This window comes from Symphodus melops (assembly GCF_947650265.1).
Source record: "Symphodus melops genome assembly, chromosome: 1".
NCBI classification, from domain to species: Eukaryota; Metazoa; Chordata; class Actinopteri; order Labriformes; family Labridae; genus Symphodus; species Symphodus melops.
This window is the reverse complement of record NC_136691.1, coordinates 29778045-29922223: the sequence shown is the minus strand read 5'-3', so window position 1 is coordinate 29922223 and position 144179 is coordinate 29778045. Positions and strand designations below refer to the sequence as shown.

The 144179-nt window shown below is 41.8% G+C and overlaps 2 protein-coding genes and 4 long non-coding RNA genes across 8 annotated transcripts; 3 read left to right on the top strand and 3 right to left on the bottom strand.

Moving 5' to 3' along the window:
* The first annotated feature begins 9503 nt into the window (after positions 1 to 9503).
* LOC306836962 lies at positions 9504 to 11554 on the top strand. The gene is made up of 3 exons (XR_013780835.1): positions 9504 to 10317; positions 10697 to 10733; positions 11100 to 11554. It is a non-coding gene; the product is annotated as an uncharacterized lncRNA (long non-coding RNA).
* Positions 11555 to 13094: 1540 nt separating this feature from the next.
* Positions 13095 to 14324, top strand: LOC306824040. The gene is made up of 3 exons (XR_013779085.1): positions 13095 to 13186; positions 13330 to 13478; positions 13571 to 14324. It is a non-coding gene; the product is annotated as an uncharacterized lncRNA (long non-coding RNA).
* A 1302-nt stretch (positions 14325 to 15626) lies between these two features.
* Positions 15627 to 16762, bottom strand: LOC306839037. Its single transcript, XR_013781147.1, has 2 exons — positions 16210 to 16762; positions 15627 to 16140 (listed from the first exon to the last, which is right to left on the bottom strand). It is a non-coding gene; the product is annotated as an uncharacterized lncRNA (long non-coding RNA).
* A 34299-nt stretch (positions 16763 to 51061) lies between these two features.
* npffr1l2 (neuropeptide FF receptor 1 like 2) lies at positions 51062 to 134113 on the top strand. Of its 3 annotated transcripts, XM_079364075.1 has the most exons (5): positions 68699 to 68780; positions 89203 to 89275; positions 121915 to 122273; positions 130822 to 130921; positions 132847 to 134113. In XM_079364075.1, exons 3-5 carry the CDS (start codon positions 121931 to 121933, stop codon positions 133847 to 133849), a joined length of 1446 nt encoding a protein of 481 aa, XP_079220201.1. In that variant the 5' UTR covers positions 68699 to 68780; positions 89203 to 89275; positions 121915 to 121930; the 3' UTR covers positions 133850 to 134113. The 3 variants fall into 3 exon arrangements, with proteins under 3 accessions (XP_079220202.1, XP_079220201.1, XP_079220200.1); XM_079364076.1 differs by lacking the exons at positions 68699 to 68780; positions 89203 to 89275 and adding an exon at positions 51062 to 51306; XM_079364074.1 differs by lacking the exons at positions 68699 to 68780; positions 89203 to 89275 and adding an exon at positions 121643 to 121797.
* On the bottom strand, positions 79774 to 80673 carry LOC306836969. Its single transcript, XR_013780836.1, has 3 exons — positions 80223 to 80673; positions 80016 to 80079; positions 79774 to 79821 (listed from the first exon to the last, which is right to left on the bottom strand). It is a non-coding gene; the product is annotated as an uncharacterized lncRNA (long non-coding RNA).
* Positions 111669 to 115619, bottom strand: LOC306833547 (piggyBac transposable element-derived protein 4-like; the record flags this gene model as incomplete). Its single annotated transcript, XM_079358864.1, has 8 exons — positions 115605 to 115619; positions 115123 to 115150; positions 115043 to 115092; positions 114771 to 114848; positions 114528 to 114590; positions 114281 to 114343; positions 112577 to 114183; positions 111669 to 111683 (listed from the first exon to the last, which is right to left on the bottom strand). Exons 7-8 carry the CDS (start codon positions 114056 to 114058, stop codon positions 111669 to 111671), a joined length of 1497 nt encoding a protein of 498 aa, XP_079214990.1. The 5' UTR covers positions 114059 to 114183; positions 114281 to 114343; positions 114528 to 114590; positions 114771 to 114848; positions 115043 to 115092; positions 115123 to 115150; positions 115605 to 115619.
* Positions 134114 to 144179: the final 10066 nt, after the last annotated feature.

Sequence of the window (144179 nt, the reverse complement as noted above, 5' to 3'; positions counted from 1 at the left end):
CTTTGGCTTGTGAAGAACTGTCAGCAATGTGCTGTCTTTTTGGGGACATCAAAGCATCACTGTCTAATGAGCGTGAGTGCATGAGGACAGGACAGAAGTATCTGAAAAGAGGAAACAATTTTCAAAAAAACTTTTTTACTTGCATTTTCATTCAACATTGTGACAATAAAAAATGAAGCGCAAACTATGCTTATAGAAAAAACTCCAACTGGACACTGGTGAAAACCTAATATTTTTTTGACAGAAAACTGTAACTATGTAATATACAAAGTAATCGTACAGCCATTTACCCGCCACAGAATGAACATCAAAAATAGTCCACAGGATGTCTGATTTTTCCTCCAAGATATCGCTGAAGACCTCTTCATCAACTTCTGTTCCAGTGTTGATGAAGTGTCCACCAAATATATGTCTGTCTCAGGGGGTATGCTGAACTTCTCTTTAGCTTTGAAAACAAAATAAATAAATAAATGAAACCTGGAATATGCTATAATTTTAATCTAGCTGTCACAGATACAGAGGTGCTTAAACAGCCACAAAGTGGGAAAAAAATAAGCTTATAGTACAATTTCAATCTTAATGGACAAAGCTACTGTATAATAGTACAGTGCCACAAAGAGAACCTAAACTGCAAGAGGGACAGCCATTTCCATTGTAAGAGCTACTGACTATAAAGATGGGAGACAGCAACTGAGACTGCCAACATTGCAACTTCATGAATGGATTAATTTAATATGAAAAATAATGACAAAGGATTTTCCTCACTGTTGGTTAGTGTTATCCAGCAGCAGTGTACATCTATCTTTCAGTTACATGTGGCTGTCCCTGAAAGTGGTGAATGAGACTACCCCCACTAACACCTAAAAGCAGATATCAGGCAACTTTAATATTAATATTTTCTTACTGACAAAATCTACCTTAGGTCAGGGGTTCCCAATCCTGTTCCTCGAGGGCCACTTTCCTGCATGTTTTAGATGTTTCACTCTTTCAACACACCTGATTCAAATGATCAGGATCGTTATCAAGCTTCTGCGGAGCTTGAAGATGAGATAATCATGAGGGAGACATCTAAAACATGCAGGATAGTGGCCCTTGAGGACCAGGATTGGGCACCCCTGACCTAAGGTATAGGCTACTAGTAATTTTTGGCTCTTAATGACAGTTTGTGTTTTCAGCATACTGTACCAACCTGAGAAGATAATAGCCTGTCTGAAAGTAGTCTACCTCCATAAGGCTTAATGCTCTCTAGTGTTGAGGTAAGGAATATTATAATGCAGTTTTCACATTCTTGATAATTAATTACTGTCAAACAACTACAGTATCTGTAGATTACATGACTATAAAATCAATGGCAAGTGTCATTCAGAAAGATACACATCTATTTAAGGCCCTTTCATTTGCTAGCCAGCTGTCACTTAGCAGTAACTGTTCAGAGAAGTTAATTTGGATTTCAGTAAACATGTTTGGGATAATTTCATATCATAGATTTATAATTCACTGCTGCTACATATTAATTTGATGTCAGCGCTCAACAAAAAACTCTTGACAAAGAAAAGTAATGTTGCTGACACTACTTTTTCTTTACTTATTATAATACAGATTACTATTTGGAAACATAGACTTGAATTTGTCCGTCGGAAAAACCTCACCTGCACATTTCCCCAAATTTTGTACCAACATGAATAATAATATCAAGAGAGCACATGTAAGATTTATTTTAAGAGCAACACATTTCATGTGACAAGTTTTGTGGTGCATGTGGTTACATGAAGCACAACATTAACATTACCTTCCTGAAGAAATGCTGGATGTGAGGCCCCATTTAGCTTGATATATTTCTTCTTTCCTTGGTACTGCACTTTGAAAAGCATCGCTGTTGTTATCCTCCAACGTTACTACAACACAAACGTGCAGTTGGTTCAGTGCACACGCAGTACCAAATGCAGTGCAAAGCCGTTCAACCAACTGACCCGCTAATATCGTAATGTCAGGCGGGAGTCGGGAGTTACAGGCGTAACGTAAATTGTTGGTAGCATTAAGCTAACGTTTCCCTCAAACTAGAATAGTCCAGAGAGCGACAGCTAACGGTGGCTAGTTAAGACACAAATGCTATATTTTTTAGCGTAAAAATATCTGACCTGGCTAATGTTACCAATACATTTAGCAGAGCAAGTTAGCTAATCTAAATTGAAGCCTGACACACCGCCTTGACTACCTGTTACATTAGCTTTAATTGTTTCAGACAAAGTTCTATATTCTGCATTGAAAAAAACAGCTTCAATTCTTAGTTTATTTAATATGAACTCTAAAACCTTTTTTTTTTTTTTTTTTTTTTTTTTTAAAAGATTTATTTTTGGCCTTTTTTGCCTTTATTGTAGAGGGAGGACAGTGGATAGAGTCGGAAAGGGGGAGAGAGAGTGGGGAGAGACATGCGGGAAATGGCCACAGGCCGGACGCGAACCCGGGCCGCCCGCGCGCGAGGACTAAGCCTCAATACATGGGGTCGCGCGCACTGCAGCTGCGCCACCGGCGACCCCTCTAAAACCTTTTTAACAGCGTTTACCAAAAATGTAAACCATCTAAACAAATTTGTAAATCTGACCAGGTTCAGCGTTTGAACTTGTAAAGTCAACATTAGATACTGTATACCCTAACAGTTATTGTGTTTAAAACAGAACATCTAGAAATATTGCTTCTTTCAAGGGAACTATTTTTTTCAAAGCTGTGAACAAAATGATCTGTCCATATTCACAAGACATTCAAGAACCTTTCAAATATTAAGATGGAGAACGTGACAGATTTAGAGTCATGCTAGTGGAACTGAAATATAGAGAATGTACGTTGTGTGTAGAAATTCATCTTCATCAGACGTTTGACTTCTTCTGTATTTGCATCAGTTTGCTGAGACATCCTCTTCAATTTCTCTTTCTTCTCCCGCTGAGTCTCTCGGGTCTCTCCAAGGGGCAAGAATTTCATATCCCATTTAATACACCCATACGTATCCCGGATTGCTGCTCTCTGCTCTGGAGCGACTTCTGTGTCTGAATCTTCAGTGTGATGCTTTCGTTTTCTTATTCTCTGAGTCGTCTTTGCTTGGCTAGAGAATGATACCCTGGCCCAATCACGTCACCTTCTATGACATCTTGAAGAGATTTCGGATATTTTGCCACCATCTTTTGAGCAACTGCAGTGGAGTGCTTATTACTTATGCAAGACTTTTTTGCATCATCTCACGGACCACAATTCGGACAATCTCCCTCCCTAGTCGTGGACTTGGTGGTTTTCCTCTTTCTAGTGACTGCATCAGTTCCTCTGAGAACTTGTCCCATGGTATGATGAAGTTATTTACCCAGTCTATGTCGGACAGCTGTTTGAGGTTGAACTTAGAGGTGAACCTGAAGGCAAAGATGTGGGAGGTCCCGGAGAGGCACGAACCAATGAGCTGCTTGTTTCAGGAGTCTGGCCTGTAAAAACACAAACACAGTGTTATTTGTTACACAATGCAAATGTTTATGTTTCAAGCGGGCTACTTTAGAAAGGGCTTGCTTCCTGTACTGCAAGCTGCAAGGACTTTTCTGGCTTGTATTGGCCTCAATGCTGACAGTAAATCTGCTTCCTCGAAGAACTGAGAATCATCATCTGTCTCCACACCAAGGGATTGTACGGTCTCCTCTGGAATGTCTTTTGTTATCTCTGGAAGGTCATGTAAGACCTCAGTGATAGCGCTGCGTATAAATGTTTGATCTAAGTCCATAATTTCTGCAGGCAAGAAAGAATTATTTAATATTGCAAGATAGCAAGTAAAAGAAGACACAAATAATTAATCATTGAGTCAAGTAACACATTCTGTATATAAAAAAGAAACCTCTAAGAAGGAGCAAACTGATGGAAGTTTATTTTTACTCCTAATGTTATTTTGTCTCAACATACATTTGCATTTTAATTGTGCACCAAACAAGTCAAGACAACACTTATTTTGACAACACACTATGTTTTAGTGGTATGACTAATACAGCCCGTTAATAATGTATGATGGTAACGGGTAAAAATCTGCTAAGTTATCTACGTTAACACAACCTTGTACTGTGTTTTGTCATCGAGTACAGATGATATTAAGAATAATATTCAGCTTTAAGAGAATCCACCACAAAATACACAGCTGCATCATTTTGAATCAAAACGATCAGAAGTTCTCCAAACTCCATGGACTCATCGTTTTTTTAAACAAGGAAATTTCCTTTTCTATGTGCTGTACCTTTGTACTGTATTTCTGTGGAAACACTAGTATTGTGTTCTGAAAAGCCATTTTCTCTCACCACATGTTTGATCGCATCACTGGGATAAAAAGTACAACTGTCTTTGACTTGCAAAAGTTGACTGAGTCCAGCATCAGTTCTCAGGAAAACCTCCGTCGGGTGTCAGACCTCAGACTAAACGGCCTCAGACGGTACGGCCTCACACATATTTATTTTTAAATTCGAGGGGGGGTGACTTAACGGCCTCAGACATAATTATTTTATTCATTTATATATTTTAAAATGGGGGGGGAGAGCGGAGCGTTGCCGGGGAACATGAGTTCTGGATGGCCTGACCTGAAAGCTTTGGGTGCATCAGAGTTGACAGCACACGGTTTTTTTTAAGAGCATCATTTCTTTTGTACTTGAACTGCCTAATCTGTCAGTCCAAAAATTGAATAAGTAAACCATTTCCTTTCCTTAATAAAATACTTTAAGTACAGGGCCACATGATAGGATAAGATGCCCTCAAATATATCATGGCCTAAACAAGGTGGAAGACATGAAAAGATTTAAGAGCATTGAAAACAGCGTTTACCTTGATGCCTCTGACAGCTTGGCTGTCTTCTCCTCGGGTCAGCAACAGACACCACAGAAATTGGGGTCATTACTCTCAAACTCTTGTCTTGTGATTTCACAATATCTACAACAGTACAGTGAACGACTTAAGTTTTCAGTGAACCCCCCAATGGCATGTGAACCCAAATTATCACAAGCAACACAGTATAGAGCCCCTTTGACAGTTCCACCCCCAACAGGTATTCTGTTTTCCTCCAAGTCTTTTAAATCCACCAAAAACTCTGAAAAAACCTTTAAACATCCAACACGTTTTAGGTCACTCTCTACACACAACAAAACCAGGGACATGTGCTCAGTGCTGGAACGCACATGGACGTAAGTCTGCAGCAGAGAGATAGACAGCAAGAACTTTGTGTTTTTTCTCAGAGGAGCCAAGGGGGTTGACCACCTCAAAAGCATCCTGCTAAAGGATTAGCTTAAGGGATCCAGGATTTTCACTGAAAAAAGGGTTGGACTTAACCCTTAGATGCATAAGTGGGTCAAAAATGACCCAGCGACGTTGTTTTCTTGCAATATCTTTGTAATCAAAATTTGTTATTTCATATTCCAGGTGTTCCTCAAAAAATATGTTTTTGATGTCATTGAAAATTTTAATTTTCCCTTTAAAAAAAAACAACAACACTGCATGCATTTCTTATAGAATTTTACGAGAACCTTTGATTCTTACCAACTGTGGCTGTGAGACCATTTATTTTTGACCACACTCTTTACATGTAAGTAGTATCTTCATCTTTCAACAATAATTCAATTTTAACAACATACTTGCAAAATCACGTATTTGTTTGTCTGTTTGTGTGGAAGAGTATTTGTTAATATCATTATCACTATGTATCAGCCTAATTTATAGTTAGCTAACATTAGCTAGCAAACTATGCTAGCTAACATTACTGTATATACTGCTCTACAAAGGCAAAGAGCAGAAACTACGCCAACACTGAAACTGAGAAAAATGGCCTCAAAGTTTTCATGCTGGCCAATCAAACACGTAGCACGTAGACAGTGGTGATTGAATTCATGTTATAGCTTAATAGCACAGAATATTTTACAGAAAAATATTAAGACCATTAATTTGACCCTTGACCTCTTAAATGCAGATACTGCTCTCTGCCTTTGCACAGCCGAAAGAAATGGAACACTGTTACAAAGGCAATGTGCAGTATCTACAATTTAAATGTGTCCGTTGCTACTTCCCTGTTGAATTCATTGTATGTTTTTTTATTTTCAGAGTTATTTTAGTAGTTAATGAATATCTATAGGTTGATGATATTGACACTGCTTAGTAAAGTACATTTTGAGAATCATTGCAGTCTGTTGGCTGTCGTTCCCAGTTCAAAATTTCAATCATTTTGCACAAGGTAAAACATTTTTTAAACAATTCTTTTAATAAACAAATAATTATTTTAACAACAGAACTTTCAATTAATACAGTACAATCAAAATCTATTCAAAAAGGCAAAATCAGCATGTACTATGCTGAGGATTACATGGGTTATTGTGTGTGTGTGTGTCTGATAGATAGTAAACAAACCTCTGCATGAAATAAAGGCCAAAACATGACACCTGCAGGACAAAGTGTGTGTGTGTGTGTGTGTGTGTGTGTGTGTCAAGACAGTGAGAAAAAGTAGTCTGTGACAGATCATATTGTTGGGGCGTGGCAAACTTGTGGGAGAGTGACTGATGGACAGTCTGCATCCACACACATGCACAAAAACCTGTGCAGATGCACACACTCACGCACACACAGACATTTGCACATACGGCACTCTTTTCAATTTTGCCACTGAATGGCCCGCTCTCCATGCAAGGATTTGATGGGATTCAAGTTTCATCACATTCACTTTCCCTGAGTTTGATGAGGCAACGACATCTTCAAAGTCCTTGAAATCAAGGACGTTTCCTCCAGGTCGCTTCTTCATTGCGTGGTGATATCCTCAATGTTGTTCAGAGAGTTGTTCACCACCTTGACCAGAGCAGTTAGGAGCGCCCAGTTTTTGTTTTGGCCAATGCAATTGTCCATCCAGTATGTCACGTGGTGGACATCCCGCTCCTGTTGGAGGGAAGTGACAAAGGCCGACGTCACCTCAACAGCAGATCTCCCTGCAATGCCCTCATGCCATAGGATGGAGATGGTGTTCCTCTTCAGCTTTCTGGTCTTTCCAACACTTGCAAGTATCTCGTTATATGCTGAAATTCTGCGAGTGAAGACAGCTGATTTTACACCCGGCATACGGGGAAGCATGATCACCTTTTGCAGGTCGACACTGCGGGTGATACTGTCCGCCTCCTCTTCTCTCTCAGCATCCAGCCTATAATGCCACCTTGCCGTATCTGCTCTGGTTTTGTGCTCACCCCTCTTCACTCAGCATTTAACCCCGGGCACATGCTCCTCCTTCAGATGTATATCTTGGCGCAAACACACTTCTCATTCCTCCTCGCCTAGTTTTGTGAAGCTGATGTTAAGCTTTTTCACAGCCTTCCTATACGTCTCGTATGAGCAATTTGGCACTTGCTGTTTATAGTCTGCATACATGGACTTGATTGTAACATCGCTTGGCAAATAGCGCCTGTTGGGTGCATGCTCACGGCGATATTGGCTGGCGCACGGATGAAAGGATTCAATATGTCTGCAAATTGGAGACATATTTACCTTATTTGGAGGAGGATGCTTTCCCCTGCGGTCTTGTGGTGGGGCCAACGAGGAAGAGGTGGCACTTGCAAAAATGGTAGACAGTATCCTGTCATTCTTGGGTTGGTAACCAAAGGTGCTCAAAAACATCACCTTGCACACATTCTGTTCCTGCCCCTGGTCATCCTTAAGGTGGTATTTGAATGACCATTTCCGCTTTGATGGGATGGAGTTTGTTGTTCGTTTGGGCTGCTGCCGGGATACAGTGTGAAACAAAAAACTCTTTCTCTCTGGGTAGGTCAGTTTCCAATACTCATTGAAGATTTGCATCCTCCTGCCTATCTGGGCATTTTTTTCTACATGTGGGACCACATTGCTTTCCTAATTTGGGTCGTTTTGTTGGCTCCTGAATGTCATCATCCTCACCTTCCTCTCCATCACCACCATCACCTTCACTTAGTTTTTTTTGCCGACGTAACACGGGAAGTGACAATTCTTTCAACCAATCAACAGACTGCAGTGTTTAGCTCCACCTTTTCGGATCGGCTCCACATTCTTGGCACCCCAACGGAAGGGTCCCAAAAAGTGGGACGGTACAGATCGGTTATTTGGGAATCTTTCCCGGGATTAGTTGATGGAAACGCTGTGCTGAGAAGAACCCCGTTTCCACTTAAGGGTTAAAAACGTGTCCATCAGTCTTCAAGAACATCTGAATCATTTTCACAAGACTGTTGTGACAGAATTCTTCCACAGTTCTGATTCCAGTAGGTTTTTTAGTGTATCTTTAACTGGCACATAGTAGGCAAACCGTGGTGTCATATTTTCATCAGTTCCCAACAGTATTTTTTGAGGCTCTACGTATTTCAACATATTTTTGAATGTTTGGGCTCTTGAATAGGTAGTTCTCATTGGTCCTTGATGACTAACAGAGAAAAGATCTGAATCCTTCACATAAACTCAGATTTTAGCAATAGCATCATCAGCTAGGCACATGTCATTTTTTTAGAAGTGAATGTAGTGTTTTTAGTGTGTAATTCTGTCCCATTTCATGGACGTTTTGTCCATCTCTTCGACAATTGTCTGTACTGTTGAAGCTGGAAGAAGGAGCTGCCCTTGCAGTTTTTAGTCAAATAAACACATTCCTAAGAAAGGTCTCACTGAAGTCAGTGTTTTCATTCATTGGTGTTTCGTTTGGACTCTGGGGAGCATCTTCGCATGCACCGATAACAGAAGACTGAGAAATGTTTTTTCTGAATATGCCACTTATGCTTTCAATGGAGCATGCTCTATGTTTCCTGGACATAAGAGCAGTGAATGATGATTTCACAGTAAATGTATTTTTGTTACTGGACATGTCACAGGTCGCCCCTCCACTATATGCTCCTATAAGTGGGTGACAAGTTCATTCACTGTGTGAAAGCTACAGTCACACATATAAATGGTGCATTTGAGACCTGTAGCAACTGTTCTATTGTGGCACATTGTGAGCCTGATAAAAATGAGCTTTAAAAGCTGTATAGGTACAAAATGTCTGCTTGCAGTCACTCCCAACACATTTGAAAAAATAATGGGATTTATTTCTATGAACTCTACAATGCAGCACGTAGCCCCGTGTTGTCTCGAGTGTTTTGCTGCAAAACCCGCAAGTAATCATTTTTAGCAAACTAAGCTGACAGATCACATGGAATAATGTTGGACAAAAAGACCACTTTTCCCCTCCCTTATTAATTTGAAATGGAGAAAAAAAATGAACAGTCCAATGTTTTACTGTGAAAACGAAAGTTAATCCTTCCGAGGCACAAAACCAGATATTTTTGAATTATTTCCTCTAATAACCACTACCCCGACAAAGCACTAGAAAAAAGTTGACAAAATGTCTGCTTGCTGTAAACTCGAAATACACTTGGGGAAAAAAAACGTCAACGTCTCTGGCTAGCTTGGCTGTGCAGACACAAGAAAGCCTATTGCCTCTACTTTTTTGTCACGTTTTGACCACTGCGGCTTTTACAAGGATGCGGCTTATTTATGGATTTTTGTTGGGGGACAATGAGATTCTGCCGCAAAAACATTTGACCTCGTCACTTCGGATCTTAAAGAGCATATTGCAGGTTAAAAACATTTGTAAATTAATATTTTATATAGTCTGTTAATGGCTGTAAAATAAGTAGGTTATTTTTTTTTTTTATATGTTCTACAACACAAAAGGGCTCTAATTTAGAGGAGAAAGTGGCTGTTTTAGCAGAGCCGTTTAGAACGCACTTTTTTTTCAACAATGCGTCATATTACGTAACGTAAGGGAGTCCCGTTCTCTGACTCGGCTTTGATCCACTTTAATCCTATGTGGTAGTGATCGAGAGAGCAGACTTCGGATCGTGTTTCTTGAGTTTCTTCCGTATTTAATTCATTTGGCCAGTCATTAAGATGGTTAATTATTGCGTTTGTGCTGGATGCTCCAATACAATGTTAACGGGAAATCGAGTCCACTGTTTTCCCAATAGAAAGAGAAATGGCGTTAGCTTTCGTGCCTGGGTTCGTTTCGTACAGGTTAAGAGACGGGATTTTATTTCTTCGTTGGTCACAAGAAACACCGTCGTCTGTGATGCTCATTTTCGCCAGGAGGATTATGTGCCTGGCGATATGATGGAGTTCAGGATGGGTTACCGGAGCCTGAACCGGGTGAGACTGATGGCGGGTGCGGTCCCGTCAATACAGGCAACGACAGGTTCACCAGCAGCAGCAGCTAGCCCGGCTCCCGGAGGCAGAGGTCAACAAGGATCTGTCAGAGAAGCTGCCCGACGGAAACGCGAACTGAGCACCGTAAGTCTCAATTTTTTTTCAAGTGGATATACGAATGTTAACTAGTAGAAGAACGTTTGTTTAATAACTAATAATATCGAAGCCTTCAAGCTAACTTTACATAGCATCAGGTGCCATGTAAGCGAGCACCTCTCGGCTAGCATCCCCTGAAATCAGGGACAATTAAAACCATCACATGTAACTACAGTTACCCGTTACATGACTTTGAGAGAGCAATACAGCAAGTCTGGGAACGTATCGTTGCTCATTGCGCAATGACAATCTAAAAGTTAAATTGATAATCTGCTCTACGGTTTTACCAGCAAATTATGTGCTGTTAGTAACTGGTGAATCTCTATTTGCCATGTTTTCATACGGTGTGATGTTTGTGTCTGTCCAGGTTCTTGGAGATAACGAAGCGGCGCTGGCTGAAGCCAGTGCCTCAGGACTTGTATTTCCAGAACAGGAGTGCCTTTCTCCAGCGGATCCTAAACCATCAGTGTTACACCGTGGCTCTCAGTGTAACATCAAACCCCTCTATCGTTAAATAGGTAGTACAACTTTACTTTCTCAAAATGTAATATTGATAAACATTACTATCGCTAACACATCTGTGTATACTAAAAGCTTTAACACACTATAATTTGTATTGTATTTATACACACACAACTCAAAACCTTATTGAAGTGAGCCCTGTAAAGGTAAACTGTTTTTTTTTTTTGCAAAGCTGTTACATTGGGTTTTATAGCTGTCTCTTATATATATATATGACTCCAAATATGCCTACTCTCTTTTTACCCCAGCTGTCCATGTGAGCCCCAGGATGGTCAGTGTGGGAACTCAGACAGAAATGTCTGAGATACATACATCAACTCCGCGGCCCAGTCCTGCACACAGAGATGAAGATTCCTCCTCTGTTGACATGGATGAACCTGGGGATCAGTCATGGAGCCCAGAGGAGGAAAACATGAGCGAGATATCTGATGGTGGGGAAGCCATCAAAGAGCTGCTACAGGAATCTCGTGGAGATCTCAAGTAAGAATTCTTGATTTCATTTTAGATTTGGAATATCAATGAAAAGGTAAAAGTTCATTTCCATTACTATAAACATTTTGTCTGAACAAAAGGCAAGCAGGTTTGAAGTGTTTTACATTTCGTGTTGCATGAGAAAGTTTATGGACATAGCCCACAGATGGACTTTAATTCTGAATCTTAATTATCCTTCATGATAATGTTATTCAACAAATTGTGTTATCAATGTGTGTTTTTTTCTTTTCTTTCAGCCCTGCTGATAAGTTTGTTGTATGCAAAACCCAGCTGATGTCCTTGTTCACTGTTTGCCCTTCGTGTTGTGGGCAGACACAGGGTCACATAGAACATACATAAAAATACAGCAAGTAAGAGGATCACTGCCATCAAAAGTTACATCATAAACTTTCATGTACATGTCAATTTTTATGTTTTTGATAGAATTAGGATAATTTCATTTCTTTTATCATTTTTAATTGTTAACTCACTGTGTAAAGTTTTGTAACTTTTCTGCTTTTAATGTATATCTCCTAGGTGTGTGCAGCCTGTGGGTATACGCAGTTATGGCAGAACCAGCCAATGCTGCACCGAAACATGCCTGCATGTAACCTTCTACTGAGTGGGGCCATCCACTTTTCAGGTTGCATGGAAACCCAGACAATAAGGATGTTAAAACTGTTTGGGCTTCAGTGCATCGGTACAAGCACCTTCTTCCGCCATCAGCGCCTGTACACCATCCCCACCATCGTAAAGGCCTGGAAGACTGAGCAGGCAGAGCTCATCACTCAACTGAACGAGATGGGGGGTGGGCTAATCCTCTCTGGTGACTGCAGGTACTACACATTAAACTGTATATAGAAAATGGGTCAAAACAGTATTTGAAGATACAATATATTGCATTGTGCTTGTTGTTCGATGTATAAATGACACTTTTGACATTTATAGGTCAGACTCTCCGGGACATTGTGCCAAGTATGGCACATACTCTTTGATTGAGAACAGAGTTAACAAGGTGTTCGATCTTTAACTTGTCCAGGTAAGGATATGCTATCAAAAAAATGTTTTGCTACCTTCTAATTCAACTGTTAGTAACGTGTCCTTGTTTTCAAAGAGCTCAGAGGTCCCTAACAGCAACTGGTGTGAGTTGGAGGGTCTGAAGCGCAGCATGGAGTTTCTGAAGGAGAAGCACATGGAAGTGGCAACTCTCATCACTGACAGAAATCGTCAGGTACATAAACCAAGGATAAAACAATCTGCATAATAATTAGACAGGATTTATATTTTCTTATGATCAATATGTTGTGTCCTGCTGTTTAGGTTTCCAAGTGGGTGCAGGAGGAGATGTGTCCAGACATCTGGCACATTGGGAAAAGTATGCATCTCAATGTTTTCTTATTTTTTTCCTGAGCAATTGTTATGTCAGTAATGGTAATAAGATAAAAAATATTTTCCAACTTGTGTTTCTGTACTAAAAACAGGCCTACAAAAAGCTTTGGATGCTGCTGCGAAGGAGCGGGAGTGTGAAGACCTGAAGCTGTGGAGGCCAGCTATAGTGAACCATCTATACTGGACTGGACAGCTTCCACTCCAGATGGGGATCCAGATGTGATGGCAGCTAAGTGGGAAAGCCTGGTAAACCATGTTCAGGACATTCATGACCATGGTAATCCTGCATTCCCGCATTGGTGATAGATAGATAGAGGGCATCCAGTAGCAGTATACAGACAGGCAGTATACTGCTACTGGATGTTCGGCAGCTGTCCCCACAACACCAGACTTTCTCCCTGGAGGCGTTTCATTCCCTCATCCTCCACTTTGCACCCAAGCACACTGGATTCTCTTTCCTTGGGATGTACAACAGGTATGTGATACTTAAATTAATGCAGTCTAACACAGCAGCATGAACAGTACAAAAAAATTATTTAAAAAATGTGAAACGTCTGTACAATTTGTTTCAGTTACAACTTTCAAACTGCATTATCTATTCTTCTATTTTATCAACAGGCTTCTGTTAGCTGCTCTCCATTTCAACCACAATGGCAGTCGAGAAGTTGCTCAAACCAGTGATGGAAAGAGCTGTTATGCGGTTCGCTACCCAAGGTTTCGCAAAGGTGGATGGGTAGTCCGCCCTGTCAAGGAAAAGCCATCATATGGTAGGCTGTCTGCTTATCATATAATACATTTATTTGAGCCAGTGAAAGTATAGTCACAGTGAAATGGATGAAAACATGTTTTTCTTTCTCAGAATATGCATTTTCCCTGATGAAGTCACTGAGCGAGAGCTACAGCGGATCCCCGCAAGCACTACGGGAGGCCAGTGCTAGCTTGACCTCCACTGCACCTTCCCCTCTTTCCTCATCGTGCCAAAGGGTCACCAAGGATGAGGCTGTTGGACTGTATCTTGAACGGCATTCAATATTTAAAAAATGACTTTAGAACAGTTTCTTAGCATTCAAAATGGGTATTGCAGTCCACCATTAGAGAGCTGTTTTATTAAAAAAATCTTTTCCTTCTTTGTCAGTCAAATCCCTTATGGATATCTGCTTTGTTTACAAAATGTAAAAATACTGCTATTTTGTGATCCCTCAATTTTGCATTGAATGCAATTATGCATTCATGTGTTGTTGTTTTACTGAACTGTAAATGTTTAACATAAGAGCATGTTAATAGTTTTTATTCTCTGATCTTCTTCACAGGTATAGTCCATTTTGTTTGAGAAGGTTAGACTAAGTTACATTTTGCTATGTTTGCATTTCACAACATCTACACGCACCACTCATGCACATCACACACTACTGACTTTACTTGGTGTTGTCTCCCAATTTTTTTTTGAGTCGGGTCATGAGGTCAGCTTTTTTTAAAAAAAAAGAATCACCGGTTATTCCAGTTAGTGATTGTGTTCATTTATTTTTCTAATTTTCCTCCAAAATCGGCCATTGAAAGCCTTTATAAATCCCTCCCTCTTCTGGAAATTGTCTCCTAATGGCAGATACAACACAGGAAGGTAAGGGCCTCCTAATGTGTCTCCCCAGAATGCCATAGACCCAGCGGATCACCTGCCTGTAAGCCGTGTAACGATACTGCCTGGGGATAGGGACACAATACTTACAATTAAACTTGATCCTATTATTTACACAAAAGCACAATTATAGATTCTGCCCTACACTTACTCGTGTCTACTGGCCTCAAGGGGACCATGCTCCTGCCTGAAGGTCATGTATTCAATTTGCATTACAAAGGGGTTTAGGCAGCAAGCCTCAAAACCTGGGTGCTGTGTCAGGCATGTTATGTCGGGCTCTGGCCTGGGGGTTAGATTTTCCACTAACGCCCAGAAGGCACTCTCCTCCCTGCAGCACAGACTCTCCACTGCTGAAGCCGTGGGCTGACATTTCCCGCACAAGCACCTATCAAACAAAAGTTCCAACTGTTATCCCTCTCTGTCTCTATGTTCACTATAGACTGGTGTAGTTTTGAGTCATAAAACCAGGAAGTGAGTTAGCATTTTAGCTCCATGGGTTCCTAACTCTAAAAGTCAGTGTGGATTTTGAATGTGTTTGTGGTTAGACGCCTGAAATAAGGTCTGTGGTTAACACAAGCTGAAGAGATGTTGGTGTTTTGTTAGACGAGAAAAACTACGTTACCTAAGACCCCACTTGTGACTTTTAAAGTTTTTACGCGAACTTTAAATGGCGGCTGCTAACGAGTAGCTAACTGAAACTACAGTGGTTGTCACAGACATTACACGTCATCACACCGGGAACTCTCTCCCTAATCCTCCTTACAGCCTCTAGTCATGTTTTTCAGTGTTCTTGTAAATATTAGGTTAATAAACAACTTATTAAGCTAACGTTTAGCTATCTTGTCAAATCCGCTGATTAGCTCGATGAAGCATAACGGTCGTGACGTCATTACAAACGGACGGCGGTGTCGTTCGCTAGAGCATAACGTTAGCTTTTTACTTCTCTGGGCTGCATTAACTCTTCAAACTTCATATAAATGATGTTCATCTGTAAAGATTATCCCGCTAAACAAAACAGCGACGCGTCAGAAACGTGTGTTTGACACAGTTTATTTTCTGCAATGATCCAAAATCCAATTAAAAATCCCATAGGCGAATTTTCGTAGGAACCACCGGCGCCATTTTTTCAGTAACACGTGTTCTGGATGTTTAACATAAAATACGCCACATGCAGGCAGTAAGCATTTAATGATTTGATCTGCTAGAATTTATATTATCTAGTGTGCGCGTAATAGACACCGGACAGTCTGTATTAATATATGTAGTCATACGATTTATTATAAATCCAACTCTGTTGCAAGAGAGCGTTTGGGTGTGTGCGCTGTGGAGAAAGACAGAACACGCAGTTTGGAGCATTTGGAAACAAACAGAAACACAAGCTTTACGTCTGTCAGTCCTCTCTCCCATTAAAACTTCATTTAATTGTAGTAATATATGTGCAAAACCTGTGGAGTGTGTGCGCTGTTTTGATGTGCGTTTGGCTTACGCGCTGTGACGCGCAGGAGCATTATACAGCACCATACTTTATTTACTATTTAAACAACGTGAGCACTGCATCAGGAATAACAAATACATAAAGACATTTGTGCTGCATTTGCACAAGCTGTAGATCTCTCTGTCTCTCTCTCTCTCACACAGCGCTGTGGCACCATAAAACGTTCTGCCATTTTTACAGGGCAATCCCATACAATGTAAAGGGAAATGATTAGCACTTTACACTTAACCTACCAAGACTTGTTGGTTAAGTTACTGTATATGATTACACACTTTACAAAAGCTTGTGTGTGAAAACAGCACTACCCATATCGCTAGCTAACACCGCTCAGCAGGACACCTGCTTTATTCTCCACTGGTTCTCCTCACACCACAGCTTCTCTCCTGAGGCCGTTATTCCTCCTAATCCTGCCCAGTTCCTGCTCTCTATCACGTCTAGCAGGCTGATAATTATAAGCCAGAGGACCATCATATGTATAGGAATACAGATTTTGTTCCTCTTCATTGACGGGTCACTCGGATCCATGCTTTTCAATGTTAAACAGATGTGAATTCAGCGAGACTCTCTTATGTTACGTCACAGCTGAATGTGGAAGTAAAGAGCGAAAACACGCAAAAACGTATTAAAACGTCTCTAAGAGACATTGTGGTTTATTAATTTCTGAATTTCTTTAAAAATAGCATTGTTAACATATTTTCCTATGATTAGTTAACTTTTGTCTTTAACCTGCAATATGCTCTTTAATATCAGTCATTTTGCGCTTCATGCACACACCCATATCATGGAAAACACACGGATAAATGCATGATGCAGCTTTCAAGCTAACGGCGATCGACCCGGCTGTCAAAGAAGCTAACAGAGCTGCTGCACGTAAAGTTGACACTGACAGCGACAACGAAAAAGACACTGAGGAAGTGAGTAATGAAGTCATTCTGAGGCAGTGAATGGATAGACTTTTTCTTGTGAAATGTTTTACTGTATTACGGTAACCTTTTTCATCAGCCGTGTTACAGACACTGTTCGATCAAGGATTTCCAGTTAGTAGGCTTCGTATTTGCGGATGTTACCGATAGCCTACGTATTTAATTAAAAGTTAAAACAATGTTTTTGTGTCACGTCTTTCTGTGTAAATAGCAAGTGCGGCTTATATATGTACAAATACATTTATTTACTTATTTTTAGCCGGTGCGGCTTATATATCCAGGTGCGCTCAATAGTCTGGAATTTACAGTATAAGTTCTTTTGTCACTAAGGGATGAAGTTGTTAAATTGTTTAAAAATACTACAAGCCTCTCAATATATTTTATGAAATGTAGAGTGATGAATCACACATGGTCAAAGCTGGTCTGCCATAAAGTTCTGTTTTTCAAATAAATAAATCACAATGAAAATAAGAAATGTTAATATGTATGCTGTTTGTTGTTGTTGCATAAGGAAAAGTGAAGGGGAACTTGGTAGCTATCATTTTGCATCTAAACAATGCAACACTGGCCCATGGCCCCCATTTACTTTTTAAGTTTTGGCCTGGTGAAAAGTTTGGACAATCTCCATTTGTAATCCTTCCACTTTACAGCTGTAACCTATTTATTTTCTCTTTAAAGTAGTTTGCAATGTGCATTATACAAATGATAACGCTATATGATTTACATCTGTAAAAATGAACTTGACAAAAAATAACCATCATTTTAACACTGTCATGTCGTAGTATTAACTGGACTGTATTTTTTTTTGTATTACAGGTTTTCTTAGTTAACGTTACAACAGTATGTAGAATCTACAAATAAATGTGATTATGTTCACATATTTTTACATGAAGATTAACAGTTGATGTTGTATTTCACTAAATATTTCAGTCAATTGAACATTGTTTCATTGTTTTCCTGTTTATGTTTTTGCTGTCATGATTTTACAGCACTTTACTGTCAATTTTACAATCTTTTTTTACAGTGTAAGGTGAGATTTATAATCAATGAATTTGTATTGAATTTGAATTGAAATTGGATTTAAATACTTTTTTTTTTTTTTTAACAAAAAGTAATGTGATTGCTTTGCTCTTTGCTCATTCCTCTCAGGGTGCCCTTGCTGCTTTCAGTGACTGAAGTTCATATCATCATCATCCAATTTCATTTCCTTGCTTTGTATTTGTTCTTGATTATCGGCGATCCATTCAACATTTTCTCAAACAGTATGTGTATCAGACTTGTCTAGCTCTATTTCTTTCATCAGTCATTAGTTCTGTTATACTCTCTTTTACAGGCTGCCCTGTCCCGCAGGGATGTGCCTTTCATTTGTGTGGACTTCACAGGCATTCTTCACATTTGTAAGTTTACTATACTGTATGCTGTTATGTGTTCTTGCTGATATCCACCATAAAGCCTAATGCTTTTAAAGAGTGACTGTATAAATTGATCTATAATTGCATTATTTTAAAGACACCAATACTGTTAAATTTATCACTGTTGTCTTGACCCACCTGGCCTCTCTTTCTCTCCCCTTAGGGCATATTTAGAGTGAAGGTTTGCCTTTGATGTGGAGTTCACGTGTGTATGAGAGGTATTAAGGTGAGACACTACAGGTGAATAGGGAAAAAAAATTACTCACAGATATCAACATGAAACTTCTACAGTTGATTACTTATATCAAGATAAATATTTTTAATATTACAAGTTTTCTATTATGTTTAAATATGCAAATAAGGAATTATATAATGAAATATGCGCTAATTGACATACATTGGGGGGATATAAATCTGAACATTGGAAATGGCCAGGTTCAAAATAATTTTTTTATTTAGTTAACATATCAATTACCCAGGGATTTACAGAGGGGATTTTGTATATCTCTTTTTATCATAAATCTTCATATTATCTTCATAAATCAGAAAATACTATCAACAGATCGAAAAAAAATCAATTTTCGCCCTGTTTTTAGGAATAAACTTACATAAATCAGGCTATGAATGATCTATCAACAAACCCCTCTGTAAATCCCTGCAGAATATACCTAGGAATAAAACTGGTAAGTTTGGTGTATGCAAGTGGTACTGAAGTGGAGATTTATGTGACGAAATATGAGGAAAAAACTCATTTTCAGAAAACGGACATTAAAGATTTATATTGTAAAATTCCATAAATTCTTACTGGAAATGACTATTTACAGACATAATATCTAATCAATTACACAGCAACAACAATATAGAACATATTAAATGCATATAAATTGAATAAAGTATGAACAGAACCACAGTAACACAACACACAAACCGTAATACACACATTGCCCCCAGTAGAACTCCCACCAAATCCGATGAAACTCGCTAAACAAGGTAACTAAAGTCTACTATTACTATTTGTACTATTACTAAAGTCTGGAACTCTGTGCATCATCATAGCATTTGGACACTAACACAGTAGGATTTACAATTTAGTTGTCCATGCCAGCTCCATATGTCGGCCCTTCCCCCATTTCCTGCTGATGTCTTATCAGTTTTTTAGCTGTACTCAGAGTCTTGTGCTTACGTTTCACACTGGCAGAGGTGAAGGCCTTAGCTTTTGCAATTCTCAGTGTATCAGTTTCCCTCATTGCATCAACTGTAACAACTGTACTCTGAAGCCACAGCCTCTCCATTACAGCTAGCATGGCAGAGGCCTCTTCATTAAACATGGAGATGGCCATACTGGCTGCTGCCTCAACCCTGCTTTTCCCCACAAAAAACGTTTTTGGACATCGCGCCCATATAACGGAGTTGAGGCACTTGTTCGCATTTTGCGTGCCACCATGCTGCATTCGCAGTAGTAGGCTGTCACTTGACATGCAGCGGTACACTGGGATGCACTTCCTCCCCACCTCTTGTGTTAGAAAGTTCCCAGCATGGTGTTGATGACTGTCAGGAATTTCCCATTCTCCTCAGCTCTTCTATACCAACACCAAGAGGTACTGCACCTAGTGTGCATGGGGTTGTCATCAGTGGACATACAATGAAGGAGACCTGCCCAAATTGCTGTCTTCATTTTGTCCAGTGAACCTTGGTTATTGAGGATTGCCCCCCTGTAATAATTTTGTAAAGTTTTGCACTTACTGGCAGTCAGCTTTCCTACACCCCTCCCTCCCAACTTCCCCTGTGCACTCAGCTTTCTGAGTGCTGTACCCATCCGCTTGTGGAAGTTTTGTTATTTCATGCCCAGGGTATGGGTTCATTGCAACCACCTCTCTAAATGCTGCACTATCTCCATCTGATAATAACTCAGTATATCGCAACTGGTGGCGATTTACAGACCTAGCCCAGATCCGCTTTGCTGACTCCTGCTCCATTGCCTTACTGGACCCTGAAAAGTTTTTTGCACAGTCCTTGTGCGTCTCTTTCCAGCTGTCATACTCCTGCTCTGTTATTTTCCCCTCTCTCTTTGCATTTTGCTTCAGGGCACAAGCATGACAGTATGAGGATAGGACCTCAAAGTCAATCACCAGTCCTGTTGGGAGGTCAATACAAACACCAACTCCAAAATGAGAACTGAAGCCTCTTTTATGCCAGGTGCCATCAAAAGAAACGCCAATGTTTATGACTGCATCTGTGTCCTCTCTCAGCAACTCAGCCACATCTGGGTCTACCTGCTCCCTGGTTCTGTGCAGTGACTCCAAGCCTCTCTCAATCTCTGCCACTAAAATGAAATGTATAATATATCAATTACTGTCCATCTGGTCAACAAACTGCTAAAGATTTATTGCTTTAGTACAAATCAGTCATTTTTCATCCCTTTTATACTATGCAGATAGATAGAGGCTACAGTGGAGCCAGCAGTAATATAGCCTAACAGTGTGAACACACTATAACACAATGACAACGCCACCCTTCATTAGTTTGCTGATGTTATCCAAAATGCCAAAAATGTTACAGCCAGAGAGAAAGTCAAATCAAGTCAACTTTATTTATAGAGCACATTCATAACAGCCACAGGGACCAAAGTGTTGGTGTACAGTAAGTTTAGCAAAATACATTACATCCAAACATCATAAAGAAACAAAACTAATTTAAAAATAAGTTACAATGCTAAACAATAGTAAAAGATAGAGAGAGAGAGAGGGATAATGATTGTTTAAACATCTTACCGTTCAAAAGTGCATCACACATGCGTCTCCTCTGCTCTCGCTCTATTGCTCTCCAACGTAAATTGGGGGGGGGCATTATTTCATGAGACACAAGGACGCACGTGTGAATAAGCTGCGCGTTCCCAGTATAAGAGCGATGGCTTTTGTATCTATAAAACAAGTTGTGACGCTCTCTCCCATTGTTCAAGCTCGCGAGTATAAAGTTGTTTATTCTGTTTTAAACTGTACAAAAATGTAGCGTGAACTTTTTGTAAGTCTTTATATGACTTTTGCAGTCAGTTTTGTCCGATGGAAGTGACGCTAAACTATGATAAAAACGTTGGACATTTTTGCCTTATTTGCGTATTGTTTCACTCGCTGCAGGGGAGAGAGCGTGCTGCTGCCCGTGTCTGTGTCACGTGTGCTCTCTTGATACGTTGCAGAAAAAATAAACGTGTTGATCCTGATGCCTGCCTGAGTGTTTGCCAGCATCCATCTTAAATCTGCTCCACTCAGAAATGAGAGATACTGAACTAAATTCTAACTGGGACTGGACGTTTTTACAAAGTGTTCATTTTCTTTCATCGTGAGTTTACGATGTAGCTCTTATCTTAATTCTTGAAGAGACAGAATCAGATTAATCGAGCGTATTTTTCCTCACCTCTGATTTCTGTCTCCCTCAGAGCACCAAGGTCCATGCAGCCTTTTTTTCCTTGGCATTTGTAAGTACCAAATAAGCTCTTATCTCTCTGCTTACCTAAAGATTAGTGAAACTATACCTAAACTGAGCCCTGCTCTCTTTATTTTTCTTTCCTTCTCTGCTTGTCTCTCTCTGTTTTTCATAAGGTGCCACTTTGAGGAGCTATTTCTAAATAAGACAAACAGGCCCACAGTAAGACACGGGATCCATGGTAAATTTAAAAAAGAAAACTGCATGTTTTATTAAATACATCTCTGGTTGTGTTTCTTTGACAACCACTTTTAATTCAAGAAGGAAGTGATGTCACTGTAGCCATTTCTCCCAAAATGTGAGTAATGAAAAAGCGTATCAGTTTTTTGACGTGGTTACTCTGTTCCATGTAGGCTACTGCACTTTATTTTTTAAACAACACAATGTTCACATATATCCTCTGGTATCCTATGCTGTGTGCCTCCGCAGACCATATAAATAATCATGGTGGGCCATTTCAAGGTCCCAGTCCAGCCCTGCCTCCTGTACTGTGAACTGGGTGGTGATGGTTTGTCATTTTCAAAAACCGGGTCCCCAGAAAAGTTTGGGAAACACTGTACTATAGGACTGTTGTGATATTCTGTTTGTCATCGTGTTGTTTTCTTTTGTATGACTTCCTGTTTTATTTTGCTGAATGCTGTTTTTGTATGAATTCTAGTCTGGCTTCCTGCCTTTGTTCTGTTTCCCGCCTTTTGTCCCAACACACCTGTATCTCTTTTCCCATTAGTCAGACCGGTATATATGCCCTGTGTTTTCACCAGCCCTCTGCTAGATTGTCATTGTATTCCTAGTGTTTCATGCTCTCCAGCCTTTTTGTCCTAGTGTTTGCTTGCCTGTTTTTTTTTCTGACTTTGGATTTTGGATTTTGGATTGTCTGATTTTTGACCTACTGCTTTCTAGTAAAGAACTTTCAAAGTGCTTTTTGTCTCCTGGTTTTCTCCGCAACTGAGTCTGGTTTAGAAGCGTGATAACTGTTCAAAGTTTGTGTTAACAAGCACGGATGAATACACTTTCCCAACTGGGTGTAATATCTAACCTTATAAAGAAACTGCACTGTTAAAACAAGTAAAACGTTCTTTAAATCTTTATATTTCTCCAACTGTTTTAAAAGCAACTGGGGGGTTTGTTGACAGACAAGGGACACATAGTAAAGTAAGAACATTATGGTAGTGTGTATTTTACATTATATGTGACCTTTAAGTTATAGACACCTGTATATCATGTTCTGTGTTTTCTAAATGCAAAAGCATTGATCAATTGTTTTTGTTCGATTGAATACTATTTAAAACAGTGTTTTATTAGTGTACAATAAGGCTGAGATAGAAAGGCGGACAGTCATCCAGACACTTAACTCTAACTCAAGCTTAAATGAAATGGCAAGACTTTTCAGCCTCTTGTAATGTTTGCAAAGAAAGTTGTTACTGTTTGTGATGAATTCTGATTATTAAGATGTCCGTTGCAAATCATTTTATTGGAATAACGATGAAACTGCAGTTACTTTGGCCTTCTATTAACTACCCTGACTTAAGTTTTCATTTTCTCCTTTTTGATTGAGTTTTTAAAGAGCATATTGCAGGTTAAAGACAAAACTTAACTAATCATAGGAAAATACGTTAACAATACTGTTTTTAAAGAAATTCTGAAATTAATAACCCACAGGGTCTCCTGGAGACGTTTTAGTACGTGTTCGCACGTCTTTGCTTTTTACTTCCGCATTCGGCTGTGACGTAACATGAGGGAGTCCCGCTGAATCCCCGTCTGTTTAACATAGAAAATCATGGATCCGAGTGTCACTCCCGTCAATAAATAGGAAGAAAATATGTATTCCTTTACATATAATGGTGTGCTGGCTTATTATTCTGAACCTGTTAGATGTGATAGAGAGCAGAAACAGGCAGGATTAAAGGAATAACGGCCTCAGGAGAGAAGCTGTGGTGTGAGGAGAGACCCGGAGCAGGCGTCCTGCTGAGTGACAGGTGTCAGCTCGCCATATATGGGCTCGTGCTGTGTTCACATCAGCATATGTAAAGTTTATAATCACATTCAATCCATTAAAAAACAATTTGTAGAAGGTGCAAGTGACGATCATTCACCTTTACATTGTATGGGAGCTGCTCGTAAAAACGGCAAATCTGTACAACGTATTACGGTGCCGCGCTGTGGGCGCGCGCGAGAGAGAGAGAGAGAGAGACAGACAGACAGACAGACAGACAGACATAGAACCCGATTACACGGCCTGTGCAAATGCAGCACCATGTTTTTATTGTTTATTCCTCATGCAGCCCAGTGCTCACGTTGTTATAGAAAATACAGTGTATGGTGCAGGATCACGGCGCACGTAATCCACACAAACATGCACAACAGCGCACACACACTCCACAGTTTAATGCGTGCACATATATTAGGCTACTACAAAAAGTTTAAAGTTTTAATTGGATAGAGGACCGACGTAAAGCTTGTGTTTCTGTTTGTTTCCAAACCGCGCGTTCCGTCTTTTCCCACTGCGCACACACACACACACACACACACACGCGCGCTCTCTTGTAACAGAGTTGGATTTATAATAAATCGTATGACTACATATATTAAAACAGACTGTCCGGTGTCTATTACGCTCACACTAGAGAATATACAGAGGATTCCAGCAGATCAAATCATTAAACGCTGCGTATATAATATTTTATGTTAAACAGCCATAGATTTAAATTAATAAGGAAACGCTTTTGTGTCTGATGCCGAAATATTAAACGTGTCTGTTCGATCGTTTTCTGAGGTTGTGGGAATAATTCACCAAAACACACTATGAATAATCAAGCCACTTACACTATGCACCCGAATGTGCGCCGCGCAAATTACAAACTATAGCAGGGAGGCATCCTGTCTGTTCTCACTCACTACCACGTATCATTACACCTCTTTAATCCTGTTTTAGCCTGTTTTTTGTGCTTTAATTCTTTTGTGCTGCCTTCTAAATGTTTGTTTGTAAAGTGTTTTATGCTCTCGGTGCAAGACAAGTTCCCCCAGGGGCAAAAAAGGCTTCATTCATTCATTCATACACAGACGCATGAAGCCGATCAAAGCAGAGTCAGAGAACGGGACTCCCTCATGTTACGTCATATGACGCGTTGTTGAAAAAAAAGCACGTTCTAAACAGCTACGCTAAAAACAGCCACTTTCTCCTCTAAATTAGATTAGAGCACTTATGTGTTGTAGAACATATTAAAAAAATAACCTACTTATTTTACAGCCATTAACAGACTATATAAAATATTAATTAAAAAATTTTTTTAACCTGCAATATGCTCTTTAACTTGAACAGTACAAATCACTGCACAGTATACAAAATATAAATTCACCCTCTAGTCTCCCTCATTTACCACCCAAAACCACCCTCAGTCCCACCCCATCCCAAATAACAGCAATGATAACATAAAATACTTTATCCACATTGTCATTGAACACAAATAGTCAAGGTCATGCAACTGCTCCTAATAAACACCATATTCATGAGTGCTTAGTGAGACACTATTATTCCTCTGAGGTCTTGAATTTCCCTCGGGATCAATAAAGTATCTATCTATCTGATGGCTCCTCTGTTACACATGTTCGACTCAGACCAGGCTGCTGCTCTGGAGGAGGACATTTCTTTTCTTTTTTTAAGATTTATTTTTGGCGTTTTATGCCTTTATTATAGAGGGAGGAAAGTGGATAGAGTCGGAAAGGGGGAGAGAGTGGGGAGAGACATGCGGGAAATGGGCCACAGGCCGTTGTATTTAAATCCACTAATTTAACACAATTTCATTGATTATAAATCTCACCTTACACTGTAAAAAATAGATTATAAAATTGACAGTAAAGTGCTGTAAAATCATGACAGCAAAAACATAAACAGGAAAACAATGAAACAATGTTCAATTGACTGAAATATTTAGTGAAATACAACATCAACTGTTAATCTTCATGTAAAAATATGTGAACATAATCACATTTATTTGTAGATTCTACATACTGTTGTAACGTTAACTAAGAAAACCTGTAATACAAAAAAAAATACAGTCCAGTTAATACTACGACATGACAGTGTTAAAATGATGGTTATTTTTTGTCAAGTTCATTTTTACTGAAGGAACTCCTCTTCTCAGCCTCCATCCTCTTCACCACCACCAGGGTCTAGACTCCACAGGGGGGCATCCTATCCTGAGTCGGCCTCACTACCCCTCAGAGCTCATGAAGTCGTCATGATGGAGTCTAGCCCCCAAAAGACTTTGCACATTTCATTCTACAATTGTTGCACATTTCATTGTTAATAAATAATTGTTCATTCTTAATTAAGTCTCTCCTGATTGAATTGTCGTTATTTATCACCTGATTACGATAAAATGTACACACCTGTAAAGTAAAGCGTTACCTGAAATAGATACAAAGGCAGAAACTAATAAGTCAAATTAATACACCTTCCAAACTAAATGCAGATTATCTCCACATTTCTCCTCCAACGCATCGTTAGATTTTGTAAACGGTCGGAAGCGCAAGTAACGTTGCAGCCGCAAGGATTTGTGCAGCGGCACTTTCTCATCTCCTTCGGTAAAGGATGGTCCAGTGTTTCCGATGCTAAAGCATTGACCCACATGTCCTTAGCTAAACAAAACAGACATCAAACGCACCCTTGACACAGGGTGCCTGACCTGATTGAACCCACTGTGCAGAGAAGCAGGAGAAGAAAGTGAGACAAGACTTCTCAGACCACATGGCGTGTCACAGCACTGCAAATTAAACAAGCATGCTGCAAAAGCCAGGACAACTACATTAATATAAAACGAAACAAGTTTAAAACATCGGCTACATATTCAAAAATATGACTGTCATGGCTGGCTCAAAAGCCGTAACAAATGAATGGAGGGGACAAGGAGTTGGACAATGTGCAGAAGTTTATTATCCAGACAACGATTACAACCACAAAATGATACAGAGCATCGAGGAATCCTCTCTCTTCAATCTCTCCCTCAAAGTCTCGCACATCGAGGAAGTGGGGCCAGCGTTTAAGGAGGAGAACCACGGGCCCATGTGCTCTTAACAGTGGCAGTTCTAGACACATTTTAATAGCGGGGCCGAAGAGGGGCCAGTGTTTAATGAGCATATTGCAGGTTAAAAAAAAGTTTAAATTAACACGTCATGTTGTCTGATAAGGGCTGTAGAATAAGGACATCAATTTTCTGTATATTCTTCAACACATAAGTGCTCTAATCTAATTTAGAGGAGAAAGTGGCTGTTTTTAGCGTAGCTGTTTAGAACTCGCTTTTTTTTCAACAACGCGTCATATGACGTAACATGAGGGAGTCGTGTTCTGTCACTCTGCTTTGATGGGCTTTATGCGTACGTGTATGAATGAATGAATGAAGCCTTTATTGCCCCTGGGGGAACTTGTCTTATACTGAGAGCATCAAACACTTTACAAACAAACATTTAGAAGGCAGCACAAAAGAATTAAAGCACAACAAACAGGCTAAAACATGATTAAAGAGGTGTAATGATACGTGGTAGTGAGTGAGAATAGACAGGATGCCTCCCTGCAGCAAACTCTCTTCACTGCAATAGTTTGTAATTTGCGCGGCGCACATTCGGGTGCATAGTGTAAGTGGCTTGATTATTCAAAGTGTGTTTTGGTGAATTATTCCCACAACCTCAGAAACGATCGAACAGACACGTTAAATATTTCGGCATCAGACACAAAAACGTTTCCTTACTAATGATTTAAATCTCTGGCTGTTTAACATAAAATATTATATATGCAGCGTTTAATGATTTGATCTGCTGGAATCCTGTGCGCGTAATAGACACCGGACAGTCTGTATTAATATATGTAGTCATACGATTTATTATAAATCCAACTCTGTTGTAAGAGAGCGTGTCCGTGTGTGCGTGTGTGTGTGTGTGTGTGTGTGTATGCCGTGGGGAAAGACGGAACGCGCGGTTTGGAAACAAACCGAAACACAAGCTTTACGTCTGTCCTTTATCCCATTAAAACTTTAAACTTTTTGTAGTAGCCTAATATATGTGCACGCATTAAACTGTGGAGTGTGTGCGCTGTTGTGCATGTTTGTGTGGATTACGTTCAGTGGACGTGCGCTGTGAACTCACGTCAGGAGAATCCTGCACCATACACTGTATTTTCTATAACAACGTGAGCACTGGGCTGCATGAGGAATAAACAATAAAGACATAGAGCTGCATTAGCACAGGCCGTGTAATCGGGTTCTCTCTCTCTCTCTCTCTCTCTCTCTCTCTCAGCGCGGCACCGTAATACGTTTTCTCCCAAAATGTTTTTACGAGCAACTCCCATACAATGTAAAGGGGAATGATCGGCACTTGCACCTTCTACAAATAGTTTTTGTCTTTAACCTGCAATATGCTCTTTAATGAGAGGGGCACATAATTTTTTTAAATATTTTTAAATTATATTTAAATATTATAAACTTAATTTTACTTTAAAATCATATAAATATTTTGTAAAACGTTTTTAATATGTTTCAGTCTCATGCCCTAAAAAAAAATCAAAATCTTATAAACATTTGTGGTGTTGAAGAGAGGTGGCCATTACAAGAGAGTTAAAAGATAAAGACTACACTGCCTTACAAAGCAAAAAGGCAGAACTGAGAAAAACGACTCTAAAGTTATCACCTCGTCCAGCCTAAGTAGTTGTAGGTATATTATTGGACATGTGGCAGTTTTGTTACTTTATATGAGTTTATTCTTTGTACATATCAATCCCCATATTTGATTTTATATTTTACACCTGTTTTACAGTTACTGTGTTCTTGCTTTGTATTACTTACCAAAAATATGCAACAATACCAAGGGAAAGGCCGTACAGCTTAGGCTTAGACTGTGTTAGATATGCTGTATTTAGACTAATTGGAACCACTTGTTCTCTTCAGTATTTTGACCAGAATCTGTTTTGGTGCTGACATGGCTGCTTAAAGTGTTACGGTTCAGAATAAGACCCAAGTGCACAACCAGGGAACAGAGCCAAATAAACAATAACAATAATTTATTATAACCAGGGGTAGTGACACTAGTGAGAACAATGAGCGAGAGTCCAAGCTCCGTGGTGAACAGTGCAGACAACAATCCAGGTGACGATCCAAAAACCCAAATCCAGCACGCATGAGGTGAATCCAAAGTGACAACGAGGAGACGACAGGACACGAGAGGGCAGGTAAGTCTGGACAGGGAGCTGACGAGGAGAAAACACGGAGAGGGTAAATACGAGGAGATCACAGAGAACATCAAAATACTAGAGAGCCTGATTTAGAGGTACGATACCACGGTGAGTTGACAATAATCTGGCGTCGGCTGCATGTAGAGAGCCGGCTTAAGAGCAGGAGTTGATGAGCAGTTGAGATGAGCCACACCTGGGTGCGCAGCTGAAACCAATTCAATCAAGGGGAAACGAGAGCACAGGAGGATCTGACAGACAGGGAAAAAACTAACAACAAACACACATGGACAACACCAAAACCCCAAATCATAACATAAAGTGTGTTAAAGTATTTCACATTTCAAGGCCCAAGGGGACAGTTCATTTGGAATTACCACATCATTGTGTGACTCAATTAAAGTTGTGTGACATTAAAGAACTGTTAAACAATTTCCCTGTGAAGCTTAAAAGTTAGGCTAACTCCAATTCAACAGAGCAATACAAAATAGCCGTGCCAACGTTTTTTTAAGGCTTTTCAAACCCCTGTGATGGCTATAAGGTGATGCTTTATATTTGTTTCAGTGGGCTAATACACAAAGTGCTGGATGAAATGACTAAATGGGACACGTATCTCTATTGTAAACTCATTTAGTAATAATTCATATAGATCATAGATTATGAAGACAATCAGGAATAATAATAATTTCAATAATATATACAGTACATACAGTAAATAGAACAACACATAGTTATTACTCCTCATCCTCTAGAGCACAGGTGTCAAACTCCAGTCCTCGAGGGCCGGCTTCCTCAGACTTTTAGATGTCTCCCTGCTCTAACACACCTGCTTTAAAACAATGTGTTGTCATCAAGCTCTGCAGAAGCCTGATAACGAGTCACTCATTGGATTCAGCTGCGTCAGTTGGTAGAGTTGTCGTCCCTCAATCGGAAGGTCGAGGGTTCGATCCCCAGCTCCTGCAAGCAACGTGTCCGATGTGTCCTTGGGCAAGACACTTAACCCCTGCTGCGTCTGGGGCCTATGAATGTGCGTGAATGGAATTAATTACTGGATGGTCCACATAACCAGCCATCAGTGGGAATGGGTGTGAATGGGTAGGTGTAATCTGCGGTGTAAAAAGTGCTCTGAGTAGTCGGAAGACTAGAAAAGCGCTATACAAGCTCAAGTCCATTTACCATTTTTCTTGGCCTCCTCAACTCCTTTATCCTGCGGTTGCAAAGGTGTTGGTACCTTTAGCTGGAATTTTTTCATTAGGAAGTCCATTTCCTCAAATTCGGCCTCCATGTGGGAGCGCTTAAAAAACTAACTCTTAGAGCCACGCCGCACCTGGATCTCTGCAATCTCCTTCAGCTTTGGTGCTTTTTTTGATTTGGCAAGAGAATGGCCATCAGTCCAATTAAGGACATTGCCATTTTCCAGCAGGACAATATCCACTCTCTTGGAGTTGGAGCTTGCCACAACAATGACAAAGTCCTCAAAGTCATAGACCACACCTCCTGGACGGTTCCGCATTTGCTGCTCGACACCATGGTGAAAACTGTCAGCAGTATTTCAGGGTGATGTCCTCCTGAGATGTATTATCACTGTTCACGAGCGTGACGAGAGAGGAGAGCAGGCACCAGTTCTTGTTTTGTTTTGTCCATTATGGTGTGGCGTACATCCCTCTCCTTCTCCAATGCAGCCATGTACGCTGATGTTATCTCTGCTGCACTTCGCCCTGCCGTTCCCTCATGCCACAGAACAGAGATGGTGCTGCTCTTCTTTTTCTTTCCCACTGAGGCAAAGGTTTCATGGTATGCCATGATGCGGTGAGTAAACACAGCCGACATAACACCTGGCATGCGTGGCAGCATTATTACTTTCTGGAGGTCCACACTCTTTACTGAGGTGGTGTTTGGCCAATCCCTCTCTGCATCTGCCTGGTAGCTGAGACGGCTCTCCAGGGCAGACTGTGTTTTTGCCACTGTTGGCACTCCAGGCAATCTGTTGTTGGGATCCCTTCTGTGTTGTAAACACTCCTCACACTCCTCCTCCCCAAGCTTCGCAAAGCTGATCTTCTTTTCTTTGACCACCTTCCTATACGCTTCGTATGTGCAGGAGTTTCCCTTCTCGATGAAGTCTGAATGCATCATCTTTACAGTGATGTCGCTTGGGAGGTACCGCCGATGTGGGGCATGTTCCCGTCTATAGTGGCTCACATTAGGGTTAAAGAACTCAATGTGTTCATCGATGGTCTTCACATCCAGCTTGTTGACCGCAGGCTGCTTTCCTCTCTGGTCCGTGGGTGGAGCCATTTGCTTGGAATTTGATTTCCCCATCATGGACATCACTAGACTGTCATTTTTGGGATGGTATCCCAATGTAGAAATCAAAAACACCTTGCAGACCTGTCTTGCCTCTCCTTTCTGGTCTTGTAGCCGGTAGATGAAGGTGCGGCCACGGCGACTCTCTGGGATGGTTGCTCTTTTGGTCAACAGTGGGGTTACTGAGTGAAACATCCAGGTTCTTCTTTCAGTGTAGGCCATCTCCCAGTATTGTTCCCATATCTCCATCTGTCTTTCCTCTGAAATATGGTCTGTACACCTTTTTCGACACTTCGCACCACATGGCTCCCTCATTGGTGGATGTGATTCTCCTTTCCTTCCTTCCACCTCAGGCTGTGGCACTGGCTTTCCTATTTCTTCCACTGGGTATTCAAGTTCCAGTTCAGTCTGTGTCAAAGTCACCGCTCAGTTAGGGTTGGTGGGACATAGTCTGGGTCTGTAAAGTCATCATCAAACAAGCTTGGGCTGTTCAAGCTGGTATCCAGTAAAGTGTCCATGATGGTCCAGTCCATTTCCTAGGCAGGGGAAGGGGGCAGGTCTGGCTTCCTCTTTGATGGAACATCTTCACATACAGCTAAAATGAAAAATATAGAAAATCAGTGGCATGAATGTGGCTCAGAAAACAATTTGACACTGCTTTTGACCAAAATTGTAGTTACTGCCTTTTTTCTTTGTAGGCCAGTACAGTACAGGGTACAAATACAGTCTGCCAACAATGTGAACAAAACTCCAGTACAACAATGTACCTTTTACGTTTTATTTTATTAGTTTCAGTGTGGAGGAAGAGGCTGACTTTACAGGAAGCGTTACAACAATCTTGCACAGTCCAAAGAGCTCAAATTTTCCGGTTTGGCTCAATGAAAGAAAAGAACTGGGCTTTTCAACTTCACCACTCTGTAGTTTTCTGTTGTGGATTGATGTTGTCTTGTTACATCATTCTTGGACTTGCTGATATCTGTAGAAAGATGTATAGTAAACATAGGGCACAGCATTTATTCACTGATGTATACATACATGGAGTGCAACATGTTGGCCAAGTATGTGCTGAAAAAAGGACGTTAGAGCCGTATTTGCACAAGAATTGAATTTACAGTAGAAAGTACTACTTAAAGGATGTACTGAAAGAACCCTCTTCATCACAAACTTGATGCTGCAGTATCAACATGGATCTGCTTGCTGTCCTTCTGCTTGTTTTCTTCCTCCTCACCCTCTTCTTCATCCTCAGTCTCTGAAATTTCCTTCTGTGTGTCAGAGCCTTCACTTCCATCACATGGCCTCTCTCTCTAATCCCCTCCGGCTCTCCCTCGACCTGCTCCTCTGCTCTTCAGTACATTGACTTTCTCTCACTTTTTTTTTTTTTTTTTACCTCGCAGGAAAACGGATGCTATTTTCCCTCCTCGTTTCATGATGGCTGCTACTAAAAGAAAAGAACAGCAAGGGCATCCCTCCCTCCTTAACATGGGCATGTAGCCTGCTGTCGGTAACTTTAATGTATTTGCACAAAATACAACACAGCAGTGTTTCCCAAACCTTTTTTCTGGTGAACTGGTTTTTGAAAATGACAAACCATCACGACCCAGTTCACAGTGGGTCTCCTGTGTAAATTAAGAGAGAAGTGAATTTGTGCATAAATTAACATTCCCGACCTTTTTCATTTCTGCATCACCTACATGTTATCGTTGATCTTGAATAGACAAACCAGCCAACTTGTTTCATGGATGTGTTATTGAAAACGTGCACATATTAAATACGTTATAAATCACTCTAAATAAAAGCTTATATTCAGAGTTAACAGGCTATATCATTATTTTTATTTTCTCTCATCAGTAAAACATTTTTACATTTTAATTACTTTTAAATCAGGCAAAAATAAAGGTTCTCTTTTCCTTATCAGCAAAACCATCCCAGGCTACACACACATTTAAAGAGCACTGGTCAATATTTAGCATGATGTCACCATGAACCCGATCAAGTGATAATGTTTTACATAGTGAGAAACAGTTCTGAATAGCTGCAGCTTTATCAACCTCGATACCTTTAATGCTCTGTCGGCTCGGTCGAGAGAATCCATCTCTTTGAGAATGTGTTCATGTTGGGCTGTCATTGTTCCTTCTTAGCCACTCTTTATAGTTTAATCCCAAAGTACCTTCTGATCGGGGGTACTGCTTACATTCCTCCGCAAGTGTTCGTTGCCCTATTAGTTAACCAAGCATCTTCGAGTCTACTCTTAATAGATTTTCGTACAAATTCTCTTTCAATTACAGAGGATTTATTACGTTCTTGTTCTCTGATTTCACAGTGCATCTCAACTAAGGATGGCATGGACGCTGTGAAATCGAGTAGCAACAAGTCTTCAATTAATCAAAAATAAATAAATCTATACATCAACGCTGACAACGAGGGAAGTAGTGATTCACCCTACTCAAGATACAATCAGGATACTGGGTGCACAGTATGATTCTCTCAAGACTTATTTGAGAGTATTGGAAGGTGATTGGTGCTTCTTATATGACGCATCGATCAAACGCTGCATCATGTTGGTCGTGCTATTTGTGTAGTTCCCCGTCTTGTTGCAATATTCCCACAAAGATTTCATCTTGTCGGTTATAATGATATTGCCTGATGATTACAACCAACCACCTCTGCTCTATAGCTGCTGACTCAGTATTCATTCGATTCATCCTTCAGAGTACCAATACAAACCTGGACACCTTTGAATCGGTTTTTATCGGCCTCACAATTACATCTCTACACCCTCGGGCAACAAACCACCGTTTTGGCCCTCACACTGCCCCTTAACATGAAAAAATAAATGAGAATAAATGTTTGATAAATGAGAATCTACACTGCAACAACCTATCACGACGTTACTAAAAAGAATGCTAGGCTACATACTGTACGTACGTAACGTAACCTACGTGTGTGAGCGCTTCTTGGTAATGGCCACGTCGGAGAGAAGTGATGCAGAGGCTCCGACAGGTGTCATCATTGATGAGCTCACCAGCACCGGACTCAGCACGGCCAAAATCCTGAGTCAGGTTTATGATGGCGCATCGCTCATGTCTGGCCGGCATGGTGGTGTGCTCCAAAACCAGTTGGATCGCAACACAAGATATATTCACTGCTTTAATCACCAGCTTCATCTTGTTGTGATTCATGCCATGTCCCGTGAAGCAGCCGTCAAAGATTTTTTTGGAGTATGCGATGTGCTGTACAATTTCATCACGAAGCCAACTGTCACTATTCTGAACAAAGGCGATACCCTGAAACGTCTCTTGGACCAAAGATGGACTGACCACTTGGCAACGGTTAAAGTTGTGGTGAAGAGTTTTCACGACATAGCCACATTACTGACCGAGGTGGGAAACACATGAGGCCTCGGAGCGGCGGTGCACGTCGAGACTACGGGGCTGCTTCGTGCCATTACGCAGCGCTTTTTTCTTTTCATTGCGCGCCGTGTTTTGAAGCTGTTGTCACTTTTTGAGCCGCCTAACTGACTACTACAGGCCGAAGAGATGAACTTGTTCACTGCGGTGACGCTTGTGAAAAGCGCTTCTGACTGTGCGAAGTTAGTGCGCACAGAAAACGAGTTTTCTGCCCTGTGGGATTTGTGCGCTCCTCCAGCATCGGCCACCGAGGCTGTGCCAGTGACCGACGCTGCTCCAAACTAGAGAAGACGCACAATTAACAAGAACCTCCGGATTTGCAGTTGAAGAAATACTTGGTCATCCACAAAGTGACATAGACGAAAAGACTGAGTTCATGAGATTGTGTTACAGTGTTATCGATGCTGTGCAGGGAGAGATGGATGCACGTTTTGGAGAGAAAGAAATGAAAGGGAGCAGAAAGAAGATAAACTCATAATGTCTGCCCCTTATCAGCATTACATAAATAATAACAATTCCAATGAGGCGCGCTGAAAGACACATTAACTTTGCAGTACAAGTACTTAAATATAGTAAAGCACCAAATCAAGTACAAAAACAAAATTCACTTTTTCTGCTAAATAGCAGCATCATATTTTTCTATTAATAGCGCTTTTACACATTTCGTAAAAATAAAAAGTGATTGAGAAGTGTTACGGCCCTGGGGCCTGTGGTCTTCTGGGTACTGGTTGTTGCTTTTGTTGCAGGACTGATTGGTGCTTGATCACTAATAACATCAACCTGGTGTGCATCCAGCGGATAAATAGGCCCGCCTACATGAGCTCCAGTCTCTCTTCTCTTCTGCCCTGCCACCTCAGCGGACCTGTGGCTCCTCGTTTGCAGCCTGATGCAGATTACAGCCTGATTAACTCTTTGTCGCACCTACAACACCCACCATACATTGATCACAGCACCCACACACTTGCAGACACTACTGATACTGATATTCACACTTCATATGTTTACTTTAAAAATAAATCACTTTTGTTAAAATATCGGATCAGTGCGTGCGCATCTCCCTCTTTTTGTTGCGGCTTGAGAGCCGGTCGTAACAGAAGTTTTAATTTCACTATTTAGATTGTTCCACAGACTGACACCTTGAATTAAGATGCATCTTTCCTTTGGTTTTGTTTTATACTGGTTTCAGAAAGACTTGAGTTCCTATAAATTTGTAGCTACTTTCTCTCTTAACGAATCTGCTTTGCAAATTTTCAGGTAACGTATTCTGGAGAGCTTTGTACGTTATTTTGAGAAGGCTATATTCTACTAATTCATTGAATTTTAGAATTTTTAATTGTGCAAATATTGGATTTGTGTGGTCCCAGTATCCACTTCCATTTACGGCGCGAATGGTGCATTTTTGTAGTTTGAAAACCAGATTGATATAAGTCTTAAACACACTCCCCCGTGCTTCGATGCAATAGGTTAGATGTGCAACAATCAGAGAATTATATAACAAAAGCAAGGCACGCTTGTTAATCGATTCTTTAACCTTGTGCAGCACAGCTATGCTTTGTGTCATGGTTTGGTTTTGTTCTGTATTTAATCTTGTTTTAGTTCATTATTTCCCTCGTGTTCTGTGTATGTATGATTCCTAGTGTGGTTTACTTTAGTCTTCAGTGTGTTTCCTTGTGTCCTCCTATGTTGCCTGTTAGTTTATTTCCGGTCTTGTGTTTTAAGTCTAGTCTTTAGTGTTTTCCTGTTTTATTTTGTAGATCTGGTTTTGGTGGTGTCAGTGTTAGGTTTTACTTTGTACGTGTCCTCAGTGTTCTGGTCTTGTGTTCTTTGTTCCTTGTGTTTCCCGCCTTTGTGATTACCCTGATGTTCCTCACCTGTCTCGTTAGTCTCCTGTGTCTGATTACCCCTGTCTATTTAGTCTCTGTGTTTGCCTCAGTTTCTTGTCGGTTCATTGTCTTTGTCTTTTGTATGTCGTTGTGTCTTTGGTTGCTGCTTCTCCCTGCTCCCTGTGTTTTCGCCTCCTGGTTTTTGGATTTTGGTTTTTCTAAGTAAGTTTTTGTTTTGCCTTTTTGTTAAAATAAATTATTGGTTATTCTGCACTTGGGTCCTCCTCCCTGTTTCCTGCCTGCTACATCGTGACAGAATGAACCGACCAGTAATGGACCCAGCAGAAGATTTTGATTCTATGGACGGTGTTTCTAAAATACTTTACTTTCAAAATATTTTTCGTTTGGCCCGGAGCACTGCTTCTTTTGAGCAGTCTCCATGGACTGGCTCCCGCCTGGCCATTTTTACTGGGAACCGCGGAGGCCCAAGGAAGAGAGGCCGCCATGGCTCCCGGTTGCCTAGCCCAGCAGTGACTCTACCTTTGTGCTCCACAAGGCCTCAATCCGAGCCTCGGCCCAAAGTAGAACTCAGGCCTCAGTCCAGGCTTCAGCCTCATGGTGCCTCAGAGCCTCTGCTTCCTGTTCCTGTTCTGGCAGAGCGCCGTCTGCTTCCTGTTCCTGTTCTGGCAGAGCGCTGTCTGCTTCCTGTTCCTGCAGAACGCCGTCTGCCACCAGTCCCGGCAGAGCGTTGTCTGCTTCCTGTCCCTGTTCCAGCAGAGCGCTGTCCGTTTCCTGTCCCCGTGTCTGCGGAGCGCTGTCTGCTACCTGTCCCCGTTCCAGCAGAACGCCGTCTGCTTCCTGTCCCCGTTCCGGCAGAGCGCCGTCTGCTTCCTGTCCCCGTTCCGGCAGAGCGCCGTCTGCTTCCTGTCCCCGTTCCGGCAGAGCGCCGTCTCCCACCAGCTTTGGCAGAGCGTTGTCAGCTTCCTGTTCCCGTGCCTGCTGAACGCCGTCGTCATCAAGTTGAGGTTCCCTCGGCATACGGGCCGTCACCCAATGATGTCTCCTCTGCGGTCCGGCTGACGCCTGAGCTTCCCTCAGCAGTCCGACTGACGCAAAACAACATTCCCTCTGTGATCCGGCCGACGCCTGAGCTTCCCTCGGCAGTCCGGCCGACGTCCAACGACATTTCCTCGGCGGCCCAGTCGATGCCTGACGTCCTCCCGACGCCTGACGTCTCCTCCTCTGTGGTCCGGCCAACACCTGAGCTTCCCTCTGTGTTCCAGCCGACTCCTGACGTCTCCTCCTCGGCAGTCCAGCCGACGCCAGACGTTCCTTCGTCTGTGATCGGGCTGGCTCCTGGGCCCTTGGAGGAAGTCCTGCCCTTCACTGGCCGGTCACCCGGCTGCTCGCCTGAACTGTCTGCCATGTCTGATCGGCCACCTGGCCGCCCACCTGAACTCTCTCCCGTGCCTGCTCGGCCTCCCGGCCGTCCCCCAGAGCTCTCTCCCGTGTCTGCTAGGCCTCCCGGCCGTCCCCCAGAGCTCTCTCCCGTGTCTGCTCGGCCTCCGGGCCGTCCACCACAACTGACTAAGGCCTGTATGCCTGAAGATCCGGAGACCTTATTCACAATTAACAAGATTTCACTCACTTGGACACTCTCAAGGGAAATGCTGTTCACACTACCAGGAATAGTTGCAATGATTTCATCAGGGATGTGTTGTAATAAATTGGAGCCAATATTTGCAAAATAATTATTGAATTCATTTGCTATTTCCTCTGTTGCATATATATCCAAATTGTTCTTGGTGATGTAATAAGGAATAATTGGTTTGGCCTTTATTCAACACTGTATTTATTACACCCCATGTGTTTTTGGTATTGCCTTTTACTTGTGTCTATTAAATTGGTGTAGTAATCCTTTTTTTGTTGTCACGGTTGGTGAAACCACCTTGCATGCTGTAAAGTGGCGTGATAACCACTCAGTCTTCTCAGCAACTACATTGGAGCACACCCAGTCACCGAGGTTGACAGGTGGGATTACAAGCGAAAGGAAATCATCAAAGTCCCCTGCCCTGCTGTGGTGAGAGAGTACAATAACAATATGGGTGGGGTGGATCTACTGGACTCTCTCATTGCACTGTACCGCAACAAAATCCAGTCGAAGAAGTGGTACCACCGGCTGATGTTCCACTTTATCCACATGAGCATTGTGACTGCCTGGCTGCTCTACAGGAGAGATTGTAAAAGCACTGGCATGAGAAAAGAGGCATGGCGTGCCATAGGCTGGATGTAGCCTCTTTGTAGGACCGGTAGACCACAGCAAGGACCTAAAGACCCAGGTATCCCTGTAGACCACATGTGTCAAAGTCAAGGCCAGATCCGGCCCGCGAAGGAATTATCTATGGCCCCCGGGATGATATTTGATTAGTATTAAAAAACTCGGAAATCGCGAATTCCGAGGACCACTCGAACGCACCATTTGAACCGGCCGCCTACTGGTGTTTTGTACGCAATACTACATTCCCCACAATGCAACGGTAGCCCGCGAACTTGAAGCGCCGCAAGCAGGTCTCGGCTTCATTCATTCATCAATGGGTGTATCCCAATTCATCTTTTCAGAGCAGACCCCCCTCCCCATTAATGGCTAAACGGAAGGTGGACAGTGAGAACAGGGGGTTTCAAGCCAGGTGGGAGGCAGTGTACATGTTCACGAAGGTAAAAGGGAAACCTGTGTGTCTTCTGTGTGGAGAAAGTGTGTCTGTAATGAAAGAATATAATCTGAGAAGGCACTATGAAACGTCTAAGAAACACAAAGACAAGAATATGGACACGGAACAAAAGAAGCTACAGAAGGTGGAAGAATTAAAACGAGGTCTTAAGTCCCGGCAGGCCCTGTTCACAAATGCCAAATCACAAAGCGAGGCTGCTGTCAAGGCCTGACGTAGTGTGCCCAGATAAAAGGCAGCGATTTTCAAACGTTAGCCTGAGCAGAAACACCGTCGCTGAACGTATAAACCAGCTTTCCACCAATCTAAAAGAACAGCTTGGAGAAAAGGGAAAATAATTCATTGCATATTCCCTCGCTGTGGATGAGAGCACCGACACAACTGACATTGCCCAGCTGTCAATTTGTATTCGTGGAGTGGACACCAGCCTGAGCATAACAGAAGAGTTTTTGGCATTACGTCCTATGCATGGCACAACTACAGGACAAGATTTGTATGAAGAGGTATCCACATGTGTAAATGAGACGAGGCTGCCTTGGAAAAAACTCGTGGGATTGACCACAGACGGAGCGCCTGCGATGTGTGGACACAGGAGTGGATTGGTGGCAAGGATACGTGAGAGGATGGGGGACGAAAACGTCACAGATGAGCTGACAGCTTTTCACTGCATAATACACCAGGAATCGAGTTTGGAAATGGAACATGTGATGAGCATCATAACGCGTGCAGTTAACTTCATTAGAGCCAAAGGTTTAAATCACCGCCAGTTCAAGGCCTTTCTAGGCGGATACTGAGCATGGTGACTTGCCCTATCATACTGATGTGCGAAAGATGCAAAGATGCTGCAAAGATGTGTCGAGCTGCGCGAGATCTGTCTGTTCATGGAAAGCAAAGGAAAAGACACAACAGAGCTCCGTGATGAAACATTTTTGTGTGAAATGGCGTTTCTTTGCGACATCACAAGCCATCTGAATGCGATGAACCTACAGCTGCAGGGACGGGGGCGTGTCATCTCTGATACGTACCGCACAGTGAAGGCGTTTAAAACCAAGCTGAGTCTGTGGGAGACGCAGATGCGGAAAGAAAACTTGAGCCACTTTCCCAGCTGCCAGACCATGAAAGAGAAGCTCTCTACCGCTGTGTTCCCGAGTGCACAGTTTGCAGATAAAATAAACCTTCTTGCAGCCGACCTCCGACGCCGATTCGTTGACTTAGAAGCCCAAAAAAACAGATTTGAACTGCTCGCCAATCCTTTTGGAGTTGACGTGGAAAGCGCACCACCAAACCTCCAAATGGAGTTGATTGAGCTCCAGTGCAACGACGCACTGAGGGAAAAATATGACAGAGTGGGTACTGCTGAGTTTGCACATCCAAGCTGCTCAGACGCTCTCGATGTTTGGCAGCACATATCTGTGTGAACAACTGTTCTCCTTGATGAAGCTGAACAAAACATCACACAGGAGCCGTCTTACTGACAAACACCTTGACTCAATCCTGAAGATTTCCTCAGCCCAGAGCCTGACCCCGAACACTGAACTTGTACAAAAGATGAGACCCCACCAAGTATCAGGCTCAGTCTCAGACAAGTGAGCATCACAGAGCATTCACGTATTTTTAGTTCTTAACTCAGTTAAAGTTTTCCATTTGTTTCTACAAGACGTGATTTTTCTTTGAAGGAAGTATTGTTTTGTCTGTGAGTCATATATTTTCGTATTTCATCATGTTGTATTTTATTTATTTATATGTATTTTTCAGTTATAATGGACTTGGGGAAAATTGCAGATAAGAGCCATGAGAAAGAAGAATACAACTATTTTTTTATTTATTTTTAAGAACATTTACTTTTTTGCTGTTTGCCTGTTGAAAATGTTTTCATTTGAGCCATGAGAAAACATTACGTTATTTATTTAATATATGTGATTTTTGTTTTGAAAAATGTTTTCAGTTGAAATGACTCACAGAGCCATAAAAAATATTGGATTATTCATTTTAATCATTAAATAATATATGTTATACTGTGTTAGGTCTGTGTTCAATAAGTTATGTGCAATCATTTTAATATGTTTTAATAAACATTGAACCAGTCCGGCCCTTGGCTTGGAGCAAATTAGTTTTTTTGGCCCTCTGATGTATTTGACTTTGACATCCCTGCTGTAGACCTTCTTTGTCTATCTTTTTTCAACTTTCCCCAAACAAACGATGCCCCTCCTTGTTGGCATAAACAATTCAATCTTTTTGCTATCAACACAAGCAACACAAGCATACCTTGTTGGCCCTCTGGGGCTCCTCTCCGTCTCTGCTCCCAACATACGCCGTCGGTCACGGTCAGGAAGGGAGGACCACGGAACATGATCAGCGATTTCAGCAGGCTCCTCTTCATTCCTTGAATCATTACTATGCCGTTGTATATTGCTATGCCTTCATCCTCCTGAAAAGAGAAATTCCCCGAGGATCTGCAGCATAAAGGCAGATATGTTGCACAATAGGAGAGCTTGTGGAGTGAGAGAACTGTAATGTAAAAATGTTTACATGTATAAAAAATTGAACGGGGGAAAAATGTGAACATGTGGAGTCAAAATGTAAACCCAAGGAAAATATTCACACGTGCATGATCTGAATGTGAAGTCACAGAAAAACTATTATTGACTGATATCTACACGAATAAAATGACAGCTGCAAACTTGTAATCCAACATGAACTCACTGTCATGGTTTGGTCTAGTTTGTTTTATTTCAGAGTTTTGATTTTAGTTGCTTGTGTCTTATTGTTTCCTAGATTATCCTTCATTGTTTCCTTACTTTGTGTCCTTGTATATTTTATGTATTCTTGTTTTCCTTGTTGCTCTGTGCTCGTGTGTTTTGTTACATTCTTGTATTCTGTGTGTCTTCAGTGTTGCATCTTTCTGTTTCCCTCCCGTCTTTTTTTTTTTTTTTTAGAATTATTTTTATTAATTTCATGCTTTCCTTCACATGGTCTCACAAGTGTTGATCAAACAAATTAACAATATAACTTTTAACTTGGTTTACACTTTTCAAGTGTGAAACCAGGATCACATATCTTTTCATATCAACAAAAAAATACAGAAAATGACACAAAAAACCCTGAAAAAAACAACAAAATTAAAGTAAATATGGAGTCATGTTTTTGTCCCCTTCATTCATCGTACATAAATCTCATCCCTCCCACCCCACCCTCCCCCCAACACATGTAGGTGTACCTCCATACCTGCCCAACACACACACACACACACACACACACACACACATGTCCTTGTCCTGTGTTCTCCCCTGATTTCTCCCCCTTCTTCTACCAGCCATGTCACAGGTTGTTCAATAATTCGTTGTTAATACCTTTCCATATTATTACTGAATTGTTTAGCCTTGTTAAAATCTTCAGATAATGTCTTTTCTATATTCAAATAATATCTCACCAATTTTTTCCAAGTATAAAGAAATGGCTCCTTTTTGTGTTTCCAGTTTTTTAAAATGAGATTTTTATAGATGAGGGCAGAGAATACAAAATGCCATCCCAAAGGATATTTTTTTCAGCGTTCTGAAAAAACTTCAGTTGAAAATTGTATTTTTGTCTAACATCGTACAGACGTGCATTCTTGAATCTCATTCCACACTGTTCACTTTGGTACACGACCAAAATGAGTGCATAAGGGAGTCAGGAGATCCACCCTGATCAGACGAGTTCAGGTTACATTTTATCTCTTATGTAACAAATTCTTGTCATCAATTTATACTGTATCAATCGCAGATTTTCATTTGTCGTAACGCTGTTGGTGATGTATACACATTTTTTCCACTTTGTGTCAGCATCTTTAAAGTTGAGGTCTTTGTTCTATTTGTCGTGCAGCATTTGAATTGAATAAAGTTCAGATTGTTCTTTAAGCAGCATGTTGTATACTGTGCCAGTTAAATTCTTCTTTTTTCCTTCTTTACCCAGAAACTCTACAAAGGGTTACGGCACCAAATCATGTTGTAAATCTACATTTCTGGAATCCAGTTTTTAAGCTGTAAATACCTCAAACTTTCTTTATCTTGTCTGAACAGAATTACTCCTACTTATGTCCTCGAGGTTCTTTATTCCATTTTTACTCCAACTGTCCCAGTTAAGTTGATGGATTGTCTGTTGTGAGGTATCCTACATTGTACATTTTAATTTTATTCCATGATGTTAATATACTATTTATGACAAAGTTGGACGTTTTTATTTTTAGTAAACAGAGAAGTAAAAAGTTTGTGGGGAGTCAGTTGGTTGCTTTCAGTATTTATCCAAGAGTCTTCATTTGTGTTATTTATTATGCGATCAATGTAAAAGATCTGTGAGGCGTAAAAATCCAATTCTAAATGTGGTAACTTGAGCTCTTTCTCTGTTCTGTCCTTATAAAGGAGAGTTTTACTCAGCCGAGCACTTTATTTGACCAGAGGAAGGAAGACATTAAAGCTTTGATTCATGTAAAAAAAATTTTTGGAGGATTTATAATTTGGTCCCGATTTATTGTGTCTTTTAATCCCGAAAGTGAGACGATGATAAAAACTTGTTCATTCAGTCATACTTCCAATTAAATTAATTGGCAGGTCTATCCACTGATCAATGCTACATCCACTGATCAATGCTACATCCACTGATCAATGCTACATCCACTGATAAATGCAACATCCACTAATCAATGCAACATCCACTGATCAATGTTCTTTTCTGAATGGATCTTCTCACTCTTTATTTTCACTCTTTGGTCATGGGAAAAATTCCAAACAATTATAATGCAGCATAAATATTTTATCCACTGACAGTTGTTGAATTCTTTTGATATACTGCAGAGATTCTGCATCATTTCAGTTTATTCCATGTTCATCTTATAACCTGATACTTTAGAAAACTTATCAACGATTTTATATTTGTCTTTGTCTGCCTTCACACCACTTATTTCTTTAGTCTGTCTTATCTTCTGAGCTGAAGGTTCAAAAGCCAAAGCACATATCAGCGGTGATAGCGGGCAGCCTAGTGCCTCGTCCTAAACCACATACCTCAGGGGTGTCATTGACACTGAGCAGTTGATTTATAAATTGTTTTTATTATTGAGATAAATTCTTCTGGATATTCATACATTTCTAATACTTTAAAAAAGTAAGCCACACGATCAGAGGCTTCAGTGCGTCAACCGCCATCAGTGTTCAATCTTTTTTTTTTCTTTTTAGCTTTTTGGATCTACAAGTTCTGATATTGGTTTTAAGACTTCTATTCAGTATGAACTAGTGATGGGAATTTCGGCTCTTTTTAGAGAACCAACTCTTTTGGCTCGGCTCACCAAAAAGGCTCTTCAGATTTTTTGTAAAAATATGTATTATATCAAATGTTTATGATATAAACACACTTTTATTTATACACTCTGCAGAGTTGCAGCTTGAAGAGTGAGGGAGAGAGAGAGAGAGAGAGAGAGAGAGAGAGAGAAAGAGGGAGAGAGAGAGGGAGGAAAAAACCCACATTTGTATGAGTCTTTGTATGAGTGTGTTGCTGCTAAAATATATAAAACTATAACTGAAGTATTTGTGTGTGTGGTGTTGCTGCCTCACAATAAATAACTGAGGTGATCTCAAACTGTATATTAAGTGTTTGGTATAGGATATGGTGATTGGCTGAGTGATATAGAGAGACTCTGGTCTTTGTATGTAACTGGGTCCTGGTCTTTATATGAAGCTGGGTCCTGGTCTTTGTATGTAACTGGGTCCTGGTCTTTGTATGAAGCTGGGTCCTGGTCTTTGTATGTAACTGGGTCCTGGTCTTTGTATGTAACTGGGTCCTGGTCTTTATATGAAGCTGGGTCCTGGTCTTTGTATGTAACTGGGTCCTGGTCTTTGTATGTAACTGGGTCCTGGTCTTTGTATGTAACTGGGTCCTGGGCTGATAATGGGCTTCCTGGACCTGACTCCACATTCATCTCACTGGTTCCTTCTCCTGCTCTTTCTCTCTCCTCTCCTCCTGTCTCATCCTCTGTTAAATGTTTAAAATGAAAGCCTCAGTATACTGAGTCATGATTATTACAATTGTAATATCATGTTTAGTCACAGTATTACTTATCCATCCAAACATCCAAATAATATTATAAAATGTTGTTCAGCCTTGAACATGAACTTCAAATATTCTGATTCATGTCCTTTCATTTTTCAGCCTCGGCTACATTTACATCTTTATTGTCTATCTGTTGCATCTATAGGCTCATTCACTGTTTCTCATTCTCTTGGCTCTTTCTAAAACATCAAGTTCAAAATAAAGTTCTCCTCTCCTCTTTGCCTGATCATCCTCTGCCTTTATTGCTGCAACAAATGATAACTTGATTGATGCTGCCTCTTAAAACTACGTTACATCGTTGCTCCGATTCATTTAAATGGCGTTCTAAAAAAACAGACCTGCAGTCACGTCGCGACCGTGTTTACTTTTGGTTTTAATGAAACGAAACTTAAAGAAAAATACGAGGAGGACATAACAGAGGTGTCGATCTCTGTCTCTGTCTCCTGTCCGTCTGCTGTGTGTACAACCCCCCCCCCCCCCCCCCCCCCGCTCAGTGAGGACACAGACACAACCGCACATCTTCACCAATGATATCCGGCTTTAACAGAAAAAAACTAATCGGCTCCCATCTGGCTCCCAATGACGAGCCGGCTCCTGTCGTTCACTTCAAAGAGCCGAGTCTTAGAGCCGTTACGTTCGCGACCGACACATCACTAGTATGAACCCAGTTTGGTTGGCGTGAATTATGTGTGGGAGTATCTGAGCTATTCGATTATTGAGAACTTTGGATTTTATTGTCACAATTTATTACTCTAATTGGTCGATAATCAGAAGGGGTATTACCCTCCCGTCCTGGTTTAGTATCAGGTTAATTATAGCTTGATACATGGTGCCTCCATGCGTTGTTTATCACATCCAAGATTAATGATCTATTCTGAAATATACTATACTCCAAAAAACAGAGTAAAAAGGCCATCCATGCCCGGCACCTTCTTTAGAGGAGAACTATCGAATGCCATTTTAACTTCTAATCGTGTCATTTCTTTTCTTCGCTCCTTATTTTGTTTATCAGAGATACCCTGATTGAGTTCACCTGTGTCATTAGTGTCACCTGTGTCTGATTACCCCGTGTTTATGTAGTCTCAGTGTTTCTTCCTCTCTGTGTCCGTTCAATGTAACCTGTTGGATGTTTCATGTTTCCTGTTCCTCGTGGCTTCCTGTGTTTCTTGACGTTTTGGATTTAGTTTTTATTTTGCCTTTTGAGTTTCAATGAATCCTTTTTTCATTCAGCCAGGAGCACGTGTTGTGATAGAGCAGTCTCAGTGAACTGATACTCGCCTGGCTATTTTTTCTGGTAGCCGTGGAGGCCAAGGAAGGAGAAGTGGCAGCCATGGCTCTCGTTTGCTCAGAACCCCACTGACTCTGCCCTCAGAGCCTCAGCGTCCTGTCCCTGTTTCTGCAGAACCCTCGACGCTCCGGCTGACTTCTGGCGCTGCCCCCTCAATGGTCCGCCTTCAGGCCGTCCACCTGAACTGTGCTCCGTGTTTAGTCGGCCTCCTGGCCGCCCTCTCGAACTGATCTGGCCTCGTGGCCTTCCATCAGGCCGTCCGCCTGAGAGGCCAGAGGTTGTTTGTTTTTTTTTTAAAGTTTTTTTGGGGACGTTACTTTTTTGTTTTCAACCTGCACATAAGAAAGACTTCCTCTATACGCTGCTGTGGTGATGCCCCACCATGTAAGTTCATGTGGTGAAAGGTCACCATGTCACATGAATATGTCAACAATAACTGACACTTAAAACAGCAGACGTCCCTGAAAATTAAAACTCAGTTTTTTGTTGCTTCAACACATAAGAAGATGTTGAAATGAAATGTATGTCATCAAGGAATGATTTAAACCACTTTCTTTACTTTTCTACCTTTTTCTGTGTAATTCAATAATTAGGGATACGACTGGACAAAACACTGTCCTGTTTGTTTCCTGGTTTGGTGATGAATGTGGCTTTGTATTTTTGTCATTTCTGATCATGGGTCAGAGAACGGACAGATTTTAGAATGATTTTATTTCAGTTTTTAACTGTTTTAATTATTATTGCCAGACGCTGCTCTGATCCCGATAATTCAATGAGACTTCTGTGTATTCATTCATTTCATAACTCTAGTTTTATTCATGATTCACCTCTGTTACTGTACCTTACAATAAAGCGGCTGTAACAAAAGTGCTACAGAGAAAATAAAGAATTGAGCCGTCCTCGGTCCTTACACGATGTTCTGAACACCTGCACCCAGTTCTGAGAAGTCAGCGGGTGTCATGTGAGGTTTATTTGCTGAGCACACAAAGGAAGAGAAAAAGCGGCTGCCTCTGGGTTGTTGAGGTGACTCAGCCTTTTCATTGTCAATCATATAAAATGCATGCATCCCTATTTTGGACCTTTTACTGAATCGTGTGAGAATCTTTGTAGTCGGAGCAAATTTCATAGTCGTGTAATGTACAGAGGACATAATACCCCACCTAACCAGAAATCGGCTGGTCACCTGAAAATCCCTGGAGGTTTGGACTTGGAAAGGTATTTGAGCACTGTCGGCCTCACAGCTCTGTTAATGATCCGACCTCGGCCTTCGGAGGACACAGACTCTACAGGTTCTCGTGAATCTCATTTCTCAACAAGACTCATCCTCAACAGTGGAAATAATCAATCTTGTGTTTCTTTAAAAATGCTCTCATGATTCATGCCCAGACTTTTTCCATGTGTGATTCCTGGTGCTTCCATATATGAAGCCATTTTCACACATGCACTCCTGAAAATAACTAGTTAATGTCAGTAGGACTTTCTCCTGTCCTGGCTGAGTTGTGTGACACTTGTTTCTGACCGGCAGCTCCTTACATTTGTTAAAGGCAATAACGTCTCTGGTGTCCCTACTTAAACACAGCACTGAGGCAGCATCACTAACGATCAACAATGATATTCTCATGCAGGCAGACATGCTGAACAGGTCCTTTCTTATTGTTATAGATTTAGCTCTATCCTTTGACACCATCGATCATGCCATTTTACTTCACAGAATGTGTAATTGGTTGGCATATCGAACACACCCGTAAACTGATTTCAGTCTGATGTGAGTAACAGGTCTTTCAATAATCATTTGGGCTTGTCTGCTTTGGAGTTCCCCAGGGTTCGTTCCTTGGACCACTTCCTTCATTCATTGATCAACACCTGACCTTTGACACTAGCATCACTAAGCTTGTACAGTCCTGTTTCCTGCAATCACTCAGAAATCAGAACAATCCCATTCATCTTCTCCTGTTTAGATTATTGTAACTCCCTCTGCACATGTCTCGGCCAATCATCACTAACCCGTTGACAGTAGAAAATGCAGCCGCCACATTATTACACGTGATTATTAGAACACGAAGCATCTCCCCTGTTCTTGTATCCAATTCACTGGCTTCCAGTCATAATCAGAATCCACTACAACAGGGGTGCTCACACTTTTTCGGCATGGGAGCTACTTATAAAATGACCAAGTCAAAATGATCTACCTAATATAAACGTGCAAAACATATATTTATTTAGAATTTAGCTCTATACCTGTATATTAAGTGTTTGGTAAAGGTTGTGTGGGGGGAGAGAGAGAGAGAGAGAGAGAGAGAGAGAGAGAGAGAATGACTCTGGCCTTATATGTAACTGGGTCCTGGTCTTCATGTCTCTCTCCTGTCTCGTCCTCTGTTGAATTTTTTAAAATCAAAAGTCCAAGTATACTACTGAGTCATGATTAATGATTACTTTAACTGTAATGCCATGTTTAGTGACATTATTACTTAATCCACCCAAATAATATTATTGATGGATAATTCATATTGTGACTGAACATGGCCTTGAAATATTCTGATTCATTGCATATCCTTTAGTTTTCCAGCCTCGGCTACATTTATATCTCTATTTTATCTGTTTCATTTCACTGTTTCTCATTCTCTTAGCTTATTACAGTTCTCACCTTTCCTCCTCTTTGCCTGATCATCCTCTGCCTTTCTTGATTGATGCAGCCCTTTAACACTACGTTACATATTTTAATATTCATTCAGCAAATACAGTCACATCGCGACCGTCTTTACTTTCGGTTTTAATGAAACGAAACTTAAGAGAAAAATACGGAGGCGAGGAGCGCTGAGCCGGTTTTTTTTTTCATAGTGAGGACGGACGGATAGGCTGACGTCTACTTTATAATGCTTTGCGATCTACCCACAATGCCTTCGCGATCGACTGGTAGATCGCGATCGACGTATTGAGCACCCCTGCACTACAAGATCCTGGTTCTCACATTCGACCGCCTTGTTTCCATATTCCACCTATCCTCCACTCAGGTCATTAATTAGACGATGATTAGACAAACTTAATTTCATTGTAAGCAGGTTCAAACCTGATCGATGCATCGCTGAAGGTTCAAGCACCGTGACGCAGGCTGGAGCAGAGCAGGGCCAAGTGTGGAGAAAGTACAAAAACTAAAGTGTGAAAATGTCACAGTGTACAGTAATGTGTGAGAGCAGCACCTGAGAGCCGGAGGTGAGGCGACCTGCGAATTATTGATCGGAGCGTGTTTGACCCAAAAACAACCCGCTGCCTCGTCTCAGTGAGCTCATTAAGAGGAACTCTGTCATTGTTATTATAACAACAGATTTGAACAATGACACGAACGCTATGCTCACTGAAATAAAGAAGAACATGTGTCTCAGGGTTTGAAAATTAAAAATCAAGTTGTTGAAGAGTGAATAAATAATAAATACTTTTATTCCATGAAGAAGATCATAGAATATGTTCAGCAGCTGATGTGATTAATAAACGTGTGAGTTAGAATGACAGCGTTTAGTTTTAGAGGAGTTCCAGTCTTGATCTTTTTTTTTTGTTAATCATATGAAGCTGCTCTCAATAATTTATTACAAAAAGCTGTAATAATTATTGCTTAGAATTAAATTTGGGCATTATTTCAAATAAGTTTTGCACTCATTTTCACCCAATCGCATTCAATTTGTGGGGAATTTTAGTAAAAATAAAATACAAGTTTGTCTAATTATTGTCTAATTATCACCTAATTATGACAAAATCCAGCTGCGACTTATCAGGTGCAATCAGCACCCTGCATCCTGAAAGTGCCTGCAACTTTATCTTGTCTCCAAATGCATGCAAGAAGCTTTCGTTTTCTCAGAGTTCTGCCAGTAATCTCATTCTGTTTTTCCCACTTTGTTTTTTCCAGTTGTACTGTTTAGCAAGCCTTAGTGCCTCCACAACTGCCAACTATGCAACGGCATTGCATCTTCATAGAGTGTCTCTGAGCATGCTCCATTCCCGGGGGATCCCAACGAGTTCCCAGGCGAGGAGGGATATATAATCCCCTCCATGCTTTGACAAACAATGAAGTATATTGCAGGAATGTACTCAGTAATGTATAACTGACTCTTCCAAGAGCATCTCTGTGTTTTATTGTTCACTATGAATCGTCCTGGGAAATAAGACAAGATTCACTGCAAGAGAAGTGAGATATGGAGGTTTTTCGTCATGGTCTCCTGGTGCAATCACAGAGGTCGGAATTCCAACTCGGAAAATCGGAGCAGTGACAGTCGCCTGAGTTAAAATCCAACATGGCTGCTACGTCCATCAACGGATCATTTAAGATGAAATATTTAATCAGCTCATTCATCTTTTGGAGAAATCAATCACACCAATAGTGTTGTGCAAGTAAAATCTGTTGACATGTTAACTTACGCCTGATTTTAGCTAACGAAACAAATGCACTCCTGGAGGCCTCCATGTTGTCCGACATGCAACTGGAACGGCATTATATCTCAAGTGTGGTAAATGGGAAGCGCCATTATTATCTGTCTTTGCAGTGGAAGCTCTACATGTATTTATCTGTACAAACCAGTGGGTGTGGACTGTAGCTGTTTCCGTTCAACGTTCGTGAAGCTTTTTTACGGCCCTCATGGGCGCTGTCATCTTGGAATTTTGACGTCATTTGCAACCAGAGTCTGCGCAGTAGGGTCCGGCGGGAGGAGCCCTGGCAACACGCCCCGCCCACTTTGCGTACCGCTCTGATAGCTTACGCAGCCCAGCTACGCCAAGAACTTAAGAATCTTTACGGAGAGAAATTCATCTACCGACCATAGAGGTGAGTACAAAACCACCATATATTTCAAGTCAAATAACCAAACGTAGTTCATTCAGAAATTAAGAAAATCACACTTTTTATATTAATTATTGAATTTAAACGTTTTTTCGTGTCCTGCATGTCTTGTTTATTGCTACTGGATGCCTTGAATTTCCCTCAGGATCGATCTATCTATCTATCTATCTATCTATCTATCTATCTATCTATCTATCTATCTATCTATCTATCTTCTTTAACTGTGTGGGTTATTAAACCTTTTATTTTTGGCAAAAAACGAACTAAAACTATTTTTAGCTAAGTTAGCAACATAAGCTGTGTACAGATCGAACATATGCTGGTGAAAATATGTTATATGATAGAAAGTAGTGGTGCACATAGTACTTAAGTCATATCTGCTGTCAGTAGTTACCGTAAATTCCGGACTATAAGCCGCTACTTTTTTCTCACACTTCGAGCACTGCGGCTTCTACTCCGGTGCGGCTAATGCATGGATTTTTTATGGGGGACAATGAGCTTCTGCCGCAAAAACATTTGACTTCGTCACGTCGGATCTTAATATCAGTCATTTTGCGCTTCATGCACGCACCCTCATCATGGAAAACACACGGAGAAATACATATGATGCAGCTTTCAAGTTAAAGGCGATCGAACTGGCTGTCAAAGAAGCTAACAGAGCTGCTGCACGTTAAGATGACACTGACAGCGACAACAGAGACTGAGGAAGTGAGTAATGAAGTCATTCTGAGGCAGTGAATGGATGGACTTTTTCTTGTGAAATATATTACGGTCATCTTTTTCATCAGCCGTGTTACAGACACCGTCGGCTAGGCTTCGTATTGTAACGGTTCATGTTGTAAAGTCAGTAGTTGATAATGTGTTCATAATTCCGATTATGTGGAGAGTCAGTGAATGCACCAGCGAGAACGTGTTGAGTAGCTGTATGAGAGAACGCTGGGGGAGAGAGTTGGATTGTTACGGCAAGTTATGGTTTTGCTCTCTGCTGTAAACGGCGTGGTCACGGCCGACAGTGATCGGGTTATTAAAAGTTATTATTTGAACGCTCTCGTCGTCCTTTAACGTCCGTACGGACGCTACAGTATTTGCGGATGTTACCGGTAGCCTACGTCTGTGTAAATGGCTCTTGTTATAGCGTGGACACCTGCGGCTTATAATCAAGTGCGGCTTATATATGTACAAATACATTTATTTACTTATTTTTAGCCGGTGCGGCTTATATCCAGGTGCGCTCAATAGTACGGAATTTACGGTACTTCAGTTCTATGTACATTTACAGAGTCTATGTGTTTCTGTGCATAACTGTGGAGTTGGTAAATGAATCTGTTTCATTAAGGTTTCTGTTTGTATGGACATTTTCTCTGGTTCTTTTCCTTGTCTAAGATGTTTATCTCATTGTTTTTTTATTATCCTCATTTTAAACACAAGGAAGAAGAAAGATGGCTGATAGATACCCCTGCCAGCTCACCTGATGGTCTCCCTTACTTTGTTCTCCTCTTGGTGAACACCTTTGGACTGTGGAGGGAAGAGAGCATGCAAACTCCTCACAGAGAGACTCCTGTCAGACAGGGATTCAAACCAGTAACCTCCTCACTTTTATAACTGAACCATCATTCACATTATGTGTTATAAATCAAATAAAGTATTCATTGATTTAAACCTTTTCTCTCCTGTTTTAAGCTGTAGAAACATAGAATGTCTCATGTTCTTGTAGGGCAATGACAGAAGTCACAGCTGGGAAACAATCAGCTTTAAAAGTACATCAACACTCGAGTGCTTAACATTTAATGCAGGTTAGTGTTAAAGACAGCATGCACATAAAGACAGTAGAGTGGTATGATACAGACACGACTGAGAAGGCAATTACATTATTATATTTTATTCAATCACATGACATGTAACACTAGTCTTGTAACTTTAACAAATACAGATTGTACTTAAAAACATAGTGTGGTATTTTAAGCTACTTTCTTTCACTTGATTGTTCAGTTAGATGGAGGTAGTATTTAAGGTTTTTGTGGGTTATACAGGTTTGAAAGAGGCAAATGAATGCACAGTATTTTAAAGTTAAAGCAGATTAATCTAAATATAACAAAAAGAAAATGTGGCTTATAAGAAAAACCTTGGTATTAAACAGCCTCTCTTTTCTTCCATTCAGGGGCGGATCTAGAAAAATATTTATGGGGTGGCAAGAGGGGGCAAGAAATTTTTAGGGGTGGCAACATATGGCAGATAGTATAGTTTGATGAGAAATAGTATGTACACTATAAAAGGACAGGGGCTTCCATTTACATATGTACACAGACCAATTTAATCTTAAACAATTAATGTCTTGCATTTGAGGTTTCATGAGAAACAGTTACATTTTGATCTCACTAAATAGAAGATAAAAGTATGAGAACATTTGGTCGGGTATTATCACAGGAAAGGCAGTAAGGTGAGACACAGGTGATGAGTGGCAGATGTGTTCGAGGGCAAGCAAACCGTTTTTGACTGTGTCAGAGAAACTTACCCATGAAGATCTATGGACTGAGCTGTACGAAGGTGAGCATAAATATACTGTGGAAATAAATGGGTCATAGCACTCAAAGTACTGGACATCGCTTTTATTGTTTAAATTCTCCCAATGTGTCCCTCACTAGATTCAACTATTTTTTTTACAGAAGAGGTAACTGATGAAAAATATTGAATGGTACAGTATATACAATATTCACAGCAGTTGTTGTGGCATAAAAGGACATTTTCACATTTCATGCATGTAAATCTAAGCTGCTCTATCAACAAATTACAAAAAAGGCTCACAGAGTTACAAACCTTAAAAGAAGTCACATAAAAATACATTTTGTTCCCAGTCCGAAAAAGTACAAAAACATTTTGAAAGTTCACACAGGCTGTTAGACAGTTTAATACTGTATATTAACAAAAACAACAATAACAACACTGCTTCATGTTCAGCAGGATTCACACCAGTGTAACATTTGAAACGTCATCATTTTAACAGCTTTTTAAAGGCACACCAGTGAGCAGAACCTGAAGTTGTCATGCCCATAACAGCTGAATTTACAAATCTATCTAGATCTAATGCTTTGGTGCGTTTTGATTCAATGCTGAGTACAGACAAACTTGATAGTCTCTTTTCTGTCATAGTAGACGGCAAATAAGTCTTAATGAGCCTGAGAGATGAAAAACTTTGTTCACAGGATGCACTGCTCACAGGTAAAACAACCGCTATTTTTGTATTCCAGCCCATGCTTCTCAAAGAAGCCTTTTCAGTTAAGGCAGCAGCATCCATGTGTTCAGCAACCGCGAACTCCAGAGAGTAAAATTTCTGCTAAAGTTTTGATGTAGTAATGATTTTCAGCCACCTGCTTAATTTTTTGCTCATTCATTAGTCCAATCATTGAGATATTTTTATCCACACTTTTCTTGTTCTCTGTCCATGCAAACATTGAATTTACATGGCCTTCAGACCTGGCATGAGAACAGAAACCACTGTCTTTCATTGTAGCATTTTTCCAATTACGATATCCCTCAGATGAGGTGAAAACAGTTCTTGGGGCATCGGGGAGGGAAAAATGCCTACAAGCAAAGCAGTAAGCTGCATCTTTGGAGTGTGAGTATTCTAACCAGGGATGAGATTTGTACCAGTTACTGTGGAAACTTCTCCTTGCTCCTCCCTGGAGGGTCTGAGGGAAACTCTCGGATTGGCTGCACTGGCACCTCACACCTGGACTTGGATATGTCTAGAAGATGGAGAGGAGGAAAGATTTAAATTGCATTACATCTAAACTAATTACACAATGTAGCAGATAGTAAAAAGATAATCAATTTGGAACTGTCATTAGTTATAACCATCCAGATGTGTTAAGACTAACATTTTTGCCAGGGAGAGTGCTATTAGGTTCATTTCATTAATTTGGAATTTAATCTGAGCAATAAATCAAAAATACATTGTACAAAATATTCAGACTCTGTCCCCATCTCATCACACTTTCACACTTACAAGTTTTCCCAATTATTTATATTCAAGCAAACAAGTATTTATATTTATTTGAAAAACTTTAAGAAAAAATTCAAAGCAACTTAACTATGTTTTCCTTGACAGATGTTGAATCAATATTAGCTTGAGTAGCCTACTTTACACAAAACTAACGTCAAAGCTAGCTAACATTACAGGTATAGTTAGCCAAATAACTTTCTTCAACATTTTTATCATCTTAAAATCAGCATTGCAACTATACTTGCCCTTTTTTTTCATTGTAATTTCATTTCTTGATAGATTGTTAATCCATTTTTACCTCTTTCCTCCGTGTCTTCTTTCCTCAGGACTCCTTGCTCAGTTGATCCCTCGCTTTATCAAAAAACAAATCAGTCTCTGTGATTGGCTGCTGCTGCTCTGACGTTAACTTGTGCTGCATTCGCGGCAGTCAGACATTGGAGATTCATGCTCGTAAATCGGGAAATTGGCCGTAACTTTTTTTTTTTCTTCGTTGCTGCCTACTGGGGTGGCAGCTGGGGTGGCAAGCCTCTCTTTTAGGGTGGCAGCTGCCACCCCAGTAGATCCGCCCCTGCTTCTGTTCATCTTTTGAATGAATAGTCAAACATTGCTCAGGAGATGCAAGCTGCGTCCTCTGTGGCTCAGGCGCGACACTCGGCCCACTGTTTCGCATCAGACCGCCGTCCAGGTAAGATCAGACCAAACGTCCTGGTAAGAGAAGCAGTGGTCAGGTCCTGCAATCCTCTGAGGACGAGCTGGAAGAGGAAGAGAGAGAGAGAGAGAGAGAGAGAACATGAGAAAAAGGAAATCCTCAGTTTAATGTATAAATTGTCCCGAATAACAAGCCCTGGATCACCAGCGATGTCAAGGAGATCCTTAACAGGAAGAAAAGGGCATTCAAGGAGGGAGATCAGGCAGAGCTGAAGCGGGTGCAGGGGGAACTCAAGGTCAGACTCCGAGAGGCAAAGGAGGAGTACAGAAGGAAGGTAGAACAGAAGCTGCAGCAGAACAGCATGAGAGAGGTCTGGGAGGGCATGAAGACCATCACAGGCTGCAAAAAGAAAAACAACAACGCAGAAGACGGGGACCCTGAGAGAGCAAACCAGCTCAACTTGTTTTTTAACAGGTTCGACAGCCCCGTCGCTGCAGCCAGTGCCTGTCCCCCCAGCACCCCTCTACACACCCCCTCCCCCCCTCTCACTCCTCCCCCCCCCAGCACCCCTCTACACACCCCCTCCCCCCCCTCTCACTCCCCCCCAACACCTCCACCAGAACAGATACAACCTCCAGTGACAATCCATCCCCCCTCCCCCCCACCATCACCAGAGACCAGGTGAGCAAGGAGCTGAAGAGACTCCGCCCCAGGAAGGCAGCAGGCCCAGACAAGGTGTGTCCCAGGATGCTAAAGGCCTGCTCTGCTGAGCTGGGGGAGCCACTTCAGCACATCTTCAACATGAGCCTGCGGCTCGGGAAGGTTCCTGTGCTCTGGAAGACCTTGTGCCTCACCCCTGTCCCCAAGAAGAAGAACCCCAGTGAGCCAGGCGACTTCAGACCAATCGCTCTGACATCCCATGTTATGAAGACCTTCGAACGGCTGCTGCTCCAACACCTCAGACCCCAGGTACAACACGCACAGGATCCCCTGCAGTTTGCATACCAGGCAAAGGTGGGCGTGGACGATGCCATCCTCTATCTTCTACACAGGGCTTACTCTCATCTGGACAAAGGGAGCAGCGTGATGAGAATCATGTTCTTTGATTTCTCAAGCGCCTTCGACACCATCCATCCCCTCCTACTGAGAGACAAGCTGACCGAGATGAGGGTGGACTCGCACCTGGTGAGGTGGATCGCGGACTACCTCACAGAGAGACCACAGTACGTCAGACTGAAGGACTGCACATCTGACACTGTGGTCAGCAGCACCGGAGCACCACAGGGGACCGTGCTCTCCCCTGTCCTGTTCACCCTGTACACCTCTGACTTCCAGTATAACTCTGAGCTCTGCCACATGCAGAAATACTCGGACGACACTGCGATAGTTGCTTGTGTCAGGGATGGACAGGAGGAGGAGTACAGGAGCCTGATCGAGGACTTTGTGACGTGGTGCAGTGCCAACCATCTGCAGCTAAACACCTCCAAGACCAAGGAGATGGTGGTGGACTTCCGAAGGAACAAACCACATCTAGAACCTGTTTCCATCGGGGGGGTCGACGTGGAGGTGGTCAGGACCTACGGGTACCTGGGGCTGCAGCTGGATGACAAGCTGGACTGGTCGCCTAACATGGACACTACCTGCAGGAAGGGACAGAGCCGTCTGTACTTCCTGAGAAGGCTGGGGTCCTTCAACATCTGCAAAAAGCTGCTGCAGATGTTCTACCAGTCTGTGGTGTCCAGCGTCCTCTTCTACGCCGTGGTGTGCTGGGGAGGAAGCTGCAAGAAGAGGGACGCAGCACGCCTGGACAGACTGGTGAGGAGGGCCGGCTCTGTGGTGGGTACAGAGCTGGACTCACTGGTGACAGTGGTAGAGAGGAGGTCTCTGGACAAAATGCTCTCCATCATGGACAATACACACCACCCTCTGCACAGCACCTTCACCGGGCAGAGGAGCATGTTCAGCGAAAGACTGCTGTCACAGTCGTGCTCCACGGACAGACTCAAGAACTCTTTCGTCCCCCTGGCAATAAGACTGTATAACACTTCACTGTCACGGCAGGGAAGAAGCACACGGTGATCCCTGGACTCTTTTTTCACTTTTTTCTCACTCCTCATCTGCACTGCTGACCTCAGAGTCAGCCCCCAGTTGGACACTGTAATGCATATTGATATTATGCCTATATGCCTATATATTGTCACTTTACTGAGCACTGGTCACTTTAAAGATAATCACCCTAATCATGTCTGGTTTCATCCTACTGTTGTGTTATGCTACATTTGTAATGGCTGACATGATCACCTTAACTAGGTAAAGTTTCACTCTATTGTCTTCAACACTTAATGCTAATCTGCTCCTCAATAGTTGGGTACTTAATGATAATCACCCAAATCACTCCTGGTTTCACCTTATTGTCTAGGACACTTAATGCAAATCACTGCTCCTTTAAGTTGGTGAGCCAATTTACATTCCTGCATTGACTGTTTAATGACTGTACTCACACCTCTGGCATAAGCTCAAACACCTCTGTACATGCACATGTAACTAGTTTCTAAAGGTCAGCAAACTTTGTTTCTAAGGCTCTTTAACTGTTTACAGGTCTCTTTTAACCAACACATGTTTTTCTCTCCTCACAGGTTATGTACATTATGCTATATAAGTTTTAAGTCTAACTGCTAATGCTAACTGCACAGGTTTAACATATAATTATGTTTATTCTTAGTCACATAGAGGCTGCTAAATCTTGTTTTGGGGATTATTGTAAACAGAGGGGGGGGGGACAGCGGGTGTGTATTGTAACTAATGTCTTGTGTCCTGCCTGTCTGTATACTGCTACTGGATGCCTTGAATTTCCCTCGGGATCAATAAAGTATCTATCTATCTATCTATCTATCTATCTATCTATCTATCTATCTATCTATCTATCTAATATGTTGGTGAAAACAGGGAAATATCTATTAAAAGACATAAAATCTTCATTAATGATTATAGGTGCAAAATAAAAAACATTGATATATAATTTTGTGAGAAACGTGATCTCTATGCCTTCTTTTATTGAGCCTGTCTGTCTCCTCCTAACCACCATAACACGAGGCCTGTTTTGTGGTATATGTCAGGTTTTGTCAAGTTGTAACACAATTTATTAATAAGCGTTATTAAATGTACAACATGATCAACTTGTGATTATTGGATTGGTAGTGTGTGTGTAAGCTCATGCTGAATATTTGGCAGGTTTAAGCAGCATGATGCTCGGTTAATATTATATTACCGCTGACGTTTGTGTTCACGTTTCTGTCAGTCTCTTAAATCAGACAGAAGTTATATCAGAGCTTACTTTAGTTTTATCCTGATATCTACAGAAATATTCTCCCTGATTATACAGTATTATAAATATCAGGCTGCATGGTGACATGTTAATGTCTGTATAACACACTCTTTACACAGACTATAAACATGTACACATCAGTAATTATACAGGACAGATTTATAGTATTTAGCTTTGTTTTTGTCCAAGACACTTTTTTAATAACCTTACCAGACCTATTTATTATTTACTGAAACATAACTGTACAGTCAATGAACGCCATCTATGAGCTGATTTTAATTAAGATGTTTTGGTTTTAAATACAATCTCACTCACAAAAACGATATAACAATATCAAGAAACATATCATGTCAGTTATTAGGTTTGCTCATGTTAATAAGTAAAATAAAAAGATAAATCATGCCTGACAAGTAACCTAGCTTAGACTGCTAATATGTTCGCTCGCTCATAGCACTTTAAGCACTTTATGACAGATAAATCACACTTTATTACTTACCGTAAAAACTGCAAAGCTCCCTTAGAGTCCACAGGTCTGTGACATTAGTTTACTGCAGAAAAAACAGCTTTCACCAGCTCAAAACAGACGAAATAACTGAACAGAAAAGCTCCGTGGAGTCTCGGCTTCACTTCACGACGTAACTGCTTATTTACAAAGAGCTCTACGCAAGATCCGCGGCTGTCAATCATCGCCATGTATGACGTAAAATCCCGTTTTTTAACCTCAAATAACTTATTTAAAACAAACTTCACAGAAAAATGAGCACTTGAACACCATGTAGGGTGATAATATCTAATGATCACAGCAGAGTTTAGGTCTGGAAAAAAATTATGTGACGAGTATTTTAACTTAACAGTTTGACCCAAGTCCCGTCTGTTATCATTGAGGAGGCGGGGTTTATGACCTATACTGCAGCCAGTCAGTAGGGGGAGCTCTAAAAATAAAAGCTTCACTCCACAGGGGACCTTGTCCCGTCCATTATTTTTACAGTCTATGGTACAAACCACTGTGTGCAACTTACTACTGTATATAATCCTGTGATTTCTTACATTCCTCGTCTACTCTCTGGTTTTGGTAGCTGACGTGCGAGTCAGTGAGGTCGACCCTCAGCTGAGACAACGCCCTTGGTATCTGCATTGTATCTCCTTGCTTTATTAAACATGCTGGTTTGTTCAATTTGAACCTGAGTCTCTTCTCTCCCTTCTCTAAGAAAACCAACACGCACAAGGTGCAAAAAAAACCCTGAACACCTTGAATCCTGGAAAATTTGAAACTGTGAGCGACGTCAGTCTGAGCATGTTTTTATAAAACACAATTAACTTTCACAGCTCTTGTAAACGTATTTCACTGCATGTGTCTGTTTTATATGAACAGATTCAACTTTAATACAATTTTCCATCCCTCTGTCAGATGCAGTAAATCTCCTCGAACAAATAAAGAAAAGACATGATGAAGATGAGTCTGTGTTAAGTGGCTCTTGCTGCACTGTTAATCTTCTCATATCTGGGCTTCAAATGTGATATTGCTACTCATAGCTCTTGCTCAATGTTGAGCTGCGATCTCTGCTTTGCTTTGTAAATGTGAATTTGCTAAGGCTACCATTACTTACCTTGGCAAAGAAGTAGGTCAGGGACAGGTTCGCCCTACTGCAGCCAAGATCAGTGCTGTCACTCAGTACCCAGTACCCACTACAAAGAGACAGTTGCAGCGTTTCCTGGGATTAGCGGGTTATTATAGAGCTTTTTGTCGTAACCTTTCTACCATTGTTGCTCCACTGACTGACCTTGTCAGTCCAACCAGAGAGTTAGTGTGGGATTCCAGATGTGAGCAGGCTTTTAAAGCTGTTAAAGCTGTCCTGTGCAACTCACCAGTCCTTGCGGCCCCAATTTTTGCTGTTCCGTTCAAGCTTGAGGTGGATGCTAGTGGTACAGGTGCGGGTGGTGTTCTAATTCAGGGAGGAGCCGACAGGCATAGACCACCCTGTGTGTTACTTTTCAAAGAAGTTCTCCCCGGCTCAGCAGAACTACAGCACTATCGAGAAGGAGACCCTAGCTTTGCTATGGGCTCTACAGCATTTTGAGGTGTATGTTGGTTCCTCCTTGCAGCCTGTTGTTGTCTACACCGACCACAACCCTTTGGTGTTTTTGAGTCGTATGTATAACAGCAACCAGAGGCTAATGCGTTGGGCCAACATAGCTCAGAGTTATAATTTAGAGATTTGCCATAAGAAAGGCAAGGAAAATGTTGTTGCTGACGCTCTGTCCCGTGTTTTTGAATGATGTCACATTATAATTATGAGTTGGTATTATACTGTGATTATGTGCCATCTTTATGGAGGGGAGTGTTACATCACTGTTTCCTGTTTATGTTGGTGCTCCCTCAGATGACTGGTGGTGATTTCACCTGACTGCTAGCACCTGCTATATAGTGTATATAGGCAAGCCTCCTGAACTAACGACTCTCTCTCCCAGCTTCACAGCAGCAGCACCTCCGTAGTTGTTTCCTGGTTCTTCCAGGTACTTTTTGTTCAATTGTCAAATAAACTAAAACTTAAGAACTTAAACCCTTTGTATTGTGTCCCTTATTATGCTCGACATTCGAGCTAGCCGTAACAATATTTTTTTTTTTAACATATATTTGGTAAAGTTTAGTTTTTTCTTTAATGGAGTTTGAGATTATCGTTAACCAGGGTTTGTGTTTGACAGTTTTAATGTTAATGCTAAATGTTTGTTCACACTTAGCACACGAGACACACGTTGCCTTCCTGCTTAGTCCCGGTGCGGACCAACGGAAGTTGTTCTGGTAGCTGGAGAGGTGCCAGGGCACTTCTCAAGCACTGCCGACTGCCTTCGAGCAAGGCACTGAACCCCAAAAACTGTTCTGGTGCCATAGCAAAGCAGCCGCACTTTCACACCTCTCCATGAATGCACGTCCACAGGTCCTGCTTGTGTGTGTGAGAAGCATGTCTCTACAATATCAGAGTGTAAACATGAATTTCCGTCAGGGATTAATAACGCATTTCAAAATTAAAAAAAAAAAATCTAAATGTCTTTTCCTGTGTGAGAGCTTATTTCCACAGCCTGATGCTGCGTCGACAGCGTGCCAACGCCGTCGCTGAGCATTCGTACTTCTGGGTCGAGGGAACTCGTTGCTCTGCAATTCAGCGCCCAGCCGCGAGGGGGGTGTGGCTGTGTCATTGTGTTCTTCTTCCACCTCTTCATGCGTTCGGTGACGTCCAGCCCTGTTTTTTCATATTTCCCTCCAGGATTATAATTCGCCATTTGGCAGTTTTTATAGTGTTTTGATGATGAGTTGGAGAGATGGTCGTATTTTCTGATTCTTCGATTATTCGTGTTGTCCTGTTGTGGCCGGAAAGCAACTGCCGGAAATCACATTCTGAACGGACCAATCACAGGACTTGCGGTTTGCTTCGACGCAACACGTAGCTAAGAGGCGTTGGGTCTGCGTAGGAGGTCTTTGTTTGACCAGCATTAGTGCTGGGATCAGTTAAAGCCTCATGGACGGTCTCGTGATGCAGAACAAACACAGATGCTCCCTTGACCTCTTCACTTGGAGTGTTGCTGGGAGGCACGAGAGGAGCACAGATACACTATTCAGTACGTGTGTGTGTGTGTGGTGGGGGGGGGGGGGGGGGGCATTTAAAGTAATGTAAGCACTGAACAAAACAACACACATCATTTTAGCCCATTTTGAATTAAAGTAGAAATTTTTGTGCCAAAACTACGGACATGTGGAACGATATAAATGTGTTTTTGAATAAGGTGTTTGATCAAACCCCCTCATTATGTCTCCAGATACTATTCAAATGTCTAAACGCAGGAAATCATGGTGTCGTTTAGCTATGATAACAGGGTGCAGGATAACGTTACACCACTGGAAATCTCCCACCTTCTCTACTTTTAAGGGATGGATAGAACTGCTAAGCTCAATGGCGATTACGAGCGGGTCACCTATAGAGTAACTGGGAGGGAAGATTTATTTAATGAAGTTTGGGGTCCATTCCTCGCTCAATTACTGGATATGAAGGGATGATGCCACCTCCCTCTGAATAATCTGTTATTATTGTTCAGGTACAGGATGTGTTTATGATGTAGACTTCCCAGGGTGTTGTGTGTTTGTTTTGTCTTTAGTGTTGTGGATCTATGTTTCGTATTTGAGGTCTGGCTTGAGTTATACGTTGTTGCTGGACTAAACTTTTTATATCTTTTTTATTTTATTTTATCTGCTTAGTCATCTTTTGTTTTGTGAAGAAAAAGTAAATGTCAGACAAGGCAGTTGCTGAAACATGTGAAATTTGTACAATGTAACCCTTGTTCATGTAACTGTGATAATTTACTAATTTCTGTTATGTTTTTGTCTGACTAAAACATCAATAAAAAAATTAATTAAAAAAAGAATTTTTTGTGCCAAATTCGTATTAAAATCTACATGTTTAAGTCAGTCGTAACCTAAATTTACTTTTAAATGCACCGGAGCGATCTGTTCTGTCCACACACACACACACACACACACACACACACACACACACACACACACACACACACACACACACACGTAATACTGATTTTTATTTATACACAGCGTAGACATTTGCATGAAAACACCCCGTGTAGTCCAAGAGGCTTGAGATTTTCTTTCTCACCTTCAAACTGCCAATCATTGACAATCCTCAGTGTTCTGTAGAAAAGTGCTAAACAGCCCGTCGAGACGTCGTGCTCCTGCATGTGCTGTCATGTGACTCTGACGGGGCTCACGGGGCTTTTCGACTATCGAGAAATGCTTCCTCTAACATCGTAAACAAAGGATTTCTTAGTATGAAAACGTGCTTCCTGTGTCCTGAAAGAGTGAAATGGAGTGAGCTGTGGTTTTGTACTTGGATCATTATTCAGCCTTTTTCCCTTCTAAAATACAGCACTCAGGAAGTTGAGTGCACAGGGGAAGTTGGGAGGGAGGGCCGAGGGCAAGCTGACTGCCAGGTGATTACAGGGGGGCAATCCTTAATACCCAGGGTTTACTAAAAACAAAATGAAGGGGCAGTACCTTTCTGTGTTGGTATGTCTGAAAATAGTTATTTCCATTTTACAATACAAATCTTTAATTTGTTTTCTCAAAATGAGTTTTTTCCCCCTCCCTCAGAAATCTTCACTTCAGTAGCGCATATACCTATTTATATACCGATTTATATTCTGAAGATATATAAAGAGGGGTTGGTTCATATATCATTCATAGTCTGATTTATACTACAGTTTATCCCTAAAAACATATTTTTTTATTTTTTAAGTTGGTTGATAGTCATTTCTCATTCATGTTGTTGTGATAAAAAGAGATATCCAAAATCTCCTCTGTAAATACTTGTGTCTTTAATATGTCAACAAAATATAGACTTTAGACTTTGCTTTATTGTTTTTCACTACACAATACCAGACATTTAAGGGCTGCACGCCAACAATATACATATATTGTGAGCCTCTCTTTATCCAATGTTCAGATTTCTAAGCTGTAAATGTATGTATATTAGTGAATATATACATATATATATATATATATGGAATCGCAATGTGCAGAACAACATACTGGAGAATAGGAAACATAATGCAGACATTTAATTAGCTGCACAGAGATCTTAGAGGTTGCATGAATACCCTCTATGCACCAGTTCAGTAGTCACGGTCACCATCGTCTGTGAATTCTCTGGATAATATGCTGCTGCATTCTCACATCAAAACAGGATAACTGTTTACTTAGCAGGTACAATCTGTCCCCACATGAGAAACAAGAAAAAACATCCTTATCAGGAGTACTGTGCATGCAGAGCTCGAAGACCTTTTTCACACATTTATATGACACATTATAAGAGAGTACACGTAGTGTAACATTTTCCCATATAGCAACGTGACACCACAGTGATGCAATGCAAATGTTATGCAAAAAGCATCATCCACAAAAGGAACTGCAGCAGATAATAAGGCTGACAGCCCACTGACAGCAGTCCTTCTTTCTTGACTTCCAAAGTGCCATCAAGTCCTCAAAATCTGGCTCAAACTCGACGGCTGTCAAACACAGTGCTGAAAGTCTTTTCTGACCCATGGTTGATCTGAGTTCATTTTCTATTCCATTCAGTTGTGAAAATGTCCCCTCTTCCTCACAGTTGGATACAGGCAGTGTAAGAAAACCAAGATGGTGAGGAAGGTTGTCTGGAGTCCAACCCTCAGCAGAACTTGGAATAGGTTTGCCAGAGTCTTATCTTGCTCGACTGGAGATCATCAGCGGTGTCCAGTGTCCTCACAGCCACCAAAGAGACCATTTCTGTCTCTGTGTGCGTCAAGCCGTTCACACAATCAACGAATGTCTCGACTCTGAGCTTTTTAAACCCAGTGAGAAGGACTTCAATGTCTCATCATCAAAGGCTCTCCTGTCACTCGTGTGCGAGAGTCTCATTAAGACCGTATCGTCTGCGTACGTTATGGTTTCAACTCAGAACAAAGAGATGGAAGGAGTGTCCTTGGGCAAGACACTTAACCCCGACTTGCCCCCCCGTCCTCCCCGCTCCGTCTGGGTGTATGCGCGTTGCTGCTCCTGTGGTCGACCGTTTGGTGCGTGACTCGCCCCACGGGGATGAAAAAAAACTGGAAACTGACTGACATGATTCCACCCATAACATAAAGCCTATTGATAATATTTTCCGAATTATGAAAACATTAATGTGTAAGCTTTTGAAACTCCAGACACATATATAAACCAAAACAATATTTTCAGTTTGAAAACGTTCACTTTCATCCTGTATTTAAGATGAGTGTGATCTTCTTTGAGCCCTGAAATCCATGAACCAACACTAAACACATCTATGAGCGCTGACGGCCGGTTTGTGGGTGCTGCGATCATGATGTGGCGGCCAACACTGCGGCGGCATCTCTGCATCTGCAGCTCTGTGTTTATTGTGACAACAGATTAAAAACGTCAGGCAGCTGCTGATGAAGGATCTTTAATGAGATCTGTTTTAGATTTTACAAAAATGAACTGATAACAAATTTGATTAAATTTGCATTTAATCATATCGTATAAGTTGCATTGTGAAATACATTTCCTGCATGATAATCATTGAGCACTATACAGCAGCTGCTCTGAATAATTACATTATGCTCTCTATACGTTAATGAGATCATGTCTATTCTTACATCTATACCCATATACATCTGAAGAGCACCCCAGTGCTCTGCGTTCTGTAATTGCTTCATTAAATGTGTCACGTTAATTCACTGCTGATGTCAGTCAGATCTGATCCAGCAACATGATCCTGATAATGATCACATCTTCTTGAATATATGCAGATTCTTTGGAAGAGTCTGGCAGTTCTGTTTGAGCATTACAGTAAACCACAGGTGTGATGCTGGTCTCCTGCAGTGTTCATCTGATAGACTTTCATCAACGTCAGCCATCTGAGTCTAATATAATATTGTATTATAAGGAGTCTTATTGTGTGGAGTCGAGTCTTGATCATTTCCTTGACAATCTGCACGGACAGAGTTATGAGTAAATTGTCCGCACAGGTTGGTAATTATTTTGAAAACTTGCATGATTTTGAAAGTAGCATCCTCTGCATTCTCTGTCTGCACCCCCTCCCCTCTGTGCTCCCTCTAAAGCCACGCCCCTCACTTACATGCACTAACGTCATTGGTCCAGAAGTGGATTTCAGCTCATGGATGCATGGGATAGATTGGTTTATAGAATGCGTACCCAGTGCCAACATTGGTCTAAGTTTTTGTGTTTACAGCCGCTGCAGATGACGGATTTGTTTAGTTTCTTTTTCAGAGAACATGAGTTAATAATTACTGTCAGGACCTAAAGACAATTTCAACCAAAATCTCAAAAATGCCTGGACTCCTGCTTAGCGAGCAGGAGTCCAGGCAGGTCATCATGGACTTTGTCGACTGGAGTGAGCTCAACCACTCAAGACTAACGCCAGCAAGACTAAGGAGATGATGATAGACTTCAGCAGGAAGTCATACATGTACCTGGGTGTTCACCTCAACAATAAACTGGACTGGTCACACAACACCAACGGCCTCTACAAGAGGGGCCAAAGTCGACGTCACCAGCTGAGATGAATGAGGTCCTTTGGAGTGTGCAAGACTCTGTTACGGACGTTTTATGACTCTGTGGTGGCGTCTGCACTTTTCTATGCAGTGGTCTGCTGAGGAGGGAGCACAGAGAGAGACAGGAAGAGACTGACAGTCCAGGGCCGGTTCGGTCCTGGACTGGACTCTGTAGAGGAGGGGGCTGATAGGAGGATGTTAGTGAAGCTGACTTCCATCATGGACAATCCCTCTCCCCCCCTGCATCACACTGTGGGGTCTCTGAGCAGCTCCTTCAGCAGCAGACTGAGACACCCACCCTGCAAGACTGAGCGCTACCGCAGGTCATTCATCCCATCTGCAGTCAGACTGTTTAAATGCATCACTGCCACATGACATGACTATGTACTGTAATCACCTTATCATTAATGTTACACACTGTGTGTTTTAATTCCTGTCTTTCCACGAGCGAAAGTGTACATAGTGTTTATGCCTTGTATTATTTAAGTCTTTGTACATTTTATCCCCCTTATTTAATTCATGTAAACTGGCTCATAGCTGTTCTTGATGCCGTTTATATTCCCTGTTTTACTGGGTTTTTTGGAGCTGTTGTAACACCCAAATTTCCCCCATTGGGGATCAGTAAAGATGATCCTTATCCTTAAAAAGTGAATCTGGAGAAAATGACCAACCCTGTTATGGTATACTCCCCGTTTTGTTTTGTCCCACAAAGTTTACATTTCATCAACTGTTAATAAGCTGTAAAACTAGAACTCGACAGGTTCTTCCTGAAGCCTTGTGCATTTTTGTAACAATTAAAGTTATGAAAAAAGTATTTTACTGTCGAGTAACTTTTTAGGACAGCTCGCATTTCAACCTAATATTTACACTCTATGATTTCAACCTGCAGCAGCTGTTGGTGGAAGATGTCACTGCAGTCATAGCAGTTTGTTATCTTCGAGTTACGTTCGAAGTCACGTAGCTTAATGCGCGTTTTGGTGTCCGGACAAAGGGTTCGTGTCTCTGCTTAGTGAGGTTGAGGATGGCACAAATCACCCCAGATGTCAGATACGCTCTCGGTCAATGAAGCTGCTGTAACATGTTACATGTGCGCCCTGTCGCCCCCCCCCTCCCCCCCCACCCTCCGCGCGCAGCCAGTGGGATTGACGTCTCTGCAGCAGCAGATCACGTCTGTGTGTCTGCAGATTCTGGACGAACTATGACTACAAACAGGGACTTTAAACAGTAATGTTTCTGATCAGATTGAAACTCTTTGCACGGGTCAGATAATATTGTGACATCCTCTGAGGTAGCGGACCACCTGTCGCTTTCTTTCCCCCAATCTTTTCCACCGTCGATGTTTGACACCTGAGAGAGCATCTGAAACCCCGGAGGTAGGTTTGAAATCACATTTAACATTTAACGTCTGTCTTTCTTCTCTACTTAAAAAAATCCCGTTGCAGGAGGAACGAAAAGTTCACTGATAAAGTAAAACAGCCAGCCGTGAACATTTCCCACACCTGCTGACTTCTCTGTTTTTCAACTTTTCAACACCGTTTTCTGACGTGACTGCAGCTCGTTTCAGCACTTTAATCAAATGTGACTTCTGCCCTGTGTTTGAACTGTTATTAGTCATTTGTGTCACCTGTGAGGACTAATCCAAACACCTGTAATACAGGCTGCAGGGGCGAAGAGTTTGTCGCGCGCCGCGATGCGCTCATTTCACTGTTTACTGAATGTTAGTTTGTTGGTGTATTTTAACCACACAATACACCACTGCTGCCTCAGAAACATTGACTAGCTGTTCGTTATTTACTGATATATTATTTTTACATGTTTATTTGTTTAATGTATTTGGGGATGAACCCATTTAACTAACAATACCGGGTTCACGATGCGATTCTCTCACGATTTATTTAACAAAGTGAGACTGAAGACAGAGGATGAGTGAAACAGATTCCTTTAGGAGCTGAGGTTTGGTCTTTTAATGTTTATTTCTCTCAATGAGAGGAGGTGATTGGAGCTTCTCATTGTGCTGTCGTTTAAGTGCTGCATCATGTTGGTTGTGCTGTTTGTGGAGTTCTTCATATTTACACACTTCTCTGTTTTCTTCTCACCTCTTTCATTTTCAGTCTAATAGTCAAAATGCCTCCACACCTCTGATTTCAAAGACGCTGGATCTTCTAAATTTGTCTCTGCAGCTGCTCACATGTTACTAAGATTGATTTTTTAGAAAAGAGAATCTTGACACCTTTGATATATCTAAATGAATCTTTGACCATCCCTGGTATTTTTTATTTGTTTCACTCGTTTATTTTTGTGAACTGCCTGTTTTTCAAGATTGTCAAAATGCTAAAGTGTTTTAAAACAATGATTTTTGCCATAATCGAGCAGCCCTACAGAAGCGTCATGCAAGACACAGTTCTTGGGGGCAGTGGGGATTCAAGAGTCTGTTGGGGTCATAGGCACAAAAAAATGGGCGGCCCCACAATCGGCGTTCATCTCCATGATGTCTGCCATTGTCGCAAACGCTTACTCTTCTTGCTGTTTTTTGTTTTCCCTCCTTCCTCTGTCATTGACAGACAGCAGTGTAATGGGGCCCCCTTAGGGAGGTTATAATGTCTTTACAAAAATGTGCACATTCAGGGCCTCTGTTGTGATTTAAAGTTTGTCAGGCCCAAGAGGCCCCTTACTTACTAAGTTAGAGTGGAGATAGAGATTAAGACATGAACAATCAACGGCATGAGGGAACTCATTTCTGGATCAGTCTGAAAGTCTGAGTTCAATTATGCAAAATTCCTCACAATCTGACCGGTCATTTGTTCATAGCTTTGATTGGATCACTTCCATTTAACCTGACTGAACACATCCTGACAAATTTATTATTAAAACTTCTGTTATCCACATTAATCTTCATCGTCTTGCTGGTTGGCTCAGTTGTAGAGTCGGTTGACTCTCCACCAGGGATTTGATCCCCAACTTCTGCAGACATACTGTATGTCCGATGTGTCCTTAGGCAAGGCACTTATCCCCTAGTTCCTCCCCCTGCTTCATATGCAGTGTATGAATGGATGAGTTAATACTGATGGACTCTGCAGCAGCCTCTACCATCAGTGTGTGAATGTGTATGAATGGATGAGTTAATACTGATGGACTCTTTACTCTGCAGCAGCCTCTACCATCAGTGTGTGAATGTGTATGAATGGATGAGTTAATACTGATGGACTCTTTACTCTGCAGCAGCCTCTACCATCAGTGTGTGAATGTGCATGAATGGATGAGTTCATACTGATGGACTTACAAGCTGAAGTTCATTTGTGCGCATAGATGATCTTTGACTCTTTTAGCACCATTTAAATTCATAAGAGGAGAATGAGCTCCCACTGATTTTTGGAAATTTGACCCAAAAATAATTGCAAATATCTTATTTATTAAACATTTTAGCAAGTAAAATACTTTTAAATTGTAACTCATTGTCTGTCATGCAAAAGGAAATCTTTCCTGTCACCACCTAAAGGCATTTCAGTCAGGACCACTATGTCCAGAAAAATGACTTTATTGATAAATATATATCAGACGGTTTGGTTGTGTTCTGGGATCTGAGCCCAAAGCATGGACATTCCTCCCCCTACCGTGCATACAAGGAAAGCCTGAGGCAGGGAGAGAAGCAGCAAACACAAACAGTGCAGGCAACAATGACAACAGCATGACATTGATTAGGTCCGAACAGGATGAAAGGAGGAGCTGGGTGGAGGATGATTGCAGATGCAGCAGCAAAGAGAAAGCAGGCTGCAGCATTTAAAATAAGGCTGTGCTACATTTTACATCTGACAAACAACGTTCTCATCGTCTTTCCTCTCCATAAAACTAAAGCAATGGGAATATTTCCAGCTGCTGAATCTAAACGTGTACACCTTCATCTTCCAAGTTAGGCAGTGTTGTCAGGTATGAGCGAGAACAACTGACAAAACAAGCCTAATGACCAAAAAAAAACTATCCGCAGCAGCACCTAAAAAGAAGCCCAATTCTGCTGGAAAACCATGTACCATCCACAACAGACTCAATAAGGGTCACAGCTGTTTAAAATATCTGATAGATGTTTCATCTCAACGAAAGGATTTCTGAAAGTCTCAAGGAGGGAAACTTCAGATCTGTTTAGGCGAATAGACCTCCTGCCTCTACAGCTCTGTCAACACCTCTTCAGACCCTGAGACAGGTGAGGCAGTCTGTCACAGCTGTACATACATCAGGCCTCATTCACTAATGAATGGGTAGAAATGCTGAGCACAATATTCTAGAGCTGAAACGATTCCTCGAATAACTCGAATAATTCGATTACAAAAATTCATCAAGGAATTTTCGCTGCCTCGAGGCTTCGTTATGTTTTTTTTTTTTGCGTCATCAAAACTTTGGTATGAGTATAAAACACGTTTAATGTAGCTGCAGCTACCTGCTCCTCTCTCTTACACACAGACACTTCAGCGCTAACACGCACACGCGCGCACACGCGAGCGCGGCGTGCCCCTTTTAACTTTTAGTCAGCACACAGTTGATCCGTGATCCATATGACCCAGTCGGGAACACGTGATCCGGTCAAACGGTCAGCTTTTCTCCGTTCACTCTCTCCGTGTTTGCAGCTAACATAACGATAGCAACGTCCTCTCACAGTCTCTGTCATAGACACGTCTATGGTCTCTGTAGTCTCAGCTAACGTAACGATAGCAACGTCCTCTCACAGTCTCTGTTATAGACGCGTCTCTGGTCTCTATAGTCTGTGAGCGCGCTGAATGCACGCGCTGCAGGAGCAGACAGAGATACACTTTTAACAATATACAGGCTGATTATATGAAATGTCTAATGTCTTCAAAGCTAAATCAACACAGAATTTGTTTGTGGAATAATAATTTAGCAAATATATATTTAAAGTTTCTCAATTTCCTTATCTGACATAATGATTGATTCTGTGATTGATTCAACAGAACATAATGCTTTCTCAATTAAATGTACTGTAACAGATGTGTAGGCTACACAAAACACTATTTGCTATTTCAGCCATTAAAACATGTTTGGCCTGTATTTTTCATCTACCTGCCGCCTTGACCAGTGAATCAGAAAGTGAATTTGGGACCCTGTCAGTAATATGGTGAGCATCATCAGCAGCTGTAGAGCAGAGGTGGTTGGCTGTAACAAGCAGGCGTTTCCATGGTAACTGCAAAGAAGCAGGTTTGTAGGGACGACCCAAGACGAGTTAAACCTTAATTAAGCAAAAGTATGATTTATTCGATTACTCGATTAATCGACGGGATATTCGATAGAATACTCGATTACTAAAATATTCGATAGCTGCAGCTCTACAATATACGTGCATACGCAAAATCACCGTTGGATTCATGGCACGTGCACACCAGCCAGTTTTGTTCTCACCATTTTGAAATGACTACACAACCACACACCCATCTCTGTTGTTGTTGCATCAAGGCAAGAATGGTGAGGTGAAGACAAGTAGAAGTTGAAATCATGAGTCCCAGACACATTCCTAGACTCCTAATAAAATCCCATGATCACGATCATGTGGCGTAAGGAGATCTGTAAACTAGATTTGAACTGTCTTCTTCTCGTCTCGGCGTCATGATAAAAATCAAACATGCTTGATATTATCTCAGGAACATTTAGGTGAATCCCAGATCCGATTGTGAATAAGACCCATTGTGTCTCTATCGGCTTTCGTGACTCTGTCAGAATCCCTCGAAACATCTCCATCTGTACCTGCAGCCATCTTTGTTTTCCCCACTCATGACGGAGGCGCCATCATACTGTATGTTTCTTTTGTCTTTCAAGGCTGTAGCTCTGTGAGATCTGTACAGTCTTCTGTGAAAGTGCTGCAGGCTTTCACAAAAGATCCCGTGACAAAAGGTTAACAAGCATTTGTTCCTTCTTACTTTGTCTCATAATATTGAGAAAGCTTCACTTTGTTCAACTTCACTGATCATTTCCTAGCATGACAATCCCACACGTCCTTGGTAAGTTTCAGCTTTTTGACTTATGATTTTTCTTTGGCACTGTGGAGTCATGCTCGCCTCACAGGTCCACAATGGAGAGGACATTTCTTTTATTCCTTGTTTTTTTTAAATTTATTTTATTGCAAGACAAGGGACAATACACAATACACAAGTCAGAGTGGGAAGAGAGAAGAACAAATACAGAGTCATGACAAACAAATGAAAAAAATAAAGAAAATGATTAAATAAGTCATTTAATGTTATAGCAATAATAACATTTATCCATTATCATCCTGGTTTTTTTCAAGCCACCCAAGGTCACTTGGCGCTTGCTCTGCTGCACCAATACCTGTGCTCGGCTGCGCGTCACACCTGTCCACGTCTTGTTGGGCCATCACACGCATCGCACACACAACAGCACTGGACATCACCCACCCTCTCAACTGCCACCTCACCATCATGCCCTCTGGTCGCAGGTACAGGTCCCTGTTGTGCAGGAGGGCGCGATACGGCCATAAATCCACACCAAACAGGCCGTACCATGTTCTCAGTGGAGACAGTGGATGTGTCAGTCCTGTGTACTCCTTTAGCTGGTCGCCATGTTGAAATTACCTCCTCGCTCATGTGTGATTATTCTTAATTTGTATTTATATTTAACCCTTTGTCTCTATATCTAATCCATCTGCTCATTAAATCAAAACCATATACAATTATGAGTAAAAAACCCATTTTATTCAGTCACAGGAATTTTTAATGAGAAGGCCATGAATCTATTTGCGAACCTGCAGTAAAAACAAACATTGAGGTTTACTGCTGGTGTTCGTGTTCTCTTTACTCCTTTTTTTTCACCCCGTGCCCACATCTGGGGCAATGGTAGCGGAACTACAGATGTGTGATGCTCTTTTCAGTCTTTGCATATGATGTGCATCGTAGTGTTACTGTTAATGTTAATCGCGACTGCGCAAATAGATTTATGGCCTTTAAATGCATAATAAACCCATTTAAAATGTTTTTTTTTTTTTGTGGAGACAATACCCTTAAGTACCCCTCGTGGTCCACGTACCCCTGGCGTAAGGGACCCCACAGATAAGTTGCCACAGGGGCCAGGGACCGAGTCCTGCTAGCGCTAGCTGCTAGCGCTAGTAGCTCCAGTGGTTTGTGTGCTCGCTCCGACATGCTTTACATTGAGATGGTACCGGAGGGTTGAGGATGCTAACTTTTTTTTTTGCACAGTTTGCACAGAATCACACTTTTATCAAGGCTACCGACAGGTCGTTTCTTGAAATAAACATTTCCTTGCATTGGGTGTTTTTTAATTGCTGAGAAAATCTGGATTATGCCAAATGTCTGTCAGATCGGAGGGTGCCCTGGGGGATGAGTGATTTTGTGAAATTTGTGAACCAGGCTGTCAGAATTCTTGAAACTATCATAACAGGAATGGCGTCAGCCGAGAAATGGTCATTATGAAATATGAATGTCTTTACTAACTGCTTGTTTGTAATCCATGTGCTATCTGATTGATTGCGGTGGGTTCATTTATAAATGTATTGAAGCTGGTTTGCAAGTGAGTAGTGATAAAAATGTGGTGCTTCGAGACCGCCTATTGATTTAGCTTTTTGTAATGCAGCCAGTTTAGTTTAGTGAGAGTTGAATGAAGAGACTTAAACCAGGGGACTGATGTGTTGGAATCATTGTGAATAGGTAGTTCTTTTATGGAGGAATTGTCATTTTGACGGTTGCTGTTCTGCTTCAGTTGGATAATGGGAGGTTCATCCAGTGGTGGAGTTGTGGTGGTTTTCAGAACTGGAGTGAGGTTAAGATTGATCAACTCAGAGAAGGAATAATGCATTAAATTGAGCAGTCTGCGGGTGTTGCTGGATGACCTCCTGCCTTCGATAAGTCCGGTTTGGTCTGGGTGAATTATGGATTTTCTGTGGTAGAGAGCCTCGGTAATGATTTTCATGTCAACATTCAGACGTGATATTGATCATTAGCTTGATATTGGTCCTTTTTTGGTTGAAAAGGACTGTGACAGATGCAGTGTTCATGCTGGGTGTGAATCTGCAATTCTGCTTCTTGTCTCTTATCATGTTGTAAAATAATGGGTTTCTAATTGACCAGAAGTGTTTGTTGAAGGTCCGGCTTTGAGACTTCTGTGAAGAGCAGTATTGAGTTCTTCCTGAGTTAAAGGAGATTTGATCTACTAAGTGTTTTTGTTCCGTTGAAAGTTGGAGTTAATAAGAGAAATGATGTGATACTGTCGTCCCTTGGGTTATTTTCTGAGAAGTATATATTGTCACAGTCCTTAAACACTATTGATTTCTTCAGGTGACTTTGTTGACTTCTCTGCTGATTACTTAATGATAGAGATGGTGAATTTTCCTTGTTTCTTTTTTTTTGATTTGCTAGTTATTTACCAGATTTATTCTTGTGGTGGAGATTTTATAGAATTTTTTAAAGAATATCACAATTAGAAGACATGTACAAGGACACAAACTAAAGGACTAAAATCCACCACTACAAAAAAGACAAACCAAAACGGACAATAAGACTACAACCTGAAAATACAAATAAAGTAGAACACAAAACACTGAATGTCCAGTCCAATACAAGAGAGTCCTTTTGGCTATAGATCTAGGCTGTTTCTCAATATGCCTTCTTCTCTGTTCTGGCGTTCTGGCGTACCCGTGAAACGTCTTTAGTGGTCGAGTCCCAATACACAAGTTCGCATTTCGCCAAGAATGGTTAAAATTTCTGGAAGTGATCTCGGCACGCCCCTTTTTCCAAGGATGCACCGGTTGGTGACTCGCGTGAAATTCTGAGTGGTGATATCCCAGCATGCAGTTTGGTATCCATGATTTACTACTTCTGATTTACTGCTCTTGCTATCTTAACTCTCACCAACCGTTAAACCCCACAAATTAAAAATCTAATAATAATAATAATATTATTATTATTATAAATATTTTTAAACAGTAATATCATTGTCGATGTACATCAGCGATCGGATGTGTTTATTTTTGTGTGGTTTACATCCAACAGGCAAGGCTTTGGTACACCCCAGAATGCTTTGCTCTGCTGAGGCGGGTTACGCAATACCCGGAAGAAGGCATCGTCTGTCTGAAACAGTCATCTCTGTTTTTGTGAAGTCGTGAGCTTATAAGAAAGCTCTTCCAAGAACAACTCCACAAGTCTGTCAAGCGCTCAAGAATAACTGTCCATTTCCCTTCAGCACTGCACTAATCCTCTCGTGTGGAAGAACAGAAAAAATTCTTTGTACCGCATAGTAACAGTGGGAGATTCGTCTTTGAACCACCTCAACAGTACACATGTTTTTGCCAAAAGTAACACTTTATCCAGCCATTTAGATTTAAGAGAGGGGAGTGACACAAACTTAGAGGGCAGTCCAAGTAGGAAGAGGCCAGGATCCTTGGTTACTTTAGTTTTGAAAAGGCCGAAAAGCTCTTTTGCTGTACAGGATGTATAAATGTATTTACACTGTCAAAAACGATGAATATAGTCCCCCCTGGGTCCATCTTATTCTGGATGAAAGATGTTATCTGTAATATATGAAGAATTTAACATTGAGTTTCCCTCAGTCTGTTGCAAGAAAACAGTTGTGATACAATTCAAAGCTTCTTGCCAGTCAGCTTCTATGTTCTCATTATCTAGGTCCCTTTCCCATTTACGCCGAACATTAAGCAAGCTTACTAGACAAGTGTCATGTCCCAGATAGCAAAGGGAGAAAATAAAATAGGAGTTGCAGAGAGAATAGATTATTAATTTCGGAGTATTGAGGGAAGGGAGACTAAGCCCCTTGATAAAGTGACAAATCTGCAAGTACCCAAAAAATGCTCCATGGGAAGGCCATACTGAAGTTAAAGTTGTCGAAAAGACATACCATCTTTAAATAAATCTCCAATGAACTAAATGCCTCTGGACTTCCACAACTCAAAAATTGAGCAGGTCATAGTTGGAGTAAAGTCAACATTCCCACTAGTAAGAGTCAGAAAACAGACCGAATCCTTCCTCCCAGAGACTACATCCTTCCAGACCCTCACACAATCCGAAACTATCAAGCTTGGACTTCTTTGGTGACATTTTGTCTTTTGCAGTTAATCAGGCCCCACATAGATAGAGGCGAGCAGGCCCAGGAATCGATGCAGAAGATGTTAGTACAAAGTTAAAATACAAAAATTACAAAGTTTGATACAAGGACAGCGATCGGACTAAGATGTAAGCAGACTTATATGCATGTAAACAAACTTATATGCATGTAAACAGATGTAAACAGACTTGCAGGAAAATTATATGCATAATTTTATGTTAAGTTTAATAAATGATAATGAAATAAAACAAATATAAAACAAAATAAAATATTGTTATGGCAGGGAAATGCAATACTGATGTATTGTGAGCATGAAATGTTATACCTTGAACACTATATATATAACTTGACTCGTATGGGGAAATTATATGTTTAGTAAGGAGATACAACGCAATATTGTTTGAAGTATTTTAGACGGCAAACAAAGAATAAACTGGATTAAAGAATCTGGTATTTAATTTGGACTCGGATTACTTAAGAAGATGCGACCAATATTTCTCTCAACACCAGCTCAGAGCAAATCTTACTTTTTGAAGACTTTCCCAACCTCCTTCAGAGATCTTGCACAGGTACTCTTGTTCTCTTTGCTGGATCAATAAACCGTTTTCAGCAAGTCCATCAGCTACCGTAGTAATCCAGATAGGAGGTCGAGTCTGGAGCTTGAGGTGAGAATTCTGGATGGTGATTTGGCTCGCGTCGTCTCAGCGTCCCGAGTGAATATAAACAAAAATAAATTCTTTTGAAAGTCTTTGAAAGTCCAATTTCTTTTTAATCTCATCTCTTTTTAGGCCATCTCGATTTTAATCCAGATCTGGAAAATGTCCAAAGATGCAGCGAGCCGAAGAAAAGTTTAAAAAGGCCTTGCTTGTGCAAGAAAAGAATAAAATCCAAAGATTTACGTGTAAAAAGTTGCAATTAAAATTAATTCAGTAGGAATCATTCCTACGGTGAAAATCTTATGGTGAAAATCTTTGCCTTGCAGGAAAAGTTCAAAATTAGATGAAGACAAGACGACTTCGTCTTCCAGAAAAATTGCAGAAGGGGATCTAACTACTGGGACTGGCTAGACTCGCTGGAACAGAGTCAGCCCCTTTAAGAGCTTAACAGCTCACAAGCCAGCACAAAAGACCAGCAAAAGCAGAAGCACAAACCACGAAAACCAACGTATCACACTTCTGTTAAGGGGTTTTATCAGGTCAGAAAAGGGGGAGCTTCAGGCCCTCCTACTGAATGTATAGGCGTTGTCTTAACTTAAAGAGTTTTAGATTCCTCACTAAGTTTAAGAATAAGACACAACGTGTGTAAATCACCATACATTCAATTTGATATCAGTTGTTTTCAGATTCATATCAATGTAGGTTGCATTATATATTTTAGGTTAATATATCAGGTTTAAAGGAGTGGTTGCCATTGGTCGATACATTTCATCCTGAAGTTTGGAAAAATAATATTTATATAAGAAAACCTTTAACGCAGATTAATCACATGTGAAGAATTAGTGTCTTTAAATAACATCTTCTGTAACACAATCTATAATTATGAGAGTACAACTACATCATTACACAGCTTACACATCCCACAATCCCACTTACACAATAATAAAACATTAGTTGAACAAAAACCTGATCAAGAATTGAGACAACTGTGTCTCCCACAGAAGTGCCTGCTCCGCAATAGGGTTTCATGTTGTAACAGTACCCTGTGTCAGAATCGCAAAAGATGTAGGATTTGATCCCATATTTGACAGGTTTTTGGGGATTGTACACCCTGAACGCTAGCCGTCCACGCCACAGAAGCATACCCTCATCAATGCAAATGTTGGTGTTAGGTTGATACATTTCACTGAATTTAGATATAAGGTAACATAAGACAGGGCGGACTTTGTACAACCTGTCAGTGCTATTTGCTGGCCTTGATTCATAATCATTGGAGTGTAGAAATCTCCATATGATTTCAAACCGGTTGCGGGACATGACCTTGTTGAAGTAGGGGGTCACCAAAATGTCATCTGTAGACCAGTACATTTCAAGGTCAGGCTTACGAATGATATGATGAAGAGCAGCAGCATCATTTAGAGGTCCAGGATTCTCAGTGAAAGGAAAATCTTTTGGCTGCCAGTTCATTTCTTTCCACATCAGATTACCTGGACCAGGACCTGCACCTGGCTGGTTTACAGGGCCTCTTGCTTGGTCACCAGGTACTTGACCACCACGCCCATAAGATCCACAGGTCCGACCTCTGCCTCTTTGCTGTGTTCGACCTGTAAATAATTAGAATGACCTTGGGTAGTTCTGTATAAAGGACACCTGGGCCTTGAATCCCTGGACTCTGTGTGTAAAATGACAGTAAAATGTCATCAAAGATTCATTTGGTAAATAGTTTGTGTACAAAATGAAAGCTAAATTATTTCTTTTTTATCTTCTCTCACAAGTTAGCAGATGCTCTTGTCTTGTAGTATCTAATAATCATACAATCCAAGTGACATACTATCAAACAAAATAAAATATGTTATCATGACTCACCTCTTGCACCTACGTGTATGTCTTGACCTCGGAGACCTGGATCTTGGAGACCTGGACTCTGTGTCTGGAAATTACAATAAAATGTCCGTCAAAAATTCGTTTGGTACATAGTTTATGTACAAAACTGAGGGATATGTTATTTCGACGTCACGTTATCAGATGCATATGCTATCACGGTGAATCAAAAATAACGTGATCATATCTTACCTCTTACACGTCCTGAAGGTCTGAATGTAGGTCCTGAATCCCTCCATTCACTGTCGCCGCTGCTGCCTTCATCCAGATCAGTTTCACGGAGGTCAAAAATGAATTATCAGAGTCTGTATCAATAATTAACTCTGTAGCTTCTCCAGCCGAATATCTCCTTGCTGGCGCCGGCATGTTTGTACTGTTCAGCTTTTATCTCATATCTCTACGGCTAATGTTGACTTTTTGACGCTCGTCAAACTCACATATAGACTGATCGAACTCCACCTGCTGGAAAATAAGGACGAAGAAGATGTTTTTTTTTTGTCTCTACTTTCCCGCGGGTGGTCTTGTTTGTTGGTTTTTGACCCCACAGTCCTGTAACTTTTTCACAACATCCGTCAGAGCGCCCCCTATCGTATTACACTGAAAACACCAATTGACGGAAAATTCCGTCAATGGCGGGGAATGAGTTAATCACTCCCAGATGGTCATCTTGACCTGATGAGAGGTCAGTGTCACGTTGCGGGTAGGAAACAGGGAGGGAGGACCCAAGTGCAGGAAAAAAGGCTTATTAAACAAAAACCATAACTTACTTACATAACAGAAATCCAAAAAATCATGAGGCGAAACACAGGGAGCAGGGAGAACGAGCAACAGGTCACGACGACATACAAAAGACAACGAAACGACAGGGGACTGAGGAAAACACAGACTAAATAGACAAGGGGTAATCAGACACAGGTGAGACTAAAGAGACAGGTGAGGAACATCAGGGGGCCTTTCTCAGTTCCCTTATTTGCACCGAGTGTCCTCCGAGTTGTCTCCTCCACTTGCGTCTTAGTCCCGCCCACCAGAGATGCACGGAGGAAACAAAGCCGAGGAGAGAGGACCGAGGAAATCAGCTTTAAGACACATGAGACGTCGTTTCCTCGACAGCGTCACATGACGCGACATCAGCTGATCACGTTCAGCTGTCAATCAGCCGAACAGCTGTTTATGTCCACACACACACACACACAAACACGTACTGTATTATTTCTAATCAAACACACACAGTTACAGTGTTTAGTGTCTTTACCTGATAAAAAAAACACCTGAAGAACAACCTGCAGTCTACTCATAACCAAAAGGACAGTTTCTACTGACTCAAAGATTTCATTTTGAATTGTCTATAATTATTTATTATTATTAAACAGTTTGGACTGAACCTCGCCTGTATTTAGACAACGAACTCTGTATTTTATAAACACAGATATTTATGTGTCAGGATACTGAAAATGATTGATTAGAATCTAAATGATGAAACGTTCAGAAGATAAATAAGTGAGAATATAAAACGGACTCCTCTTCATCAGACTCTTTTTAATCCCAGCTCATCACAGAGCGACTCTTTACAAACTCACTGATGTTCATCATCTGTTTAAATGTCCCACGCTCCGTTTAGCCTCTTTTTAATGTCCGTCTTTTCTCCCCTATTAAACTCTGTTTCACTGAAGTCTGATCCTGTGCAGCGTCCAATCAGTGAGTGATATACGAGAAGGGGGCGTGTCTGTCAGTGAAAAGACTTCCGTGAAGTCAGCTCTCGTGTCTCCTCGGTCATCGCTCCTCGGATCAGCCTCCTCTCTCCTCGATCCTCTCTCCTCTGTTCGCTATTAGAGCTTTGGGACGATCCTCAACATGGCGGCTTTGGAACTACTTCCGGTTCGGCCGAGGACCGAGGACCGAGGACCGAGGAGACTGCAAATAAGGAAAGTGAGACGTACCCAGGGTCATCACAAAGGCGGGAAACACAAGAAACAAAGAACACAAGACCAGAACACTGAGGACAAGTACAAAGTAAAACCTGACAATGAAAAGACATGAACTAAAACAAGATATTACAAAATAAAACAGGAAACACTTAAAACAAGACTAGGAAACATTAAACACCAAACTAAGAACCTGAAAGCACAAGTAACAGGAAAACAAGCCTACAGACAACATATAAGAACCCAAGGATACAGAGAAACACACTAAGGACTAAAGTAAACCACACTAGGAATCATACATACACAGAACACGAGGGAAATAATGAAAACTAAAACAAGATTAAATACAGAAACAAAACCAAACCATGACAGTCAGTCTAGTTTTATGGCTTTACGACAGACCATAAAATCAGTTGGAGGGGAAAAGTTTAGTTTAATTTTCTTTTAAACAGTTAGACAAACAACAGGCATGGTTTTAAATCTTAGACATGTACTCTTACTCGAACATACACATTTATCATATAGACCGATAATGGTTTAACTATTCTGTTTTCCGGGAAGTCCTGAAGACATCAACAGGTTTAAGTGAAACTCTCAAACTCCTAACTGTCATAAAGAAAGACAGAGACAGTCTGCTGGACCAAAGAGCGAAGGTAACATAATTATATAGGCTGCTTCCGGAAGGCTTAAAGAAAGTATAATGGCTTAATGTTCATTAATCATGTGGTTCATTCATGACCATGGTTACTCATTCTCAGTGGGAGCAGAGCTGCTGACTGACGTCGCTTTAAGCTGTACACATGTAAGTATTTATACTGATAAAAATATTTTTTTTTCTAACAACCGAGTTCCAGAGTCATCGCTTCCCTCGTTTCATTCTCCGATCAGAACAGCCGAGCTGAACGAGAGCTGAACGAGAGCTTTGTCAATAAGTTCAAATCCTTCACCATCTGAGATCGATATATCACACACCACGAGTTCAGGGTCAGCTGAGTGTTGTTCTTTTTAGCGTGTGGTTACAGCATAAAAAGTGTCACTTCGCTGGAGAGAGTTAATGTGAAGCGCCACAAGACTTTAGACTTTAGACTTTTAGACTTTTAGACTTTTTATTTTATTGTCCCCGAGGGGAAATTCTTTTCCACAGTGTACAGTTTTAAGGGCAGCACGCCCACAGAGGGTGAACACAGGCACAGGGAGATACATGTGAGACAACAGGACATACATGTGGGGCAACAGGACAGACAGTGATAGGGCATACAGTGACAGGACATACATGTGGGGCAACAGGACAGACAGTGATAGGGCATACAGTGACAGGACATACATGTGGGGCAACAGGACAGACAGTGATAGGGCATACAGTGACAGGACATACAGTGACAGGACATACAGTGGCAGGACATACAGTGACAGGACAGACAGTGACAGGACATACAGTGCATATGGTTATGGGGGGACCGGGGGTTGGGACTGAGGTGGATTTTTATTGAGGGCTGAGATGACTGCAGGCACCAGGCTTCTGCTGTATCGCGCCCTCCTGCACAACAGGGACCTGTACCTGCGTCCGGAGGGCATGATGGTGAGGTGGCAGTTGAGAGGGTGGGTGATGTCCATTGCTATTGTGTGTGCGATGCGTGTGATGGCCTTTGAATTGAGTTCTGACAGGGTGGGAGTGGGGAGACCGATTAATTTGGCTGCAATGTTTGTGACACGGATGAGTTTGGTTCGGTTTTTGACAGTGAGTAGGTTAAAGAAGCAGGAGGATCAGTAGAGCAGGATGGGCTGGACGATGCTTTGATACAACAGGAGGAGGAGATGGGGGGCAACATATAGTCCTTTGAGTTTCCGGATGGCGTGCAGTCTTTGGTGGCTTGTTTAATTCTAATGCAGGCTATTCCATAGTAGTCCCCTAACATTCAGGCCAATTCAGCGATACAAAATCCTCCATAAGTAGCGCCTGATTTTTTTAAATCAAAATCCTGATTTTTTAAATCAAAATCCAGATTTTTTAATAGGTGAAAAAAATTACCATCTCCCAGTAATTTTTTCACAACTCGACTACTGAATATACTGTATGTAATGTCGACATGACATTTGTGAAATGGAAGCTCATGGACTCACATGTCACTAAAGCTTGAGCACACTGTAGGTGAAGCAGGTAAACACCTCTTGGCACATCTGCCTAATAGCTTGCATATGAAGCCTCAGTTTAACAAGCATCGCATGGACAGGCCACTACAGGAACCACTCTCTGAACAGCTGCCTCATGTATTGTGCCTGCCTCGAGCTGCCCTCTGACATTATCTGTGACAGTAACAGCATAATGTGTTTGTTTACATTTCCCAGTTATGTGACAGCGTGCAGCTGCAGCAGATTCAGCTCAAAGTGTTGCCTCACCATCACACAGCTCTGGATGTAACGACTGCAGACGAGAACAATGCAGCACTGAAACCTGCTACAATTCAACCCTCTGGATCAGACTGTTCTATTCTGATCACAAACTAGTAGGAGCAAAATATCTATAATGAATTTGCCTCTTTGCCCAAAGGACAGTGAGTCAACCAATTGTACATACAGTATGTAAATGTCACTTCTCTAAGCATACAGCCTAACCGTGCACATGTGGGATCTAACAGGGATTTCTTGGTTTTTGCAACCAGCCTTAAGTGGGCATTCAAGAAACTGCAGTTTTATTCTTACAGTTTTGCTGTCTTATATACTGCTACTGGATGCCTTGCATTTTAATCTATCAATCTACAGTGGGTACAGAAAGTATTCAGACCCCTTTACATTTTATTTGTTTCATTGCATCCATTTGATAATCAAAAAAGTTCATTTTATTTCTCATTAAAGTACACCCAGCACCCCATATCGACAGCAAAAAAACAGAAATGTAGAAATTTTTGCAAATTTATTAAAAAAGAAAAACTGAAATATAGTCATAAGTATTCAGAACTTTTGCTCAGTATTGAGTAGAAGCACCTTCTGAGCTTGTACAGCCATGAGTCTTCTTGGGAAAGATGCAACACGTTTTTCACACCTGGATTTGGGGATCCTCGGCCATTCTTCCTTTCAGATCCTCTCCAGACAGAACGTCAGGTTGGATGGTGAATGTTGTTGGACAGAGATGCTCAGCTGGGTTTGGGTCAGGGCTCTGGCTGGGCCAATCAAGAATGGTCACAAAGTTGTTCCGAAGCCTTTGTTATTTTAACCGCGTGCTTCGGGTCATTGTCTTGTTGGAAGGTGAACCTTTGGCCCAGTCTGAGGTCCTGAGCACTCTGGAAGAGGTTTTCTTCCAGGATATCTCTGTGCATTCATCTTTCCTTCAATTGCAACCAGTCGTCCTGTCCCTGCAGCTGAAAAACACCCCCACAGCATGATGCTGCCACCACCATGTTTCACTGTTAGGATTGTATTGGGCACGTGATGAGCAGTGCCTGGTTTTCTCCTCACATACAGCTTAGACTTAACACCAAAAAGTTCCATCTTGGTCTCATCAGATCAGAGAATCTTCTTTGTCATAGTCTGGGAGTCCTTCAGTTGTTTTTTTTGGCAAACTCTATGCAGGCTTTCATGTCTTGCACTCTCACCAAGGCTCTTCTCCCATGATTGCTCAGTTTGGCTGGACAGCCAGGTCTAGGAAGGTTCTGGTCGTCCCAAACTTCTTCCATTGAAGGATTATGGAGGCCACTGTACTCTTAAGAACCTTGAGTGCTGCAGAAATTGGTAACCTTGGTCAGATCTGTGCCTCGCCACAGTTCTGTCTCTGAGCTCCTTGGGCAGTTCCTTCGACCTCATGATTCACACATGCACTGTGAGCTGTAAGGTCTACAGGTGTCTGTCTGTCTGTCTGTCTTCTGTCTGTCTGTCTGTCTGTCTGTCTGTCTGTCTGTCTGTCTGTCTGTCTGTCTGTCTGTCTGTCTGTCTGTCTGTCTGTCTGTCTGTCTGTCTGTCTGTCTGTCTGTCTGTCTGTCTTGGTTTTATGTATAGAGATACAAATAATTTCATCAGGAGAAACAATCCACTCTGATCCTGTATTTGATCATGTCTATAAACCCCTCTATTTCAGCCCTGCTCAGAACAGGCTGTTTCTGTGTCTGTAGCTTTAAATATGTAAATGAGCTGTGTCTGACCACGCCCCTTCTCTGGAAGGGCTCGGGTGGACTCGGTGCTTTCTCGCTCCATCAGTTGTGGGAGTGTCACCCACCTGGGGAAGGGGCTACTGCCCTTTGTGATGTCATGAAGGGAAAATCTCCCAACGGCCTGTTCGAGCACTCGCTTTCTAAAAAGTAAAGCATCTATACCCCTTATTCTGTTCTGGGGAATGGAGGACTTAAACCAATCCCAGCCTTCGTTCGGGGGCGAGAGGCGAGGTTACACCGCAGACTGTAAACCAGTCAATCACAGGACTCACATTTACAGACAACCAGCTACAGCCACATTCACACCTACCATCAGCCGGTAACCTAACAAGCATGTGTTTGGACTATGGGAGGAAATCAGAGTACCAACACATGCACGGGGAGAACATGCAAACTGCACACAGAGAGGAATATCCTGCAGTAAGAACTACAAACTAATTGCTCTTCAAAGTGTTAGAACTAATTCTCTTGGATTGACTCCAGGAATACATTACAACAACTGACCACCAATTAGGTTCGTAAACACAGTACAGATATGTTTTTATATGCTCGGAAGGAAGTTGTTAACATGCACAGCCATGTTGTCTGGATTTGTCCAAATCCTTTGAATAGATCGACACAAAACAAAGGGCTCCCCCCTTATTTGTTAAGAATATGGTGTTTCTGCTATCTGCATTAATCCATGTGCAGATTGGAGCAGGAGTACATCGACTCCCTTTTCAGTGTTCAAGGGGATCCAACAAGGTGGAATTCTGTCCCCACTTTTTAATTTGTACATGGACGATCTGTGTGAACATTTGAAAGCGTTAAAGACTTATCAACCATGTGATTTATGCTGATAATTTAATAATCCTGTCACCTTAAAGTGCTGGCCCACAGCAACTTTTAAAGCCGAAATTCCGTGTTCAGTCCGTCCTCCATTACGGCATCAGACCTCTCTTTATCCAATGTATGTGCTTCCTGGCTCCGCTTTGCTGCACTTCAGCTCCAGCTGGTTCGCTTCAAACTGAGCAAAATATGAAAACCTGGACATGAAGTTAGACAAGGAAAGTCACAGATCGTCTGCTCAATTTCAAAATAAAACACAATATAAAGAATTCTGATCATATGTTTCATCATTTTATTGACATAACGTCAAAACAAGAACGAAAAAAACAACTAATTATCCTCAGACAAAGTAACATGTTTTTTCCCTGCTTGTCCTGTGATGTGTGTACAGCTGATGGTTCCATTGGGACAGGGCGTGCACTATCTGGTGGAGCAACAAAGTATGTGGGTATAAGGAGTGGCTCAGCCCACACTAAGTGACACAAACTATTCCTCGTGTTTCTGGAAACACCAATTACCATTACGCCTGCCAGTGTTATAACTTATTTATTATTTTTTTTATTCCCAGACAGATAATTCCTCTCCATTTTTTTTAAGTGGTTTAATTGAAACGTGAGGGCTGTAAGATTGTGTCGCTCGCCCCGTGAGCAGAGATTGTGGTCCTCGTCACCACGGCCATGGGTGCAGGACCCTTTGCTGCGTGTCCTCCCCTTACTCTCTGCTTCTTGTCTCTCTTCAACTTTCCTCTCCCACAAACAGACAAAAAAACGCCCCAAAAATACATGTCTGCAATGGAACATTTGGTGTGTTGTGATTTAATGAAGTACATGTGTGTAATGGCTTGAAGTGGATCTCTTTGTAAATATCTCTTAGATAACGCTGTGTCTGTATTCTCTCTCATCAGGTCTGGAGACATGTTGTACCTTTCCTTCAACAAACAAACAGATTTGTCATGACTCTGTGTGCACTCTTCTGATCAGTTCAATGCTTGTACCCCTTTGTCCTCCACTAATCCTTAAACAAACTCAAACTCAAGGTTTTAATGTATTTCTTTCTCTCATTGTTCACCCAGAGACAGGCCTGAAATGTTTTTGTTCATTTCCTTTTCTCGAGACAGAACTGGAAATTCATGAGTCCTTTTATCAAAAGAAACACGTCACTAATGGAAACATGATTAAATATCTTGATGTGCTTCCATAATTACTTGAGTACTTGATGATGAGCCGTTCTATGGACCTCTTACATTTGTAATACAACAGAAAGAAATCACGAGTTGGGGGGGGGGGGGGGGGTCTCATTGCATTTAAAGAGACACACACACCAAACGGAGCGTTCTGAGAGAGCTGGTTTCTGCAGGGTCACAAACCTCCTCTGCTGCTTCATTCATGTTATATTTGGACCAAAGCTCAGAAACACAGATGTTTCATTCAGACCACAGGGGGCACTGTTTGAATCACGGCTGTAAGAAATGTTGATGTAAATGTGAATGTGTGAATGTTCATGAGTTTTAACTCTAAAGTCAAACTGGCTGGACTGCAGATGTTAAATCATCATCGATTGGCTATTTTTCCACATCTGTGATTACAAGGAAAACGCCTCTTTCTAAAAAAGATTCTTTTATAATTTCTTGTCCCGGTCTCGGAGCACTCTGGGCTCGGGTGTGTGTGGGCTTAACTACAACACGACTGGGAAGTGTTCTGTAAGCTGGAGAGATGCCAGGTAAATTGAGCAAGCCACCAGTGTGCACTCTTTAATGAGCAGCCGCCTCACTCTGACATTTCTCTATACGTGCGTGTCCACAGGATCCTGTTTGTGCATGTGTGAGTGTTGAAGTGAATTTCTCTTAGAGGGATTAATAAAAGGTCTCTTTAATGATTGCTCACACTCATTTCTGCTACTGTGAAATCACTGCAGGCGATGTCACTAAAGGGCTACATGTAACTTTGTCGAGAACACTTGAACATTACTTCCCGTGACTTTCTCTTACTAATGGGCGAAAAACACGATATAATTATGTGACAAAGTGACATATAGCCCCTTTAATTGGGCGAGCAGGTACACAGCAGTACAGTGTGTTAGACATCCAGAATCGCTGGTGGCTTATAGAAAAATACAAGACAATCACTAAGCTCTGTTATAGTGAGAGGGGTTAGCATGCACCACATGCTGCGCACTGCTGCACGCAGTGGTGGGTAATAACACGTTGCCACGTTTGTATTATTTGTAATAAATTTAAAGTGATTTTTTTTTTTTTTTAAATGTCGTATTCTCTCTGCTTAGGGGAGGTCCTCTCACAGCCAAACCTGCAGAATCTACCTGGACCCCTCTTTGGAAAGCACTGACCTTCACCAAGGTAAGCTGATTTAACCAAACTTAACTTGTGTAGTTAGCTTGTATGAAACAACACTTCCTCTCTGACAGGAACAGCTCAGATAGGGAGGCTGATTATGACTGAGGACCCGGAGACACGGCTGAGCAGATCAACACCTCCAGTGTTGAAATAAATAAATAAATAAATAAGCAGATGCAGAGGTGTGAAATCCTGCAGTTCCTGGAGTGTCCACTAGAGGGTGGCTGCAGAAGCACAGGAAGTCACATACACACCCATCACAGCCCGGTTAAAAAAACCAAACGGGTCTGATTTGCTCATGATCGACACACACTGTTCAGGGTGTGAATTTTTAAAAAGTCATCAGTTTTGATTGAATGAAGAAAAAGAGTTTGTCCAATAATAATAATAACAGTCTATGAGCAGGCGGCTGTGGAGAAAGAGAGACAGGGGCTCACTGGCCGAGCAGAGCGAGGAAGGAAACACAGACATGAGATTTAGTGATCCTGGGTAACGCTGAGAGGAGGGCTTCTTCGCTCTCTTGCCTTGTGAGTAAATGAAAAGTGTTGGCTGTGGTCAGTCAGTTAGCAACTCTTGTGCTGCGTGCACATTTGTGTGTGGGGTGTGTTGGTATGTACACGTATAATATTGTCTCAGATTATTTTGAAAATCTGTTTTTTAATTTATTAAATATGAATGATAAACTTTGAGAATCCCACAAATAGTCCACAATCTTCTTGTAAATGAGGTCTTGTTTCCCTCTAACCAGCTTGTTGTAATAACCTTTCCTTTGGCCCTCTAACTCTGCAGTCAGCGCTTCAATAATGTCATGCTTGACTTTGTCCTGCGGAGTTTGGCATTTCAAACATCCCAAGAGAGAGCTGTCTGTCAGCTTTACGCCTTCAGGTAGACCACTGTGTGAGCTTCCATTTTGAATACCAACAATAGGCAGAGAACGTAAACATATGGCATCATGACCAAGCCTGTTGAGTTGAAATAGAGCAGAGGCTTCAAGCTAACATAGTGAGTGGAATATTAAAACAACAACACAACAACTCATTCAGATTCAGATACTGTTCTCGACCTGTCCGCCACATGACTTCAGACTCTCCCTTGTTCAACACATCTGGTCCCCTTTCTGTTCACCAATCACGTGTTAGCCTCATTTAATAGCCACCATAACATTTCTGTCATTCAGTCTCCTTCATGCCATTTCCACATTTGCACTCCTAAAGATTTCTAGAGAACTTCAGATGGGCTGCTCTCGAAAATCCTCCTGATCTGATTGTTCACACACGAACCTCACAGCGGGAGTGTTCCTGTCGGACAGGACGAGTGACAGGAGTGCTCCTGATCGAACGCGTGACACAAAAAGAACGACATGGGAGTGACAGACGAAGCATACGACGCCATAATGATAATATTTGTCTTTCTATATCAACGCTACGTGGAGTTCAACAGAATCCCAATCTGAACTAAAAAGAGGAGAAGAACATCCTGGAGAACAGGAAACAGAACGCAGCAGGTTCACGACATGCACAGAGATCGTCACGGTGGCGTGCAGACAGTCTGTGGTCACACACCCAGGTGAATTCAATTCAAGAAACTTTATTTATCCCCGAGGGAAAAATGTGCCTCCTGGATACTTCAGGACTTTTTATGAGTTTTGTGCAGGTGTGTAAGCTGAGACTTTTGACGTGACATGCTAACGATGTGGTCAGTGTAGCAAGAAGCTTTCAGACACTCTTCTTTCGTTATTTGCAATAAATGAGAAACGATCATTTACCACGAGTTCAACAGAGTAACGACTTGTGTGGCAGAAGGTGGCCAGTGGTCTCTGTGTTTCTCAGAACAATTTAGAGGAATATCAATAACACAAATGTGAAATTAAAGTTCAGGGTTGGGCATTTTTGAAAACTAGCATGATTTTGAAAGTAGCTTTCCCTCAGTGCTCCCTCTGAAGCCACGCCCCCTCACTTACATGCACGAGCGCCGTTGCTCCCGAAGGTGACCTCAGCTCATCTCTTCTCATTCAGCTGTAAGTAAACACTAAACATCAGAATGATATCATAATACATACAATACAGACTTACAACGACAAACTGTCAGTATAATATTCTTCACTGTTACGTACTTTGAATATGAACTAGTGCGTGCAAGGTGTAGAGAACGAGCAGGGAGACAGGGAGGCGTGTGATTGGTTCATCAGATTGGTACCACATTGGCAGATATTGGTTGAAGTTACAGACGTACGACTGCAACAGATGATGGATTTTCTTTGTTTCTCTTTCAGAGTAAATTAGTTAGTATTTCTGTCAGGACCTGAAGACAATTTCAACCAACATAATTAATTGAATTGAATTGAATTGTCTTTATTGTCATTGTACCAGTACAACAAAGTTTGCAGTACAATCTCTCAAAGTGCAGAAATAATTTCATTTAACATTAAAAGCATAAAAAAGAATAGGCTACACCTTTAAAAGACAAATTTAAAACGACAAGCTCACACACACACACACACACGCACACACACACGCACACACACACACACACACACACACACACGCACACACACACACACACACACACACACACACACACACACACACACACACACACACACACACACACACCGTAGCAGCTTAAGGAGACAAAATAGAAAAAAAACCCAGTAGATTGCAGAGACCCTGAGCAAAGACAGGCACATATTTCAGACATTAAACATGAAAACAGAGTGCCGCACATTGGTGGTGTTGATGTGCATGTACTTTGCATGTCATTACTATAACAGATGGAGATTTATAGGTAACGGTATTTGCGGTAATCTGGAGAAAATGAACCCTGCCTTTAAATTTGTGTAACTCTAACCCTTTTGCTCTAACAGAGGTGAGACTGCTCATCATATCCGTGTGACAGCAATATTTAAATTTAGTTTTTCTTTCAGTTCATTATTTCGTGGACAATCCCCTTTTACATTAAAAGGAGCAGCTTTAGCCTTTGCGGCTAATTTCCAGCTGTAGTCTCCGGCCAGTTGAGAATGGGCATTAAGATAGAGAGATGTCAAAGCAGTGCATGCAACAAAGAGAGCACAGAGAACAATCACAGAGGCCACATTTAAAATACATACAAGACAGAACAAAGAGGCAGGCAGCTGCAATGACCATGTCACATCAAACACACATCTGACAGAGATGAATGTGTGCAGTTATAGCTGTCAGTAAACCATGTTTTAAGGTGTGTTTGTAAAGGTGGAGTAAGTGTATATGTGTTTGATAGTGGTGGGCAGTGAATTGCAGTCTTGTATTGCTCTAACAGAAAATGATAGTTTTCCTAAACGGAATGAGAAGTTCACCACGTGTGGAGCTTCTGGTGGACTGACTGCTGATGTTACGTTGAGTTATGAATGAGTTCAAAGGAGGAGGAGCGGTGCTATGTAAAACTATCGTACACAAAAAAAGAGGAGAAAGGTCCAACTACAACAATGCATTTTTATGTAAATAACCACCAAACAAAGGAACAATCTTTTAAAGTGTAACTTGTTTTTGCAAACCGCGGCGCTGCCTGTCGCGCTGTGGCTAAGCTAGTAGCATCATGTTTTGTCGTGAAGCGTGTTTTCCTGCAGTCTGTGTGGCACAAAGAGCTGCAGACTTCAGCGAGGCATCAGGTGAGGATTTTACTGACAGGTGGAGCAGAGCAGTGAGGACACTGAAATGACAAGATTATCATACGTTCATCCTTTTCTGCAGTCTGCACCTGGCATAACTGAGTGGAAAGCTATGTGTTCATCCCCCAGGGGCTACGTCGCTGGCGTTTACCAATTTCCCCTGAGCTTACACGTTGAGTGAGTTATGCAGATTTCTCTGCTGACGCTTAAATGTCATACTTTGTGTGTTAATCAGAGACAGTGAAAGGGAGATAAACGACATGTAAGCTGTGAGAGCGAGCGAGTGGGGTAAACCTCCAAGCACAACATTTCGACCATTTTGCATTTAACAAGTCATTTCCTAATCTTGGGTCAATCTTTGCATCTGGAGAATCTCTGCAACCTCAGTGAGTTCAGTGAGTTATGCTGTCATGAAACGCTGCTCACAAGCGGAGCTGTGAACCACTTGAAAGCCTTTTAAGCCCTCATCATGACAAAGACTCTCCATAATGGTTCGCTTTCTGCCTGATTAACAAAAAAATGGTCTCCATTGTTTCTCTGACTGCACCTAAGATGAAATGGTTGGTTATTACCCCTTCTCAGAAATGTTTTGCAGCCTAACTTAGACTGAAGTTATTGTCCTTGGCTGTAAAAACCTCAGAGAGACTTTATCCAATGATATACAGAAGCACGCTCCGTGCAAGTTCCTGCACAGGACCGTGCAATCGCTGAGATCCCCCGCGGTGACGTAGTCGATGACATAGGCGGACTCCTAACACCCCTACGCATCACTTGTGAAAACAAGTTGCAACCATTGATCTAACCACCAGGAGGAGCAGTGATTATGAAGCTAAAGTTTTTACTGCATCTGAAAACAATAATAATACTGTATGTGTCAGTCTCGGTCTCTCTCTCTCTGTGTGAGAAAAAGTCCACTGTATCAACACCCTCATGAAAGTAATCGTAGATGTGTATTTTGCCTCTGCAGACATGAAGTGTTTAATCTTTACGACAGAATCGTTTTTTCTCCTCATCGCTCCTCCTTCTCCATTCGTCCCAACGCTACACCCTGCGTTGGGTTTTCTGCCTTTTAAAGTGCATGTGAATAGGTTTTATATATGCTCTTTGTTTAAAATCAATTTAACAATAATTATATCCCCAACGGTGCAACTAGAGGTGGTGAAGCTCTGCAAAGCAGCGCTAAATATACCCAATATGAAAGTGTGATTTTATCCCCTGTGGAAGATCGTTTATTGTTCATTCTTAAAGCATCTTGTACCTACATTAGCCGACTTATTCATGTATTCATGGTTTTTTATTCCAGGTTTACAAATTAGAGATTACTGAGTGATTTCAGTCAAAAAGACACTCTTCCACTGCGGAAGGAATCAAATCATAAACGTGATTATACTTAATGTAAAGGCTGTAGGAAAAAATGGTGTGAAAGATACGAGAGCAGGAAGAAAGCCTCAGATTCATGTTCTGGTCCTGATGCCCAGCCCCCAGTTACAAACAGAAATCAGCACTTGATTGATAACAGGAATCAAATCATTAGCATTACATTGTGTGTTTTGTTCAGATGGAAAGGCCCATCACACTAAGCTCACCCTGCCTTTGTCAAACATGATCAGATTACACGTTTCTCTCTCTCAGTCTGCTGCAGAGTAAGAAAACAAGACACACTCGTTATCAAGCAGCACGATAACACTGCTTCATTCTTTCGTTAGGTATAAATGTAACTTTAATTTTGGATTTGATTAGAATAGGCTGGAGCCGTGCCAAGTGCGCTAGGTCATAAAATAAACTGCTGTGTCATAATGTACATAATGTATGTGTGAGAGCTTCACTTCAACGGTTTGAGATTAGGCTGCCTGTGAGTGAATTTATTGATCCACGTCAGTGAAAGTGATACGTGCGTTTAGACATATAGAATATATTCAATATGACTTTGTGCAGCCGCTGATGTGATTCAGGATTCACTGAGTTCAGCTTAATAATACTATGAGACTGACGCGTTCTTGTGAAGTAAGCGCCATCTTCTAGAGACACCCTCCAATTAGATACATGGGTGTGTTTACAGTGTAATGTATGCAAGGGGGGGGGGCTCTCTGTTTGCACGAGACAGCTGACTGGTTAATGCCCTGGAGGGGAAAATACTGGTGACTGGAACTGTACTGTAAGTGTCCTCAATAACATCGCGTGGCCTCTAGTACCACTGCGATGCATTTAGGAGTTCTGTTTGATCAGGATATGTCCTTTGATTCCTACATTAAACACATTTCAAGGACAGCTTATTTTCACCTTCGTAATATCTCTAAGATCAGACAGATCCTGTCACAAAATGATGCTGAAAAATTAGTTCATGCATTTGTTACCTCCAGGTTGGATTACTGTAATTCTATTTTAGCAGGGTGCTATGGTAAATCTCTAAAGACCCTTCAACTCGTCCAAAACGCTGCAGCTCGTGTTCTTACTAGAACGAGGAAAAGGGACCACATTACTCCTGTATTGGCTTCTCTCCATTGGCTCCCTATACAATCTAGAATAGAATTTAAAATCCTTCTGCTCACCTACAAAGCTCTAAACGGTCAGGCACCATCCTATCTTAAAGAGTTAATTGTACCGTACTATCCGACAAGAACATTACGTTCCCAGAATGCAGGCCTGCTCGTGGTGCCTATAGTCTCTAAAAGTACTATGGGAGGTAGAGCCTTTAGTTATCAGGCACCGCTCCTTTGGAATCGTCTCCTTTGGAATCATTCTCACCTGTGCGCCGACGTGAGTGGCCGCACATTCAGTAGCTCCGTCCCTGTCGTACTTGTCTGATATGTTATTCGTTTGTTGTGGCTCTGTGCCAACTTCTACGTTTATAGTTTTTATAGTACTATACTATATAGTTTTTATAGTACACCTTCAGTGTATAACTTTATGTATCCTATGGATACTTTTTCGTGTTTTCGTGGAAAGAGCAGCGGAAAACTTTCCTATTCACGGGAAACGCTGCTCTCGCTCCGGTCAGCGGGACAAGCCGGCATCGTTCACCCGATACCAGAGGAGCTGAGGCGGCGGTATAGAGGCTGTAGAGCGGGGGCCCTGGTAAGGGCTAAGCTCGCGGCTAAGCGGTGGAGGTACAAGCCCTCGGTTCCGGTGATAGTTATGGGGAACGTAAACTGTCTAACAAACAAGACAGACGAGCTGGCTGCGCTTGTGAGGAACAATCGGACATTTAGAGAGTGCAGTTTAATGTGCCTCACAGAAACCTGGCTGACTCAAAACACCCCAGACGCTAACGTGGATCTACCGGGCTTTACTACAGTGAGAGCGGACAGAGACACGAAACGCAGCGGCAAACGGAAAGGAGGAGGACTCGCGCTGTTTATTAACACCAGATGGTGCCACCATGGACATGTTACTGTGAAGGAGGCAACGTGCAGCAGAGACATCGAGCTGCTGGCGGTAAGTCTCCGTCCTTACTACATGCCGAGGGAATTCTCTCACGCGATCGTGCTCTGCGTCTACGTTCCTCCCCGGGCACACGCCGAAACTGCGTGTGACGTCATCCACGCGACCACCTCAAGATTACAAACGCTGCACCCGGATGCTTTCATCGCCATCTCAGGGGACTTTAACCATGTTACTTTGAACTCCACACTACCGGACTTTCACCAGTTTGTAAGCTGTCCCACCAGGAAGAACAGGACAATAGACCTCCTGTATGCAAACGTGAAGGACGCCTACACTGCCACCCCGTTACCACCTCTGGGTAAGTCCGACCACAACCTGGTCCTACTCAAGCCACAGTACAAAACTATGATCCAGAGACAACCGATAACTACACGCACCTTCAGAAAGTGGTCTCCCGAGGCAGAGGAGGCCCTCAGAGACTGTTTTGAGACCACTGACTGGAGTGCCCTACAAGAGACCCATGGTGAAGACATTGAGGGCGTCACACACTGCACAACTGACTACATGAACTTCTGCATGGACGTTGTGGTTCCCACTAAAACTGTGCGCTGCTTCCCGAACAACAAGCCCTGGATCACCAGCGATGTCAAGGAGATCCTTAACAGGAAGAAAAGGGCATTCAAGGAGGGAGACCAGGCAGAGCTGAAGCGGGTGCAGGGGGAACTCAAGGTCAGACTCCGAGAGGCAAAGGAGGAGTACAGAAGGAAGGTAGAACAGAAGCTTCAGCAGAATAACATGAGAGAGGTCTGGGAGGGCATGAAGACCATCACAGGCTGCAGGAAGAAAAACAACAACGCAGAAGACGGGGACCCTGAGAGAGCAAACCAGCTCAACTTGTTTTTTAACAGGTTCGACAGCCCCGTCGCTGCAGCCAGTGCCTGTCCCCCCAGCACCCCTCTACACACCCCCTCCCCCCCTCCACACACCCCCTCCCCCCCTCTCACTCCTCCCCCCCCCAGCACCCCTCCCCCCCCCCCCAGCACCCCCCTACACACCTCCTCCCCCCCTCTCACTCCCCCCAACACCTCCACCAGAACAGATACAACCTCCAGTGACAATCCATCCCCCCTCCCCCCCACCATCACCAGAGACCAGGTGAGCAAGGAGCTGAAGAGACTCCGCCCCAGGAAGGCAGCAGGCCCAGACAAGGTGTGTCCCAGGATGCTAAAGGCCTGCTCTGCTGAGCTGGGGGAGCCACTTCAGCACATCTTCAACATGAGCCTGCGGCTCGGGAAGGTTCCTGTGCTCTGGAAGACCTCGTGCCTCACCCCTGTCCCCAAGAAGAAGAACCCCAGTGAACCAGGCGACTTCAGACCAATCGCTCTGACATCCCACGTTATGAAGACCTTCGAACGGCTGCTGCTCCAACACCTCAGACCCCAGGTACAACACGCACAGGATCCCCTGCAGTTTGCATACCAGGCAAAGGTGGGCGTGGACGATGCCATCCTCTATCTTCTACACAGGGCTTACTCTCATCTGGACAAAGGGAGCAGCGTGATGAGAATCATGTTCTTTGATTTCTCAAGCGCTTTCGACACCATCCATCCCCTCCTACTGAGAGACAAGCTGACCGAGATGAGGGTGGACTCGCACCTGGTGAGGTGGATCACGGACTACCTCACAGAGAGACCACAGTACGTCAGACTGAAGGACTGCACATCTGACACTGTGGTCAGCAGCACCGGAGCACCACAGGGGACCGTGCTCTCCCCCGTCCTGTTCACCCTGTACACCTCGGACTTCCAGTATAACTCTGAGCTCTGCCACATGCAGAAATACTCGGACGACACTGCAATAGTTGGTTGTGTCAGGGATGGACAGGAGGAGGAGTACAGGAGCCTGATCGAGGACTTCGTGACGTGGTGCAGTGCCAACCATCTGCAGCTAAACACCTCCAAGACCAAGGAGATGGTGGTGGACTTCCGAAGGAACAAACCACATCTAGAACCTGTTTCCATCGGCGGGGTCGATGTGGAGGTGGTCAGGACCTACGGGTATCTGGGGCTGCAGCTGGATGACAAGCTGGACTGGTCGCCTAACATGGACACTACCTGCAGGAAGGGACAGAGCCGTCTGTACTTCCTGAGAAGGCTGGGGTCCTTCAACATCTGCAAAAAGCTGCTGCAGATGTTCTACCAGTCTGTGGTGTCCAGCGTCCTCTTCTACGCCGTGGTGTGCTGGGGAGGAAGCTGCAAGAAGAGGGACGCAGCACGCCTGGACAGACTGGTGAGGAGGGCCGGCTCTGTGGTGGGCACAGAGCTGGACTCACTGGTGACAGTGGTAGAGAGGAGGTCTCTGGACAAAATGCTCTCCATCATGGACAACACACACCACCCTCTGCACAGCACCTTCACCGGCCAGAGGAGCATGTTCAGCGAAAGACTGCTGTCACAGTCGTGCTCCACGGACAGACTCAAGAACTCTTTCGTCCCCCTGGCAATAAGGCTGTATAACACTTCACTGTCACGGCAGGGAAGAAGCGCACGGTGATCCCTGGAATCTTTTTTCACTTTTTTCTCACTCCTCACCTGCACTGCTGACCTCAGAGTCAGCCTCCAGTTGGACACTTTAAATGCATATTGATAGTCACCTTACTGAGCACTGGTCACTTTAATGATAATCACCCTAGTCATGTCTGGTTTCATCCTACTGTTGTGTTATGCTACATCTGTAAGGGTTGACATGATCACCCTAATTAGGTCAAGTTTCACTCTATTGTCTCCAACACTTAATGCTAATCTGCCCATCAATAGTTGGGTACTTAACGATAATTACCCTAAGCACTCCTGGTTTCACCATATTGTCTAGGTCACTTAATGCAAATCACTGCTCCTTTAAGTTGGTGAGCCAATTTACATTCCTGCATTGACTGTTTAACGACTGTACTCACACCTCTGGCATAAGCTCAAACACCTCTGTACATGCACATGTAACTAGTTTCTAAAGGTCAGCACTTTGTTTCTAAGGCTCTTTAACTGTTTACAGGTCTCTTTTAACCAACACATATTTTTCTCTCCTCACAGGTTATGTACATTATGCTATATTAGTTTTAAGTCTAACTGCTAATGCTAACTGCACAGGTTTAACATATAATTATGTTTATTCTTAGTCACATAGGGGCTGCTAAATCTGTTTGGGGGATTTGTATACAGAGGGGAGGGGGGACAGCGGGTGTGTATTGTAACTAATGTCTTGTGTCCTGCCTGTCTGTATACTGCTACTGGATGCCTTGAATTTCCCTCGGGATCAATAAAGTATCTATCTATCTATCTATCTATCTGTCTACCAGTCGGGGTCCGGGAGACAGAAACACTAGGTACTTTTAAGAATAGACTTAAAACTTTTCTTTTTGATAAATCTTATAGTTAGGGCTGGCTTAGGACCAGCTCATAGTTATGCTGCTATAGGCCTAGACTACCGGGGGAACTGACACCATGAACTCTTATCTCTCCCTCGATCTCTCTCTCTCTATGAGTGAGTTTACATGGACTTGACTATCCCGGTTATGAGCCTTATCCCAGTTTTGATCATATTTGGGATATGACGTTTACATGCTCACAGAGAAACCTGGTTATTCATATCCCTGTATACATGATCAACAATAGTATCCCGGTTTCTGATTACTGCATCTGATTTGTGCAGGCGCAGTTGATTTTTATTGTTCACAACTCAAACAGCTGCAATTTTAAAATCCAAGAAAAAAAAACCCTAATTACTGTGGGGTTAGCATTATTAAATGCCAACATCACATTGCAGATAATTCACCTTGTTTCCAGCCACAACTGATACCGAACATGTCCTCATCACTGACAGCTGTCAGTCTGTCACTGCTGCCTCCGCGTAGCACACGACACCGATGGATGAAGATACGCAGCCATCATGACAGGGTCGTCATGATGGAGTTCACCGACTCGGAGTGGAGGGAAAACTTCCACATGGGGAGGGCATCATTTAACCGTCTGTGTGGCATAGTTGAGCCATTTATGAGTCCTGAGGAAAACAACAGTCCAAGTACCGATTCCTGCACCTATGAGAGTGGCACTAGCCCTCTACAAATTTGTATAGATGGACGGACTTCCTCAGGTGATTGGCTGTATAGATGGACGGACTTCCTCAGGTGATTGGCTGTATAGATGGACGGACTTCCTCAGGTGATTGGCTGTATAGATGGACGGACTTCCTCAGGTGATTGGCTGTATGGACGGACTTCCTCAGGGGCTGTATAGATGGAAGCCACGTCCCTATACTGCCCCCCAGTGACGGCTACCGTGATTTTGTAAATCGAAAGGGATGGGCTTCTTATGTTCTACAAGGTGTTGTGAATGATCAGTATTAGTATTTTTATTTTAATCTATTTTTCTTCTGCAAACTATTTTAGCAGTAGCCTAATCACAGCAGAGCAATGAAAAACCATTAAAGCCTTCCCAGTTTGATATCAATAGAATATTATCCAGCCTAAAATAAAACAAAATTATCTGTGATATTCACAGCACTAAGTAGCCTACATTAAGTTATTCTACATCTAACAGATGACGCTCCATCCATTCATTTTGATTTTGCTGAAACCTCTGAAGAAGGTCCATCTGTGGGTTGGTGGCACGAAGCCTTCTGCACCTCGTCCTGTCGTGAAAAAAAACCAACACAGGTAACAGAATGAGCTGCTTTCTTTCACATCAGATTAAGTGGTGTAAGCAGTTTGTATTCGGAGTGCGTCGTGGCCTGCGACCAAGTTGAATATTGCTGAACAAAAGCATTATTGCTTTTAATGCAGCAACAAAAAAAGATAACGTGCAATGGAGGTGGGATTTCTATAGTGGGACTATACTTACTGTTCCCATCTACACAGATTTATGGCTTCAGATAATTTAAACTTTAATCCTGGCCTGGTGGTTGGAGCTCATGTGCACAGGCTGTGGTCCTGCAGACGAGCCCGGGTTCATGTCTGACCTGTGGCTCCTTCCCCACTCTCTCCGTCCACTGCCTTGTCTGTAAATGGAGGTATAAAAAGCTCCAAAATGAAAACCTTAAAAAAAAAAAAAAAAAGTATAAAAACATGATGAGCGTGGGCTGAGGCTCATGAATACAGTTATTGAGACGGGCCAGTCAAGGACGGACTGAACCTGCACGGCTCAGGTTGGTGGGCCTATGCTCTACACAAGGCCCTCTCATGTCCTTATATGGGCGTAAAAGGGGCTTGAAATAATTTTAAACGTGCACACACTTCCAGTTTACATGGACGTGTCGTTCATCAATACTTGCTCTTACTTGCATTTCAATGCAAATTTTACTAGCTCTAATTATTGTTTCTAATGCACATTTTTTTTCTACACTTTTATATTTTCATCTATGTTAATTTTTGTGTGTGATTTTCTTCTGCTTTCCTGCTTTGCTGCTGTAACTCTGATGAGATGAATAAAAGGACTATCTTATCTTTCTTTTTTCAGACACAAAGTGTTCGAGTAGATCAAATCAAACACAAACTATATATAGGAACAAATATGTCATGGATATTTCTCCTCCAGTGTACAGAAACCTCATTTTGAGAAAAAATAAAGAGCATGAAATTAGAATTAAAACTAAACAAAAAACATGTTCCACTCCATCAAGCGTGGTAGACTTTTAGTATTTGTTTCAGGAGGATATTAGGAACAATAAAAATACATTAGAGACGTTACTTTTGCAATTGTTTTGTGTTTTTGGGCTCGATTGACTGGCCCATTGGTGAACAGGGCCCATAGTCTAAAGTCACTAGGATTGAAAGGGTGGGCTGGGTAATGTAGTTTTACGTCTGTGTTTTTGTTGGCGTTGATGTTGATGTTGACGTGATGGATGGACACTGTCATTGAAAGCCTTTCAAGCCCTCATCATGACTGTCAGGATAGACTTGTTCATTTGTTTGTTTTGTAACAGTATATTTATACAATAACACATTCTGGCTTCATAGAAAAGTGTGTCTGCATTTTAAATCTCAGACATTGATTATCTTCTAAATGGTGTGCAAACACAGTGATGATGCGTGTTTTTCTTGTTAATCATGATCTATATAATAGGCAGCTAATTGAAGGACTCCTCGTTGAGGTGATTAGCCTTTTGTCTGCTCGTCAACACGTCTCCTGTGCTGTTAGATTACTCGTCCTTGCTCTGTAATGTATTCAGTGTTCCTCTGCTGTTGAGAAGGACGTCATCATCCAGACCTGTCTCACTGATGGAGACGTTATGTGACTGATTTTTACAAACAATTAAAAAGAGACCTCTGCCTGGGAAACTGACCTTCATTAAGGGCGCACGCACACGATGCACTCTGTACCGTGCACGAGCACGTTTGACCCACGAAGTCCAGAGTGCTTAAACACATTACACTTCGGTAGCCTGCACTTTGTTCTGGAATGTTTTCCCTCGTGCGATTTTATCCTAACATCTGTCAGGCGATGTAAATCAAAACCTGGGAGAGTCACAATAGATGAATCTTTATTTTGGTGTCAGCCTGTCATCAGTCCCCTGCGAAAAAAACAGTGAGCTCTAGGCTACGTCACCAAAGTTTAGTGACCATGCACGGACCAAACTCACTTCCCTGTTTATCTGCACTCAGGAGAGTGAGCATGAAGCGCTGCAGGTCCGTCCTGTCTCCATGACAACCGTTTGTTGACAACGTGCCGCTGTGTAGCTGACTCTGCTCTGTCACTTTTTACTGCATGTTTAATATTTGAGATGGTTTTTTAACCCAGCAGACACGGAGCACAGACGATACGATCTGTAGGAAGATATAAAATACAGAGAATATCAGACATACTGAAAAGAGCAAACAGGAAGTCAACAGCGCCTTTCTGAAAAGAGGAAAGAGCTCGGAGCGACCGCACTAAAACAGCAGAGCACTTGTGCAAAAGATGGTGAGAGCTGCGCTTTTCATCTAGACGGACGCTTTCTGCTGCGAACGCTTGCGAGCGTGAGAGAGACGTCACTGAGTGTAACGTAAATGGCTCTGCTCAGGTTTGAATATGTAGGCGTCACTCTATCACATCAAAGTGTGTGACGGAAAATAGTTGACATGAAAAAAATTGCAACTGCTTTTGCAATTTTTGCTTCCTGCTGCTATTTAATTGCAAATTTATTTTTTATTTTTTTAAACTGCCATAAAATCCTGGAGGGACTGCTTGTTACTTTGCTGGCTGCAGGAAAAGCGGCAGCAGGTGAAATGGCATGGAATAGCCTTTTTCACAGACATCTCAGTGCAACCTCAGACGTCCAGTTCTCCTGAGCTGTTTATCTTATCGACCTGCCCAGAAGATTCATTTTTATCTTTGTGTCTGTGTGAAAGAATCCAATCATCAGTCTCATTTCTCCTCTCGCTCTGCCCCTGTGTAACTGCTCATTCTCCTGCAGACAGAAGGTCAACTGACAATCACAAGCTGTGCCTGGTATTATGTTACCACTGTTACTCTCCTGTTCAGTGTAGGCCGAGTCATGCCCATCATTAGGATTTAACCTTCAGTCAGTAAGATATGTAGTGATTTCAGTTGATGTTTGGGTTCTGGTCTTCTGATTTACTTGGACCAGAGACAAATTGTCACATCCCCTGGTTGAGGGTTTAGTTTGTTCCTGTTTTCGTATCATGTCTTGGGTTTTACTTTGTTCTTGTCCTCAGTTTCTGGTCTTGTGCTCATTGTTCCTTGTTTCCCTCCTGTCTGATTACCTGATGTGTCTCGCCTGTGTCTTGTTAGTTCCACCCCCTTTCAGTATATAAGTGTCTGTGTCTGTGGTAGTTGTCTTTTGGAGTCTGTCAGTGTGGTCATGTTTGTTCCAAGCCTGTCGTTTCATCTCCCTGCTCCCTGGATTTACTTTGTTTCTCCTCGTGGTTTTTGGACTTTTTGATTTTGTTTTTGAGTAAGTTTTGGCTTTTGTTTAATACATTTTTATTTATCTGCATTTGGGTCCTCCTTCCCTGTTTTCCTACCCGCAAAACGTGACACAAATAGCATCAGGTGGCGATGATATCTTATAACATTACTATTGCACAAGAGGTAGGAATGAATTGTCCGGATTGTGAGTATGTTTTGTGATCTACTGGGAGCAGGCTTGGTTAAACACTCGACAACAAGCTTGGTTGAGACCCCCCCCCCAACAGCTGATTTGTTTTCTATTTTTTTATGTTTTGCCTTTTCAGTTTTATATCGACTGAATACATGATACATGCTATATGTAAAAAATGATTAAGATACTGCACATTATGGTTTGCTGTAGTTTGAGTAACACAAGGAATACAAACAATGTTTAAAAATAATTGAACTAGGGGGTGGGACTTGATTAAAAAAAATTAACTAACTCAGGGCTTTCTCATGAATTAATCGAAATTAATCGCATTTTAAGTGCATCACAATATTTGCCCTAAAAAGCAACACTTCTCAATCTAAAGGGATTTTGGAGGATGAGTGAATGCTGAATCCATTGCAAGCATTTATTTTGCACTAAGACCACTCCTTGGAAGAGAAACGGCCATGCACTCTTTTACATGTGCTCTTTTACATGTGAATGATTTTTTTTTATTTCAGTATCTTGATTATTAGTTTGAGAGCAACACTGCTGCACAATGTCAAATTTCTCAGAAGTCTAGGTCAGAGTCATCTCCAGACTCTTCATCAGCATGGATACAGTTCTTGCATGTAATGCCTTTACAATTTCCGCAAGCCGAGACACATTTGACACCATTCTTCTTGCAGCTGCACCGCTGGTTGCTGCAATCTCCATTGCAATTGCAGCTTGTGAACTGGAGTAGCTCCTCCGGAGCCATAGGGTCTAGTGTTGGAACTGGCTCATAACCATGAACTCCTAACATCCATCCATAATCACTCAGGTCAAAAGACATGCTCTTCAGAAGCATCCAGTCCTGGGTTTGGAGATAGGCACGGAGAGAATGCTGAGCAGCTGCACCCTCTGTTGGAGGAAGAGTTTCTGGTTTAATCAGCCCAGCTGCTGCCTTCTGTGAGAACATACTATACCGAATTGCACCTAAAGTACTTCCTGGTGCATTATATATGTGCTGGAAGATCCTTATACCAGCCCTGATTACTGCCTCCTTAGTAGCTTGCAAGTCAAGGAAGATGACCATGTGTTCATCAATGTCTCCTGCACCACTGTAAGGTAAAACATTTTAGTTAGTTTGCAAGGTGATGTGGTTAAAGTTCGGCCATGTTCCAAATCTTGTCTGTGCTTTAACACATATGCAAAACTCCTTAAATTGTTGTGGTGAGCTGCGTCTATGAACGCATACAGACGAGGTAATGACAAAGCTTAATCATGTTTGCCAGTATAGTCTTTACTCTTTTTTGATCACGTGAATTTGTGAAACTGCAAGTCGCTCTGATAAACTGAAAACGGCACACATTCTCATGAAGTCGTTCTTCTGACTTCACTGTGTTCACATGCTTTCAGTTCAGACAGTTGAAATGTAACAACAACAAACAATGTGTGGATGTCTCTGTTATGAGTTATATTTGAGCAAAGTTTACCTGAAATACCTGAATTAATCAACAGTATCTTAACATTAAGAAATCATTTGTCTATTTTTTTTATTTTTTCCAACTTAAAAACTCGTTTTTCTTGATTTTTCCAAAATCGCATGAATGCATTGTTCTCTTTACGCCATAAACTGCCTTCAGAGAAACAAGTCAGAAGATTTCAGGGCCAACAAGCCTAACATTCTCTAAAAGTGTGTTTGTGATATCAACCTCGGTCAGGTATTAAAGTCACAAGAAGCTCATTCAAGTGGTCTTCAGTGTTCTCCTGTCTAAAAGAGCTCAACAGATGTTTTATTTGAACCTCCATGTGGAAGATTCAAATTTAAAAAATCTACCCTTATTCTCTGTGAGATTTTAGTGTCTATCTCAGAGGAGCTCAGGTCGCACGTTCTCAAATGGAGAAGCAGGAAATGGTTGCTGCCGGCTCCGTTATTAAAGCCCAGCACCACCTCCAGATAAGATCCCCAATCCTTATAATTGGATTTCTGCCCCCTAAGGGATTAGCGATATCTTCCATCCATGTTCAAGTACTACAAAACATGACCCAGTTTTTTTTGTTTTAATTGGAGCCTGAAGTTGCAGAAGGCCTTTAGTTTCCTTCCACTCTGTAGGATTACTTCTCTGTAAATCTTACAGGTCTATCAACCTCCCCTTTACTGTACAGTGACAGGACCATTCACACCCTGATGGTGGGCGCTGCTGTGTAAAGAGTCCATCAGAAGTAATCCCATTCTTACACATTCAAACGCCTCTGGCGGTGAACTTGGTGTTACATTTTCTGCCTGAAGACAGGCAGACATTTTCATGTTTCTTAATTGAGAAGTCGTTCTTCTGACTTCACTGTGTTCACATGCTTTCAGTTCGGACAGTTAAAAAGTAACAACAAAAAAACAGCGTGGACGCGACAAAGACGATGTGTGGATGTCTTTATTATGAGTTATATTTGAGAGAGAGAGAGAGAGAGAGAGAGAGAGAGAGAGAGAGCTGTTTTCACAATAGTGTAACGGTTCATGTTTGTTGTTCAGAAATGTTCTTAAATCCTACACTGCAAAGAGTATGTCAGTAAATGCATGCAGCTGCACTCGCGCTCTCCCTGTGTGGAGGGACAGAGTGGAGAATGTGCGAAGCTGCTGTGAGTGAGCCGGTTAGAGAGAGTCAGGTGAAGTGTTTTACAGCAAGTTGTTGCTTGTTCTCTGCCTTGTTAGTGACGCGGTCACGGCCGACAGTGAAAACTCGCCAAATGTGGACAAAAGCAGCCCAAATTTTAATCACCAGCCCAATGTATTTTTTCCCCGCCTGACATAAACAAAAGCAACACTGCTGATGCTTTGAACAGTTAGGCTTCTCTCCCTTTTTATGAGGCCTGCCACTTACTCGGAGCGGAGGTGTATGGAAGTATATGGAATCTAAGTTGTTGCGTTTCCTTCCAGCCCTGCTAGTAAAACTGATGATAATTTAACATGTTTCTCTCTATATGAGCTTTTATTATTAATAATTTTTCACATTATGCGCAAAGCCCTCATTTTCTTTATGCGTCTGTCAAGCTAACGAGCAGAGGCACATTGTAAGCCTCCTGACAAACCGTGACACAGCACCCTCCTGTCAATCAGGCCAGCTACACGCCTAACTATGTATGGGTAACACATGTCGTTCATAAAATCAAAATAGAGCCATTAAAAAAAACAAATCCTGTACATTGTTTTATTGATGAGAATAACAAATCAGACTTATTTCATTTGTAGTGAATATTTATTTGATCTCATCTGAAATGTGAGGATATTCTAGGAACAGAGACGAGGACCTCGACGTTAAATCCTGTGGTTATTGACAGAATCTTAACCAGCCAGGGGGATCAGAAATGCTACTAATCCACCAAACAAACACGTGTGGAGGAAACTGTTTGGTTGCCTCCGTGCCATCAGAACACTCAGAGAACAATTTGCCTACAGGCAGCGTGTGAGCTTCGTGTATTTGCATTGCCAGTGTCCTGGGAGTGTTTGGGGGGATTATACATCAGAGTGAGCTTGGCTCTGATAGGCAATGCATGTGCTAATGTGTGTCTCTTGGCTTTGCCTGTAGGATTTGCTCTCCACATGGGTTGACATTTCCTCCAGGTTTCCACATGAACTCCATGAGACTGTCAACAGTTTTTCTGATCCTGTTAATACCTCAGTCAAGTGAAACATGAGGTCTATACTGTTTCCAGTCTTTCACATACTTTTCTTCTTCTGTTTTCTTTTTCCAGTTGTGACAGGCTTTGAAAAGATCTTGTAAATCAATTAGTCTTCATTTGTATAGTGCCATTTCACAACAAGTTCTCTCCACATCTCGAGATGCTTTACAAAAAGCAGGTAAAAGACCTTATGTCACAGTGGTCATTCAGGCAGGCCGTCCACTAAACTAGAGCTTTGGTTCTCTCCCCAAAACATGACGGGTTCAGGCCGGGTTGGGCTGTCATTTCTTGAAATCCCTTCGGGCTTCAATTGGATCAGGTTCGTAGAATAGACACTATGGGCCTGATTTACTAAGATCTCAATTAAAGAGTACTAAATTGCGTGCTTATTGCAAAAGTTTGCACGTTTGGCTTGTGGGCGTTTAGCGGGTGATTTACTAAGAACATTTGTGTGAATGACGTCAGGTGCAAACCTTGTGGAGGCGGTAGGATTTCTGTCAGGCTTTTGCGTGTTCTACTGGTTTACGTCACAGAGAGTTTGGACGGCTGCAGGCGCAAAATAGATATTAGTTAGAGGCAAATGAACGTCCAGTATTTTCAAGTAATAGCAGATAAATCTGAATATAACAAAAGGAAAAAGTGGCTTATAAGAAAACCTCGGTATTAAACACGGTCCTCTGTGGCACTGGTGTGCAGTGTGTGTGCCACTCGTGCCATCATTGTGCACCAGAAGCTGGTCAGCGCTGCGTCTGATCGGACATAAATCTCATGGCAAGAGTGTTACGGGACGTGTTGAGGCTCAAGCGCAGAACAGAGAGACACGGAGGACCGAAGTACAAAATAATAAATTTATTTACAAACACAAAATAAACACCACAACTGAGGACGCTCAACCCAAACAAACAGGCGAGGAATAACAAACTGACGAAAACAAAGAGCGACTAACAGCCGAAGAGAAACTAAAGCGTCGTGCTAACACGAGTTAAGCTCATGCTATAAACAAAGCGGAGGCAAAACAACGGACTCCAACGCGAGTCGAGTTGTAAGTCTAAAAAACTAACACTTAGCTGAGATTAACAAAAGGAGGGGGAAGCAAGGCTGGTGGTGTCTGAACTGCCGATGACCCGTCGTGACGAATCCAAGGTGTATGCAGAGTAGCTCCGTGCTGTGAGTGAAGACGGCAGAGTTGAAGAGCTCCGTGGCTGCAGGGAATCCAAACTGTACAGAAGAAACAGGGTTTTAGAAGTTGAACAGCTAAGCGTAGGAGCAAGGCATGTACAGCGGTCTAAGTACTGACTGTTACTGAACACGGTCCGGCACTGGACAGCAGGCTGGAGGCTCCTTAAATGCAAACTGCTGCAGCCACTAACTCCGCTCAGCTGTGTTTCATCCGCTGATCAGCAATTAGCCACACCTGATCGTCCTCGCACCACCAGCCGAGTGCACGCCCTCCTAAGAGCAAAGAGAGAGAGAAAAAGAGAAAGCGGGAGAGAGCTGCCACTAACCACTGGCAGAGGTGGAGGGCGTGACAAAGAGGTGCTGAAGTTGGGGGTACAAGCATGGTTCGCCCCCCGTTCAAGCGTCCCACAGCGCAGCAGCGGGGGGGGGGGCTGTAGAGTGAAGAGATGAGCACGCTCTGGAGAAGCGCTCCGGAACGCACCAGAGACGCGTAACCCGAGAAAAGGAAATGCCCAGTTTAAAATGTAATGTTGGCGAGAAGAGGGAAATAGGACGACATAATGTCAATGTTGAAATTCTTTAGAATGCAGACGCTGTGAATGTTCAGTTTAATCACAGCGTTTCTTTTAAACTATTATTGAAGCAAGATACAAAATAAATGCATAACATTCATTTAAACATGTTAACACGTCTTTTATTGAGCCTATGTCTCCTCCTAACTGCAGCCTGCAGTGCGTAACACTGGGGCTCTTGGATTAGCACTTTTCAAAGGTGTTAAATTCAGACACCGTCACTCAGTGATTTAGGCAGAAATGGGAAAACGGGGTGCAAAAAAAAAATACAGGGGGTGCAATTTTTTTTCAGTGTCACGCACGGCGGAGCAGAGGTCATGTGCTCCCTAACACACTGGTTTTGAAGAAAACTGAATAAGTATCTTAATGGTGCATTCTGTTCAATAAGATGCATTGTTACACATTTTAGTTTTCACATTTTAGTTTGACTTTTTTTTTTCATAATGTTGAGTTACTGTACAGCCCCTGCCCTGACACACCCCTTCATCATTTGACTGCAACTCACTTGGTTCATGTTGTCTAACCCCTTTGTTGGCCCACTACTTCTATCTGCACTTTCTTTAAAAAACCAACAACAAACAAATAAATTCATAATATTACTTATTAATATTATGTGTCATCCAGTAATAATAGATCCCTAGACCTTGATAAGTCAATCATCTGTAAGCATATTCGAATGTGGCGCTGACCCGAAAAGGTGGAGCTAAACCCTGCAGTCCGTTGATTGGTTGAAAAAATCGTCACTTCCTGTGTTACGTCGGTAAACAAAACTGCCGTGTTTAAAGCATTGAGTGTAACACAGCTGATTGTTTCCGTGTGTATTTGTCCTCGCCGCTCACAGCCTTCTCTGAAACAAAGCTGGATTGAGTTCTTGTAATAAAAGAGTCACATGTCAATGACAAAGTGGATGAACTGCTGGATGTCTCCAGCGTTGGTTTTGTTTATGTAGCGTTTTTCTCCTTTGTTGAATTTATTAGTTAGCGGTTAGCTGTTAGCAGTTAGATGCTATCATATGACGCTATTTACATAGCGGCTATCGTCATCCGGCTGACACGCCGTCTACCAAATAGGGCACGGGTGACTGCAGAAACGTAAACAGGATCGGGTTTAAGCTTTTCAGTACTGGTATTCGGCAAACATATTCTTTGCCAGAATTAGAATGTAGCCTAATCAGATATTTAGCGCACCGTATAGAAACCTGTGTAGTAAGCACGTCTATTAAATGTAGATATTTGCACGGCCTAGGTCAAGCCGTGCAATAATTTCAAGGCCGTGTTTTTTTTAAATAGGCCGTGCAAAAAGCGGTTTCGCGGCAGGCTACCTAAATCTATGCCGTCACAACCACCTCTGATTTCGCTCCTCTTGGTAAATCACATTGCGTGTACTAACTTAACTTCTTTACATTTTCTCCTCCCAGTATTTTGCACAGTGAGGCAGAAACGCCTCGTTTTGCATATTCATTAAGGCAAACATACTATTTGGACAATACGTGTTGTTTTGCTCATATGAAAGAATCCTCACTGCACGCTGTTAGTAAATCAGATAGCACATTTTTTGCTGGTGGTATCAAGTTTGCACACGTTTTAATACACGCAAACCTTTAGTAAATCAGGCCCATAGACTCAGTCAATAGAAACAGCGATAAAGAACAAGTAAATGTTATGATCCAGCAGGTGTCGCCTTTGAGCTCCAACATTAAACCAAAACACAGTTTAGCCACGCCTCCTCCATACTGAAGCTCTTTCTTGAATTTCCCTCGGGATCAATAAAGTATCTATCTATCTAAGCCTCCGCTCTCATGCAGAGACGCACCTCCTCTCTCTTTTGCTCGAGCGGCATTGTTGTGTTAGCATAATAATGTCAGCGTTCTTTAGTTAGCAAGTAGCTTCACATTGCACACAAATTAACAGAATGAGCGTCTTACATGACCTCAGGACTCAGAGACAAATTTAAACAGGACACGCTGGACCTCTGATGTATTTATGTGTAACATGTCACACATTCTGCCTTTAACTCTTTCCCCGCCAGAGAATTCTAGAATTGTTGCCAGCCAGCGCCAGCCTTTTTCACCCTTTTCACCAATCTTTCAAGACCCACAGAATATTTTCTTCTTTGAATATGTAAATAGCGAATACATCAAAAGAAAGATCAGAGCCTCTGCTTTCATATACAAAAAACAGTTTTATTCAAGCTTCATTCATTCTTTTTTTATCAGCACTTGAACATCGTCAATTTTCACAAAAAAACAACATTCCGGACAAAAAGCTGAGAAAACAGCACTTTTGTGAAACACACTTATTTTCAAGAAAAAAATGATTTTGAGTTTACATTTTGATTCTTCTTGCTTTCATTTCACAGTTATATTTTAAAATAAAGTTATATTATATAAAATAAGTTATATTTTAAAATAAATAAATAAAAAATGTTACATAAAATTACATTCTCTTTGAATAGTGTAGCATGACAACATTTACAATCGTGAGATAACTCACTAACTTTATACATTTTTCTTCTCATATACACTCAGAAACACTTTCTTTAAAGTCTTTTTTTTTTACAAACTTAAATATTGGTTATTTTAAATAAAACATTTGTTAAACAAAAACCTGAGAAAACTGCATCTTCAAAAGCAGAGCTAACTTCATATTTACATTTGTTTGCATTGCCAACAGCCATATGAAAACGAGAAATGAAGCAAAAAATAAAATTAGGCATTGTAATGTGCCTTTGAGTGGTACACTGTGTAACACTCCCCAAAATGTAAGGGGACACCACAACTTTTGCAGGTGTCGTCTCTTTCCGCAATCCCTTACGTGAACAAACCCTGCACCTTCTAGTTGGGTGCTGCTTTTTGGTTGTTGGCAGGATCGGAACAAGTGCATGAGTTGCAAAATTGTCCAGCATCCTTCTTCCTGGGTCACTGTTGTACGGTGCTCTGGGTGTTTTTTGAGGTGGAGAGTCAGCTCTTCCTTCCTCACTACTAGCATGTCTCAAAGGCTCTTGGTTCGTCCATGCTTTTACAACACTCTGGATAAACGAGAGCAGAGTGCTGAATTTGCCCTGTGGGTTTTTAGCTTTGTAAATGACAAAAGCATTGAAGATACTGATTTCGAGGAGATACGTTACAAATTTCTTCGTCCACTTGTGTGACTTCCTGACAAATGGGTAGTACACAATGTTTTGATCTAATTTGTCGACTCCATTCATTGAATTGTTGTACTCAACAATGCAGGCTGGCTTTTGCTTTTGAATTTTGTCTTTGTGACCTCTCTGCCAGACCTCTATGTTTTCCATGTTGTTGGGATGGAATGTAGACACCATTTTCACTATTTTTTTGTCCCGCCAAGCCAAAACCATTGCATTGTCACTGTGACGCATGATTTTTTCCCCAATCCTAAGGTCAGCATTTCCAACATCTCGAATAACTGGTGGTTCGCCTCTGTTTTTCCTAAGTGTACCACAGACGTGGGTTTTCAGATCAAGTAGGCGCTCACACAAGTCTACAGAATTGTAAAAGTTATCCATAAACAATCTGTAGCCATGACCTGCTAAACCTTCAAGAAGAGAGACAACTGTGTCTCCCAGGGATGCGCCTGCTCCACAATAGGGTTTCATGTTGTAACAGTACCCTGTGTCAGAATCGCAAAGGATGTAGGATTTGATCCCATATTTGACAGGTTTTTGGGGATTGTACACCTTGAACGCTCGCCGTCCACGCCACAGAAGCATACCCTCATCAATGCAAATGTTGGTGTTAGGTTGATACATTTCACTGAATTTAGATACGAGGTAATCTAAGACAGGGCGGACTTTGTACAACCTGTCAGTGCTATTTGCTGGCCTTGAGTCATTATCATTGAAGTGCAGAAACCTCCATATGATTTCAAACCGGTTGCGGGATATGACCTTGTTGAAGTAGGGGGTGGCCAAAATGTCATCTGTAGACCAGTACATTTCAAGGTCAGGCTTACGAATGATACCCGTTAAAAAAAACAGCCCCAAGAAGGTTTTCATTTCTGAAACTGTGACCGGTTTCCATGCATGAATTCTAGCATGTGCAGAAGCACCATTCTCAGCTTGAATACACTGATCTGCATACAAGTTGGTCTGATCAACAATGTTCTGTATCAGTTCATCAGACAAGAACAACTCAATAAAGTCAACCGGTTGTTCTGAATCAAGAGCAGCAGCATCATTTAGAGGTCCAGGATTCTCAGTGAAAGGAAAGTCTTTTGGTTGCCAGTTCATTTCTTTCCACATCAGATTACCTGGACCAGGACCTGCACCTGGCTGGTTTACAGACCCTCTTGCTTGGTCACCAGGTACTTGACCACCACGGCCATAAGATCCACAGGTCCGACCTCTGCCTCTTTGCTGTGTTCGACCTGTAAATAATTAGAATGACAATTTTTTTTTTATTCAACAGTGTGATGTGCACAAGAGAGGAACGTTATTTTTCGGCCTCTTCATATCATATCTTACCTCTTTCACCTTGGGTAGGTCTGTATAAAGGAGACCTGGGCCTTGAATCCCTGGACTCTGCATCTGGAAAATGACAGTAAAATGTCATACAAATATTCATTTGATAAATAGTTTGTGTAAAAAATAAAAGATAAATTATTTCTTCTTCATCTCCTCTAACAAATTAGTAGATGCTCTCATATAGTATCTTATAATCATACAATCCATAGATCCATTTTTAAAAAAAAAACATGTCATCAAATCTCACCTCTTGCACCTCGGGAATGTCTGGACCTTGGAGACCTGGATCTTGGGAACCTGGACTCTGTGTCTAGAAAATGACAGTAAAATGTCACAAACATTCATTTGGTAAATAGTGTACAAAATGAAAGATTCATTTGTTTTTCATCTCCTCTCACAAAATAGCAGACACTCTTGTCTTGTATCGTGTAATAATCGTCTTAGGAACTTACTATCAAACTAAATAAAACACCATGTTATCATAACTCACCTCTTCCACTTCCGGTGGGTCTGTAAGAAGGAGACCTGGACCTCGGAGACCTGGATCTTGGGAACCTGGACTCTGTGTCTAGAAAATGACAGTAAAATGTCATATAAACATTCATTTGGTAAATAGTTTGTGTACAAATTGAGATGCAAATTATTTCTTCTTCATCTCCTCTCACAAATTAGCAGATGCTCTTGTCGTGTAGTGTCTAATAATCATACAATCTAAATAACATACTATCAAATTAAATAAAACACCATGTTATTATAACTCACCTCTTGCACCTCCGGTGGGTCTGTAAGAAGGAGACCTGGACCTCGTAGACCTGGACCTCGTAGACCTGGACCTCGTAGACCTGGATCTTGGAAACCTGGACTCTGTGTCTCAACAGTAAAATGTCATATAATCAGTCATTTGGCAAACGGTTTGTGTACAAATAGAGATAAATTATTTCTTCTTCATCTCCTCTCACAAATTAGCAGATGCTCTTGTCGTGTAGTGTCTAATAATCATACAATCTAAATAACATACCATCAAACTAAATAAAACACCATGTTATTATAACTCACCTCTTCCACTTCCAGTGGGTCTGTAAGAAGGAGACCTGGACCTCGGAGACCTGGATCTTGGGAACCTGGACTCTGTGTTTAGAAAATGACAGTAAAATGTCATATAAACATTCAATTGGTAAATAGTTTGTACAGAATGAAAGATAAATGATTTATTTTTCATCTCCTCTCACAAATTAGCAGATGCTCTCGTCGTGTAGTGTCTAATAATCATGCAATCTAAATAACATACTGTCAAACTAAATAAAACACCCTTATCATAACTCACCTCTTGCACCTCGGGAATGTCTGTGTAAAGGAGACCTGGTTCTTGGAGACCTGGACTCTGTGTCTGGACAATAACAATAAAATGTCCTTCAAAAATTCGTTTGGTACATAGTTTATGTACAGAAATGAGAGATATGTTATTTCGACGTCACGTTATCTCATGAATTATCAGATGCGTATGCTATCAGGGTGAATCAAAAAATAACGTGATCATATCTTACCTCTTACACGTCCTGAAGGTCTGAATGTAGGGCCTGAATCCCTCCACTCACTGTCGCCACTGCTGTGAGGAACATGATGTCCATTGTTGTGTTGTGTAGGTCATTCCAGATGTGTTTGTTCACCACCTTATTTGCCTCTATGAAGGTTTATTCTCTGATGGGCCCACTGCCCAACAGAAATGTAGTTTTGCTTATGTAAATTATGTAATCTGAATTACAAATCAGTTTCACGAACGTCAAAAAATGAATTATCAGAGTCTGAATCGATAACTAACTCTAAAGCTTGGGCAGCCGAATATCTCCTTGCTGGCGCCGGCATGTTTGTACTATTCAAGAGCTTATCTTTTAGACGCGCGTCAAACTCATAGACTGATAGAACGCCACTGGCGCGAAAATAAGAACAAAGGAGATGGATTTCTTTTTTTTTACTTTCCCGCGGGTGGTCTTGTTTGTTTGTTTTTGACCCCACAGTCCTGTAACTTTTTCACAATGTCCGCCAGAGCGCCCCCTATCGTATTTCACTGAAAACACCAATTGACGGAAAATTCCGTCAATGGCGGGGAATGAGTTAAATACAAAAATACAAGAGTACATTAGCATACCACAGCAAACTGTGGTTTGCTAACTGTGGCAAAGAATGAAAGCAGAATAAAAACCCATCATCTGTCTTCATTAGAGTTCAGAAGCTTGATGCCTGAGGTATAAAATATGTTTTAAACCAATCGATAAATGTCTTTCAATTGCAAGTGACCAGGTCTGATCTGCATATTTGATTGACGTGCTCTGATTCACATTGGTTTCTATGGTAACAGGTTACATCCAGGAAAGAGAAGTGTCTATTTCTGATGAAAACAATTTTGTGGAGCAATCTGTCCGCTGGCTTGTTTTACTACTTCTACTGACCAAAGTCAACTTCCCACCTGCCAGATCTGTCGTTAATGTGGATGGGCTTCATCCAGTAGCAACTTTCCTACGGATCGTGTTGTACCCACATCCTCCTCGCTGCGTGTCTGATCGGAGCTGTGATAGCAGGGCCGTCATGAAACTCATCATCCAGACAAAGAATGCTCTGATTGATGCTCATGGTAAAGGGAACAAACAATCTCAAATAGACTGGTGTAGTTTTGAGTCCTAAAACCAGGAAGTGAGTTAGCATTTTAGCTCCATGGGTTCCTCACTCTAAAAGTCAATGTGGATTTTGAATGCGTTTGTGTTTAGACGCCTGAAATAAGGTCTGTGGTTAACACAAGCTGAAGAGATGTTGACGTTTTGTTAGACGAGATAAACTACGTTACCTAAGACCCCACTTGTGAATTTTAAAGTTTTTACTTGAACTTTAAATGGCGGTTGCTAACGAGTAGCTAACTGAAACTACAGTGGTTGTCACAGACATTACACGTCATCACGCCTAGAACGCTCTCCCTAATCCTCCTTACAGCCTCATGTCATGTTTTTCAGTGTTCTTGTAAATATTAGGTTAATAAACAACTTATTAAGCTAATGTTTAGCTATCTTGTCAAATCCAATGATTAGATCGATAAAGCATAACGGTCGTGACGTCATTACAAACTGACTGCGGTGTAGTTCGGTAGCGCATAACGTTAGCTTTTCACTTCTCTTGGCTGCATTAACTCTTCAAACGTCATATAAATGATGTTCATCTGTAAAGATTATCCCGCTAAACAAAGCAGCAACGCATCAGAAACGTGTGTTTGACACACTTATTTTCTGCAATGATCCAAAATCCAATTCAAAAATCCCATAGGCGAATTTCTGCGCCATTTTTTCGGGTTGGCCTACAAAAATACGTCATTACTACACCAGTCTATATAATAACACATGCAGTAAAAAGTACCGGCGCCGTGTCCTTCATGCAGCGGCCGGTCAACAAACTGTTGTCATTGGGACAGAGCTGATGTGCAAAAAGCAGCACACAAAACGCACATGCAAGCGCTTTACTGCCCGGAGAAAATGCTAGGTGGACAAAGGGCCAAAAGATAGTATCGATACAACACATTCAAATACATGAACCAATCAATCATGTCCCATACTTTGTATAAAACAAATAGCTGCTCTTTTACTTCATTATATATATATTAATTCACAACGTTAACACGGCACGTAATTAACACAATGATGAAAAGCTGGGCAATCAAGCAACACGTGCAGCAACAATCCGTGTTTAAACACATCTGTCACAATGCAAAATAAACAACCTTTTCTTATCACAACATGTCAATCACAGAATTTTGCAAAAAGTGTTCCGTTTGAAATGTCTGCTTCTCTTCTCCCCGTTCCTTTTCTTCTTCTGCTGAGTTTTATGGCATCCTTGGGTTTAGGGATGTAACGATTCACTGAGCTCCCGATACAATTTTTTCTGTTGAAAACACCTCTGCACCTCAACTATACAAACCTGCTTGTTTGTATGGTTTGGTCTTCACAGCTACCATGGTAACCCCTGATCTCCTCTGGTCTATGAAAGCAGAGGAGGCAGAGGCTCTGATGAAAAAAATCACAGATACCAGGCGAAATGACAACTTGTGTTTTTCTGTTACAGTACATTTAATTGAGAAGACAAGTTGAATCAATCACAGATTGACATCATAGATTCAATCATTTTATCAGATCAGAAAATTGATAAATTAAAAAAAAAAACACATTTGCTGGCTTTTATTTTTTAAATAGGTAGCTCCCAGAGCCCCCCTGCCTCCCCTCTGAACCCCCACCTAGATATAACATACTACTGTTTAAACTTAAATCTATTAAAGATTAATAAAAGATTATTCCACAAAACATAACAACTCCTGCCTGCAGTGTTTCAAACTCAGCGCTGTTTCACAGTCTGAGTGGAGACGCTCACAGACTGACGCGACTGTGAGAGGACGTTGCTATCGTTACGTTAGCTGCGTTGCTATCGTTACGTTAGCTGCAGACACGGAGAGAGTGAACGGAGAAGAGTCGACCGTTTGACCGGATCACGTGTTTGGTCGGAAGAGATCACGGATCAACTGTGTGCTGATGCACTAAAAGTTAAAAAAAGGGGTGAGGGTAGGCGCGTGTGTGTGTGTTAGTGCAGAAGTGTGTGTTGGTGTGTCAGCGTGTAGCAGAGAGAGGAGCAGGTAGCTGCAGCTACATAAAACGCGCTGCTAAAAAGCATTTCCCCGACACGTAGCAGATAGCTCCCCTACAGTGTTTCCCCTGTATGCATTTAGCAGCGGCCGTGCGCTGCTCCTGTGATATGACCGCCACTGTTGATTTATTTTTTTTTTTATTGAGAAAGAATAGTAAATGAAAGGAGAGGGAAACGAAAGGACAGAGCTTTGTGCTAAGGGATCAAATGTGACCACAACTGTTGACTTTTTTTTTTTTAATCTAAGAGATGAACGGGGGAAACAAGAGAGGAGAAATAATTTAGTAGTATTTTGCGCTACAGACGCTTGATATCAAGACAGTGAACTCACCTCTGAGTGACAAACTGTGCACTGACATGTGGCTCTTTGTTTCAAAAACTCAATCCAGCTTTGTTTCACTGAAGGAAAATACAGACCAATAAACAATCGATTGTATTTAAACACGGCAGGATTGTGTTTGTCTTTAAATGCCGCTGACCAATCAACGGACTGGAAGGTTTAGCTCCACCTTTTAGGGTCGGATCGATATACTTGGCACCCCAACAGAGGGGTCCCAAAAAGTAGGGCGGTTGAGTCATTCCTAGCGTTTGGTGACATTTGAGTCCCCATGACATATTATGGTGTATTTTGTTTAAAACTGGGTCAATACTCTTTTTGAAACGTTTTTCTTCAAGTATAAATCTTACTCTACCATAGAAAAAAAGATATATCCTCAGAATTGATTGTTTTAAATTAAATGTTCTCATGTTAGTGAAGGGCAGGTTAAAATGCCATGTCCCCAGTCATGTTTAAGCAACTAAAATTGCATAAATATGGCATAAATATAAAAAAAATTGAGATTCCTTTTAGTTAGTTAGTTAGTTTTTGTCATTTATATAATTTTAAAGCATAAAATCATTAAAAGACATTGTGTCCCTGAATTGACTGTCCACCCTGTTACTCTGGTTAGAGTCCCTTTGGACGCGCCCCCTAAATGTTCCCATGGTAACAGAACTCTTAGGCTATGCTCTCAAGAAGTGATACATTTTTGGAGGGAAACATCAACAAGAAGCCCAGTGAGTATCACTCTTTTATCAACCTTTTTTTCAATGTTTTAGAATTGTTTATAGATGTGGTAAAGCATAACATGTCCACTCTGTTACCCTTATATTTAGTGGAAAACAGTATTTTTTTGTGGTATTGAAAATATTGCTGATAAATATGTACAAAATAGTCCTTAATGGTCATTTTGTATTAGGTTGTTTTCCTTCATAGGGGTAGAAATGGCTAGGTTTAGGATAAAATGTCCCCCCTGTTACCGTCCACCCTGTTACTGTTATGATCAGTAACAGGGTGGACACGGTGAATGAATTTGTGTTTACAGTATGTTTTGACATTTGTTATAAGTGTATTATGTATTATCTATTATAATCATTATTTTAAAATCAATTATTTAAATCAGTATACATGTATTTGTTAGAAAAATGGCACCAATGTCTGCTGCGGAAAAGCAGCAGCGTTACAGGGCACGTCGTGATGCAGACCCTGTGAAAAGGTTAAATTACCTCAAAACAGAGAGGGAGAAATGGAGAAGGGACAGGGAGCAAGGAAGGAAAAAGAAAATATGAGAACAAATGCCTTATCAAGGAGCCACTACCTCTGAATAAGAGGTCTTTCCAGCTTGAGAAGAAACTATGGAGTTTCTTAGAAAAAGAATCTTGGGATCTGGTTAGGAAAATAGTTAGCGTTTCCTCAAACATCTGTTGGTTAGTAACAGTAATTTTTTTTCCTATGTTGTTTAATGGGTAGGGAGTAAATATGAAGTTTGAGGTGGAAAGGTTCCTGTTTTGGTCAGGCGGTGGGGTAGATGAATTGTATTTCTTTAATAATAGGAACTTATTTGGTAATTTTGTTTATTTGTTAAGATCCCCAGCAGCTTCTGTGTTAAACAGTAGCTACTCTTCCTGGGGTCTCCATATTTTCATTGACAATATTTCATTAAATGGTGCATGCGTGTGTGTGTGTCCACCCTGTTACCCATGTGTTTTTGGGATATTAATAAAATAAAATACAACAATATGATGTTTATCTTTGTGGTTATTTGCAGGGAATAAATTGGTGAAATACAATCAATTAAAACATTTTTCAAATTCCATCAAACTTCCTTTTATTTCTAAAAGACTTATGTAAGAATTACGTTTTACGTCAAGCTATAACAGCTTTTTCAAGATAAAGCTTGTTCAAGAAGTAAAATGTTACAATGCTTTTCCAGTGTAAAGAAAGGGACATTTGAGCTTTAAGAAAATGTAATTAAGAATATGACTGGGTTTTCAAAACAATACGTAATAGAGATGATAATGTCTGGTAACAGGGTGGACATTTGACCTCTGTCACACGGAAAGAATCTATCTAAAATTAATAGATTATAATATCCTGAGCTGGACTAATATCATTTTCTGATAGTTTATAAAGCCCTCCTTCAGATCAAATGTTGAAATCATGAACATTTTGACATTTTTTTATGAAAAGGTATCGAGCTGAAATGGCACCGAATAGCAGGAAAGACAACTTTGTCTTTAGTCTCTGGAAATACCACAAAATGTGAGCAATACCGAGACGAACCGAACTGAACCGCTTGGTGGAAACACGGCATTAGTGGTTCTTTTTATCTATTCTATTTATTGATTATTTCTGTTGGTGTTCTGGTCTCTGTAACTTTGACTGATCAACTTGTTTTTATCAATTGTACCATTAGAACCTGCGCACTTTATGTACCTCAGCACCCATGTACCATGCCTTCTCACTTTGTGTTTCATGTATTGCTGTATTAAGGGACTCTCCCTGCAACCAAATTTACCTACAGGTACAAATGAAGTTACCTGAACCTGCCATTCATAAATAAAATAGGGTCAACCATTGTTCAAATGTCAAAGCATTAAGATGATCAATGTGTAAGAATCCTGTCTTATTTCCTGTGCAGAGTCTGTGTAACAACGATGGAGCTACCTGACAACATGGCGGAGGAGGGGATGGAGACCGAGGGGTCGGCCACCACAGCTGCCTTCGTAAACACCAGCTCAGGTGGCGCCACAAATTCCACCAACATGACCTTTTTCCCCTATTATCCGCACTCTTTGTACGTCGCCGCCAGCTACATTGTGGCCTACTTTTTCATCTTCCTGCTGTGCATGGTGGGCAACATCCTGGTGTGTCTAATAGTGCTAGAAAACCGTCACATGCGCACGGTCACCAACCTCTTCATCTTCAACCTGGCAATCAGCGACCTGCTGGTGGGCATCTTCTGCATCCCTACAACACTGGTGGATAACCTGATCACAGGTAGGCACCCGAATGACTGTCACTGTGTGGGAAGAAGACATTTCAATAAGTGACACAAACGGGTCATTTTCATGGTGAGTTGAGTAAAATAGTGCATGATTGGGCTTAAAAGTCTCAGATTTACATTCTCCACTCTCTTTGTTGAACAAGCGCAATGTTTGCGTTCTCATTAGCGAATAGCTGGCTCTGTCTGTGCAGTCACCTTGTTAACATGAATTTATTTGCTGCATATCGGGGTTAGTTACCGACGATTTGCATTCATTAAGCTGTTGCTAGGTGTTTACGATGCCATGCAGAAGATAAGGAGGCCTCGTCTTGTGCCTCATCGTCTTATCGTTGAAATTGTTTTGGCTCTTTGCAGCTTAATTATTTAATCGCAGCATGTTTCTGTCAAAGCTTTTCTTTTGAACTTGTGGCTTGTGCAGATGAAAACAACTCTCAGGTGTCATTCAACATGTCTCTCTCTACTTTTAAAGCAGCAGTAGGACTATTCTTAAGATGTGCTTCTTTGTATGTCAGAGAAGCACACGGTGCTGCCAGCTTATACACATTTCCACCATTAAAGTAACTTTCCTCTGTTCAGTTCATCCATTGACATCCTTACACTATATCAAGAGATTGAAGACTGTAACCATAACAACCAACTCGTGAATATAGTCATTTGGATTTGTCACAAAAAAAGGCAAAGGTACAAAACGGTGTACATCATTTTCTTTTGGTGCCCAAGAACTACCCGTCCCACACTGCATTGCGAATGATACCTCCTATTTTTTTTTTTTTTAAGATTTGTTTTTGGCCTTTTTGCCTTTATTGATAGAGGACAGTGGATAGAGTCGGAAAGGGGGAGAGAGTGGGGAGAGACATGCGGGAAGGTGGCCACAGGCCGGACGCGAGCCCGGGCCGCCCGCGCCGCCCGCGCGAGGAGCGAGGCCTCGCAACATGGTACGCGCGCTGTCGCTGCCGCTGAGCTATCGGCGCCCCCGATACCTCCTATTTTTAAGTGAAACTTTAGTCATTGTTGTTGTGTTTGTTCTGTTAGTACAAGTGTTGTAGTGTTGTGTTTTTTGTGTTAACTATACAGTATAAACTATATCATGGAGTGCTCTGTCATTTCAGTCACAACACATCTCACTGACTGCTCCCTCCTCTTTCTTTTATAGGTTGTGATAATATAAGGTTTATATATATATATATATATATATATATTTATATATACGAAGGTTTTTCTCCCAAAATGCATCTATCTCTTTCAAAATATTCCCATTTTCTTGATGTCCTGCTATTTCCATCACAACACTCCTTATCTGGGCACACAAGCCCCCCTGGATCTTTAAGGCTCACCCAGAAACAGAAGGTGGACTGGCTCGTTTCCTGGCCTTTGTGGTCTGAGCATTGATTTTCTAAGAACATGGTCCAGCTGCGACGGGATAGAAGCACACAATCTATCCCAGATGGCCACCGTTGGAGTTCAATAACACAGTATTACTAATTGGCATCTCTTTAACTGCCATTTTACTTCAAAAAATAAACCTGTCAGTTTTCTCCTCAGAGATCACAGAAATGACGATTTACACTCCTGTGAGAACCGCTCCAACCTTTGAGCCAGATGGTTTGGCACACTGGTCAGAAAATGGCTTTTGTGCTTCAACACGACATTACAGATGTGGTAAACATCAGCAATACAGAATCCCGCAGCTCAAGTGAACAACAACAGGCTCTTCATTCACACTGAGCCGGAGGCTGAAAGAGCTCAGATGCACATAAAAGAGCGTTAAATCAATAAACTGCAGTAAAATAATAATCATAGCAAACAAATCTAATACAATGTAAAAACCAGCAAAAGGTATGAAAGAAGTATGTGATGTATTACTCCAGTCGTCCCGTATCGACCGCCATATGGAAGGAGATTGAACAATTAGAGGTTCGACCTCTAACCTCGAAGGATTTCTACAGATTAGTTGACACGCTTATTACAACAAAGTCCTTAAGACACTGCACACCATGAATGTCACTGCTCCTCCTTTTAACAAGCAACATCAGTGTTGGCTTCCAAACTGAGACAACAACCAAAAACATTTCTCATCCACATTTAGAAATCAAACTCTCAACCACAGCCTGGTGGTTTAACTAACACGGGAATCATGGAAAGATTCTCCCTGCCACCGGCAGGTCCTTAGGTCCTTTTGGAGGGGGGCAGTAGATCAAGTCCCTATGAAGACTAAATCTGGAAAGTTGTCTGGTAGCTGGAGAGGTGCAAAACCAATCCCGAGAGATATGTGGGAGGACACGTGTGAAAGCAGCACCATGCTAGGGATAGATCTCATGCATGTGTAGTGATATTCTGCGCCCTCGTTTACGACCTTCCTGACAGGATCTCCCAGTTGATGTCCTGAAAGCATTGTATTTTGGCCCTGAACCATTAAGCGCTTTATAAACCATCAGCAGGATTTTAAAGTCTAATCTCTGACAGACTGGCAGCCAGTGTAAAGACCTCAGAACTGGACTGATGTGATCCAGGTTCTTGGTTTTGGTGAGGACTCTAGCAGCAGCGTTCTGGATCAGCTGCAGTTGTCTGACTGATGTCTTAGGCAGACCTGTAAAGACACTGTTACAGTAATCAAGACGACTGAAGATAAAAGCATGGACGTGTGTTTCCAGGCCTACTGGGACACAAGTCCTCTAATTCTTGAAATCTTCTTCAGGCTGATTTTGTAATTGTCTTGGAGGGACCAGGTCAGAGTGTCTGTTATCTTAGTGCTGCTTACTCTCTCCACTGCTGTGCCGTCGATGAGGAGTGGTGTGTGGCTGGACTGGCGCCTCCTGAACTCGACGATCTCCTTGGTTTTTCTTGACGTTCTAGACCAGGTTGTTGGTTCTGCACCAGTCAACCAGTGCAGAGACTTGTATACCTTGCCACATTTGCTCTGGCTGTTTTTAGTGCCACCATGTGGCCAGATTTATAAGCATCGTTCCGAGCTTTCAGCATTGCACACACCTCACTGGTCGTCCAGTTGGTTTCTCGTGGGCCCGTGTGGAGATGTCCTTGATCACACCAACACCCTCCATGCACTTCTGAATGTATGTGGACACAGACTCGACATACCAGCTGCCTTGAACATGTCCCAGTCCGTGCATTCAAAGCTCCCTCAGTCCCTCACCTGCTTTACTGTGGAGTGTCTCCTGCTCAGCAGGGGTTTGAATGCAGCATCACAGAGAGATGGTCTGAGGAAGGTGGGGGGGCGGGGTGCAACCTTGAATGCCTTGCCACGATGAAAACTCCCTCTGGATGTGTAGCTGAAGACATTCAGTGCTCGTCTGGTGTTTGCACTGGGAGGAACGTACACTGTTGTGAAGATCATAACAGGGGATTAATTAAAGAGCATGCATTTCATAGTCAGTACTTCTACATCAGGATAGCATTAACACGACACTATCTCACCCATGGTGCACCAGTTGTTGTTGGTGTATATGCAAACACTGCCGCCTCGGGATTTACCATTAAGAGATCTGCTCCGATCCAACGGATATCAGCAACTGCCTCATCTGGAAGGGATGGTTTCCAGGAAGGAAGCGGCGTTCTGTGTGGCTTAGCTTCTATATTGGTTGCAACTCTGCATCCCCCTTTTCTACTTCAGGTCACAACGCTTACGTCTCCTCCGATGGCACACACCGCTGGTACGAGGCTCCTCTGCTTGTCAGCCTGACCAAGTTAAATCAAGTCAAACAAGATGATGAATGAAAGCAGATCATTTTCTTGGGAATCAAAATGATGAGAAACAAAGAAGAGTCAAACAAGACGCAATATCCCTCAACAAAACGAAAACTTAGAACTGAACTCAACTCGTCTCGTCACTGCAGAACGGGAGGGAACAAGCTCCAAAACATATGAAAACATAGAGAAGATACTTATGTTACCCTTTATATATGATGATTATACCGAGTCTAAATATGTGTTTAAAGTATGTGCCTTAGAAAATACTGAGGTGGGAGGAAGATGCTCAGTGTAAATCTAGGAACTAGAAGTAATGTAGATCGTATAAAAACGTTCATAATATCAAACTGTCACCTCACAAACATAAATTAAATGGACATTTATTTGATGCACAAACTAAAGTCTTTTATTTTGATGAACCTAAAAGTCTCTTGATTGTTTTTGTGGCTTCTTGAAGGTCTCAGCGTGACTTTCCTTCCTTGTTAAGATGTTTGTTAACAGACAAACAGTAAGGTCCTTTACCTGCTTTTGTAAAGTGTCTCGAGATAACGCCTGTTATGAATTGACGCTATATAAATAAAGATTGATTGATTGATTGATTTGTGTTGACGTTTTCTGACCTGCTTACTGTCAGCTCATGCGCTCATCTCAAATAACTAAAAGGTCTGTTGGTTGTTTATTTGGAGGCGAAATGTCAAAGAACTAAGTTGTAACTCTCAGTTTAATGCACCCACGAGAGTCACAGGAGACGTCCGTGCCGATCTGAAGGATCGGTGGATAACTGAGAGGAGTCTGAGTTTGTCCGCTTCACACCCAGCGAGATCAGCGAGGGCGCGCTGTGCCTCCGACTCCGGGACGTAAACGCCGACCAGAATGAACTCACAGGAAGAAAACAAAGGTTTACAATTCATGAAAAAAATGGAACTAAGTCTGGTGGAGTTGTAGCCCTTGTGTTCATAAGCTCTTCTCTGATGAAAGAGCGCCGTGTATCTTCACATGACTCACTGAGTCATCGCACAAAAACAGACCACCAACACGCACACACACCTCCACACACAGCGCCATCTCGATGTGTAAGTATTATGAGTCCTTCTTAAAGAAGCAGTAAATAAGATGTAGTCATGCAACAAATATTGTTTTACAAATGATGGGAAAAAAACATCCTCACATCCAGTCGGAGCAGCAGAACACGTTTTGTGTGTGGCATCTCAGCGCCGACCTTTTCACTCCTCGCAGTCGTTATTAACATGCAGACCATCAGGAAGTGAAGGGATTACATGCCTGATCCTTCAGTTGTCCCCTGCAGCTGGATGCTGAGGTGAAGGCAAATTAATTAAGTCAAAAATTAATGTTTTCAATCTCAGGAGTAATTTGTAGATTAGATTTCTTATGTTTACTTATTTATTTATTTTTTTTGTCTTAATGCGACGCCAGTGGCCTCCTTTGATTTCTCCTTTGATCAGGGTCTAAAATGAAACATGACGTTATCATGACGTTATTTTATACATTAAACATGCTACACACACACATGAAGAGAGGTCAGAGTGAGGGGCCTGAGCTGGTGGGGGGGAGGGGGGGGGTCTGTTCCTTGCTCAGGGGCGCATCAGTAGTCTTCAGGAAGTGAACCAGAATCCGCACCAGGCCATGAACCAGCGACTCTCTGGTTCACAATCAAGCCCTGACAGACTGACTGAGCTGCTGAATAACGCAGGATGACCCTTTTTCGAGATGAGTCATCAGACGTCTGTGGGAAGCGGATCAGTTTCCCATTATGTTCACTCACATGGAAGAAAGACTCCATCAGATCCATCAAACATACATTATCACGCTGCAGTCACCCATGGAGATGTGTTACACTGCGCCTCTCTTTCATCCACATTACATTTTGTTTTCTGTGACTATATTCTTGTAGGTTCATTTGGGAGGAAGTGTACATTTTTATATTTTATTTATCTTACATACTTTATTGATCCCAGAGGGGGAAATTCTGCTTCTCACACACACATGCACAAACAGGACCTGTGGACACGCATTAATGGAGAGATGTCAGAGTGCGACGGCTGCCACAGCTGAAAGCACCCCCCGAGCTGGTGGCACCAAACGGTGCCTTGCTCAAGGACACTTCGGCAGTGCTTGAGAAGTGGTCCAGCTACAAGACCATCCTTAGGCAACTGAGCTAACTAAGTCCTTTTGAATAAATAGATTTTCATCTTCTTTTGGTTCCATCCACTGTGCAGGAATGACCGCATCAGGACTTGAACCAGCGACCAGTCTGGTTCCCAACCCAAGTCCCAACGGGCTAGGGTTGTCATGATACTAGAATTTTAAACTCGATATCTAAACTCAGAAAAAAAACAACTAAAAAAAAAAGACAAAAAAATGAAGAAGCATAATTTCCTTTTATAAAGTTGAGAATAGAAAGTATGAACAGTATAGAGGCGAACATGTTTTAAGAAAGTATTATGTCGCACAACATTTGACAACAAAAGCTATTACACTTATGAGAAAGTATGAACATTTAGCATCACCTGGAAACAATAGCTGCTGGTTGACTTTTCTCAGCTTCATTCTGGGACTTAGAAACATAAAATAATTGTATTGTCCTTTAATTAAACATAGTCTCTTACAGACGGCCAGGACTGTTAACGTTTGCTCCCACATTAACACTGGTCATTTTATTATTCATCAGCTAGCTTAATACGGGACAGCTAGCGTGGCTATTGGCTAAGAGTTAAACATTTAACGTGTGCCGCTGGCTGGGTTCACGTTTAAGATAGCTGTATAAGTGTCATGGTTTGGTTTTGTTTCTGTATTTAATCTTGTTTTAGTTTTCATTATTTCCCTCGTGTTCTGTGTATGTATGATTCCTAGTGTGGTTTACTTTAGTCCTTAGTGTGTTTCTCTGTATCCTTGGGTTCTTATATGTTGTCTGTAGGCTTGTTTTCCTGTTACTTGTGTTTTCAGGTTCTTAGTTTGGTGTTTAATGTTTCCAAGTCTTGTTTTAAGTGTTTCCTGTTTTATTTTGTAATATCTTGTTTTAGTTCATGTCTTTTCATTGTCAGGTTTTACTTTTTACTTGTCCTCAGTGTTCTGGTCTTGTGTTCTTTGTTCCTTGAGTTTCCCGCCTTTGTGATTGCCCTGATGTTCCTCACCTGTCTCGTTAGTCTCATCTGTGTCTGATTACCCCATGTCCATTTAGTCTGTGTTTGCCTCAGTCCTTTGTCGGTTCGTTGTCTTTGTCTTGAGTAGTTGTTGCCTGTTGTTTGTTTCCTGCCTTTCTGGATTTAGTTTTAAGCAAGTTTTTGTTTTGTGTTTTTGCCTTTTAATTTTGAGTTTGCTTTTTGTTAAATAAATCTTTATTTTCTGCACTTGGGTCCTCCTCCCTGTATTCTGCCTGCTACTACGTGACAATAATATTCAAATGTTGCTGAAACGGGAACTTCATGGACCTCTGGAAATTCCTCATAGAGACCGAGTGTTGGTCTTTCAGACGCTTTGCCAACTTTGATGTGCTACCGGACTTTTTAGCCACCACTGTGAAGCATTGCTTGCATACGGAGCTGTCGAAATCCATTGCTTCGGCGTTTGCTTGATATGCAAAATACGACTTAAAAGCCCCGCCTACCTTCTCTGGTCCAATCAAATCCAGAGCATTCAGGAGCAGAATCTAAAGTTAGAAGGAGGACATACTGGCTGCTGCATTGTTGTCAGAGAAGCTTCAACACAGCACGTTTCCTTCATTCATTTCACTCACTACACATCTTAATCATTAACGCTTTAATTATAATGTCAGGCTCATGTGTTTTCTTCTCGTTGTGGCTCCTGCACAAACGAAAGTCTATAATAGATCAGCAGGTCGGCCGTGCTCTGCGACTGTCGTAATGACGGCTCATGCTGAGGTATCGAGTACAGCCCTCTTTCAATACATGAGATTAGTTATAAAAGGAGGTTTCACTTGAGGGTCAGTGTTCATTGATTTCTCTGCTTCTCACTGTGCTATTCGATTTCTTCAACCCCATCATGTCGTGCTGTAGCTCTTTGTGGTTGCCAGCGGGGAATGAATGGGGGAGGGGCTACGTATGTTTGAAGCCTTTATCGTCGTTTCCACATAATGCAACTGCTGAAAATATCTAGAAGACTCCAGGAGGACTGCATCTGAAATCCTCCTGAAACATGCACCTCACAGGAGGGGACTATCCCTCTCAGATGGATCACAAGCTGAACTAGTAAAAAGTTGAATTTAAAATGTGGAAGCTGAATTAAACCAGCTAGAAACAGAAGCGGTTAATCCCACGGGCGCCGTGTCCTGAGCGTTAACACCGTCTTTCAGCGAGTAGCGAGCATTCGTCCTTGGAAGAAGTGCAGCACCCAGCCTCTTTTTTTTCCGATCTCTGCACCATTTCTGCTCTGAGCACTCGAGCTGAAAATCAGAAAGAAACACCGTTAATGTTACCGCTGATCTTTTCTAAATGTGTGATAGTCCCCCGTACTTTACCAGCTACGGACGTGTCTTTCGCCCACATCCTCTTCGCTCCATGTCTGATCGGGAAGTAACCCGTCTCAAATAAAAAACATGCACTATAAAGTAACGAAACAGTGTCCATCATACAGAGGTCAACAGACTGTTGTCATGGAGACGTGAGAGAGCTGCAGCACTATTCTTCTCTCATATTCTCAATATTATATATATAATATGTTAATTTAAAAAAACTAAATAATTCAGACCTATGTTTCAATTCATGAGGCACTACAGTTGAGGTCAACAGGTTTCATGCTGTTGTCCCGCTGAGGTCGAGCGGCGTGTTTGAGCGACACTCTGTTTGTCTTTTTCAACAGGTTGGCCCTTTTCCAACACGATGTGCAAGCTGAGCGGCTTCGTGCAGGGCGTGTCCGTCTCTGCTTCCGTCTTCACTCTGGTGGCGATCGCTGTCGAAAGGTGAGTTGCTCTGTGGCGTGATAGTTAATGCTCTTTATCATCTATAAGTGAGGAAGCAGCCGAGTCATGGACAAGTTGACCCGATGAAGCTGAAACACGTCGGCCTGTTTTAGTCATATTTCATATAGTCAAACTTTTTGACTTTTCACTTTTCATGCACGTTGATAGTCGCTGAAGCTGTGCCAGAATATCTACCATCAGTTTGATCTGTCGCTTGTTTGTTTGTAAATAAACAAATATTCAACCAACCGTTAAACCTCCTGTTCACAACGTCCCTGTGAAGCATGGCGGTGGAAGCAGCACGCCATGCCACATACTCTCTTTTATGATGACGCCACAACACATGCTCATTTTGGCGCTGCAAACATTCAGGCTTTGTTCAGACAGCTGATGAACTGACTGACTGTCCACATTACTAACTGCAAGTGACCAGATCTGATCTGCCCGTCCGTATTGATGCGGTATTGACCGTGGTCACAGGTTAAACCCAGGGGCCAGTTGTTCTAATCTAAAAGTTCCCCTAAGAAACTCCCAAGAATGCACTCACTCTTCAGTTATTTACTCTTCATCATTTTTCATCTCACTCGTTTTTTTTTTCTTTAATCCCCCCATGGGGCTGACATGGCCTGTTGTGTGTGTGTGTGGGACATTTGATGTATATATTGCTATTTGTTACATGCTGAGTGATGTATACTTTTATATATGTTGTTTTGTTACCTGCAGATGTAAATTAGCTTCAGGCTAACTCTGGTGCAATGAATCAGATGGTCTCATTTATGTTTTTTTTATTGCACATTGTCCCTCACAAATAAAGTTGAAAATTGAAATTGAAAAATTCAAAGGTAAACTGATTGAATTTTTGTTATCGCATTGGATCAAATCTTGAAAATAGGTTTTTCAAAAATCCAATTCTAGTTTTAATCTGGATGAAACCTTCAGTTTGTGTTGTTCAAAACTTGTCAGTAGCATTTGGATAACTCTGGATTACCCTTATCCCAACAGGGGGTAGGATTTAAAAGGTGGGAAGAAAATGTAGTAAAACTTTAAAATTGGTCAAATAATTTAATTTATTTATTTATTTATATTCTACACTTGACTTTGAAGCAGAGGAACAAATCAAGCTAAACAAACTGCAGCAAACCAAAGCAAAAGTTCAGATCTGCCTCCTAAAAGCAGGACGTGGAAAGACATTTTCAAAATATGTATTTGTTGATGTGTATTTGTTTTTGTTTTTCACATGAGGGGTCATAAAGGAAATTATGAATAGAAGTGTATGTTTGTGTAATTTTCGTGTTAATTATAAAGTGACCCTATGTTGGCTCTTCTACCTGTTCTTTACATAGCTGGTTGATCCAGTCCAGTGTTGCTTTTCACATCCGGCATGAAAGGAAGACGGATTACCTGATCCCGATTACCAAATCCGGGTCATGTTGATCCAGATTATTGTTTCTGACTCAAAGTATCTTGTTTTGCTCCATGTTTGTTTTTATTCTTGCTGTTTTCTTCCATTGACTGAAGCGTTGACCAGTTTGTGGAACGCATCTTGAATTAACTTCCGGCTTGCCAGATCTCCGTCGATGGTGTTGCATTGCGAGTGAAGCAGAAGACGCATTGAAGCGACCGAGACGTTCAGATTGAATCAGATCTTTAGGAGTCCAATTTGAATCACCTCTGTATGTGGTTTCAATCCGATTTGGAAAAATTAGATCTCATGTGGCTTTTTGCGTTCAGGCTGGCAAAAACAAACTCTGGATGTGCTAAATCAGGTTTGGAGGTTCAATGTGAGCAAGGTTGAAGCTGCAGCATTTAATGCTGCTCCTTCTGCGTGTCACACGTACAGCTGCACAAGGTTTTTAATCTGTAGACATTATTTGTATTTTTATGCCAAAACAACAGGACTGGTTGTTCTTTTCTTTCTCTTCCAGGTTTGGCTGTATTGTTTACCCTCTAAAACCCAAGCCAACTGTGCTTGTTGCCAAGGCGACCATCATTCTGATCTGGATGCTGGCGGTGGTGATCATGTGTCCTGCGGCGGTGGCGCTGACCGTGGAGAAAATTCCTTTTCACTTCTTGGTGCACAACGATGACTTCAACCTCACGTATCCTCTGTACACCTGCTATGAAAACTTTTCCTACCCTCAGATGACAAAGGTCTACACAGCGGTTCTGTTCGCTCACATCTACCTCGTGCCCCTCAGCCTCATCACTCTGATGTACGGGAGGATCGGCGTCAAACTGTGGTCCTCTGTGGTGGCCAACAGAGAGCCGCAGCTGGCCAACGCCACGGTGCAGGTGGCGGGGAGGAGAGGAGGTCAGCAAAGAATATCCAAGAAAAAGATCAAGGTGATAAAGATGCTCATCCTGGTGGCTTTACTGTTCATGCTCTCCTGGTTACCACTCTGGACCCTCATGATGATGACGGACTATGCAGGTTTGAACAGGGACCAGCTCGACCTTCTGTCCAGCTACATCTTCCCCTTTGCCCACTGGCTGGCTTTTGCCAACTCCAGCGTCAACCCCATCATCTATGGATACTACAACGAGAACTTTAAGAGGGGCTTCCAGGCTATGTGCCGGTCCAGGCCCATCGGCTGCCTCCTGCAGTGCCACCTGTGGAGAAAGATGGCACGGTGGGGCAGGAAGGACAGGTCCGTCGGTGCACAGTGTGGACCTACTGACTTCAGAGAGGCAATCGGCAATCACAACCAACTTGTGTTAGGGCTGAGAAATCGAGTCTATAACGACAACAACTTGTGTGACAGGGCTGAACCGAACAGGGGCGGCATGGCGCGATGTGTGGTGGTCCATTCAGAGAGAAGTGTTTCAGAGCGAGGTTTAGAAATGGCACCGAGTCGTAAGAAAAGCAGTACGGGAGAGGAGATGCAGGGCGTACGGTCAGGAGGGGCGTTTGAGGCCTGGGATAACTGAGGGATCACGGTGTGACCAGAATGAAGCCAAACCAGGCTGTAGGTTCTTGTTTAATTCCAAAAAAGAAAGGACTGTTCATCCTGTGTTGAATATCGGTGAAACAGAATTGGTTCAAAGTAGCACAAAGACAAGATGTGTATGTTAAATTTAAATGACGACAAAATGTTTAAAAAGAAAACAGGACCAGCATCCATCATTTAAATCAAGATTAGACTGGAAAAAAAACCATTCTAGTTCATGGTCGGGCTCACAGCAGACTATTCATCTCAGGGGTGAAAACAGACGGAATGAATTGAGATCACTCTGAGTTATTTCAATTGTTTCCTGTTCATCTTTTACTCATCTCTCTTCAGCACACTCTAATGAGCTGTCTCTCATCAGAGACTGGCCCCAGGTAAAACAAAAGAATCTACCTCTTCAACACTGCTGATGTAAGAAGTCGCTTTAAATGTGCGCTATGTAGTTTTGGTAGAAAAATGAAAAAAGACAGTGAAACACAACTAAGCAACAACAATGAGGAACAAAGGAACTAAACAAGAGTCAATAATGACAGTAAATCATTGTCAGTAAAGATTCTGACAATCTGAAGAACTCTCTGTATGCAGGAGAAAGAAACCAACATAGTGTGGCTCTGATCGCCTCCCAAAGCCTTCAGAGGAGAGGTACCATCAGTGTTATCGGTGCTTAAAAACCCAGCATCCATGTTGGTATGGGGGTGCTTTAGTCCTCATGGCATGGGGAACCTGCACTTACACTTACACTTATCATGCTGAGCAGATTATGTGTTCTGGACGCATCACAGTACATGTTCTCACTTTAGTTATGATTGTTTCGTACGGGGCCCGAGCACGATGACTCCCCGCTCCCCTCTAACCTGCTGATCTGCGTTTGCAGTCTGATACAGCAGGTGACAGTATGCACATTTTTTGCAGATCCTCCAAAAAAGTAGAAGCAACCATGGCAACCACTCGAGGATTGAGTCCATCCTGTTGGCTATGGATGTTAAGGTTATTTCTCAAATGCCAACAACGACCCTCTTCTGACGTCACATGTCCTGTGCAGCTCAGATGATGAAACGTAAATATACAATGGTTCCCAAAGTGGGGGTTGGGACCCCCAGGGGGTCACGAGACACTGGGAGGGGGATCGCGAGATTCCTTCCAAAAACATGAAAAGCTGAAATGTTTTCATGTACATAAAAACATGTAAAAATGTAAAGTACAGTACAGTTTGAAATTGCATATTTTACCCATTATTTAAAAAAAGACATATGTTCTATTATGTGTTGTTCCAATGCCAGTGTTAAGATATGCATATTAGTGTTTGTGGCCGTGTGCAACGCAAATGTTATAACCACCTCCAGGACAATGGGGCTCCCCATGAATCAGCCCAAGGCCGCCTCTTCAAGCAGACTGAAGCTTACTGTTTATGCTCTTTGGGGTCAAGCATACTCGGATCTGAACCTGGGAACCAGTTAGTGTCTGCATGAAAGAACAACCTCTTACCACAGCTGGTTTGGTCGGCCTGTACTGGGATGAATGATCTCGTGATGTGATCGTGACTCGTGTTGGATCTCCATCAGGTACACGGTGATGGAGACAGGATTTTGTTATTGGTCGGATCATGGCATGAATGTTTCCATTATTCTAAGGGGGAGGTTTCCTCGAGTCTTCTGAGCTCTATTATACAGTCCAGCTTTAGATTCAATGGTGTCCTTCATAGCAAGAGACCACATGGGGGGACGGAAGGATTTTGTTAAAAGAATAATTGCATGAAGAAATGTTTCAGAGACAGTGACAGGTGAGATATGGAGAGGTCTTTTCACTGACCCTTATTTTGTTTTTGATAGCTTGTATTCCCTCCTGATTACAAAAGAGCATCATGTTTCATATTTAGGTATGGCATGTTTACAACATCTAAGAAGCCTGTGAGTTGAGCACAGGATGTTTGAGGGCCCTGCGAGCCGTCAATGAAAAGCCACACAATCAATTAAAAACCTGCGTTTCTCCATAGAGCGTGTGAAAGTGAACGAGGAACTGTAACAATCATTGGTTACACAGGTAGAGATTGAGACACACTCCACACCCACCTGTCGATCTAAACGGTGCCTTAAAAAGAATCTACCTCTTCAATACTGAAAACTGTAACCCAGTAGCCCCTCCCCTTCATGACATCACAAAGGGCAGTAGCCCCTCCCCCAGGTGGGTGACACTCCCACAGCTAGCTGTTTGTTCTGCCCTCTCACCGTAATAGGACATGAAGCGAGGAAGCCAGAGACACCCGAGCCCTTCCAGAGAGGGGGCGTGGTCAGACACAGCTCATTTACATATTTAAAGCTACAGACACAGAATATGCGCTGCTCAAAAAAATAAAGGGAACATTAAAACATCAGAATGTAATTCCAAGTCAATCACACTTCTGTGAAATCAAACTGTCCACTTAGGAAGCAACACTGATTGACAATCAATTCCACGTGCTGTTATGCAAATGGGGTAGACAACAGCCACCTCATCAGGTGTTGTAGGGAGGTCACACACACTACTGAGCCTCGTTTTGACTTGTTTTAAGGACATTACATCAAAATTGGATCTGTAGTGTGTTTTTACACTTTAATTTTGAGTGTCGCTCCAAATCTAGACCTCCATTGGTTAATACATTTGATTCCATTGATCATTTTTGTGTGATTTTGTTGTCAGTAAATTCAACTATGTAAAGAACAAAGTAATAAGAACACTTCACTCCTTCAGATCTATATGTGTTATTTTACTGTTCCCTTTATGTTTTTGAGCAGTGTATATATAAATATAGGGAAATGCCAGAAAAAAGAGTTTGTGGACCTTCGAGGTGGAAAATCAGTTAAAGAGAGGGGTCAAAATGTAATCATGTTGTTTCAGGACAGTCCTCCTCCAGTGGACAGAGGAGCTAAATGTCTGCTAGCTTCTCCCCTCTGTGATTGTTAAATCTAACCTGCTCTTCAACAAGCCCAGCATGACAGAAATGTTAGAACTTATTATCAGATCTTGATCACTTATTAACTTATCAAGATCACAGTTTTTAACACCAGATATGATTCAACTTTTACTTGTTAAAGGCAGGGTGTGAAATTCGGGGGGGTCTGGGACCCCCTGATTGACACTTGAGCTCCCCTGAAAACGTCAAAAGCAACATGTTGGGGGGGTCTCTGGGGAAAAAAAAATCTGCAATTAACTTTATACTCTGCAGTGGACCAGTGAGAGAGAGAGAGAGAGAGAGAGAGCGATGTCCGCTGTTTGGTCTTTGAATACAAAGCACACAACTACAAACAGCTGCTTGCTCCTGCAATATAAGAGGCGACTGGAATCATGCCTCGGGCACCAAAACAGTTGACAGCAGTCGTCCAAACCATTAACAATGAATTCTTCACAGTGTATCAGCATGCAGACAGGTGCGAGGGTGTCAAACATTACAACTCTCCAGTCCACATGTTTATAGAAGTATTCAAATGAATGCATTGAATGAACATGTATCTGACTAACACTTGGAACGTTAATATAAAGATTGGATCATAATTGTTTTTCAGAAAAGGCACAAACTGGTGCATAAAAACTGATCAGAATGCAGGAAAATGAATGTTAGGTGTCCAAAACCTTTTGCGGGTGATCCACCATGTTAAACTGCTGTCGCTGGACAGGTCACTGTTTCGGGCCCTCATAACTCCAGCAGAGAACAAGAACAAGAAAATACTACTAAGAGTCATCTATTAAAAGCAAGACTCTTGCTGGTTGATTTATTGGCAAAAACAAGTATGATACTTGACTAAACTCTGGAGCCAGCAGTGGGATCTCCCAGCCGTCCATGAACTACCCACTGTGGACTATGCAAGTTCTTTTAAGAAGACTTAAAACGACTGCAGCGTTTCAGAGACGAGCACAGCCTGAAGTTCAGCTTATCAACCCATGATGTGGCTTATTCACATTGGTCTTTGGCTCCTGGTTGTTTGAATACAAATAAAGGAATGAATTCCATGTAGGAAAAAGGGGAATGTGAGGCATGCACAGCAACTCCAGGTAGGACTGACTACTCCGTGTGTTGAATGGTTGAAGGTTGTAAAATGTTTCTGGATGAAAGCTTGTACATCCATTAACGTGAGAAAGGAACTTTAAAAAATAGGAAAACATGATGACAAAGAACTGAAGCTTCTACCTCTTTTAAGTGTTGATGTTTTCATTGGTCCATCTCTTGTAAGAGCTACTTGACCTTTCTCCTTTTATGTTGGACTGTTTCAAACTGTTGATTATATTGTGTATAAAAGAGTCTTTGTGTACAGGAAAACTAGCCTGAAAACATGGTTTGCAACCTCAGGTCTTATTTCTGCAACTCTCCTTGTTGGCACACAGGTGGTGTGGTCATTTGTCAGTGATGTCAGGATACAGTGGCATTACACATTTAAAGAAGGTCGAGGAGGAACATCCGTTTTCTGCTGACCATGTAGATCAACTGCACATTTCAAAACACCAGGGGCCTCATTCACCAACATGTTCTTAACAAGACTCTCCTTCAGGTTCACCAAGGTGTGCGTACATCACTGCCTGCTTCTCAAATGTGTTCTTATCTCCTTGTGTGTATGCCTGTTGTTCCCAAAAAGTAAAGTGGAGGTACTACTGCAGGAAGACGGCAGCATAAAAAAACTGTTTTATTTAACAGTGAGATGAACACAGACGCAGGAACACAAAGAAGACGCATGGGGTGAAATAAATGTAATTAATGTTATCAACACTAAAGGCCACATTGCAACTCAAAAATATATCAGAGATTCAGTGTGTCCTTTGTAAATGTCTCTCTGAGTCCTGACTGGGGGACAAGCTGGAGTCCTGCTGGCTGTGTTGTTGTCAGAGCTGTGTTTACATGGACGGGACGGCCGGCTCCTCCCCTTGTGTATAAAAGCTGTTTGAGTCAAGAAGAAGAAGAACATACTCACTGATTATTGGGAGGCCATGTAAGAGTTTTTAGATCAGGCTCATTCTGTGTTAATTCATGTTCAATATGAAGCTCCAAGCTAACGAAAGAGCGCTAACATTAGCATGCTAACACAACAATGCAGTAAATTGAGAGGTATTCACAGCGGCTGTGCCTCAGACAGCTGGGACAGAGGGATCTGTTTTGGGTTCATGCTGGTGCTCAAGGGAGACATCATCATTCTTTATAAGACTCTTAATGATTGTAAAAGTATAAACTAATTTATTCATATAACACAACTTTAAATTTAATTTAAATGCAGTGTCATTTAGCACAAGCTGGTCAGCACTCAAATGTTTGTTAGAGTGTCTCTGAGTGTTCATAGCTTCTCTTCTCAGCAAACAACCAAACATTGGGGAATCGTATTGAACAGTTTGTAAGTCGGATCTATGAACAAATGTGTTGTGAAGAACGGTTGATGATCCACGCCCTTGCTTTGTATCACTCACACAGTTACCCACTGGAATAAAGACTCCAGAGACATGCTGGTGACCTGCAACATGTCGACGTGTCTCAACATCATGTTTTGCAGACAGATTGAACTTTAAGGTGTTTTTTTGTTTCACCTGTGACGTGAAGACAGTGTGTCCACAGAGTGGAGGAACAAAAAGCTGTTAGAAAGCATGTTTAACCTCAAGAGTACATCTTTAAAAATGTCTTTACACCTCACCCAAAGATTTGGATATGATAAACTGGGTTCTATCTGAACGCTGGCTGGAGGGTGCATAGGCTCAGCAACAGCTGAAACCTCATACATGTACTGCCAGTTTTCTAAAACATGCATGCTGTGATCCATCAGGTCTGACCACTAAGCTCTGCTCTGTTTTAAATACGCTGCAAGCCTATTTTTGACTTCAGGCTCGCGTGAAGCTGGAGAGAATAAAACGACCAGGACAGGAAGTCAGACAAAGAAACGAGGGTCCGGTCAATTTAAGAATAAAACACAATTCACAGACTCGCAAGTGTGTTTTTCATCGCTTGACAAAAATCACGGCAAAACGAATGAACCAGAAAGACAAAGCAACATGTTGTATTCTTGTTATTGTAGGTGCGTTCACGCTCCAGCAATGGAGCCAGTGGTGCAGACAGAAGTGTTTTAGTACATTAAATCAGTCCTGGTCTTAAGACCAGTCTCAGAGACCATTTTTTAAGGTCTTGGCCTTGTCTCGCTTTTCAGACTGGGCAGAGTCTGGATTCTAAATCAAGACCACCGCTGACTGGCTGTTTTTCTTGTCATTGCTGTTATTAGAAGGAATGGCCTCCTGTAGAAGAGAATGAACTTCAGTTCATTCATAATTAGATATTTACCACACGGTTACATCTGCAACCTTCCCATATTACGCTCAAAGTAATTCCATTTTACAGTGATATCTATGGTCTGGTCTTGGTCTGGTCTTGGTCTTGTCTCTGTAAGTGTGATCTTGCCAACGAGACTAACGCACAGACTATGTACAAATTAGCAGTTCAAAAAACACGCAGCACATTCAGAAACACCCTTACAAACGTCTAATGCAAACAACCAAAAACCGATGCAGAGTCGAAGACGCAAAGCAAAAGAAACAAATAGCAGAAAGTCACAACAACTGCATTAACACCTCCAGGCCACCGTACACGTGATGAAGTGCTATTCTTTATTGTGTTTCTGCGCAGGTGTTACTTGACTGTGTTCCTGTTTAGTGCCCTTGTCAACATGTGCAGCATCATCACTGTAATCCATGAGTCCATTTGTTTGTACTCTGTTTGCTTACTTAGCTTGTTCTTTATATATTAAAGCTCGCTGTTGATGGCAGCTCTTTACAAGTCGTGCTGAATTGATAATTGAAGCATGCCGGCTCAAGTTGCATAGACAAAGGATGTTTGATTCACAATGAGCTGTAATCTTCTCATTTCTTTGTGATTGATTTGAATGTATAAACAGAAAGACTGCTCCAGATGTCAGTGATGTTTCTGATGTTCAAACAGATGTTCGAGAACACCTTTTGTTTGTGACCTGCAATGAAAACCTGTCTGTTATTGTTCTGTAATGCTGTCATTTAGTTTTTTGTTAATGTACTCTACGGAGTGTATTAAAGGTCAGTTCTAAATGCGGGACATCTTCTGAAGCTCTCAGTCATTTTTTTGATGTTAAAGGGGACATATTTTGAAAAATCGACTGTTGCAGCGTTTTTCAGCACATACACACAAAATGTGAAATAAACCAATCCAGTCATTTTTGGGGGGGTTTGTAAAAGTCTTTCAGCACAGAGAAAAACACTCACGTTTGAAATCTTCTCATCCGTTGATGTCACCAGACGGAAAGTACCTCCCTTCCGCTGGTAACTCCTCCCATGGACCCCACTGACTCCGCCCCCAACCTGATGAAAACTTTTGTGAAAATACTCCATTGTTTTCCCCGTTGTGAAGAAGTGATGGCTACTGGTACTTGCTCGGTTATAGGTGGCAGAAACCAGCATGTGGCGTTGCTTCGAACTCCAGCTTCTCAAGAAACAAGAAGAAAGTGGCTGGATTTAATTTTTAATAGCAATGTCCCCTCCCCCTCCCCCGTCCCCGAGCTGGAAAATACTTCTAGAGTGAGCCAACGAGACAAGACAACACTTCAGCCCGACTGTTTCCAGAGTTTTTCTTTTGATGTGAAGGACAGCAACCGTTAGCTCCTTGTTAGCACCGTGTTAGCGCTGTAAGCTAATGTAAAGTAGTTTGTTAACACCCTAAACATAGCATGGTCAATAGCGTTAGCTTCAGGCCTGCATCAAAAGTTACAGCTGTGTTATTCATACCGTGGGATTACAGACTTTATCATGTTTGGGAAATGCTCTTCCGCCGTCTGTACATTACACTGATTAAGAAACCATTAATTATAGCACTAATAATTTGACAGATTTGTTTACATTTTACATATTATAAACATTGTTTTGCCAATATGAGCTCAGATTTTTAAAAAAGCCTGCTCATTGGCGTTATAGCTCTTTATATGCGTTTGTTGTGTATTTATTTCATTATTAAAAGCCGGCATTACATTTTAATTCTTTAGTTCTTCAGGCACATCTGGACAGGTGACAGGTGCTCATGTGGCCACACAGACCCACCTGTGAGGTGTAACCTCACTACAAGAGCATGGGTATGTTGACAAACATTTTCATTATGTTTATAAGTTGACATAACAAATAATACATCATGTCTGCCTTTATAATTTATTAATCCCACAAGGGGAAATTCAGTTTTACACTCTGTCTAATGAACACACACAGAGGCCGAGATACACACTCGTGCACAAACAGGATCCTAGTGACATGCATTAATGGAGAGGTCTCAAAGTGAGGTGCCTTGCTCAGGTAGTGCTCCGGAGGTGGACTAGCACCTCTCCAGTTACCAAACCAATTACTGGACTTGGTCCATGCCGGTACTTGAACCAGTGACCCTCCGGTTCCCAACCCAAGTCCCTACAGACTGAGCTACTGCCGCCAAAGGCTGAAGTAGCAAAGGCTTTATATAAAGGCTCACAGAAACCTCCAGAGACGAGGCCTCGACAGAGACCGGGCTTGGAACCGGAGGAGGAAGAAGACGACCCAGCTCACAGAAGTGCCCGACACCACAAAAGATCCTCCTGACTCTGTCACAGACTTGAGTGGCTCAGCTGATGTAACGGGAGTAACTTTACTGATGTTATCTAAATATATATATATATATATATATAAAATTTCCCATGATAAAACTATTTTTTTTATCAAATGAGTTGAGCAAAATGAATAGAACAACAAAGACATTGACAATGTTAGAAATAATGATTATTTGAAATAATTTTCTCCCTCAAACTTTGCTTTCGACGAAGAATGCTCCATGTGCAGTAATGACAGCTCTGCAGACCTTTGGCACTCCGACTGTTAATTTACTGAGATAATCTGGAGACATTTCACCCCATGCTTCCAGGAGCTCCTCCCACAAGTTGGATTGGCTTGTTGGGTACTTCTTGTGTAACTTACGGTCAAGCAGCTCCCACAACAGCTCAATAGGGTTGAGATCTGGTGACTGCGTTGGCCACTCCATAATAGATAGAATATCAGCTGCTTGCTTCTTCCCTAAATAGTGCTTACATAGTTTGAAGGTTTGCTTTGGGTCATTTTCCTGTTGTAGGATGAAACTGGCTCCAGTCAAGCTCTGTCCACAGGGTATGGCAGGGTGCTGTAAAACAGAGTGATAGCCTTCCTTATTGAAAATCCCTTTTACCTTGTACAGATCTCCCACTTTACCAGCAACCCCAGACCGTCACATGACCTCCACCATGCTTAACAGATGGTGTCAGGGACTCTTCCAGCATCTTTTCAGTTGTTCTTCTGTGTGATCCAAACACCTCAAACTTAGATTCATCTGTCCATAACACTTCTTTCAGATCTTCCTCTATCCCCTGTCTGTGTGCTTTTGCCGATATTAATCATTTCCTTTCATTGGCCAGTCTCAGATATGGCTTTTTCTTTGCCACTCTGCCCTGAAGGCAGCATCCCGGAGTCACCTTCACTGTAAACATTGACACTGGTGTTTTGTGAGTACGATAATGAAGCTGTCGATTGAGGACCTGTGAGGTGTCTATTTCTCAGACTAGAGACTCTTATGTACTTGTCTTCTTGCTCAGTAGTGCAGCTGGGCCTCCCCCTTCTCTTTCTACGCCTGTTGGTGCTGTTCTCTGAAGGGAGTGGTACACACTGTTGGAGGAAATCTTCAGTTTCTCTGCACTTTCTCTCATGGAATAGACTTCATTTCTAAGAACAAGAATAGACTGTCGAGTTTCACATGAAAGTTCTCTTTTTATGGCCATTTTGAGAGTTTACCCACAGATGTGAAGCTCCAGATACTCAACTAGCTCAAAGGAAGGTCAGTTTTATAGCTTCTCTAACCAGCTAAACCGTTTTCAGCAGCTCCTCATTTGTTTTATTTTGTATTTATTGCAGCAGGTTTGGTTTTTTTAGATCCTCGGCTTTGTTCATTCGTTCCCCCTTTTCTTTTCTGTACTGCACGTCGTCTCTGGTCTACTTTTCCTTTTTTTCAGCAATGTTAGCCTTCTAACATTTAATCTTAATTTTCTACACGTAGATATTTCATTAAAAACCGGACATATGCAGCTAGAATAGTCATTTACCACATTAACAATGTATAGAGCGTATTTCTGATTCGTTTAATGTTGTCTCCACTGGAAAAAAAAAAGTGCTTTTCTTTCAAAAATAAGAACATTTCTCAGTGACCCCAAACTTTTGAACGGTAATGTATATTACATTTCTGTTAATGATTGTTGTTACATTTTTTCTATCATTATTTATAAAGATTGGACTTTCCTGGTCCTTTT

Bases quoted from the DNA above. Each gene is read 5' to 3' on its own strand.
- npffr1l2 (XM_079364076.1), top strand. From the start codon at position 121,931: ATGGAGCTACCTGACAACATGGCGGAGGAGGGGATGGAGACCGAGGGG. The intron at 122,274-130,821 runs GTAGGCACCCGA...CTTTTTCAACAG, and splicing joins GGTGGATAACCTGATCACAG to GTTGGCCCTTTTCCAACACG. The intron at 130,922-132,846 runs GTGAGTTGCTCT...TTTCTCTTCCAG, and splicing joins GTGGCGATCGCTGTCGAAAG to GTTTGGCTGTATTGTTTACC.